The sequence below is a fragment of the Siniperca chuatsi genome, linkage group LG14 (genome assembly GCF_020085105.1).
Source record: "Siniperca chuatsi isolate FFG_IHB_CAS linkage group LG14, ASM2008510v1, whole genome shotgun sequence".
NCBI lineage: Eukaryota > Metazoa > Chordata > Actinopteri > Centrarchiformes > Sinipercidae > Siniperca > Siniperca chuatsi.
Window position 1 is genome coordinate 23,907,994 of NC_058055.1, and position 106,139 is coordinate 24,014,132.

The 106,139-nt window shown below is 38.6% G+C and overlaps 4 protein-coding genes across 6 annotated transcripts; 2 read left to right on the forward strand and 2 right to left on the reverse strand.

The window, feature by feature from the left end:
- Positions 1-2,870: 2,870 nt before the first annotated feature.
- Positions 2,871-23,156, reverse strand: rsf1b.1 (remodeling and spacing factor 1b, tandem duplicate 1). Its single transcript, XM_044221408.1, has 16 exons — positions 22,930-23,156; positions 18,894-18,985; positions 17,616-17,708; positions 15,970-16,175; positions 15,682-15,809; positions 12,873-15,535; positions 11,574-11,855; positions 10,986-11,090; positions 10,817-10,896; positions 10,314-10,368; positions 10,117-10,229; positions 9,183-9,250; positions 7,995-8,208; positions 7,617-7,840; positions 5,252-5,431; positions 2,871-4,212 (listed from the first exon to the last, which is right to left on the reverse strand). The coding sequence occupies exons 1-16, from the start codon at positions 23,081-23,083 to the stop codon at positions 3,644-3,646; spliced, it is 5,226 nt and encodes a 1,741-aa protein (XP_044077343.1). The 5' UTR covers positions 23,084-23,156; the 3' UTR covers positions 2,871-3,643.
- A 3,060-nt stretch (positions 23,157-26,216) lies between these two features.
- On the reverse strand, positions 26,217-75,486 carry LOC122887831 (F-BAR and double SH3 domains protein 2-like). Of its 2 annotated transcripts, none has more exons than XM_044221410.1 (20): positions 75,358-75,486; positions 66,366-66,463; positions 59,454-59,499; positions 51,361-51,437; positions 49,200-49,344; positions 47,050-47,183; positions 45,644-45,698; positions 45,429-45,557; positions 45,218-45,340; positions 42,683-42,778; positions 39,170-39,286; positions 36,673-36,771; positions 33,978-34,130; positions 33,688-33,822; positions 32,910-32,993; positions 32,595-32,778; positions 32,252-32,475; positions 30,533-30,743; positions 30,331-30,395; positions 26,217-28,721 (listed from the first exon to the last, which is right to left on the reverse strand). In XM_044221410.1, exons 2-20 carry the CDS (start codon positions 66,419-66,421, stop codon positions 28,638-28,640), a joined length of 2,217 nt encoding a protein of 738 aa, XP_044077345.1. In that variant the 5' UTR covers positions 66,422-66,463; positions 75,358-75,486; the 3' UTR covers positions 26,217-28,637. The 2 variants fall into 2 exon arrangements, with proteins under 2 accessions (XP_044077345.1, XP_044077344.1); XM_044221409.1 differs by lacking the exon at positions 75,358-75,486 and adding an exon at positions 69,908-70,127.
- foxred1 (FAD-dependent oxidoreductase domain containing 1) lies at positions 74,531-92,381 on the forward strand. Of its 2 annotated transcripts, XM_044221411.1 has the most exons (11): positions 74,531-74,905; positions 75,356-75,576; positions 76,942-77,052; positions 78,809-78,927; positions 79,045-79,139; positions 80,252-80,353; positions 82,283-82,359; positions 83,945-84,105; positions 85,816-85,945; positions 86,041-86,145; positions 88,326-92,381. In XM_044221411.1, the coding sequence occupies exons 1-11, from the start codon at positions 74,743-74,745 to the stop codon at positions 88,578-88,580; spliced, it is 1,539 nt and encodes a 512-aa protein (XP_044077346.1). In that variant the 5' UTR covers positions 74,531-74,742; the 3' UTR covers positions 88,581-92,381. The 2 variants fall into 2 exon arrangements, with proteins under 2 accessions (XP_044077346.1, XP_044077347.1); XM_044221412.1 differs by lacking the exon at positions 76,942-77,052.
- Positions 92,382-95,332: 2,951 nt separating this feature from the next.
- Positions 95,333-100,681, forward strand: kcnj1b (potassium inwardly rectifying channel subfamily J member 1b). The gene is made up of 2 exons (XM_044221414.1): positions 95,333-96,248; positions 98,832-100,681. The coding sequence occupies exons 1-2, from the start codon at positions 96,232-96,234 to the stop codon at positions 99,982-99,984; spliced, it is 1,170 nt and encodes a 389-aa protein (XP_044077349.1). The 5' UTR covers positions 95,333-96,231; the 3' UTR covers positions 99,985-100,681.
- The last annotated feature ends 5,458 nt before the right edge of the window (positions 100,682-106,139 follow it).

Sequence of the window (106,139 nt, forward strand, 5' to 3'; positions counted from 1 at the left end):
GCATGGCTGTAGTCTCTTGGTCTTGTTTATACATTTTGAGACTTATATAAAGTAATATCGGCTTCATTAGCCAAACAATCATTCATCTGTTTTCTGTGGAAAATTGTTAAAATGCTCTGATTGAAAGCTTTTATTAGTGTCTGACTAATGTCATCGAAGCTATACAGTTTTGTAGCTGTTAAAACCATTCTCTAAAAATGCAAAAACAAATCCACATTAAAAAAATCATAAATGTATTGACATGAAAGGATGGCTTCTACATAAAACATTATATTCGTAATATAACATTCATAAATTTATTTACTGAATGTATTCATGGCGGATGGGAATGGAACAAGCACCTTTCCAGGATCAGCAATTTCCACATCAAAAGTCACGCAAGACAGGACGACATGAGGCTTGAAAACCATTTTATTATGACAAATGTACAAGATCAGATTCATAAGAAATAACAGTAAAGTTAACGAAAATGTAAGGACCAGACAAAACACCAACAACCAGTCTACTAGCGTCTATACACAGTGGACAGGGTGTCTTTCCTCCCAGATTCATCATGAGGTAAATAGGAAACTCTGTTAACACTTCAGTCATTGGCACCGACCTCCTCCCTTAATCCCATCGCAGCCTTTATTTCTCACCATTCCTATGCAGGTCATGCTACGGGTTATTTCATAACCGTGAGATACATATTAACACATTCTCCTTATCTCTGTGGAGAATTTAAAACAGGGTTACACACAGCACATAGACATCCACATCCTTTACTCTGACTCAACCCACCAGAACACACACTTCTATAACATTTGTAGAATTGGGTTTGCTATATTCTGTCCAACTAATCTAAAAGCTAAATATTGTGTATAGCACTGCAAGCAGCACATATAGATTTTGTCTTGGAAGTCATGTTTTGGCCGTAGCCAGTATCAAAACGGTATGATAAATAGAGTAGTTTATCCTCTGTGAAGACCATGCTGAGACTAATTTACAAAATATTTTACAAAACAGGCCTCATTTCCTCTCTTAAATCAGATTCAGCTGTCCTAGATTATTTTCTACAATAATCCTTTCTCCCCCCCCCCCCCGAGCTTCTGTAACATGCCTTTAGTACGTCAGCGCATGCTTACCTATGCAGTTTCACTGCAAATGATGAGATATCCTGCGGCGTCCACTAATGCAACAGATCAGGAGTTCCTTATAACATGCCAAAGTTTTCTGGTTTTGTTACAAAAACTGTTGTGCCAATATTACTTCCCTACAAAAGAAAACTATTAGAAACAAATGCAATCCCAAAGAATTGCCCAATATATTTTTCCATGATTAAAAAAATGCCTCTAAATATATTACAGCAAAAACTACAGATATACACACAGACTGGTTCCAGCAGAGGTCAGTGAAGTCATTGGTTTGTTTGTTTTTTCCGTCCATTTCCCCCCATTCAAAAAACTGCATCCTGACTCTCGCTTCAAAACAAAATATTCCACTAATTTTTGGGATTTTTCCACACTCTTTGATATGGTTTGGGTCTTAAAAGTTGGCAGTTTACTGCAACTTGATCCGAACGTCAACTCAAGATTATGAAAATACAGAGTGTGAATAAAAACATGGGTTTTTGTATGCAGGAAGATCCAGGGGAGTAAAATAAGAAACAAAAATGAAAAAAAAGAACAGAAGGGTGTTTGTGTAGCTTAGTGTTATTTTAGTTAATAAAAGCCACGAGTCTGCAGGTTTTCGAACCTTCTATGAAGGACAATGTACAAAGAAAATAAGACACTTTACATTTTGAGACGACAAATAAAAGTTTAGATATACAAAAAAAAAAAAACACATTATTAAAAAAACAAAATCACAAATGGTAACAAATGTAATAAGAGGAAACTAGACTAGATCTCAAGATTAGGAGGGACAAGAGTTTTACTTCTTATTTTGTCCCCCCCCCAATAAAACGTAGTACTCAAAACACTGGGAGTTCACCACTGATACTGATGGCAGCGCACATAGTTAAAATAATTATATATGTATACAATATACAAAACCTACTCTATCATTTAACAAAAAAGTTCAAGGGGAGGGCTGACAAATGAAGGTTGGTCGACTAGTTATTAGTCTAGAAGGTTATTCGACAAGAATAAATAGTCTCATCTAAAGCTTTCTCAAATTATATATATATATATATATATATATATATATATATATATATATATATATATATATATAAAAAAAAGCCAGAATAGTTTAAAGCAAAAGTTCGACATTTTTTGGAAATACACTTCTGGAGGAGAGTTAGATGAAAAGTTTGATACCACTCTTATGTCTCAATGCATATTTGTCCGTTTAAAATAAGGCTCTAGCTAGCAGGCAATTAGCTTAGCTTAGCATAAAGACTGGAAACAGGAGAAGACAGCTAGCCTGGTTCTGCACAAAAGTGGCAAAATGATACCTCTAAAGCTCACTGATTAGCACGCTATATTTCATCTGTTAAATCCGTATGGGCTTAGCACCCATGAACTAGCCGTGCTTCAGTATGCCGAATAGCTACTATTAGCATAGCAAGTCATAGCCACAGTAGCTAGAGGCAAACAGACAAGCAGCCGGGTTCTCTGGTCCTGCTGTGGCTGCTCTGTTTGACTAGTAGAAAGGTGCTCCCTTGAGGCTTATCAAAAGTAAATCAGTATTTGTGCTAAGCTATTTGGCTGCTGGCTGTAGCTTCATATTTACCAAAAAGACATGAGAGTGGTATCAGTCTTCTCATCTAAATCTCTGCCCGAAGGCTTATAAATAAGCTCTTTGCCCAAAATGTCAAACTATTCCTTTAAGGGATAAAATGTAAAACCAAGATTCATATTTAACAGATGCCCAGAACTTCACATCAATTATGGAATGACTTAGTTTACTCTCGGGTGGCACAATTAATCGCAATATGGCAATTACAATATCCAAATCGCAGAAACTGCAATATTTAGATAAAAGGTCAAATGTGTGACAAAACAGCATTATAATGAAGTACCATAGTGCTGCAGAGATGCCCTGGCCTACAAATCTTGTTCTCCAGATGTAAGAAAACATGAGAAAACCTAAGTTTTTTCAGTGAAAATGAAAATTGTGATGTAAAAAAGATCATTCCCATTTATTGTGAATTATATCGCAGTTATAATATCAGCCCTACTCACGGTCATTTAGCATTCAAATAGGCAATCTTAAACTATTTCCCACACAATAAATAATTTCAGTGCCAATTTTCCATCAATGTAGACGAGTACAGGAGCTAAAATTTGTAGAAATGTTGGATGTAACAAAATAAAAAACGGGACGATGTGACAGGAGAAATGACTGACACGTTTTTAGAGGAAGGAGGTGGTTTGGCAGTGGAGCTGGATGATGTGGTTAGTTTGCAGGTAAACTGATTAATACCAAACAAATAAGAGTTGATAGTTTGGTGCCCTTATTGTTGTACAATCCCACAGGGACAGCATTAGACTGGTGGCGGGGATCCAGTTCTTACTGTAGCAGAGATTGCTGAGACTCAAGCTCCAGATGACACAAGTAAAAAGGACGACGAGGAAGAGTTGGTGGGGGAGGGAATAATAAAGTTAAGCAATATAAAAATACAATACCACAAAAAATGAAACAGTACACCATTTTGTTTTTACAAGTCTTCGTTATTGCAGACGTAGTCCACTAGGTCTGTGACTCCTAACAGGTCGTCTTCATCATCCTCCGGTGCTGCCATCTCCTGGCCAACCAGACCGTTTGGTGCTATGGCGGCAGCTGGCGTGCCACTGATGTTTTTGGGTGGCTCCAGCTGTGGGATGGGGCCTGGAGTGGCGGCGGCAGCGGGCCGGCTGATGAGGCCCCCGAGACTCTTTATTGGGCTCTGTCCGTTGGTGGGTGGCAGCTCCACCGGATTACAGTCCGCTGGGTTTGTTCCCTTTGACTCCTCGTCTGTTTTTTCTGCTGCTTTCTTCTCCTTCAGTTTCTCCTCCTGTTCCTCGTCGTCCGAGTCATCTGAGTCGATGCGGTTCACCCGTTTACGGATGGGACGATCCTCCTCCGATGATTCGTCCGAGTCATCGTCCGAGTCGTCCTCTTCAGAGGCTCTCCTGCGTTTTAGTGCAAGCCGCCTGCGCCGCTGCCGGGAATCTTCCTCCGAGGAGTCGGCTCTCCTCTTCACCCTCCGATCCCTCGACTCCTCCTCAGAGTCTCTGGAGAAACTCGCTGAGAAAAGAAAACAAGAGACACCTTTAGCTGCTTGTAGTTCAGCCATGATTACCCTGATATACTTAACAACCGTTTACGCTAATAAGATCATTATTTAAAAAATATATTTCCGTCAACACAACTACCATTGGTGAAAGAAATGTGACTTCTATCTGTATTGTAATATTGTATATGCTGACATTGACTCTTGTTTGTATATTTGGTTTTTAGGCAATTAAACAGCTGATTAAAGCTGAGCAGAGTATCATCTCCTCCGTACATGTGGTGGTTAGAGCAGAAACATTTTGCTCCCTGAATTATATCAATAATTAATTTATTATGATAAAACTGGAAGGATATACAGTATAGTTTGCATCAAATCACTGTAATTTTCAGCCTTGTGTGATATATACCAGTTTAATGTGTAACTATATCTGTATCTAGATTTGTGAGCAGTTTCATGTAGAAACAATTTTCACCATAAGCCGAGTGCCATCTAGTCCCATTATATTCAAAAAAGGCAGATGTCTCTACGGCTGATATTTCCAAAACTCGGCAACTCACACCAAAACAATCTAGATGGATAAACAGCACTACAGGTAAGAGGAAAAATATGTATTTTTTAATTTTAGGGTGAACTCCCCCTTTAAAGACACACAGTGACTCCATTCATTCAGTTCAGAGTATCAAGAGTGTCTGAATGTCACTGTCCATGGTGCTGAAAAGGCTGATAAATCTTTTTCATGATTTTTAAGCAGGCAGCTATAAAAGTTCATCTGGAAGGATTTCATGTTTCACTTTTTATGAGAGCAAAGGCAAGGCTAATAGTATCTCGGGGAGACTTTCCCGACAGGACTCTTATATTTGTGCCAATACAGGGTAATTTGTAAAATAATTGGATGAATAGTACTCAGATTAGAAAAAGGCATTATCATTATTATTATCATTATCATTATCATTATTATCATCATCATCATCATCATTATTAGCATTGTGGTATCAAAACAAAATGTCATGGGGCATAGCTAGTTCTTAAAATGTGCTGTGTGTTTCTGACCCTCGCTGTCGGAGCTGTCCTGGCGACGTCTGGCTTTCATTTTGGCCCGGTTGGTTTCTGCCTGAGAGCCTTCGGACTCGGACGTCTCACAGTAGTTCACCTGCTTCTTCTGACTCCGCCGAGACCGCCGTCGACTCACATCCAGATCACTGTCGCTGAACTCACTGGACCCTTCAGTCACTGGACACACACAAAAAAAAAGAGTGTATGTCACAGATTTTACATAAATCCATACAATGAAACAGGTCCTGACTGCTTCAAAGTGTGATTCAAAGACAATATGAATATTTTGTGCAGCTATTTGAAATCAGTACATTAGACCTTAATCGTGATTTTTAAATAAATCCTCCCAGGAATACAAAGCATTAGTAGAGACCTGAGAATCCTCTAAAAGAAAACAAATTTTTTGTTTGTTAATTTTTCGCTAAATTGTTTAGTCTATAAGTCAGATCATAAATTCCCTGAGCCCAAAGTGGTGTCTTCAAAAACTGTTAGTTTTGTCCGACTCACAGTTCAAAACCCAAATATATTCAATCTACAAGCTCTAAAACAGAGAAAAGCAGCAAATCCTCACATTTGAGAAGCTGGAACCAGTGAATGTTTACAGATGTTTTCATAAATTACTGAAATGATTAGTTAATTATTTAAAATTGACTGGGATTCATTTTCTGTCTGACAAATTGATTAATCAGCACCAAATGCATACTGACAAACTGGTTTGTTGAGCCATATCAGTGCAATATAAACCTATAATATTTTTTGGCATTTCTGCTTTATTTGATAGTCACAGTAGAGAGAGACAGGAAAGGCAGGAGAGAGAGGGGACGACATGCAGCAAAGGGTCCAGGCCGGATTCAAACCCGGGCCGCTGTGGTAAGGACTCAGCCTTGATACGTGGCATGCAGGTGAGCTACCGGGGCGCCTTGGTGCAATATAAACTTGGCAGGTACCTACTGCACTAACATGCCTGAAGAGGTCTCTGTGCTGGTCGATATGGCCTAAAAAGTAAATCTTTGTTTTTTTCAAGCGTGGGGACGATTCATTGATTTGTTTTTCCTGCAGAATGCAGAGAGACTTGATTGAAACATTTTATTTTATGCCCGCGTGAACAAAACAGTTGAGGAAGAATAATAAAAGACATCCACTACCTGCAAGGCTGTCACAGATTTGCATATTCAAAAAATACTGGTTATCCCACACAGCTATGGACTGTTGATTCATCTGCACCTACACAAACCGAGAGTGCAGATCAGCGTGCAGAGTCTTTAGTTTAGTCTGTATCTCAAACCGGGCCGGGTCAAAGTTTACGGGACTGCCGTGATCAACATGGCTAAATGTAACCAGCTATCATCTACCTTATTTTATTAACTTGATTTTCACAATGTAGACATTTTACACTTTGTGCAAATACAAACATTCTAATTAATTCGATATATCGCCCAGCCCTTATTCCAAGAAAACTGTGGTGGGATTTGTTGGGAGTCAATCAATATCACAATGCCAATGAATATTTTATACGTTATTGGTGTAACAATATGACAAAAAATCTCTGTGTTCCATTTTCACCTTCAAACGTTAATTAACTTAATTCTGTTAGTTTTTCATAATCATTTTTTTGTAAATTTTGGACAACACAATATGATCATATTATCATACCTTGACTACCACTGAAAGCCGATGAACAATAATAAAAATAGAGTTTTAGCAAATAAAAACATATTAAAATGTTTGAAGTAGGCCGTGACAATATATGGAATTAATTTAATTAGTTAGAATTTTTGTGTTTTTTTGTTTTTTTAATGTATAAAATACCTACAGGTATTGCAACGAGCAAATATAGTCAGTCAAATATAATGATGATAGCTGTATTAGCGGCCTTGAGTCACCACAGTCACTGTAAACTGCTACACTATATGCTGCAGTTTACGGGACTGTCGTGACTCCAGATATCTATCTGGCTCTGGCTATCTCGAATCGAAATAGTCTTAACGAATCTAGAAACCGCATCTACAAGAGGAATAGACTTAAAAGACTTTGCACACTGATCGGAGCTTTCTGTTCATGTTTGTTGACAAGATATCTTCTCTGGTTATGAGAGGTGAAGCCATGGGAGTCGACTTAACAGTGTGCGGATTCTACTTTGTTCAATCCGACCCCGGAAATTGCCAAAGGCTGTGAATTTTCCGCAAGCTTGAAAAAAACAAACAAAAAAAACAAACACACAACACAACCCAACAATAACAATAATTAAATAAAATCTTCAGTAACATCTTTATGTGGTTGTAACAGATATGTAAAAACAGATTGTAAAGGCATGTTTGGCTAAAACAGGGACGCGACACCAACTATAATAATCCATATATACCTATTTCATCTTCATCTTCCTCATCAGTCTCCTCTTCTTCATCATCCGAGTACCCTCTCGGTCTCCGCCGCTTTCTGGAGCTTCGTCGTCGCTTCGGTGGCTTCTTGGTCCGCGAAGAAGAGCGATGCTTACCACTGCTGTTGCTGCCAAAGTCGCTGTTGTTGGAGTCCGCCTCTGTTTCACCCTCCGTGTCATTATCTGATACAACAAACTCTTCTTCCGAGCTGCATCCAGCCACGGAAGAATGAACAAATGCATAAATGTAACATACATCTTCAGCTACGAGCTAAATAAACTCTTTTCATTAGCAGGTATGAGATTAGTCCAATAAGCCAAAAAGTATATCTCTGCTGTCAGTGTGGTTTTGTCTTTGTCTACCTTTCAGTGAGGCGAAACTCTTCTTCACTTTCCTCCTCGTCCACGGTGCTGTCACTGTCCAGGTCATTGAGTCGCCGGCGTTTTTTCCTGCGCTGACCGGTGGTGGGTCGTGGCGGGCGGCCGTTCTCCTTGCCCTCCTCTCCTTGGAGGATGGCGGACATATCCTTTCCTCTGTGGCCTGTGATGTTGGCCATGTCTTTACCCCGACCAGCTCCTGTGAAAAACACCCCTCATCATTTTCTCAGATCTTGAAAGGAACAGTTTGACATTTTGGGAAATACGCTTATCGCTTTTTTGCCAAGAGTTAGATGAGAAGGTCGATACCACTTTCATGTCTGTACTCGAAATATGAAGCTAGAGCCAGTAGCCGATTAGCTTTGGAAATAGGGGGAAACGACTTGCCTGGCTCGTCAAAAGGTAAAAATTTCCACCCGCCAGCACCTCTGACGTCGGGATTCCACCGGACACGGCTGTGAGCCGGTTCTGTTCTGTCCTCCAAGCGGCTTCATATCTCACCAGGAGCGTTTCAGAAGCAAAGTGGTTTGCCTGCTCAGTTGTTGTTGACTTGTTGATTTGGTCCTTTTTCCTTGACTTTTTGTGCTTGTACCGTGGGTAAGTAGGCTACGTAGTTAAATGGTTTCTATTTTTGTCTGTTTTAGTTGTGTTTTTTTGTTGATATGTGACCGGGAGTGTATTATTTTGAAAATTGACTGGATTCTCTGTGCCGTTTCTGTGTGTGACTTCCTGCCCGGTACATCTGTTCTGTGCAGCTTGATGCGGCTTCTGTCAAAAATAGACTTGCTGCATATTCACCGCAGAGCGGAGTGAAGCCCCACTTATGGGACGCGCTGCGGCGCATCTGGTGGGATCACAAGCATCGTCTAGAATGGCCGCGATCAGCTCCGCGACGCAGCCGTGCCCAGTGGAATCTCGGGGTAAAGCTCACTAATAAACATGTTTTATCTCGTTTATCTGTACAAAAGCCTGACTGTGTTGTGGTTTTATGTGGGGCTACATACCGGGCTATTTCTTGCCATTTTTACAATTTTGTTTTTGTATGAATTAGTGAGCTTCAGAGATTTTGGTATCGACCTTTTCATCTAACTCAGCAAGAAAGCACATTCTCCAAAATGTAGTGCTTATTGCTTTAAATCATTTTCAAGAGACTAAGAACTCATGTCCTCCTACCTCCGCCCTCGGCTTCTTTGATGTCTTCCTCAATTGCCTCCTCGATCGCCTCATCGAATTCATCAAATCTGTAAAATTAACATCGACATAGACAAGAACTCCATTTTATGAGCAGTAGATCATCAGTATGTCAGATTTTTCCTGCAGCTGCCTTGCTCAAAATCTTTGCCGCCTGTACAAAAAGCTGACCATATGCAGCTCTGCCATCAGTAACTGCAACAGCCGAATCACTCCGGGTGGTGCTAGGAGAAAAGAAAATGATACGCTAGCTAATTAGCATTGGCTACTAACAAAGATGCATAAAATATATCAGGTCTAACAGTACAAATCTATCTAACACTACATTACATTACATTATATTACTTGTATCACTATATAATAATACTGCATAACTACTATATTGTTATTTTTGTATGTTTATATTATATGCTACATGATGTATTCTTGTATTATATATACACACAGTATTCTTTTTCTTGTAATATTACTGTACACATATATATGTGACACTACATACTTAAATATATTATGACTATTACATTTATTATGCATACCTATATTTTAATATTTGTATTATATATAGTACACACACACATCATGGCTGCTTGAGTTTTCTACTCTTTCACACAAATATTTGAACAATTCACTTATATAATTAAAGGTATTGTATATAATGTACAGTATATAGCTTTTCATTGTAATCTCTCTAATTTCTAACTTATATTTTTATTTATTTGATTCAAATAGGTTTTTTTTTAATCTGTTCTCTTACCTCTTAGCCTGTCTCTGTGCTGCTCTAACATTTCCCCCGGGATCAATAAAATCTAACTTTCCGAATGCTTTCTGTAGTCTTACACTTCACGTCAAATCATCTTAACAACAAACCCACTGAATGTGAAAATAAAATAAAAATATTAAAAAGTACGTCTCAGACCTGTAGCTGATGGATTTCTTCGCCCTCGTAGACCTTCGACCCCAGCTCTTACTTCGCTTTGGTTCTTTCTTCTCTTTGATTATGATCTCTGGCTTTTCCTCCTCTACCTCCGCCTGTAAAGAGCATGAGTTCACGTTACAAACATCAGCAGGCGAATATTTATTTGGCCAAAATGTAGAATCACACACTCTACTTACTGAGGGCGCGATGATGTTTTCAACACTGATTCCAACATAAATTAGACGCTCTTTCCTGGAGGAGATAATACACATCACATAAACTGAATACCACCTCTCTGAATACGCCTCATTACAACGTCAAGTATAATATAAATCATACTAACCCAAACCAATATACTCTTCAGTATTTGCTGTTAAAATAATTAGCACGTGTGTTTTAACGATAACTATTCACTTGTGTTCAAATGTTGGCAGCACTGCAAAGCTTTTACTTTGAAGGAGCTGAGATTATACAGGAAAAGCTGAATTAGAGTTCATCTAAATCTACAGGGAGTGGACAGAATTATCAGAGCATTACAATATAAAGAAATATTGACTTAAAGCAGATATCATTTGCTGGGACTACTTGAGTGTCACTGTTGCAATCCCTAAAAAAAAAAAAAAAAAAAAAAAAAAAAAAAGCAGCCCATACAGTATTAGTTCTCATTTTTAATGAACAGTTGAGGCACAAAATGTCTCACCTTCTCTCAGCCCGTTCCTTCTTTTTCAAAGCAGCGTCGAGATTTTGGAGCTGCTCTTCTAATTTGTCACAGAGAAGCTTCTACAGAGGGGGGATTAACGAAACATTAAACCTATTATCACGTGTCATTTATTTTCTCTTTAATATTTGGCGCTCTGACTGGTACGTACATGTTGACACGGTGGACAGAACCATTCTCCGTCGGGGATGATCATGAGGGGAGGCCTCAGACAGGCGGTGTGGTACCCGCTGTCGCACGAATCACACAGTAAGATCTGTAAAGGGGACAGATGTTTGTTTACATCACTTTTTAAGCAAATATGCCAAACTGTCCTTGGCTCCATCTTCACCAATATGTGGATTTTGTTGCTTTTCTCTGTTTTATATCATTGTAAATTGAATATCTTTGGGATTTGCACAGTTGGTCGAACAAAACAAGACATTTGAAGATGTCACCTTGCACTCTGGGAAACTGGGAAACTATTTTCTGACATTTTATAATCAATTAATCGAGAAAAGAGCAAGTACTTGTGGCTGTTCCAAGGTCAAGGCTGAAAACTAAAAAGGTGACAGACGTTTGCAGCTGTTGCTCCTCGACTCAAATCTTAAAATCTATTTGTTTTCTTTGGCTTTGTCATCTTCTGTCTCTTCTATCTCCCTCTTTCCCTTTTCTTCTTCCTGTAAAATCACTTTTAAACTTGATTTGAAAACTACTTGCTAATAAATAAAAACACGTGTGAAATCCTGTGAGTACCCACCAGCTCAGGGTGATTTGGAAGACCACAATGTTTGCAGGGGTCGTCATTTGGAGGTAGGTCGTCGTCTGAGGATGTCGAGGAGTCCGAGCTTCGCCTTTCGCGGTTACGATTCCGCCTCTTTCTGCTTCGCTCGACCTTGTAGTCTTCGTCGCTGTCATCCTCTTCCTCAGTCTCCTCCTCTTCACTGGACTCCTCGTTGCTGTTGTCGTCTTCATCTTCGGAGTCTTTCTTTTTACGACGCGTTCGTGTGTTGGACCACCGATTCTTCCGTCTCTTTCGCCCCTTAAACAAGCACAACGCGTTGACTTTCAACAGAGGAGACTAGTTAAAAGGACAGCGCACTAAATCCTTTGTGCTTACAACTTAAATAATTTCCCAATTCATGCAAGTGGCCCTGTAATTTTTTAAAATGCTTTGTTTTAACCTTAATGGGGCCCTTCCTGGTTTCAGTTTTAAAAGCTAAAATATGGAAGTTACAGCTGTCACTTTTTATATGAAATTTCATTTGAACATGGGAAAAATTTAAATATTCGAACTGTAATGACCTGTTCAAAATTTACAGTCTATAAACGCAACAGACCGTTTGAAGTTTTTTTGCCTTGTGGTCCAGCAGAGGGCAGTGGTGGAAGTACATTTACTCAAGTACAAATTTGAGGTACTTGTACTTTACTTCAGTCTTTTTTCATGCTACTTTCTACTCCACTACGTTTCAGAGGGAAATATTGTACTTTTACTTCACGACAATTATTTGACAGCTTTAGTTATTAGTTACTTTACAAATTAAGATCTTATAAAATATGATGCTTTGTTATAAATTAAGCTACCCAACAGCAATTAGTCAATTGATTAATTAGCCGACTGACAGGAAATTAACTGGCAACTATTTTGATAATCGTTTGTCATTTTTTCAAGCAGAAACATTTAATGTTATAAAATATAATAGTATTAAACTCACAAGGGACATTTATCTGCATTGAGTACTTTCACTTGTAATATTTTAAGTACATTTCCATGATTATACTTACTTTTACTTAAGTAACATTTTCAATGCAGGACCTCCACCACTGCTTCTCCTATTGACCTAGAGGACACTAGTGCTACGCTTATGCTATACGGGTTGTGTTTGAATTAATTCCAACGAATTACGCGTTAGTTCGAACATAAAAGTCGGCCCTAACAAAGCTGTAAGCACATAGTTTTTTTGGCTTAAACGTGTAAAACCACTATTATTAAACATCAACTTTCATAAAAGATGCTTTGACAAAGACGTAAATAGGGCAACCTAGTGAGCAATCTTACCTTAGGTTTGGGCTGACCACCCTGATCAGCCTTTTTCTCTCTTGGTTTCTTTTGAACAGCCTTCACCTCTTCCTCCTCGTCCTCCTCTTCCTCGTCTTTTTCTTTTTCACTCTTGTCTTCCTCGCGCCTCTCGGCCGGTGGAGCAGCCTGCGATTTCTCCAGCTTCCTGTCATGGATCTCTACCGCCTTTGGTGTCGGCCTGGAGATCCTCGGCGATCTTCGGAGAGATCTCCCCGTGTTCGTATCAGACTCTGAATCCCCGTGTCTCTCCTCTCTCTGAAGTTCAGCTTTCCTTCGGTGGGCTGGGCGCTTGATTTTCCGACGGGCACCCACCTCCCGAGCATCTGACGGAGCTTCCCCACCATTCGCCACCTCTTTTTTTGTTGCAGACTCCTCTTCTTCACTTTTGGTTTTACTTTCCTCTTCAGTGGGCTTTTCAGTGTCCGTTTTTTTGCTTGGGTCGCTCGCTTTCTCCGTTTCAGTTGATTCCTCCATTTTGGCTGAGGTTTCACTCTCTTTACCTTTATGTTTCTCCTCCTTTGATTCATCAGTTTTCAAGAGTTTATCTGTCGCGGAATCCTCTTTACCTTCTTTGTCTTGACGCGGGTGTTTCTCACTGTCATTTTTAAGTTTTCCATTGTCTGTGTCCTTTACATTTTCCTTGTCTGCGTCTTTTTTACTGTCTGATGACGGATGCTCTGCCACGATATTTTTAGGCTGTTCTTCAGACACCTTTTTCTGTTCTGTGTCTGGCCTTTCAGGTTTTTTATCAGTTTCTTCAGAGACGTTTGTCTTCTTAACAGTATTGGATGGTTTATCTTTCCCTTCAGATGCTTCCTCTGTTGTCTTTTGTGCAACCGAGTTTATCTCAGTTTTGTCATCCTCTTGTGGCTTTGTCAGATCGTGTTTAACGGCCACTGCTTCTACCTCCATAGGCCCGGGCGTAGAGTCGCTTATTCTGCCAACATCATGTATCGTTTTGTCTTCACAGTTGACAGTTTTCTTTATATCTTCATGCTTTTCAGTCTTCTCCATCTTTTCAGTCTTCTCAGTCTTCTCCGTCTTTTCAGTCTTCTCCGTCTTTTCAGCATTAGTCTCGGAGGCGGCACTAGCTTTCTCTGCCTCATCTCTGCCTTTACATGATTCTGATTTGTCTAGCTTTTTAACAACAAAAGTCTCCAAACTCTCTTTAGCGTTGGATGTTTCTTCTGATTTCTCACTGATTAATGGTTTCTCTGCCTTTTTAATGACCTTAGAACTTTGTGTGGCCTCTTGGGTCTCTGTATTATCACTGTCTTTTAGTATTTCTGTCTTTTTAATAACAGATGGTGATACAGCGTTTTCAGAGTCAACAGATTTCTTTGCAGGATCTTTGTCAACACACTGTGTCTCTGTTATTTTGACAACTCCTGGCTTCTCTTTCAGCGCCGAGTTATCTGATTTCTCTACATTAGTCTCACATGTCCCTATTTCTTTAGCATCCCTCTTTTCTGTTTGCTTCATGTCTGTTACATTTCCTGTCATCTCTGACGTGTCCATGTCTACACATGCTGCATTTTTCTCAAAATCTTTTGATTCAACTTCTTTGGATTTGACTTCCTCTGACTCACCAGTTGTTAATGTTTTATTAGTTTCCTTTAATGTGGTCCTCTTGTCTACTGTACAAGACTCTTTCGTATCTGCTGGTTTGGATTCTTTTATTTTTTCATGCTCTTCATGATTAGACGACTTCTCAAGTGCATTATTTACATCTTTAGGTAAAGGTGGCGGTTCTGTTGGTGGCGGGCGAGACTTGTGTGTTTCTTTCTTTTCTTCTGATGCAGTGCTTTCCTTTTCTACCTGCATATCTAGATTTTTCTTGTCCAAGTCTGCTTGGTGTGATTTGACTCCCTCTGTGACCTTCTCTACACTGCGAGCTTCGTCCGTCTTATCTTTCACGTCATCCTTGTCTGTGGATGTCGAGTCATTTTCTCTGGCTGCTACAGATTTACCTGCAGCTGGTTCATTCGTCTGCTCTTTGTCGGCGGCAGCGTCTTTTAGTGACTCGCACAAATGAGTCTGGAGCCCTTTCTCTGATGTAGGCTGAACCTCGCCATTAACATGATCATTTACACTCTGAGCTTTCTTTGTCTGTTCAGGAGTTGAGTCAGCTTTAGGAGCTTCCTTGACCTGAGAAACAGATGGGTTTTGCACTATAATGCCACTATTCTTTACTTTTTCTTCACTAAACTTCATTCCTCTTTTTTTCAAAGGGATTTTGGCCTGTTGGTCATTCTTCAGAGCTTGTTGAATCTCCTCTGCGCTGTTCCTCTTGGCCTCCTCTCCCTTTTCTGGCTTTACTGATATACATGGAGTCTCAGAGGCAGGTTCACTTGTTGCTGTGCTTGTTTTAGTGTCTGACACCTCCATCGGCTCTTCTTTGATGTTCTGGGCTTTTGTACTGATACTGAGATCCACAGCAGGCTTTTCTGAACAGAGTTCTGTTTCAGTTTTGTCTTCAGTGACGCCATTCAGTGATGATTTGGCCTCAGAAGCTTCTGATTTCAAGTCGTCTTTCTGTGTTACTTTTTCATTATTCTCTGTCTTTGGTGAAACTGGACAGACAGCCTTGTCGGAGTCTTTGTTGTCTTCATCTGATGTGTCCTCGATCTTTTTAACTTCACCTGTGATGTAAACATGAAATAACAGATCAAATTACCGCTCCTAGATAATAGAGAAGACGAGGGGTGGGAATCTTCGGTTTCAATTGTTGGTGTCACGTAACTGTGAACTAGGGGTGGGTGAAAAAAACAAACAAAAAAAGATTTACCTTCTTCTGCTTTCTCTTTATCTTCTTCACCGTCAGGTTTGGTTTCCTGTTCTTGCTCTTTTTTTAACAGCGCCGGGTCGATTTGTGTCTTCAGCAGAGCCACAACCTCAGCCAAGTCATTTCTATCTCTGCAGGGAGAAGAGAGTAGATGAATACAACCGCTCCCCTTTTCAGAGTAAAAAACACAGAGTACCCGCTTTTATAGAGGGAATTAGCATTTAAATTTGTGTTTCATTTCACAGTGCCTGCAGCATATTTGTTCCATTAAAATCACTTTTGTCCGCTTACTTGACGATGCACTTCCACGATGACCCGTCCAGGTCGTCCTGTTCCTCCACATAAACGCGCACATTGTCGTCTTGATCCAGTTGAAACCAATACATCTGACCGTCTTTGTCCCGGCCGATCGGCTGCAGCCGCATTTTATCTGGGTCCTCCTCATTGATGGCAGTTTTAAACTTTATGTTTTCATCAAATTGACACTCGCACAAATACTGAGGAAAGAAGAAAGGCACAGATTGTTTCAGAATACTATAAAATCTATCACAAGATGTACCGTTTTTACTTGACATATTTTAATTCTGTGAGTGAAAAAAACAACGTAGAAATAATTACCGTTGCTGATAAAAATGGAGGATTCATAGTTGTTAGGAAAAAATTTTGTTTATATGTTGCTGTTTTTATGCTGTTCGTCACAATTTGGCAAAGTTACCCACATGCACAGAAGCAGTTTGTCAGAAAATAAATGCTACAAAGTTTTGTTTATGAGCAGCTGAGTGCAGCGATGGGGGTTAACCCCAAAGTTAGCTGCAACTTCAGCCCTGGAACAGTAAAACAGTCTCCCCTCTGCTTCCTGACCACAGTCTGGAGGCCGAGGCCGGTTGTTATACAAGCATTTATTAATGTCACTCCGTACTTTAAGGGACAGTTCACCCCAAAATCAAAAGTACATATTTTACCTCTTACCTGTTGTGCTGTTTATCCATCTAGATTGTTTTGGTGTGAGTTGCCGAGTTTTGGAGATATCAGCCGTAGAGAATTTTTTTATACAATAGGACTAAATGGCACTCGGCTTGTGGTGCTGACCTTGTTGTGAGCAGTTTCATGTAAGGAACTATTTTCTTTCTACCGACAGTTCCTACATGAAGCTGCTCACAACAAATCTGTGGATTATCTCGAGTAACCGGATCGTGATTTCTGGAAAGAGACATTGCTGTTGAGTTTTTCAAATGTTTTTTTTTGGCGCTTTGAGCACCACAAGCCAAGTGCCGTATAGCCCCATTATATTAAAAACAGGCAGACATCTCTACGGCCGACATCTCCAAAACTCGGCAACTCACACCAAAACAATATCCATTAGATGGAAGGAGATAACAGAAGCCATTAAAGTGTTGTTCAAATTAGAGCTAGACCGACAAATCGGCCAATATTAGCTTTTTGCAGATATATCGTATCGGTGTATATGTCATCTGAAGTAACAAGAAACTAGGTTTGAGAGAAGAAAAAGTGTCACCATGATGGTTTGTCCACCAGAGAGCACTGACAAGATGATAAGAAATGAGTGTACTTGCCATGCACACAACTTTTTTCATAGTGGATAAATTTCACACTCACAATTCAGACATTCAAGCAAAATGGCAGACGTATAGTGCACTATATAGTAAATAGCGAGTGATTTCAGACACAGTCCTAAATGGAATTCAGCCATCACTAATGTTATAAATTACACTGTACTACAATCAGTGTGCTTTTCATGCTGTGACATGTCAAAATATCTTAGGCTACACCACTGCTTCTTTCTCTAAACTCATTCTAAACCCTTTTCTTTAAAGCTGCAATAATAAAAAAAATAAAAAAAACAATTAAAATGGGCGAGGAAACCAGACTGTCATTCGAAAAAGCAAGAACAACAACAAAATAAACAGTGAGCTTACTTTAAGTATCCCCGTCTTGCACTCCACCGGCATCTGCTTGTATCCTTTTTGTTCGAGTTCCCATGCCCAGGTGGTGTTGCACTCTTGGCATACCTGCAAGGAAAATGAGAAATTTAATCAGCAAATTAACGCATATAATGTGAAATCCTTATCCTATTTTTGTTCAAATGTCATAATTTCTTGTTATCTGCTTGCTTGAGTGTTGTTAGACTCCATCATACAGACGGACACATTTATGCAACCTCTCTGGCTGACAATACCAATAAAGTCTGATCAAACCTGGTTGTAGATGGTTGTTTACACACAACAACAAGGTGAGATGATGTCAAAAGTGGACGCTCTTAATGCACTGACATCTTTGCTGTAGTTCAAACATGATTTCAATTACTTCTCACCAACAACGTGTGGAAAGTTAAGGAAAATACCATGAACTACTACCTCAACAATTACCCAGGTTAAATCAACACCTCTCTGAGAGCCTCGGCTAAAACTGACAGAAGGTTTCAGTTGTTTCTGATATCGTCTCCATGTGGTGATGAGGAATTTGGACCAATTTCATAAATGCACTCTTGAGTATTACAGTAATTATAAGCAGGCTTTTAATGGACAGTCTGAGTGCCCCATGATGGTCTAAATGTGATTTCAGATACTTCTCCACAGGTCGTAAAGCAGCACAAATCAATATTTCTCATATTAACGATGGATCAGATGATTAATGTGAAAGAAGTCGCTCGTAGTGAAGAACGCACAGAGAATCAGCCCCAAACTCTGCAGAGCGTTTTAGCCTCTTTTAGATTGTTGTTTTGGTTTTACGGCCTGCAACTCAACCCCGTTCTCCAGCAGCAACAGGTAACAGGTTTACCTGCCCACCACTTAACTGCAGACAGACAAAGTTAGCGACTAGCTGGTGAACATTGTGGAGCATTTAGTAGCAAAAACACATTTTTCTCAGGAAAAGCGTATGTATTGGACTTAAATTCACCAGGTGATCACAAAACATGATGTTCTGTGTCTGCTGGTTGTGTAAAACAGACAAATGTCTGCTAACACATTCGCCATACCAACTTTATAAAAAGGTGATAATATGTCAGATGTTTGTTTATGGCTTGTTCAGCAAAAAATAAATACATAAATAAATTCAAACAAATCAATTAATGCAGCTTCAGGTTTATGTTGTGTTTTATGAATTAAAAAAATCTGTATCCATTTTCCAAAAACCCATATTGTTTTATTACATGTGCATTGTGTGTAAATAAATATAAAAAGTTAATAATTTACCTTTACTAGATACTTCTCCCATCTGTCTGCTGACACCGACTTGCCGATCTTCCTCAGCAACTTGACGTGAAGATCAACCAGCAGCTTTGGAACTGAGGAAAGATCAGAAAGACGATGTGATCACTGCATCACTCGCAAAGCGTCTAAAAACCCATTTAAGATATAACTCAGCATCAAAAGTTACTAACGCCTCATTTGTGTCAGCTGAAGCACAATATACAGTAAACTAACCGTGTTTGAGGTTTGCTACAGACGAGCAGTTTTCATCCGTCACATCCTGATCTTCACACCATTCACTAACCACAGTTTTCATGAACTTGACCTAAAATATTCCTTTAAAATCGTTAAACTAACAACATTTACGTGCACATTAGTATCCCGATGAGGACTTTTAAACTGTCTTTGGTCATATTCGCAAAAAAAAAAAGCAATACTTGACCACTTCTACCCTAATAAATGATGTAGTTTTGTTTTTCACTCGAGTTGTAGAGGTGCCTGTGCAGTGATCAGAAATATAGATATAGTCCGTACGTTACTCCATGATTCAGCCACATAGCCTTTCATACTCAGAAAACTCAAAACGGTATTTTTTTAAGTGAGCCCTCAGACGTCTATAGCGTGTTCCCAGAATGATAAAATACTTGTCCCCAGGGCGAAACACGAGTTTAAATCTAATATTTCCAAAGACTGGACTTAACGTACGTTTCAGCAAAGAAAAAGAGGAGCAAAGCGGTGCAGTCGGTGGAAATATTGGATTTAAACGTAGGTTTCGGCCTGGGGCAAACACATTATCACTCCAGTGAGAAAGCAGACAAGCAGTCGCAGGACTGCAAATGTATTTTATTTCTACATTTTAGCTGGGCAGAAAAACATGTCACTGAGATAAAATGACCATATTAATATTGTACATCACAATAACATGCCTTTTGTATATTATATACTAGATTATATATCAATTATATTTCTTATATAATACAGTATATTATTACACACTATTAGTACAAGTACAAATTTGAGGTACTTCAACTCAAGTGACGCCATTTTCTGCTACTTTCTGCTCCATTCCAGTGAGAAATTGTACTTTTTAGTCCACTAAAGCAGACATCTGTATGATTGTGAAAATACCTTTGAATATGCAACCCGCTGCTGGATAACAGGTAAAAAAACATAACTTTTAGACTTTTCCCTAAGGTATGCGTACAGAGAGCTATGTGACCGAATCATGGAGTGATGTACGTAGTCCTGAGGTCGCAGACGGGGTTAGGAACAACCCCGCTCTCATATTCAGGTCGGGCAAAACCACGACAAAGACTTTCTTAAAACCAGGATATGACCGCAATATTTTCACACAGCCCAATCAAAACTGGGCAACAAGGTGTGCACGTATTCACTGGTCCTCGTTCTCGTATATAAATGAATCACAAGTGTAATTTCTGCTCATAAAGGTCCACTTACTAATGATTCGGAGCTTTCAGCCGCCTTTCACTGACTTCATTCAGTGGATGGGAGCTGGCTCAGGTGTTCTCGCTTGACCTAAATGTTTTTGGGTCCCGTGATAACAAGTGGTTGTATATGGATCAAGGTCGAGGAGGCCATCCACCCTTTGTCATGTGACCAAAAGTTCACATTTAGGGTCACGTGATGATGATACCTGAGCCAGCTCCATTTACTGAATGAGACTGTTGAGATGAGGTTGACAGGTATGTATGATTAGTAAGTAGACCCTTGAGCTTAGACTTCTCTCTTCACCATATAAGTTCAATTTAACCTACATTTGTCACAGTGTGAGAGCTTAAATGTTAGCTTAAAAATTAAGATTTTGTTCATGAAAGACACACTAAAAAAAACAAACAAACATTTAATCAAAATGAACAATTCACACCACCGAGTTCAGATCCAAGTTAAACCTGTAAACATCAAAAAAAGTGTTGCTTTCTTTGTGGATATGGATTTTTTAATTTTTTTTTCAAAAAGATATATACGTGGAGCTCCACTTTTATGGTTACAATTGTCCGCTCATTTTACAAGGACATTCTCAGAGATAAGATAAACTAGTGATCCCACGCAGGAAAAAATTCAGGTGTCACCGGAGCAGAAGTACCAGAACAGATGCAGAGATAATTAACTTAAAAAATAAAAATAACAAAAACATTACTATATACATTAACATCTACTATACACAAAATGAAGCAAGAATAAAGCCTAAAAATAAAAAAATATATATATGTAGTACGCTGAGACAAAAAATAGCCACAAATAAAGTGAGGAGACAGATGTTAAAAATAAAATTGCACTTGAGGGAATGGGATCAGGTGTGTCAACACAGTAACTGCAAAAACAAAGTGTGGAAAGTGTTTGTTGTGCAGAGGGTAAAGTTTGGTGTATGAAGAGGAAGATGATGATGTTGTACATATATTTTTATTTCACCAATGCTTTGGCAATGTTAACGTCTGTTCCCCATGCCAATAAAGCCAAATTGAATTGAAGAGGAGGAGGAGGATAGTGACCACATGTAATTGCAGTGATGATGCTAATGTTTTAGCTTTTGCAGCTCATTAAGATGATGATCGTTATTAAATATTTGACTGTGCTGTAAATCAGAATGGCCATTTAGGTTTATATTCGGAGTACCTGAGAGGTGTGTTTTGTCTTTATTTGGTGACGCCTGAGGGTATTTACCCTCTGGAGCACGAGTGGACACACTTCGCACAGAGTAAAAATTAAACTGATCATGTGTGTGGATTTACACAGCACGATCTGATGACGAGTTAACTTTAAGAACGCACTTTTAGAATAGCTTTGTCGGCCTTTAATCCCTTCCTGCAAATGTTTCACAATAAATACCATTTATTGTCAGGAAAGTGAAGGGAAACTGTCCAATGAGAGGGCTTTTAATTTGAAACGGATACAGGAAGTGTTGAGTTTGTATTAACAGCATAATGCAGCAACAACAATTTTAACAGGACAAACGGGAAAAGATGAGAAAACTGGGAAGCTTCATACTAAATATGATCAAATATACTTATCAAACAGAGGGAATTAGAAATTAAGGCTTAGCTCATACAAGCCTGCTTCAAAATAAAGGCCCTCTGCAGTTGAGGGTAGCATTTGAGAATTAATGGCATTAATATAGATGCTAACTATTCAAAATAGATCTTACATTGTGCCCCAGAGCAGATGTCAATGTGAAGCGAAAAATATAAGACACTCAATGAGGACGACTTCAGACTGCGCATGCGCAAAGCAGCCCAACTCAATTTAAAAAGTCAAGTCAACCATAATAAGGAGCACAAACGGAAGTAGAACGACTTTATCTTAATATACACGTACAGGAAGATCGATATACATACCAAAAGAATATGTGGACATGTATACAACTATGCATTCAATAGTTACTCAATGCACAGCGAGAACGTCACTGTATATTAAACAATAACAGGATGATGTTTTGGGCACCAAAAAAAGGGGTTTATTTTGAAAGCGTCCACCGGAAGTTGTCGCCGTTACGGGTGCTTTGACAGAAGCTGTGCGAACCACTACATGGCAAAATATTTTAACTGTGAATAAAGTGCACAATCGCGTGCCCGTTACAGACAACGACATCCTCACCGATAGGTTATCAAAATCCACGACGTGTTGCATGAATTATCGCCATCTTTACTGCCTCGCAAACACTATAATCACCACACATCCCTGACTGTGTTGTGTTACGAGTAACGTTGCAGCGACAGATAAAGGCTGCTTGGAAAAAATTAAGCCCTATTCAAAAACTAAAAAGTGTGATAAAACATCGAGTAATTCGGCGAGCTCACAGCTTAATAATCACTTAATTAAGCATAGACACATTTTCCACTTCGAACAGCAGCTCTGAGACGCACTTAACTTGTATTTAAGTAAACAAGAAGGTTAGAAAACCACACAATAACACACGACTAGCTAACGTAGCTGCTAGCCTGCTAGCACGGTACCATTATCATTAAAGCAATGGTGAAGTCTCTCCTCCTCCCGTTAGCAGCTGGGTGTTTTTCTGCCCTACCTGAGGATGTGTCCTGCAGATATCGCTCCAGCTGAGGAAAGGTGAGCTCCGGTAAGTCCAACAACGCTCCATACCGCTCCAGGAAGGAGCAAATCACGGCGTAATTTGGACACAAACCGGGGGACGAACTCGCCGTTGCCGCCGAAGCAGCCATCTTTTCCACACCAGTGTCAAGCTAGCCGGAATAAAACATAGTACTTCCGGTGTTAACAAAATAAAGCGTGGAACTAAATCCGTTTTTGAATCCACAGTTTGAAGTCACAGAACTACAAATTAATTAATTATTCATTAATTCATTTTTTACATTTTAGCTGTGTCAAGTCAGACAGAAAAACTTGCTTTGAATAAGTAAGCTCAGATACATGTCACTGAGATAAAATTACATATTAATTTTAATTTATTTTATTAGAATATTCCTTTTGTATATTATATACAGTATTTATATATGTACCTACAGTATGTGTAGGTACTTACGTAATTCTATTTTCTGCTACTTTATACTTCTACTCCACTACATTTCTGTAGGAAAACATTGTACTTTTTAAGACCACTACATTTATTCGACACCTAAATTTTAATATACAGAATAACATTTTACATCCAAAACATATGAACATATAAAAAATGATCCATTTTTATAGATTAATCAACCAAACAGCATATAAAGTAGTTAAAATGAGCTCAACCGTGACTATAAGATTAAAATGCTTCTTACATGTTTATGTATCAGTAATAATAATCCAATAATATCTAATAATATAACACATTTTTCTGCATATTGAGTACTTTTACTTTTGATACTTCCAAGTAAAGTTTTCTTATGATGCACACATACTTTTACTTAAATGCTTTAAATGTTTAAATGCAAGACTTTTATTAATGATGCAGTATTTTTTACGCTGTGGTATTTCTACTTTTACTTAAGGATCTGAATACTTCCTCCATCACTGTTATTATATTACTTTCAATTGCATATCAGTGCACCATTATACAAATAAATGATTAAATGAAAAAAATGTATATCTGCCTTCAGCCCTTTTTTGATTTCTAATAATTAAACAATACAACATATAATTCCACTCTCTGACTGCTGGACACTGAATACTGACAATTTGCCCCTTTCACTTAATTACTGTTTGGTTTGATTTCTCTATTTTCTTTCTTGTAGATTATTTAGGTTTGAGTGCCTTGATTATACTTTAAACAGACACATCGATGGATCACAAGCGACAGTATGAGCTATATTGTTGATCAGGGACTTTGTCACATTTTCCCAGAACACTTTTATTTTCTGCATCCCCAAACACGTGGAAAGAAGTGACTTTTGTCCTGCTTGCAATGCCAGCAGAGGTCAATGTTGAGAGTACCCATTTTATAAATTTTAACAGGCGTGCATTAAATTACAACTGATTATTTTATTCTTAACTGATTTTGAAACTCTATGTAGTGTCTTACAGATGTACTCCCAGCCTTCAGTTCACCGTCACTTTCTTTAAATTAATTTCCAGTTAATATTTCTAACCACTAATTATAGTTTGGCCTCAGTTTCTGTCAACCTGGGTCAGATTACAGTTTACGTATAACCGTAATCTCATTTAAAAAATCAAATGTTACCAATATCATCTCTCTTCAATCTCAGTAAATGTTAATTTACCATTTTCTGGATTAGTTAGATCTTGTTAAGTTTTTAATACTCTTAGATTTCTGCATTGTATTTCTTTAAAATTTCATTTTAATTACTCGATATTGGAAAGTTGGATGATTTTATTTAGGTTTGAAATTAATAAAATTCTGAAATATTTTAACTACAGAGCAAGAACACTTAATTAAAGGGCTATTAAAAAATAAGTGATGTGAGAACAAAAAATAACGTAAATAAAAGAATAAATATATTCTATAATTGTATACTGATTTAATACGCTTTTTAGTTTAAAGAAGAAGAAAATATTTCACTATAGTTTTTGACATAATTCATGAAAACACTAAATAAAAAGGTTTGCTTCTGTTAAATTTCGATTTAGAGATGTAGCATTTAAGCTAGCGAGACACAAAATGAGATTAATCACACACACAAAAAGGGTCAAAGTCGTCTTTCCTGATAAAAAATAACGATTTTAAACCGCAAGTACATTTGTGGGAATACACAAGAAACTTCGTGTGATGAAGAATATGGTATTCTTCAAGGTGATAAGAGTGATTTCTGCTGTTTTTTCTTGCTTATTCTGTTTAACTTGACGCAACGTCTCGCAGTAAAAACAAGAAGCAGGACGCCAGATGACGGCCCACAATGCACCGCGGCAAAGAAAACAATGGCCCAGAAGCCTTTGCGGTGAAGCTAGCCGGAGTTAGCTACACTGAAACCGGATGTACAGCGATTTTAGCCTATAATTAAAAAACAGCTAAATGTGTCATTTTAGGGACAAGAGGCTGGCTGTGGGTAGACTTAACAGATGAGACGTAACATGTTCGGTATATTATGCTGTTTTTGTTTGTTGTAAAACACATACAAATAAAATATTTACACGGAAACACGGATTTAGTTTTATTCAAGGACTTTATATAGTGATAAAAAAAAAATCAACGTGATTTACTTTGAAAGGTCTGACAGGAAGTAGTGCTTTTGATTATTTTGAATTGACAAAAGGTTCGCGGTTAAAAAGTCAATGTAAGCAAACGAGTCCGTGACCATCAGTTTAATTTCTGCTCACTGCGATGCGTTCACTGTCCTCGGGATGATCGTTTATTGGTTCATGTTAGTAATCACCTTCATTGATCTTCATACGACTGCACTCATTATCCACGCAGCCAGCCGACGCCATTTTATTCCACTTGTTATATTAAATATAAAACTGCTTTACTTGAAAAAGTTGCAAATGAATATATAGTTTTCCTTATTTTGTCTGCAAAGGTTTCATTTAAATGTCCCACAGATAAGACTAAGTCTACTCGAATCGACTGTTTTTAGTTTGTTGTGAGGTTTATAGTTTGTTTATGTGCCGAAGAGTGCATGAACGACCTGCTGCAAATAGATTTAAGACAAATACTGCAGTTCTTATGGACCTAAAGTCCACATTAGTCAATGGGAAGAGATGCGGGATGGACCACATCTGCATGCAATATTAATATGGACAATGAGAGGGCGCTCTGATATCTCTCTCACACACACACACACACACACACACACACACACACACACCAATTAAACACAAGAGCATCAAAACCAAAAGATAACAGGATGGAAAGGAAATTTCAAACCGAAACATCATAAAAATAGTCTTGTCTGTTTGTTTCATTTAAGCTATCTTTATTTCACATTTATTTGTACACAATAAATACAGTTAAACATCCACTGGTGTGTAAATATGACGCTCAGCAGCCTCTGCAGAGCTTACATTGTAAAATGTGGGCAGTTTTTCACTGAATTTCAGATTCAGACTTAACATGGACTCAGGACCAGTAGCAAGTTAACATACTTCTCTATTGGGAAAAGAGACTTCAGTCTGAAGACTATCTTCTTCTTTTTTTTCCTCTCAATACAACAGGGTAAATGCAAACTTCAAAAATAAGTTTGATGTCATTCAGATCTCAAGGAGATCAACGAGAACACAGCGACATGGGCTGACAGATATCTCTTTTCCTCTGATCGAATTAAACTATGGTTTAATAGGTTTCTTTTTAATCATAATTCTAAAAATAAAATAAAATAAAATAAAAACAAAAAAAGGAAAGAAAACAAAAAAAAGCTGTGCTATTATTTGTACAGATATCCATCTCCAAGCTCTCTGTAAACTATTGGTATTTCAACAACAGTACGATCAAAAGGTCATATCTCAATCTCAAATGAAGACACTACAATGGCTATTTAAGGCTAAATAACGCAAGAGCCGATAAAAAAAAAAAAAGTATTCATACCAATATAGCTGGTAAACAAAACGTCAAACAAGAAATATTCAACAAACAAAACGTAGCATCCACAATACTGAAAAGGAATAAGAAGACATCAAAAAGTGCTTCACTATGACAGTATAGATTTTTTTTTTTGTTGTTTTTAATAAAATCGGACAGCTAGCAGCTCAGGATGGTTTCCTCCTTAAAAAATAAAGGCATGTTTAAACTGCACATTACCTCAGTGTAAACTGTCACCAACTGCAACCTTCTCCTCAACAAACCGCCGCTCCTCACCAGCAACCTTCACCGGCTACATTAGTGTCATAATGACATTTCTAGATCTTTATTTTTACAACACAAGAGAGAAAAAACAAGAAGTTAGACTATAAGTACTACGTTTCTCCCTTTAGGAATTTCTTAGCGTTTGGTGCAAAGAAAACTAACATAAGGTTTTAAAATTTAAATCAATTAAAAAAAAGGTAAAGGATCCATAATTTTTATTTATTTTTTGATCAGACAACTTTTCTAGGAGATTCTCCCTACTGACACAACAATCACTCAACTAAAATTGCCACTTTTCCCTTGTTTATGTAACCGTGTTAGCGGTTACGTGTGTTCGAGGAGAGGACCAGCCTCGTCCAAGCTGGCGTTTTGATCGAGTGTGGAGACAACCAGACTTTTGGTTTGTGTTGAAGTTGCACGTTCACAACATGCAGTGATGTCCTGCCAAGTGTAACTTTGTTGCATAGAAGTAATCCAATTGGGAAAACTCTCGATAGATCAACATAAGAGAGAGAGAGCCGCAGAGTAAGTGATATAGTGAGACATAACTGGGCGGTTGAAATCAGTATTAATAATATATTAATAAAGATATTCTCCAGCAGCCATATACATATGCATGGAAGAGCGCTGCATTCACTGAAGAAAAAATAGATGTTTTCTCATAATTCAGACTTTGTATCTCATGACGGTTAGTTAAAAGGAATAGTTTGACATTTTTAGAAATATGCTTACTCAGTTTCTTTTGGTGACGATGAGTTTTGATGAGAAGATTATTATCACTCTCCGACAGAGGAGGTTAAATAGGAGTTGATGGTGCAACTCAGCTAATGAGCTGCGATAGCTTCCTCCATGTTGGAAATTAATTGTTCTCACTTTAACACGTTATGTTACACGGACTGGTGTGTTTTTGTAGTTTAACTCGAAGACTTGTGTGGATTTACTTCGCACCCACAACGAATAATGTGACGTTACCTTTTCTCTCAATTTCTTACATTAGCGTATTACACTGTGGTCACATTATCTACCAGTTATCACTATATCAGTTACTGTGAGCGATAGCAAAGAACAGAAACAAGATATGAGCAGTGTGCGTTTTTGAAATACCAGGACTGATATTTGAAGACATTAATAGCAGATATTCTGTCAGTTGTCAATATATTTTGTCAGGACTGAAAACGATTCATGTCCAATATGGATTAGAGGATGTATAACTTTGAATAAAAGTTACAATATCGGCCCTATTTATCGGTCAAATAGGAGGCAAACACTGTAAGGGAGTGTGAGAAATGAAACAACTGAACATGAGAGGAAATTAAAGGAGTATAGTTAAGAGAAAGGCACAATATTCCTCCACAGCACACTAATCCTATGAGGTGTTGTGTGAAAAGACAAGAGGACAGAGTGTAGGGCCTCTCCTGGCCTCCAGGGGTTTAAGTTTCCTCGGGTTTCCTTTGGGAGTGCGTTTAGAGGCACGGAGCCGCCAAGTCCCAGCTGGTTTGAACAGAGCCGTCGTCGCCGCCACCACCAGGGTGCCACCTTCACACCAGCGTGATCTCCACCTCCTCCCTCCGCTTCACCTGCCCACGAGGATGCTGCTTAGGGGGCGGAGGAGCAGCACGGACCTGGAAACATCCATCAATCAATGGCTCAATTAAAAACACAGCCAAAACTGTTTGCGCTCAGTTATTGTTTGTGAATGAAGCAGCATACACACAGATACAGTGAACTGATACTCTGATTAATATGACTAAAATTAAACATGAACGTTAACATGGAGGAATGTGACGGACATTTTTCACTGTTTTCTGACATTTTACAGACAAAACGATGAATTGAAAAAAAATAATCGGCAGATTAATCAATAATGAAAATAGTTAGCTGCAGCTCTAAATATTTTTCGTTAAAAGAGTACTGCACCGACTTAGCATCGCAGTCCTTAACATTATCGGACTCACGATGGACTCAAGATAGTCTTTTTTATTCCGCACTTCTTCCTTGTCAAAATCTGCCACCTACATTACCCACAATGCAACGCTTTTGCAAGATTTTAGGTGTGTTTTGCTAGTAGCGGCTAATGTAGCCTCGAGCTGCTAGCCTGCAGCAGATGAGGTACGGGCTACAGAGCAAGGTTTTAGGTTATACTTTTGCATTTTTCATTAGTTTTTATTTTTATTTTGACTTTTTGTTTTCAACTTCAGTTTAGTTTTAATTAGTTGTTAAAGCGGGTTTGCTAGTTTAGTTTTTTTTTAAATGCTTAGTTTTAGTGTTAGTTTTTATTTGTAATATGGGGTAGTTGTCAGAGGCGAGATTCAAAAAGGTCAGAAAAAGTATTGCATGATAAAAACAAAACATCATACTACAGTACATTCGTACTGCCCGGCCTGGATCTAACGATAGCTTGTCTTTCGGGGGAGGGGCGCTGGACGCTCTCCCTTACCTTGTTAAGTTAAGCTAGGTTAGCCTTCTTGTGCGATTTGCGTGTGGGATTTTTCCCCTTGAGAAATGTTTCACATGTTTTACATATCACCTTCCACTACTACAAGGCACATGCTTTTATCTGCGACAGTCGTATTCAAAAGTAATCCCAAATGGGACTCTTTTTCTCCCGACTTTCGCCGCCGCCATAATGCCAGCCGTGGATGGATTGGCAACGTGTCACTGACCGTGAGGCGCCAACAACTGGTGTAAAACTGGCACAGCTAAAAAAAGTGGAAGATAGATTTCATATCCACCTGAAATACTTGGCTTGTATAGTATGAAATAAACGGACAAAGACGAAAACTAAGGACATTTTCTCTATAACTTTAGTTTGTTTTAGATCGTTTTGCAAACACACAATACAGTTTCAGTCAGTTACCGTATTTTTTGTAAAGCCTCTTTTTTATTTTTATTTCACTAAACAAAAGTGTTTTTTCACATTTAGTTTTCGTTATTTTGTTAGTTTTTGTTAACGATAATAACCATGCTACAGAGGTCTGGTAACCGCACTTCTTTCTAACTCCACATCCCCAGATTTTTTCTTCAGTCCCAACTGACGCTGACTCAAGTGACAATCTTTAAACTGCTTATTCTTTCAAGGGTCGCTGGGGGCCGGAGCCTATTCCAGCTCGCTACAGGGCAAGACGCCGGGTACACATCAGTAGGTCGTCACTCGGCTAACACACACACACACACACACACACACACACACACACACAGAAAGACAAACACAGAAAATATGTGTTTACTCACAGGTCGAATGGTGCCGGAGCTGCTCTCTGGGTATTTGGGAGGTTGAGGGGAGCCTTGGACTGGACCTGAAGACAGCAGTGGACACAGATTACTATCACTAACAGTTGGATTAGTTAAAAACAAATTCATACCAGCTGTCACTACCATTCAGACATCATACTTACTCTGAGTACTTTAACACAGACAAACCAGTAAATCTTACTCTGAAAGGGGCTTTTGTGCGGCGCTGGTGGCGGCCTGTGATGTCCATTGTGATAGGAGGGTGGTCGGCCAATGGGAGAGGCTGTGGCGCTGCAGGGACTCAACTGAGGAGAGGACGTGGTGGGCGTCTGAAGGGGGCTGCTATGGAGAGGCCCCGGCTGGAAGGGACTACGAGGGGATCGGTCGCACTGGGCCAAAGGGGAGGGGGACGCCTTGAAAACAACATTCAAAAAATATGAATTTACACAGTGACAATGTGTGATAGTACAAAATGTTAGCGTACACGGGCCTTATTTCGCTAACCAGGGCCCGTATTGATCAACCCTCCCAGAGCAGAAAATCAGTCCTAACTGGCCAAAAATGCTCAGTGACGCAAACTTGTTTTTACTTTTAGGCACAGGTGTGAGGAAGAGCATTTTTTCAACTTTCTTAACATAGCAAATGACTCCTATCGCTGCTGATATTCACAAGAGCTCCAGAGGTGTTGCAAGGAGGTGGCGTTCAGGCACAAACAGGTGTGCGCCTTCTAGGAGAGGAGAGTTTCCAACAGTGAGCTTATTAAAAGATACAGTTTTGGACCCGCCCCCAAACCCAAACAAAAACTGCAGTCTTTCCAAACTTACAGCAACAAATGCAGCTTTGCTAGCAAACTTTGATAGCTTTTACAGCAACTCAGGTAATGCACAGATTTATTTATTTCCACAAGCAGCATTCATGCAAATTTTAGGTTAATTAACTAATTTAAAAACTGATGGCGGAGCCATTTTATTTGAGAGATATGTTCATATTGTTAAGGTGCATTTCCCAAGCTTGCCTTACAGTACAGAAATAACTAATATCCCCCCACCTGTAAGAGCACATAAGTTAAACAGTGCAGCTGGAGACAGAACTGGACAGTTGAAGAGGTGAACACAGCTCACAGATGGTTTGTAACATAATTTCTGTGTGTGCAACTATTATAGGTATTAAACAATGTGAGGCAACTAGGATGTGTCACACAGCAGAGTCAAGCTACCTACTATTTGTAAATTGTAGGTACATTTATTGTTTAGGCCAACCAAGTAGCTTGCCAGTTTGGCATCATATTTTTTGCATGTAACACCAACTTAGTTGGCTCTATTATTTGCCTATACACATAAAAACCTACACATAATAAAGTGTTGCTTTTTTATGCATTTCTAATGTTTCCATTAATATTTTGAACCGCAACTGTCAGAAAAACTACATCAACACATCGGCACGATTTCTATATTTTAGAGTGTGTCGTAAAACACTCTCTCCCAGGAATTGTCCTCTGTCCTCCTTGTTGAACGTAAGTGTGGGAAGCTTCATAAATACTGTAAGTGAAGTCCTACTTTGAGGTGGGAGTATTTTTAGTCCTATAGTGCAACTTTTAGCAAAATAGGAGAAGGGATTCTGAGATGCTGGACAGACACGGGCCCAGATTTTACAATACAACCCAACCCACCAAACCTCACAAAATATGTATTTGTGCTACAACAATAAACCAAACCATACGTTAAGAGGGAGCATTTTTGTGTTTCACACCATCAATTTCTCACGCTTGTTAATAATTAAAGTAATAGAAATCATGTATTAAACCAAATGCAAAAAGCTCCATCTCTGATCTTTAGATTTAGTGGTGATGTCAAGATATAGCCATATTCAACATAATAGTCACATACATCAAGTCTAGTCAAGTATACGGGCATCAACGTACCTGTGCACTGCCATCTTTTTGTCCATCTCCATTCTCGCTGGCAACGGTGAGATCCTCCACCAGAACTGCAGGGAAGACGCCGACGACGCCGTTAAACTCTCCCTCCCAGAAACCATCGTCCTCGTGGGTCTCTCTGCTCAGGATGCGGATGATGGCACCTTCCGGAAATGACAGCTCATCGTCCGTTTGTCCCGCGTAGTCGTACAGGGCTTTCGCAAATGACACTGCAACAGAGAAGGACAGGTTGAGGAATCCCTCACTACAATATAGCAGGACACAGACAAATTTGACAGACATAAAATATTGGATATATAAGAATTAATTTAGTAGAGGTATCCCTCACCGCTGCAGTCTCCGTTGACAGAGCCGGTTGGTAGTTCGGTTTCAGGTTCAGTGGAGTTACTGGAGGAATGGGATCGGGCGTCCAGCGCGGCCAGAGCCTGCAGCATACTCAGTAGGCTGTTGGAGGAAGGCAGCTGCAAGTATTTCTCTGGGACGTAGCCTACCTGTCCACTGCGGTTTCTGGCCTGGAAACACAGAAAATATATACTTGCGATGACCCACAAGAATCATCATCAAAAACCCCAATTAAGTTCAGCTAAAAACGCTGAAATCTGTGGCTACGAATTCAACAACATAGCTCAAAAGTGTAGAGTACCTTGACCCAGTCCTCCATGTCTCCATCATCAATGACCTCCAAGATTTCCTGCTCTTCGATGGTCAGTTCATCTGGCTGAGACGCCTGGAAACAAGGAAACAGATCAGTTTGCGTTTTGTTTGCATGAAAATAAAAGTGAAAGCTGAGAAGAAAACAAGCGAATTAACACACTCGTCTCCTGAATGTCAACGTCCTTCCAAACCACGTATCTTGCTTTGGACACTGAATCCTAATCTATCAATGTTCACTAAATCGCTTCTGTTGTCATTTACACTAACAAGTTGTAGACACCCACAAGAAACAGAGAAGCTTGCATCTAAATTTACACTCAGCTGCCAGTTTATTATTAGTTCCACCTAGCTCAAAATAATACAAAAGTCCTGGTTCTAATGTTCAGTTTTTGTTGTTTTAATTGATTTGTGTTATATTGTGAATGTTATTATATTACTGCATCATTGTTTCGCTGCTGCCTGTTGCTCTGCAGGATTTGATCTTGAAAACAGATTTTTTTTCTGTTGTCACTTCGGCATCTTACTGTGTTACGTTTGTATTTCTTAGTATTTCTTTCTAGTGTCCGGCTGGCGAACACTGGCACATTCGCAGAAATGTTGATTAATGTGTGTTGTCCTTATAAATAAATTGAATTTGAATTGAAAATGTCATGTGTAAAAAAAAAAGTCAGGATATATGCAAAAATATTGAGTTATATGCAACATAAGCAGGTCTACTGAAAGCCAAAGATATACACAGGACACAATAATTTGTATTCTGCTGGTACCTTGTAGGAGTAGAGTACTTTGCAGGTGAGAGGATAGTTTTTCAAGGTGCTGGAGGGGCTAGAGCTGCTGTCATCTAACACTTCACCACTGTCCTCCATCTCCTCCTCATCCTCTCGCTCCAAATCTGCTGTTCCCTGCAGAAATATGACAAACTTTGTGTTACTTTGTGTGACACAGTTGGAGGTGGAAAGCGAGCCCACTCAAAAAGAACTATACTTGATTATAATGATTCTGAGGGCACTAAAATACAACTTAGCATTTATGCATTAGTTTACTTTGTGGGTCTTACAGAGAGCGAAGGATCGTGGGTATTGAGGTTGTTCCAGCGTTCGTTCTCCAGCTCCTCCATCACCTGGTTCATCGCGCTCTTCAGCCACGTTTCTACAGCAACACCCGCCTGCCTCAGCAAGTCCAGACGGGCCTCTGCTTTCACTTTCACCGTCTGAAAAATAAAAATAAAAATGTAAACATGATAACCCACTGAACGTTAGACAAATGCAGACAACTGGACAGGAGTTTTGAAAGACCCGATGGTCGCACAGTCAAACTAAGAACAGGCTCAAACTGGTATGAGCTGGGTGTTTGAAGGATGATACCAATATTTTTGTTTCTCAGTAGCTTCAAGCTGACATTTTGCTGACATGATGAGTGAATTGGCTAAAATTTAACATTTAGGTCTCTTTCATGCCTGTAGTTCGGTTCATTTGGTCCAGACCAAGCGAAAAAAGATGCATTGTTGCATTTTAGTTTGGTCTGTTTCGTGTTCACACTGACTTATCAAACAAACTAAAAAAGTGCTTCCACTCTTAACCTGTTTGATTCGGTTCTAAAGAACGCGTTTGGTGTGTTTTCCCTTTTGCTTCGGTTGTTTAGGCTGGTGTGAAAGCTGTCAATCGAACTCTGGTGCGGACCAGAAAACTGGACCGAGACCGCTTGAAAAGGTCTGTTTCTACCTAGACTCTGGGTGCAGATTGTTAGTGGTCTGAAAGCAAAAGCACAGGATAGGATTATAGTAGATGTGTAATTTTAGCGTAAACTGAGCATCCACGCTACTATTAAATCCGTCTTCTGGCCATGAACTGTCAAGGAAACGACCTGCATAAACAAGGACAGTCAATAGGAGTTAAAACCGAGGTGTGTTGAGCTCGTGTCCTCAATAAACAGTGAGTGAAATGAAGTGACCACATAGTAAAATCTCCCTGTGTAATATTAAAGAAAAAGTCGCCTCTTTTTCATCCTGTTTCTACCTGGTTGTCATTATTTATAAAACGAGTTGCAGTTTTGACTAATAATGCTAATAATCTAAGTTATTTCTTTGTGAACTCGTTGTGACACCAGAGAAGACAAGTAAACATATAACAAGCAGTAAAGTGCAGCATTACTTGCTGATGATGCAGGATGACATCACAAAACTGTCCAATCAATGGGTTACCAGTCAGTTTGAATAACTTAATTTTTACTCCCTTGGTTCGTTTGTAAAAAGCTAGTGTGAACAGGAAATGGACCAGACCTAAAACAATAACCTGGCCTGGACCAAATGAACCAAACTACAGGTGTGAAAGCACCTTAAGAGCTGTAACCATGGAGTCATATGGACTGACAGGTAACTCATTGACTGGACAGTTTTGGTGACAGTCATCCTGCATCATCAGCGCTACATGGACTAACGTGGAGGAATCAAATTCTGGTAACTGTACTTAAATAATCAAGAATTGTTTCAGAGCATTATAAGTTGAGACTAAAACTCAACTCCTTTTAATAAATAATGACGATCAGAAACAGGACAGGAAGTTTTCTTTTACTGTAACCGGGATCGTTAACGAGATAGACCACAGGTAGTTACTGCGTGTCGCCAGTTTTCCTCACTTTTTATTGAGGATCTGCCAAAATACGCAGAGTAGCACACAAGCTCAACACACCTCTGGTTTCACTTCTTTTGACTGTCTCATGTATCAGGGGATCGGAATAAGTGTTACCATGGTTACCAAATGATTTACATAAACATCGCCACGGCCAAAAGATGGAATTTAATAGTAGTTTAGTTTTTTTAATTCATGTTAAAATTACATGTCTGCTCTCATAAAATCCTGTTGTTGGTCCGTTTTGAGTCCCTTTTCAGGCAGTCTTGGTCCAGTTGCTTATTTCGCACCCGAGTACGAATGAGAGCTTTGACACCAGCCTAAATGAACCACAGCAAACAGGAAAACGCACCAAACAAGTTCGGTGTGAAAGCACACTAAAACAAATGTAAAATTCTAAAAATTACCAGGGCTTCAAGATTATTCTCATTATTGATTCATCTTACTAAAATCTTTTTCAGTATTTTCTGACATTTTATGGTGTAAATGACTAATTGGAAAAGTAAAACGACCATCAAAATTTCCCAGAGCCCAAGGTCACGATGTGAAGTCGCTCATTTCCCCCAACCAACACTCCAAAATGCAAATTTACAGTTATTTAAAAAGAGAAAACTGCAACAAATTCTCACATTTAATAAGCCTGAATCAGCAAATATTTTGTATTTTTCATTGATAAAATGACTTTAAAACAATTATTACTCAATTACCACATTTTTTGTTAATCGACTAATAGATTGTTTCAGCAATAAAAATTACAATCAGAACTTTTATTCTCCACTGAATTTTTAAACTAAATGTAGGACACAAACACTGCACTGCCACCCAGGATGATAACAACACTACTTATCATACACTGTATTAGGGCTTTAACCAATGATTATCTTCATTATCGATTAATCTGATGATTATTTTCTCAATTAATCGACTAACCCTTGCAGCTCTACACGGTATGAATACAACATTGAACAGCAGTATTAGACACTAATTTGTGTCACGTCATCTTTTTAACCAGCAGGTGGAGTACTGGGGCCGCTTTAAATAATAGGACACTGATTGAGAAAACAGAAATACACGTCTTACTCAATAACACACACACACACACACACACACACACACACACGTTACCTCTGCCCTCCGAAGACTCTGCCTGGCCACCTCCATCTTGGTCTCCAGCTCACTGTTGTTTTGCTCTGATGATTCCTGCGTCCCATATTCCTCCAGGGCCTAAAAACAAATCACAAGAGGAAAAATTGACAACAGCTAAAAATTACAACTGCCATCCAAAATTTATAAAACAAAGAACACAGGACGGAAAGTGTCGAACAATAGAGCCATTAATTGAAGACATCTGATTGAGAGAGAGTGACTCATTTCCTGTTTAATGGAAACAGACTGTTTGATCCTGGTGTACTGGAAAAATGTCACAGATGAGGTTGGCAATCACTGATCTTGACTTTCACAATAAATCAGGAAAAGGGGTTAATGTGAGGTGGTGATCCTGTGTTGCTTCACACATGGTGGATGATTTTATGATCTCCAGGTTTATTATTATCAACCTATCGACCTACCTTGTTGCTTTACGGTAAAGGCCAAAGTTTATTGGAAAATGACATTTGTCATTAACAGGTAGTTCAACTCAATTTGCGTCAAAATTCGTACTCCATTTTGGAATCATAACTGAAATCTGAACACAGACACGATGCACGTTTAGATTCAGTGTGACTTACACTTCGAGAGTAAATCATTTCTGGTTATGTCCATCGCAAATAAATTTCCATAAACCCACTTAAAAATCATAGAAAAAGACTTTCTTTACAACTCCAGAACCTGCCTGAGAAACACACGTTTTTATGTTTTCTTCAGTGTCAAAGTAATCCAGTGACAGTTGTCTGTGCATCCATGGGTACACTGCAAACAGGAGCTGCTAATAGCTAATTCGGCATACTTTTAATGATATTGGCAAAAAAACAGGGCTCAAGTTGTAGCCCACAGCTAATTAAATGACTCCATGGCAACATTATACTGTACTTGCTGTTTACAATTCCCAAAGCCCACAAACTGAGGGAACTTCCGAAACGTACAGCATAATTATTCCCCAAATAGAAGTAAGACAAAGAATAATAATAGGAGTGACAAAATCCATTAATAGAAACGTTTTTCACATTGCACATTCAATATTTTTTTAACTGGATTAAGGCTCAGAATGTCCCATCAACATGGTTCTTATATTCCTGGAACAGTGACGCTCTTCTCTTCTGATATTTGCCCTGTGTTGAAAGCCTGTGGATATATCCACAATATTCCTAGCCCCTATAAATCACACAAGGAATTATGGGGGCTAGGAATAATGTGGATAGACAAAAAAGTAAATATACAATTGCACCTTGGGGTATGTACAGCTATGCTCTTTGTTCCAAGAACAAATTTTTACTATCTGTTCCTAAAGTCTGCACAGAACAGGATAAAAGGAGCTGTTATGCATGCTGCTCCTTCTGCCAGAAACTTTCTGCAAAATTAGGAGTCTCTTAAATTCAAATCACTGCAAAAGAAACTTTTTGAGGTATTTTGTAATGTTTATGTGTGAGGCTTTCCTGGTTGATTAAAAAAAGTAAATGTTCATTTTGGTAGTCACTACGTCAATACCTATACCAAGTGATGTAACAATAAAACACTATTGTTTCTACCATCCTAGTTCCTGGTTCCTGGAAATTACGACGTGATGATGTGTTACATGATTGATAAACTGATTTATGGTCTGACAACTTCCTTGTAGAAATCAAAGGACAACTTGGCAGGTTACTTTGTGTTCTTTACTGCTTTATAATACTGTGACAGGTTTTTAAATGCTTAACTGTTTGAACAATGACGGATAGGCAAACTATATCATTGATGTTGCCTGGAGATGTGAAACTGAGGTGACCACCGGGCATCACATTTTGGGGAGAGCAGCACAAAAACAAACCTTGTGATGACCACTTAAAGTAATCTGCAGAGAATCCTGCATCAGAAATCGGCATTCTCCAGGAGAAATCAAGCTGGGGAAAGGTTTCTCTAATCCCCTACCCTGATTACGGACCCAGACTCATGTTTCTCATTTACATGACGTTTAAGAAATCAGTTTATTGGAGAAAAGTGACTGTAACCTGGTTACTTAAGTGCATGTAAACACACTAAAATCACAAAGAATACTGCAGTGGACACAACAACATGAAGTACCCAACCACCACTATTTAAGGTTCACAGGCCTTTTTGAAAAGTTTAAGTTTTCCTGTTTGCACTACAACACAAGAGCAGAGAGAATTGTTTTCAGATTTATTCCTTCGGAAAGCTTTTTCCAAAAACACTCGCTTAGAGTGCAAAGAAAAAGAGCCGTTTTCAAATCCATCTGTATTAGAAGTCTCAAACATCAATGTCTCTCTTGTCATTTCTATGTGTTTTTCTTTGTAGTACAATTATGCTACTCTACTGTATATGATGAACAGTGTAGAAGGGGGAGATTTTGTGAATAAAAAGTGGCCATTTGATGATGTGACCCCTGTGTGTACAGGATATGGTGACAGTATCTCCCCTCTTGAAGCCTGCCTGCAACATTATCCCTTTATTAGTCTGATCTGGTTCTCACCCTCTCAGTGTGGATGATGCTCTTGTATTCTCGGGCCACACGGCTCGCCCATTTCCTCGCCTCTTTATCCAGGCCGTGCTCCTCCGCTGTTCCACTCTCTTTCTGCAGCTGCATCACCTACAAACAAACAGAGAGAAAGACCATAACAATATTTAACCAAGATAACAGAGATACTGTACAGTATATCAAACTGCTGATATATGAGGGTTGATTATTGACCTATATTGGAAATCAGATTTGTTCCAGTCAGTTACTGAAGTTGTTGTTAAACCCTCACAACAACTGTAATATTTTTCATGGAAGACATTACCTAATATCTGTTTTTGAGGGCAATATTTGAGCAATCCAAATTAAAATCCTACGACAAAGAAAATAAAACACTAAATAATACACCCCCTTACTGTAAATTACCTCACACAGAAACAATTAATTCTTTGTGAAATGAATGTTGTTAAAAGAAAATATTACTTAATGCACCTTTAATGACACACCACAACACCTTTAAGAGGACCTTGTGGTTTCCCAAATGCCAGTAAGAGAACCACCAGTGTGAGTTATGTTTACCATTTCTGTTATGTCGATGTGTCAACTTCCTCTTTACATATTACATGGGCCTAAGTTTAAAAAGTGCTTTTTAGGGAAAGCCATACAGTGGAGCTGGAAAGGAGCATTTGTCTCAGCCTCACCACTGTTCATTCAGGTCACTTCTGCCGGCTGCATTTAAGTAGTACATCAAACATATTAATCTTACATTTATAAACCCCAAAGCCCAAACCCAGCTAGCTCTTAATTATGTAAGAGGGAGGGAGAAAAATCAGTTTACACTGAGAAACATTGAATTTTTTTTCCACTTTATTAATATTCAATCAAATCACTAACATTTGAGTTAAGAGGTTTCCACATGACAACAGTAGTGTGTGTGTGTGTGTGTGTGTGTGTGTGTGTGTGTGTGTGTGGAGGGAAAAGGCTGGGGTGGGGAGGGTCAGTGCACTCTGATGAGGCCCACTCACAATGCCTCCTTTTCACAGCTGGGCCGTTCACAGGACCCGGCCTACCTCCTGCCCCTCCCTCCCAGTTCAGCTCTATTCCTTACCGGATCCCTCTGTCTGGTGCAAGTGGTATGGGGAGGGGAGGGGGGGGGGGGAGGGAAGGCTCTCCACCACTAATGTTTTCTTTAGGGAACAGGCTGCTGCTTGTTTGACTTCCAATGAAAACAACGTCAGCGTTTGCAGTTTGAACAAATTGTCCAGTGTTGTCCAGTGAAGCAGAGGGCCAGTGCATAGGAGGACCGGCAGAGTTGGGTGATGAACTAGTTTGGCTAGGAAAGAAGTATGTGTGACATGGACTGCAATACATTACATTCATGTACAGCAACCACCAATAAACCACTGGCCGATTTGCTCACCAGGGTTGTCTTAAAGGCTGATGATAAAATATTTTTGGACTGAAGTTGACATTTATGCTGATATTTAATGTTTTATAGAGGGCAAAAAATGCTATAAATGACCATTATGTGTGGACAACTGTCTGAAATAGATTCCAGTGCATGAAACACTACGGGATTCATGAACAGGGGTGCAAAGGTGCAATGCAGAACAGATTGCACTCGAATTAGCGCCCATGACTCAGGTGGGATTTGTTAAAGTGCGGAGGCTGTTATAGGATGCAAATTTTACACAGAAAACTTTTATAGCCATAAGTGTTTGGGCAAGGCAGCTGAAAGAGCAGATTGTGATTAAACCACAGCAGGAGATTCACACCGAAAACAGCACTGTTTTAGAAAAACGTCCAATGGGCTGCACTGGTGGGGCTGTGTTGCTTCAGGTACTGGTGGGAAACAATCAAATACAATCCAGGAAGTCCAGTTTAAATAATAAACCATGAATTTGAAAGCTTATCAGATGCTAAAACACTCAATAGCTGTTTACAGAGGAATGATTTTACAATGCTGGATAGTGATCACAGTGGCATCTTGTTAACCTTTGTTCCCACAATCACAAGACAAACAGAAAGAATTACGTCGTTCACGGTAAAGTGTACTTGTATGTGTTTAATTGGCCACTGCAGCACCTTGTCAGATGATGTTGCACTGTGTTGCGGCAAAAGTTGAGCCGAGTTCAACCCTATTGCCAAACGTCTTGATGTATTTTTCCCTTAGCTCTCGGTGTTGGCACCCCCAGTAACGTTGGTCTGAACATGGATTGACTGTATATGAGCCATCCACAATGATATGACTGTAATAAATTCCAGATAATGATTCAAACAAGAGGAAATACTGTATGTTTGCAAACTGGTCAGAGTGCATAAACCAAAGTATTGGACAAATTAAAATTTCAACCTCATGTTGGCGCTAGATGAAAAGTGACGGGATCACCAAAGTCTGTAGGATTAATCCCCTGGGAAACATGAATGTCTGTACAGAATTTCACAGCAATCCATCCGATAACTGTTGAGATATTTCAGCCTGGACCAAAGTGGTGGACCAACTGACATGGCACAATGGTCCTGAGCTGAATCCAGACCAGGGTATTGTAGCCACGTGCTACACGACTTGACCCACTCAGCCATCAGGGCGCCCATGAACTACTCGTTCCACTTGAACTGATTTAGTTTTAGTCTAAACAAATAAAACTGTCATCTGTTGAGCTTTGTGGAGCTTCTGACAGATTGCACCACTGACCTAACTCCTCCAGTTTGTTTTAACTTTAGTGTTCTGCAGTAGTGGTTCCTGGGGGTTGGGATCCTCCAAAAAGGGTAGCAAGATAAACCTAAACCTGTAATAGGAGAACATATTTCTTCTACACAAAATTATGTTCCTTTTTGTCGGACATTTCTCTATTAATTCATATTTTCTTGTAAAATACTAGATAGTTTCAGCACTCCAAATTGTCTAAAATGTATTTAAACCAAACAATTTGAGGGAAATTGACTTATAGAAATATTAAACTGATGATGAGGGGGTCACATAATTATCTTCATCACTCAATCCAAAAAAGGTTGGAATCTCCTCTTTTACATTACAATGGACCAGAGGCTCAGCAGTATGTATCATTTAGGGCTGTGAAACAGTATCACAGTGAAAAACCGCTGCTGTCCTCCACGATAGAGTAAGAAACACAGTGAATTATGTTATATTTTTTACAACAAATGATGACCCATATTTGGTTTTGAGTCCAACAAATTACATTTTAGTGCATTTGTGCAGCCAAAGGTGGCAGAGGTTATATTTCTATGGATACAGATATCTAAATTGGCAGTCTATTTTTTAACAAGTGTGTTGTCTTTGTTGCCATTAGTGTCTCATACAACACAGACAACACCGACAATGTATGTAAAACACTTTGGCACACAGTGACCAACGGTATCAACTTCAAGTAAATCTACATCCATGTTAAAATTAAGTCTGGGGACCAAAGGAAAGACAAAAAAACTGCTCTCGAGCAGATACACCACCACTGTGTTGTGTACTGTAATACATTTTTATGAATTTAGCAATAAAACTTCAGGATTTACCGTATCCATGTCGTTGGGCTGGTACAAGAAGTCTGGGGCTTGCTGAAACACGAGGTTCTTCTGTACAAACAGCTGCTGGTGAAACTCCTGCAGTACCTACATACATGTGTGTGTTTTAAGGGAAAAGATGAAATACATATTTAAGTTTTGCCAGAAACGAATGATGATACTGATACAGATAAAATACTGATGCCAGAAATATTGTAACTCGTGATTTTATCCACATTTACCTTAGCTTTGATCATACAGTAACATGCTTTCTGTTCTCGCTCCTCAAATCTGAGTTTCTTATTTTTCTGTTATAATCAGCCAGAGTATCAGTACAATATTGTAGGAACTGTGCGTCCAGACACTCTCCAGATAAATGGGGAAAGTAGGCGAACTATTCATAAACACACCCAACCATTCTGAGGCATTAAAATATAAATAAAATATGGGAGTAGTTAATTTCAAGTCCTGAAAAATATTTCATGTCAGAACTTCTAACATATCTGGTATGTTTAGAGATTTTACAGCGAGCTTAACATACTTTATATTCTTGAATGTAATTTGTAACATCAATATAATATTTTTTAAGTTTTCCTAAAGTAACTTATCAGTTCTGTATTTGGTGACTTTATCAACATTTATCTTGTTATATAGTAACAGTTCTGTTGTAGCCACTCAGTGAGTACATGATATTTTTCTCATTTGATATCAGTATGATATTATAGGGACTGTCAGTATATAGGTCATGTCCTTAGGCTCTCCTGATAACGGGGAAGAGATTTGTCTGCAACAGGTGTTACTGCAGTACTCAAAGCTGAAATATTCATAACACACCCAACCTGGCAGTGTTGACTAGAGCGTTATTGGCCGTTACTGCTGTGAAACTAGAGGCCAATGAGTTAAAGAATCAGATTTTAAAAAACAATACAAACATCTTATCAAATAAAAGTGTACCGGGAGTGATAAGTGCCTGATAACCTTAATCCTAACCCAATTAATGCAAAACAGTATCATCAAAAAACTTTGCTGCTTTGAAAACTCTCTCAGATGCTCTGAGAGCATCTGAGAGCGATTATGTTGCTCCCATTAGACCAGTAGAACCAGAAGTGGAGCATGGATTTAGTTTCCCCAGATTTTTTTTTATATGCCACAGAGGGAAATAGATCTTGAAACTACCACAAAACACAATAAAGAATCAAACATATTCATAAGTATGTCATCTAGTCAAATCAAAATGTCCCATTACACAAAGCACACATAAAATCTGTTTCAGGGGAGTTGCGCTGACACAGGAAGCACATGGGCTGAAATGTGAGCTCTGTTGAAAACTACTGTACCCGCTGCTACCCTCTCTTCATATTCTGGCCTGAGCAGAAACAAAATGCCGCTCCAGCTCCAGAGAGGCAAGATGACCTGAACAAACCAGACTGAAAGAGGCCAACAACGACTCAAGAGCATGTAACCGAGGAGCGCCGAGGTAACTCAAACCTTCTAATTAATTAGCAGCAGGCGAAGAAGTAGAGTTTAGCTCTTCCCACATTCACATAGACACAGTGATACTGATGGACTAGAGATGTCCCGAACCCATCCAAAGGATCGGTATCAGGGACGATCCGGGCACAATTTAATAGCTCGGCATCAAAATAAACCTGATCAAATACCGATCCTTTCTTTACTCCACTGTGTTTTGTCCACCTCAGCTTGCGAATGTTGCAGCGCTGTTCTCCTTTATGACAGCCGGCCCTACAGTGCAGCACTGTACATGAGCTAAAATTATTGTTGGCAAAAAATAATTTGGGCACACTGATGCAAATGACTTTTGACACCCATACTGAAAAAATACACAGATTTGCTCAACTCTGACGCTAACAAATCTGTTATTGAATCTTTTCTCTCTCCTCTCTCTGTCTAACTAGCAAACAGCAGTGTATAAAAAACTTTCAGGTAGCATCTTCTCAATTTTAGCCGGCGCCAATTGTCACCTTCGCTCGTTAAAATTAGTTGTTGCTAATTAACCTTAACTCCGTGAGTAACTTGATTAAAGGAGAAAATTTGACTTGGCTGTTGTCTGGTTTGTGTGCTCTCTGCAGCCGGGGTCTGAAGAGTGATACGTCTTCTCTCTAGCTTATAGCGCCACAACAATTTCAGGAGTCGCATTCTCCCAGTTAAACTTTCATTCATATCAATAGTTTAAGCTGATCAACTTAATGTTTTTGAATCAGGACCTCCAGGGTGAGCCAAATTTAGTAGACTGGATACATATTTAATCAATGCTGCAGATCTTCTGCTGCTATCTATATATTTATTTTACTATGCTTACTGAGCGTCTTTGGTACAGACATTTCTTTCAGGATGAATTAAGTTCTATCTTATCTCATTTTCAGGTTGTGGCTTGAGCATGCACTGAGCAGGATCGGACTCAGTAACGGCAGATACCCAATATTAAAGGACACGGATTTGGAGCCAAAAAAAATCTCATCAACTTAAACATACCTATGATGGATACAAAAATTAAGTACTGGTTGTCCAGTAGGTTTGAAGACTTACCCCATTTGAGCAGTTCAAGAGGTGGTTGAAGGTGTTGTGGACAGCCTGGTAACTCTCCAGCTCAGTCTGACACAGTGAGACCAGGTAATCTTTTACCTGCTCATAGATTCTGCCATCTAAGACCTGCAGACCCAGACAAACAGTACAAGTTCACAGTACATGTCTGTCTCCACCATCCACCCACCCACCCATTCAGAGCGCATGTCCTCACCTTGATGCAGTCCATGAGGTCTGTGTCATAGTAGCGCTGCTGGTGAGCGTTAGCGGCTGCTAGCGTGAGAAGGTAGTCGTTTCTGGCATGGGTGGCTTTGGAGTTACACTCGCTCCTCTTGGCTTTGAGCTGTAATGCAAAAGTTTATGCTGCTGACTGCTGAACCAGAATGTCTCAAAATGTAGAACAGTTTTTTGGATGTAAAGACCTAATACCTTTACACTTGCCCTCTGAAGACTGGATCTGGACTGGAAGAGACTTAGCTTGGACCTGAACAGATGAAAAGACATGGTCTGACATTGTTTGACTTCATAACTTTAAGAACATATCAACAGCGTTCATTTGTAATATTTCTTAAAGTTGTGGTTTTTCATATGAGCATTTCATATGGCATGAAAGGCATGAAAGTAGTATGTGTAGTATTAGAATGAGTGCCAATCCAGCTGCTAAGCATCAAAATTTCACCGAGCTGTGCCTTGGCTCTATAATAAACTATCCTAATAGGCAGAAAAATGCCTGCAATGTGGTGAGTCAAAGTGCCAGCTGTTGATGTTGTGCTAGGACAAAGTGTTCGGCTCCTTCAAGCCTGAATATTTGATGTTCCCCCCCCCACACACATACTCAAAATCGTGTTTTGCTTTTTTTTTTTTTTTTTTTTTACTTCACTTGATGAATGTGCAGAGTTTGACACTAGGAGACTGCTGAAGAAGGAAGGTTTCTCTGTGCTCACTTTAAATCTGAGTTGAAGACATGTATGATTTGTGACAGCATTACTTGTGACATCACAACTGCTTTGGAAACCAATCATGATCCAGTATGCAACTTACACAAGTGTGATGTGGAAACTTGAGTCCTCCAGTACACATACACTAAGAAAGGACTTTTCAGTGAAGTAGGAGACATGTCAAGAGTGTTCAACTGTTAAACTTTTGAAATAAAAAACATCTGCATATTTATATATTCAGGGCTTTTCAATGAGGGAGAAGGAGTAGATGTAATTTTTTTAAAAAAACCCTGAGTAATTGAACAAAAATTTCAGTTCTAAGCAAAGTATTTTTATCTGTCTCAAAACATGTCTGGAGGGGATCTTTAACCGATCAATTGTTTGCTCTATGAAATGTCAGAAGTATGTAAAAAATTGTTCTTTAAAATGTCCCAAAGGTGACGTTTTCAGATTGCTGGTTTTGTCCGACCAACAGTCCAACACCTAAAGATGCAACAAATCCTCACGTATGAGAAGCTAGAACCATCAAACGTTTGGCCTTTTGGCTTGAAAATTGACTGAAATGATTAATCAATCATCAAAATAGTTACTGATTAATTTTCTGTCAATCGACTAATTGAAAAATCGACAAATTGTTTCACCCGTAGTTGTTAGTGTAATGTATTTGCTCTCAGGCACTTCCAGCGACTGTTTTTCAGGCCAATACCAGGCAGCAAGAATCAACGTCAATTGATTGGTACTATTTCTGGTATTATTTCTACATACAGTAAATTTCTAAAAAGACGTGCGGTGTTTAACAGGAAGCAGTAGACAAAACATGTTCCACTTGAACCATTTGATTGATATATTATAGTGATGTTATTCATAGGTTTACAGAGAGAGTAATTTGGTTCATACTTGGCGTCCAGCTCTGCCTTCTCTCGGACAGCCTGAGCCATCGTCTCAGCCTCCTGGTACTTCTTCCTGCTCTTGGTCAGCTCCTTCACCGACTCCTGCAGCTCAGCTTGAACCACTGTCAGCTGATCAATACACTGAGGATGGTAAGTTGGAGATGCACAAAGAAAAACAAATAAGAACTTTACATTTATGCAAATTATTATTACCACAATACACCACCGAAAAAATATGCAAATTCCTCTCAGCCATATCTACAGAACACGAGGGGTGAGTAATGTCATAATGTCGTGTAGGATACAGGAGCTATAATGGCATCTCCTAAAAAGGTGAGTGCGAACAAGAGCAGCATTGTAGGCTGCAGGAACGTGGCCAGCAGAAACCGGAGAGCTGGTTACATTTTAGCACAGAGTCAAGGCGGACTCAGACCTGATGATCAGGAAACAGGCTTAACCTCCAGATCAGTGTGGGACAGATACTCGGCTGCAGTCATTAATGATAAGAGCAACTGCTGCGAGTTCTGCCCTCGATTGGCAGATTGTTTATTGCACTGTTCACGTATCACTGTATCAGTATTACACTGGTTATTTATATGGAGTTCCCACTGGAAATTACTCTTTAGTGACACTGACCACAGGACAAAGAACATGTGACTACATCTGCTGCTGCTACTACTACTTTAATCATTATGGCTTTTAGTGGAGAGTATTACGCTAAATGTCCACAGGATCTGGCTTTGTCGTGTCCCAGTTACGTTTCAGCTCTATATATAAACAGGAAACGTTTCAGATATAGTTATATATTTGTTTTTCTGACAATTGTTCGTGTATAAAGCATAAACACACGTTTGCAGCTCATTCAGACGTGATAACAGATGATTTGTGGCTGTACTCTTTTACCCCATACCTTCTCTCATCTGAACATTGTATATAGTGTATATATAACATTTATAAATATAAGCTTTTTTCCCCCCAAAACAATGACAGATCCACTCAGCGAGGGACAGGGACAGTCTAAAATCCAGATGTTATTTAAAACACTTTTATTTAGCCACATATAATGCATCTCCATTGGCCAGATCACAAATCTGATTGCAATCCATCTTGGTTTTCCCGGGCTACATGCAAATCAGGGTAGATCCTGATTCAGAAACAGGTTTATGAAAAGAGTTTCATTTTCAAAACAGATATATTTTACATATTTTTTACTGTAAATTTCATATATATTACATAGATATATATTTTATATTTATGACTCTTGACTTCTTTGACTATTTGTGACCATTATGCACCAAACTACAAAGGCAAATTCCTTATATGTATAAAAAAAAAATATATTAAAAAAAACCCTACTTGGCAATACACCTGTTTCTGATCCTACTTCAGTTCAGAAGGTGGTGGTAATGCACCTGAAGCTGTTTAATAACGGCTAAAAATGCCAAAAGAATAATTTGCAGTTCTGGTGCACTTACAATAACAGTTTAGCTAGCTTTAGCCAACAACTGTCCATAAACTAACACAAACATATGAATTAATCTTATTTATGAACTACGACAAAGACAAACGTATCGTCTTCACAGGCTCTTACATACACCTCTCCCTCACCCATACAGATCAATACTCTCTCATCCACACAGATCATTCAGTGGTTCAACTTATCAGGGATCAGATAAATGCTACAACCGCCTATGTTACACCAACAACGTTACACCTTCTGTATGATTGTATGTGTTGAAAATGCATTTACACCTTTTCAACATCTGGCTAGAATGTGTCAGAGTCAGATTTCAATGCACCTCTAATGTTTCTTGGATGCATTTATACGTAGCTTTTAAGATACTGGATAGCTATCGGGATCCGCCCAAGACACATGAAGTGATTAAATGTAAACGGGGTGTTAGTAACCAAAGCTTTTAATCAACCTGACATTAATACAATTCTTAAAAATATCTGAACTCATCTAAAATGTTAGCTATATGCAGCTCTAGTCCAAAACAATGACAGTATCGTGTTTCAAAACCCATTTAGTTTGACTTTCCATCAGATTCAGTCCACGTTCTCTGTTGCCCTTTGGGGAAGCAGAGCTGTGCAAACTGTTGAGTGAATAAAAAGTGACTGAAACCTGAGCCGAGTTGTAAGATTGACCCGCATTACCTTCCTCAGCTGCTGTTCCTTCTGCAGTCTGACAGTCTTGGCTGGATCGGCAACCTGGACTTTGTAGTTATCACAGGCGCTGATTCTGGACTGGGTGACCTGGACCGTGCCCTCCAAATAGGCCCTCCATACACAATACATGTTCCTAAACCAAACAAACAAAAATACAAGAATCACTATTTTGCTGTAATTTAGTTTCTCGTAACCAAATGATCACTTTGGAGCTGCACGATTAATTGAAATAAGATCACGATCTCCGTTCAGGCCTTTTTATGTGACAATGATTCTGCCGTGTTTATATTAGAAACTGTGCACAGGAAGGATTCATCATTGATTAATCTGCAAGTGATTTTCTCGATTAATCAATTATTCATTTTGTCAGGAAAATGTCAGAAAATAGTAAAAAATGCTATAATTGTTATAATTTCTCACAGCCCAAGGTGACGTCTTCAGATGTCTTGTTTTGCCTGACCAACTGTCTAAAACCCAAGGATATTCAGTTTACTATCATATAAGACAAAGAAAAACATAAAATCCTCACATTTAAGAAGCTGGAAACAGCAAAAGTTTGAGATTTTAAACTCAAAACATGACTAAAATGATTATGCAATTATAAAAAAAGTTGCCAATTAATTTTCTAATTAATAGTCGCAGTTCTACTAACGTGTGTGACAGACAGCGGAGTCGTAGAAATGGTGAGAAAGATTTATGGTCGAGCTGAACTATGGAATAATACATGAGCCTTACAGTTTGTTTTGAACCCTGAGTCCCAGCAGACCACCCGGCGTCATGCTCACTGAGAGGCTTGCAAACGAACCGATTGGTCTGTCTCACTGTCGATCAATATATCAATAGCACTGGTCCTGGTCCGCAAAATGAACTATCATGCTTGCTTGTAACCCCTCCTTGTGGGTTATTATGGAGATCCAATCGACATGTGACCATCACAGTTAGGTTGTGTCTCATTCAACTTAATGGCGGAAGCAGCTGTAAAGACTTCACTGAATAGCTGCCTCCTGTTATTTACTGGTTATGACCCCTTTGAAGTCAGAAAGGTTAGGGACCTGGTTTGATTTGTGTAAAACCTGAGTAAAAATTACTTTGACTCAATCTTTGTTGTTTTACTTGCTTTCACGCCAGCTTTATTTACTGGTTATGAGGCTGTCATAGTTGCTGTCAGCTTCACCAAAAATGTCACAGATGTCACTGATTAGTTGCGTTACTGCTCTGTGATGAGCAGTCATATTTCACAACTTCAGAAATCTGATAAAATGCACTTTGTAACATTTTGTTCTAGGCTAACCTAATCCATCATGAATCTTGAATGAAACTATTTACAGCAACAAGAAAAATAAAATCTTTTTTTTTTTTAATTAGTCCTGGTTATTCTGAAAAAGAAATTGTGCAATATATCCATATTTCAAGCTAATAAGAGACTTTAAGAGGCCGATAAATCTAAGCAGCACAGAAATGCAGCTTTTGGCCTGAGACTCACTTCATCATGAACAGTCTGAGCCTACAGACTTTGAGGATCCTTTAGGTTCAAACAGGACTCCTGCTGGAGTTTGAAGGTGAAAAAAAATGGTTTGCATATAAATGGATCAAACATTTTGAACGCAGTCTCTGTTAATAACTGGACAAGGCCTCAGTGTTTTAGGTCACAGGTTACATCTGGCTGCAGGTGAGCTGTGTGTTGGTTACAATTTAAAAAAAAAAAAATGTAAACACACAGGACAACATTTTTCAAAAGTGTTCTAAAGAGTCGACTACAAACTTAGTTGATTATGATTACATTTAGCGTCTCACGCAGTTGCATAAGAGTTGTCTGTTAAAAAAAACAAAAGGAGTGTGTCCTTAACCAGTAGCTTATATTATTTGTACTGTCTGCATGACGACAATATGGACTGCAATAAATATTCTTTCATTTAAAAAAGAAAATTGTGATCTTTATTCTGGGCGATTCTCATTTTGACCAGTTTTGAAATGTGCAGCCATATTTAGAGCTATGAAGCACATAATACAATAAGCATTTGGATTTATAGAGATTCTATGTGTTTCCAAGAAAATATAAAGACACGCCTGAGCGACACCATGTACCCACAGTGGAAAAAGACCGCTAGAAATAGTCCAAACTATGTTCCCCTTCGGAGAAAGCTGTTACCTGTGGTCTGCTTGTTCTTCTGTCAGACTCTCGGGCCATTCCCTTTTTAGGTACTGATTTGCCAACTTCTGGAGTGCCTGAGAGAGAAGAAGTGAGAGACATAAGCAGGGATGACCTTTCACCTTTGACACCAACATACGTTTCCTGTGTCTCATCTTCACACAAGTCATGCAAGACTGTGCCCCCCCTCCGACCTTGTCCTATAAACCACCAGACAGTCAGAGCATGTAGACAGAAGGATAGAAAGAGTAAAGTCAGTAAAAATACCAACTTTTCTTCAACAACTTTGACAAAGAATCACCATTCACTGCACCGATATGTGACACACCACACTAAATAAAATCCACACACATGAAAAAGTATTTTCTGGTTACAGTCAGTTCCTTTGTCGAAACATTCAGCACTGCATGGACTCGTTCACCTGTTAACCAGAGTTTAGAGGTTGGCTCACTTTGTAGTTTTTATGCTGACGTAGGCTCATTTTTGGAAGAAAAATGTAATTTATTTAGACCACATTCACCTCGGAGATATATTAGGTTCCTCCACCTCGGCCAACACTGAGGTTAACCTTTGAACAACCAAAATAGCAGAGGACAGAGTAAACAGAAAAAAAAAAAAAGAGTAAGGAGGATGTTTCTGAGTGTATGTTTGGTATGTGAGAGAAATGTATTTCTGCTGTAATCAGAATAAAATGATGGAAAGAGAGCTGGAATATTTTCAGCATTGTGCAGATGATCTAAGTAGGATTGACTCTTAGATGAGTATGCTGCTAGCAAGAATCATAAAAACTATAGCTAATTGGCTTAAATGACCTTTTGTGTTTTGGACTGGGTATAAAAATGATTTTATTTGGGTTCCTATGTTTAGACCAAAACTGTCACATTCAAAACTGGCTGGAACAAAGAAATCGACACCATAATTATTTGGTTTAAACCGCAATGAAGAAAAAAACAAACCTACTAACATGAGTAAAGACAGAAAGCCTGGGTGACAAACTGGGGGCGTGGAAAAATGTGGACATTCACCAGACAGGGAGGGAGGGAGGGAGGATGAAAAGATGCTATTGTGTTGCATTATGGGAGTTGTAGGAGCCAGCAATTTTTGGAGCTTGACTTGAGCTAGGGACTAAAAGTCAGGATACTAAATCGCTGTAGTACCCCTTTAAAATATAGAAGTACTGCAAAAAAAATCAGCACATCTGAGTCACTGGAATACTGAAGGAGGGGTTCGAGCAGAAATGTGATTACTGACTGCATGTAAACAGGTAATACAATAACAAGGTAAGCTCATTCTCTGGTTTACTGCCTTCACCTGATTGCTCTCAGTAACCCGTTTCATGCATGTAAACATAGTCGGTGTATGAATGTAGTAATTTCCTATTACAATTTCCTACTATCCCTCTGCTGCGGCTCAGCAAGAAAACTGATGAAGCACAAAGAGGGAATTTCACACTAAAAAAAGAGCTAAACTTTTGGAAGACTTTTTGTTTAAGTCAGTCATTATATTCAGCGAAATGTATTTTTGCACAGAACGAGGACTGTTGATTTTGTCCCCCATCACTTACATTGAAATTGCTTTAAGAAGGGGACAGGAGAAATTAATACAGCGGCCATTAATGGGCATGTGAGTATTGTTTTGATAAAGACTAATAATGTGAACCTGTCCAAACAATCTACAAAACATCAGGAAGACTTTTACCAGGAGAAGGCGAGAGGTAAAGTGTTAGTCAAGTTATTGCCAAAAGGAACATCTACCACAAGATATATTAAGTATATATTACAAGCATATTTTCCCTCACCACTATATAACCAGTGAGAAGACATTTACCAGAGCTGTTAAAAAAAAAAAAAAAAATCCGCACACTGGATTATAGCTCCTGAAAAAGTTTTATTAGACAGAAAAAAGCAACATTTGGTTGCAGGTAGATGGCCAATATGACAAAGAGAATAGAGGTAATATAGACACCAACACAACTGTTGGACTGATTTATATATTTTATATTTGATATTCTATGTTATATTACTATATCACTACATTCACCTCATACTATCTTATATCCCATACCATATACCATAATATGTTACTGTTTTACTACATTATATACTACAGTTTATTGTATTTCTATTATAATTCTATATTAATACAGACAAACAAGTAACATTATCTAATCATATTATTTATTACTCTGGTGTACGCTGTTTACATATACTAGACATGCTGACTGCTGCTATTAAATAAAACCACTGTCACTTTACCTCGTAATTTGGAGTTTAATGCTCTGTTTTGCTCTTGTATGGTTACATTTTTTTAACTTCTATTCTTATTTTAATTTTATATACACCTCTTATTATTTTTTACTTTCTCTATCTGTAATTATTTCTGTCCTTGTGCTGCTGCAACAACCGAATTTCCGTTACATAATGCTGATGATGTCCTGACGTATACACTTCATGATAGGACTCTTGGCTGTTACTACAGTTTTAAAATCCCTCCGAAATGACACTAGTAGAAGCCACAACATGGGCTCAGCTCACTGCTGAATTAAATTACCCTAAAATTTTGTTTGTATAACAACTCTGTTCTAAAAACAGATTTTATAGGGGGCATGCAGGTATTCTGCGCTTTGTAAATGCAGTGTGTTTGTTTGCAAAAGAGCACGTGATGATGCACGTGAGAGAAGCAACGAGCGACAAATTTAGCAAAAGTATGCGTGATGACGTCACCAACATGCAAATGAGCGTATGAAAGAGTTGGCAACACTACGTGAGAGGTCAAGAAAAGCAGAAGAAAACTTACATCCATAGAATATTAATAAGAAAAATAATCAAATCACGCACAAGTTATTTTACAAGTTATGCACTCGTGAGAATATAAAATTCAATTATTTTACTTTAAAGTTGAGAATCACAGAACTTAAACTGGCTCTTTGGGTAACAAACAGAACTGGACACTTGTGTTAAGTGACTGATAAGTCAAGATTAATGAAATATGTAGGGGGAAAAGCATTTATATTACTTGTTTTTCCAGATACAAGCTGGCTTTCCACTTCATGTTAAAAAGAGACACCACTTGTAATGTTTTTTGTGGCTTTGTTTTTGCTCACTCAAGTGATTTGTGCTTTAGGCCCCAACAAGTGCCCATCAAGGAAATGAGACCATCTATCCTTCCTCTGTCCACTGTGAAAAGACAAGCACTGTTATGCGGTCCTGAGGCAGGCTAGGCCATGGCTCTGAACTCGATGGTCTTGGTGATCTTGGTGCCAAAGCTTCAAAGCCGCTACAAACCCGGCCATTGTGGGATTCAGATAGAGAGAGAATCGCCAACTGAGCTAGCCTAGCGGACACGCCTGAATAGTGTGATGGGAACAAGGGGAGGGGAGGAGGAGGAGGGATGCGAGGACGGCAGAGGAAGAGCCACACAGAGGAGGACATTTTATTACACTGTGTGATTTGAATAGCAATCGGCTAATGGCTAAAGCAGCTTGCAGGTGTAAGAGACCCAGAAAAAGGCGCGTAAAGAGAAGAGATTTGGGGAAAAAAAAGAAAGAGAGGCGGGTGTAACCAAAGGGAACGAAGTGTTCCAGAGACACTCTGACCCACTTTGATTCAACCATTGGCAGCGGGTGTCTAATTGATCACATAACTAGCAGGCATTACAACCCTGACACACAGAACACCTTTCAAACTAAAGCACCCAATGAAGACCTTTTCTTTCATTTTAGGGCTAGAATTAATTAATCTGACAATTATTATCTTCATTAAAAAAGGTGGGGTATGTGATTCTGGAAACATCCAATACCATGACAAATACCATGATATAGAGTGAACAACGATACAGCATGTAACTAATGTTATTGCTAGGTTGTGGGTTAGCTTAGCTAGGTTGTGGGTTAGCAAACTGTTGCTGCTGCGAAGCTAACAGCCAGAGCGGACGAGACGTTTCCCAGAGTCAGCACAGCAGCTCCAGACAGCGATGCTCACAACTCTCCTACTGCTATAGCTAACATCACAACAGCAGCATATCTTGGCAAACTAGAAAGTAAGCTGAATGTCCATGGGCAAGTCATTTAACGTTACCTGACACACAAATCATGGCTGGAATAGTGTTGTGTGGCTTGATCCGAGCCACTTTGTTTGTTTCCCATTTACAAACACCCGAGTTTTTTTTCAGCGCCCACACTGAACAGACAGCTAGCGTACCTTGAGACGATATTCGCTGAATTTGATCAAAAGACGTGTACTGGATTAGGATCGCATACCCCACCTTTAAGCCATTCATCGTTTTATCTATAAAATGTAAGAAAATTATCCCAGAACAAAAAGGTGACATCTTCAAATTGCTTGTTTTGTCCAATCAGCAAAAACCCAAACATATTCAATTTACAATGATATAAAACAGAAAAGCAGAAGCTGGTACCAGCGAATGATTTTGCATTTTGGCTTGAAAATTGACTCAAACAATTAATCGATAATTAAAATATCTGGTGCTTAATTCCCTGTCGATCGACTAATACTTTAACTGACTACTTGTTTCAGCTCAGGGCTGGAAAAAAAATTAAAATAAATAAAAATCGATTCACTTAAGTACCGTGATTCTTTTGTTACGATTTTTTTTTATTGTTGGAAATATGACTCATGATATACGTTTCTAGAAGTGCATGATTCACCTTTTTCCCATGGTCTAGTGTTAAATAAGCAAACAATCGCAATAAATCGTAATATTTGTAGAATCACAATACCTAAGAATCGCAATACATATCAATAGTCATTTTTTTCCCTCAGCTAATCAATGAATAGTTTGGTCCATAAAAAGTTAAATTAAAAAATTTAAATTAAAATTTTTTTTTTTTAAAAAGCCTGTCACAATTTCCCAAAGCTCAAGTTGAGATATGAAATGTCGCGTTTTGTCCGCCCAACAGTCCAAAACCCAAGGTATTCAGTTTAATATCACAGAAGACTAAGAAAAACATTTTAGATTTAAAAATGACTCCAATGATTAAAACGATTGTCAGAATAGTTGCTGATTAATTTTCTGTTAATCGACCTTAGACCTGCATTTACCATGGTCTAAGGGGTTTAAGATTTGATGAAACAAGCCTGATGAAACTATAGTGAAATACACCAAATCAAAAGATCACCAGTTATCCTCTCTTCCAGCTTTCTGACGAAATCTGACTTTCAAAAACAATGGTATAACTTGGGCATGCATATCCAATAAAACACACATGAACGGGGTTACAAAATCCAGCCTGCAGGCTGATCTCGACCCTCCACTGGATACCCACATGCCTTCGTTTGACTATTATTTTTTAAATTCTCACTGCAATCATATAACCTTTAAATACGCATAAATAAAATAATCTCATCATGGTAAAATTCACTTTTTGTAATACACATTTTCCTGCCCTTAAAAATGTGCCAACACAACATAGACTTGCATGAGTTTTCAAAAGCCTTTCCATTGTTTATTCTCTTCCTAGTCGCCTTACAGACCAGCTGATAACTACATTGATGATTCAGTTGCCAGACACATGCTCACAATTTTAAATGGACTATGTAGCCAATCAGGAATCAGTCCAGGAGGGTGTGTACCACAGTAAAACTGAGCCCGAAGACTCACTTTTTTGCTCTTGTTGCTGCTCTGGTTCAACTGGTGGTTACAGAGTTACAGACAGATCATTTTGCTGGATCACTGAAATAATAGTTTTTACAGTCCTCTCTGAGGTTTAATGTGGGCACGTCTACTTCTCTTTCCTTGTTCTGAGACAACGTAAATCTTTTATGCGAGGTGACATGATAACATGGACCCAGCCAAGCAATATAAATAATGTACAAACAGGTGTCAGAGATTTTCAACCACAGGAGTCAGAAACACATTGTTCCCCTTTTAGCTTCTCTTGACTGGAGAAAAAGCACTTTGCAATCCACGTACATACATTTCAGTAATCAATTTAAAGTGTATTTTTAATCCCATGTGTGTATATAACCGACATGAGTCCATTTTAGATAAAAACTGTATATAATGTAATGTGTTTAAGCTGGCCCAGCTCACAGGGGTGTTTCATAGAGCAAGACTACTTTCTTACTACTTCACCTCCAGACTAACCTGGTCAAGTTAGTTCTCAGGCTTAGCTAGTTTTCAGGCTTAAGCAGTGTTACAATAATCTGCCAGACTGTTTTTTCCTCAACATTTCTTCTTTACGGCTGCAATGTGAACATGAATTAATTTGCAGTTTGTGTAAAACTGCTCACATTTTGACATGGGGTGCAATTATCGTGTACTTAAAATCTGAGCTCACAGTCTACAGCTGTGGAGACACAGTGCTTTTATATTTAATAATGTGTTAACTCACACTACGTGTTTTAATCTGCCTTTCTGCTCCTCCATAACCTGCTACGTTTATGCTCAAACTGTACGGATCAATTCAGCGGCCACGATGTGGAGATCACACAGAACTTTAGTACAGAATACCCAGTCGGTTTTGTCCATTGATGATTTCAGTAAAGTTTATTCAAACAAGACGACAGCCTCCACAACAATGTTGACAAAAAGAGAGACAGGCAACATTGTTTTGTGCAATTTCTATTATAAACAGAAAGTAAGATGAAAAAAAGAAAAACTACTCAGCCGCAGATGGCTGGAAGATGCAGACAATATGGCGAAGTTCAGTTTTATATCTCAGCACAGTCTCTCTTAGCCAAAACATGTAAAATACTACTTAAGTAAGTTTCAGTACACTTTAAAACGGATCTTTGGACAGCAGCCATGAGGGAAATCGGACTGGAACAGCTGACCAAAATCTCTGACATGTCATCGCCCAACTGTTGATCGGTCAGGTGATTAATCAAGCGCTGCTACCTCCCTCAAAATGAACGCCAAACGACAACCGACCTATCCGACATTTTGGCCAGATTCCAAAATGTGTTGGGGGCGACCAATTTGATGCTAAAATCTGGCTTAATCTATACGATGTCTGCACAGTACTCCAGTCAACGTGTGTTTTTAAATTCAGTTCAATTAAAGCTAATAAACAACTTTGACCCCTGGCTGTAGCCTCAGAGTAAATAACATGTTAACCATTTATTCTGTCTTTAATTGGTCACTTAAATAAAATGTAAGAAACACAGAAATCCATCTATTAAAATTACAAGAGGGGCAGACAGCCAATCTGAAGGTATTATCAGAGTATTTTCAGCATATGGGAGCTGGTGTGACGCTTGTACAAACCAAGGAACATCCTCCAACTTTAGTCTCTTGCTGATTCTTATTTTCTTGCTAGCAAATAAATTGCCTGTCTGTGGTCCTATTTGATATTCCAAAGTTGTTTAATTGTATGTTGCATCTCATCATGTATAAACACGATGTTATGATTACAAGTGTTGGAACAAACTGAGGAGTTCAGCGGATCTAAGTTCATCTCTATTTCCATCAGTCTGAATTGGCCTGGTCTACAGCACGCTGCCAAAATGTATCTTTTGCTTTGTATACTGTATTTTTATTATTATGATGGTGTCTCAGGTCTGTTTCAAAGTCATGAAATAAACCAGACTTGAGTCAGATTAATCCTGGTTCAGCTTGTTTGGCTCATTTAAGACAGGCCAACAAGCCACCTTTATGAAAACACCCCTCAGGACCAGATGGACATGGGCAAACAGACATGTAAGGTTGCTAGATGGATAGCTACAGACATGACCCCTCTCTTCACAGTGGTGGTGGACATTCCTCACAGGGCTGCAAAAAACCAGGAGCCAAGGAGGCAAGACAGTCGATTGACGTCTCCAGGAAGCTGCGGGCAAAATCAACACAGCGAGGAGGAAACGAGCCAGTGGATCACTAGTGGATGCTGTTTCTCTCTCAGTTGTGGGTTTCTTTTTCTGTGTCTTGTTACCATTCATGAGCTAGCTGGCCACATAAGAACAAAGAGCTTTCTTAGAGCCACATCCTCAACCCCACTGTCATATGGTGTCTTTGGAGGATAGTTTCGTAAAGACTAACAGTATTTTTAGCAACACAAATGACAAGGCAGGGCAGGGATGATGTTATCAAGCATCAGCAGCACTGCGAGAAAAACGACAGAGTTAAGATTTACTTACCTGGGCGTAGTCCCTTTCTACAGCGGCCCTCTTTTGGCTAAAAGTCCTAAAGAGGAGGAAAAGAGTGAATGTGAATGATACCATCTTAACACTGCATATAAGGATGAGACAATAACTAATATATCTAACAAATAAAGATACAAACGGTTATAATATAGCCATTACAGCAAAAACATCAATGAACATAAAATGGAATAATCTTAGTCATTTCACATATGGTTCATAATCATAGTCTTAAGTTTTATGGAGAAATTAACATTTGACTTATTTCATTGATAATTTCAGTCCGGTCATCCTGGGTTGAGGTGGTTTTGCCTGCAGCCGTTTCTGTGTGGTGGCTTTTCTTGCTAGTAGCCAAAAGTATTTTAAAGAGATATTCATCTCGTGCCATAAATTAATCTGGGATAATGTGACAAAAGAGCAACTTCTACTCCATATATTTTCATTATCTCTTTAGCAATCTCTTGCCAATGTGATAAAATGAAATAAGCCCAATTTCCGAGTCACAAAATATTGGATTGTGTTCTTTCTGGTTTTCCCGTATATTGTTCCAATCTTCTTCAGGCCCGATTCTTTTCTTCCATTTCCTTTTGATATGGACCATCAAATAATATTTGAAGTTTTGTATTCTGTTGTATAAGTGTGATATTAAATGTTTGTTGTCTTTTATTTTGTATGAATGTTGACCAATTGAGGTTTACTATCCTCCACTTGTTTCTTTATTAACGTCATCTCTGACCTCGAGATATCTGAAGAACTCTTTTTTCCCCAAGGTTATATGTATTAAAGAGGTATTTAAAAAGACTCACAACCACTATCAGAAATGATAGTGCACTAAGCCGTTACTCTTCTCTGTACCCAATCCCCAAATGCTTATCAAGACCAGAGGGTTTAAACTCACCACCATTTTGGTCAACTGAAAAGTGCAAAGAGCTACTTTACTCCATTGGTTTGTCATATCTATATAATAATCCTTGTATAGGAAATGACCGAATATAGACTGTGCTAGTAAATCAAAGTGAATTAATTCCAAATCTTTCCACTTAGCCAAACAATGTGAGCAATGTTTTGGCGGCAAAGAGAGACCAAAACTTTCCCTCTCGTCAAAGAGGTTTTGGCCCTGAGTACAGACAGAAGTACAGAGACACATAGGCAGAAGGCAAAAATAATCAGTTGAAAATGTTTTAAAAGGACTGTCAGTCAAAGGCTGCAACATCTGTCATCACCACCATGAAGATTTCTGTAAATATTTAGATATTAAATACCCCATTGGCTTATAGTCATAAGTCAATTTTATACACTTAAAAGGGGTAAAAAAAAAAAAAAAAAAAAAGTAGCTACTTCATTGCGGATCTGTAGGTGAACAGAACGACTCCAACCAATAAAAACATCACAGATTTGTTGCTCATAAACAACATGGTTGCGGTCCTGGTGTTTGGTATACTCTTACACTGTCAGGTGGTCTGCGCCACCCAACATCCAGCTCCAACAGAAACTATGTCCAGTTGTGCAACTGAGACACTTCTGAAATGCCATATCTTTGCATCTTTAAACATCATAAGCACTCAAATTGTTCAATAGAAGCCTATTAAAAAGGTGCTTGTAACCGACTGACAGGTGCTTCGCATTTTAGTTATGGTCCGATTCCTGTTCACATTGACCTTTTTTTTTTTTTAAACAAACAAACCGAGACGGAAACCCAGTGATTGGACGTGCTTGGCAGCTGTCATCCTGCATCATCAGGGCCCACATGGGGAAATCAAATTCCCACTGACTGTCAGCAGGTTATGCAGGACTTAAATGCTCCTAATGTGAATACTTACTTATGTTTTCTGGTGTCACAAAGAGCTTATAAAAGAAATAACTGATTATGAGCATTATTAGTATTATTAAACTGCAAAATCGACCACATGTTATGAATAATGACAAATGAGACGGGACGAAAAAGAGGCATCTTGTAAAGTAATATTACGGGAGGGAGGATTATTGTGGGATCGTTATGTTACTTAGTGTTTAACCCTCTAGACCCCAGTACAATTTTAAAATATTACTGCAGTTCACTGAGAACCCTCACTTAAATGAGCATTTTCCTACTCAATCCAAACAAACAGCTTTATCTCAAAAACAGAAAGAAATTGACAATCACAAGTTGTTTTTATTTTAAAAAGCACAACTTCCTCTTTAATTTGATACCAAATGGGTGGCATGTGTAGCTTTTTAGACCAAGTTTGATTCATTACACAAACAGACAAAACAACAAATAGCACTAAAACTGTTGTAAATAGCTATGATGAGATGCATCTTAATCTACCTAAAAGAAGAGAAAGTAACTTCAGGTCAATTTTGTAACGAATATGTAATTCACAGCATTTTTCTCTGTTTGCTTCTTGAGTCAACTTTCAGAGTCTGACAACAAAACAGATGCTTGTACTGGATAACACTAGGCTTTCATAATAAGAGAAGTGTCCCACACTTCAGCCCACACAGCAATGTTATAAGACAACAGTAATGTCTTAGTAGGTAGTGTCTTTGGCAAGTTATGAGACAAAAAACACAAAAAAAAAAACCACAAACAAAAAAAAAACAATCGCCTAATTTATATGTGGAAAAGTCGCCGCGACCTGGTCAGTCCTCCCTACAGACTCTTCAGTGCACTTCCCACCGGAAAACAGGGTGCGTCTCAGGCAGTGAGAGCCGAGTAGGTCCAGCTGTTTACTGACGTGATTATGTGATGTGATTTCGAGCAAAAAACTTTCACAATGTCTTAAAATGTTGTGGGGGGAAAAAGGGTCACTCCCTGCGGAAAAAAATCGCAGATCTCAATATTAACGATATTATATGTTATTATATATAATATTTACTGGTGACAACTTAAAGTATCTACAATACACAGCTCAGGACTTTATTTTCCGTGTTCTGATACACTGGTTTTAAAAATCACAGGCGCTCTCGGGCGCTCTGGGGTCTAGGGGGTTAATGGACGACTAAAGTGCATGTAGGATACAAGTGCAATACACAGCAGTAACTGCTTCTGACTTTTCATCATTAATGGAAAATCCTGCACCCGCATGCTGACGTGCACGCCTGTTGCCACGGTTAGCAAATGGTTTGATTTTAAAGTAGTTATAAAAATAAAAATAAAAAAAATATCACATTTCTACTATAAAAACAATCCTGTTGTTGGTCCATTTGTTTTCATAAACAAAAAGCACCAGAGTCCACTTGGAAGCGGACCGACGAGACCCTCAATTTCAAGCAGTCTCGGACCAGTTGTTTGGTCCGTTACAAAGTTCGATTGTCAGCTTTCATACCAGCACAAACAAACCGCACTAAACATACAAAGGCAACAGAATTTGTTTTAACTGAACAGATCATGTGTGAGTACGGAGTCTCCATCATTCCTTCATTCAGTTTATCAGGCTCTGCATGATAACAATGTCACTATCATATTATTATGGGTATTTACAGTTTGTTCAGTCCTAAAACCAAACCTCCACATTTTCATCTATCACTACACTTTTCTATCTGTCAGCAAAGAAAGTCCAGTTGTCTGTTTTTATTTTCCCTGGCATTTCCTCATCTTCTCCTCTGCTGCCTTCCTCTTCCTGTGGTGCTTAACATGGATATTTCTAATGATACAGTCTGACAGAAGTCCTCACTGAACTCAACGTCTTAAGTCTGTGCTCGCACGCCGTTAAATGCATTCAAGGAGTTATTTTGTGGAGCAATTTAATATACTGTAGTCAGATTTACTGAGGTTACTGTAGCTGAGGCACTTGCTTTCATTGTCTTTTCGATGATGGGTTTCCCTCTGCATGTTTGTAAGATGTTGATGCAAAACAGTGAGTTTGTAAAGAAGCACTTTTTGATTCTTGCAGACCAGCAAACAGTGTGCTGCTAATGTTTTAAATAGCTGCAAATGTTTGGCTGGTTTCCTAAATACATATTCAAATCATAACATGTGCTGAGAAAATTCAAGGTATGTCAGTAAATATTGTTTTTATAGGAGGTGTTTGACTGTTTCAGGGTTGATTTATAATAAACAGGAACAAAACTAACAATAACTCAAGTTAAATTTATACAGAAGTCTATAAAAAGAGGTCAGCGCTCTGGGAAAAACTTGACTGCAGCATAATTAAGTCATTTAACATGTCGAAACTTGACTGCCATATGCTCCACCCCGACTCTAAACAATCTGGTTTTCTTCCTGGGAGCTTCCCTCTCTTCCTTTAGCCTGCTCCCTTCCTCTTCTCTGCATTTCCAAGTCTCCCTCTCTTCCACTACCCCCCACACTCACTTCCTGTCATTTTCCCCAAACAGAGCTTTTGCTGACAAGCAGATGCAATTTCCAGTTTGCTGAATCATTTCTCGTCCGTGATCAGGGATTGACCCTTGCGAATTCTGTACCAGTCGAGTTTTACATTGTTTCTGACAGACTAAATGCAGAGCCTCCCATGGCGAAATTCAGGGCAGTCAGAACATCTGGCAGCTCTCTATGACCTTAACTTCCAGCTGTTTGGAGGTTCAGAGCTCTGCCACTAACCACAGACAGGAAGTGGGGAGCCAGTAGGCTGTCAACTCAACCCAACACTAAGGCTGAAACACAACCTCAACCTTTGGTTTTTCAACCTTTAAAATGCCTACGCATCTGAACACAGAGCTAAAACTGTCTGTGTGTCCATAAGTCCAGTGTTTACTCGGCCTGATCCTAAAATTGTAAGGACTAACACTTCAATTTTTGGATTTAAGTAGCAGACAGCTGTTCTTCACATGGTGGAAAACCCTGTTAAACAACCGTCAAACAATCACACGACACTGGAACCAGACCAAGAAGAAATATTTACTAATACTTGCATATAAATCGAAGGGCCAAAGACAGTGTAGAATTAAATCGATTCTGGACCTGTGTAAGAGAACAAATGGCATCATATTGTAGGTGGATGACACTAACTGTCTGGCTTTTAATTAGGCGTATGGATAAACAGGTCTAACCCTTTAATTAATTGTCATAGGATGTTTCAACATACAGGCCAAAATTACCATATTACCTCGAATATAAGATGCTTTTTTCTGGAAATTACATTTGAAATAAGTGGGGGTCATATTATATTTGAAGACTAGACATTTACATAGTCACAAAAGCAGATGTTCTTTTTTAATGGAGAGAGTACTAGTGTAACACTGGCTCCTACACAAAGTTGTTGCATTATGGATTTTTTGCAGCCTGGATGTTGCTAAGCTAGCAAGTTTCTTCAAGTCTGTTTACAGTGTGTCTTTTAGCGTTAGTGTTTAGTTAGCCCACTTTAATCTACGGGAGCTTCTGATGGCTCGTGTAACATGTTTTGCTGCCACGGAAGGAAATGAATAAAGACTAAAACGTGATTGAAACATCATATTTTCTTTTGGACTTCATGTGCAGTTGAGCAAGAATAATAAAAGTCCTGAACGACCAGCAAGTCTGTCATCGTTATGCATATAAAAAATACTGGTGATCCCATACAGCTATGGACTGTCAGTATCAGATGCTTCAACTAGAGCACGAACATCCACTGGTTATAATCGATATTCTTATTGAATTATCCCTGATTCTGCAGCTCCCCTCAGCTTTACGGAGCTTTATAGTGAGCTTCAGCCCACTGTTCAGCTGTCCGACCCGCAACTTTACTACTGGTTCATTCTAACCGGTGATAATAGCGTCATTTTCAGCCGCAGCAGGCAGCTGTTTTGGTTTATACACAGTTAGTGACTAGCTGGTGAACATAGTGGAGCATTTAGCAGCTAAAGAGCCAGATATTTCCCTCAGGAGTTGGTGGTGGAGACCAAAAGCAGAGCTAAAAGAGAGTGAATATTGGACTTACATTGGTCAGGAGGCCGGAAACACGACTCCAGATGAATGATAATGTTAAATCAGCAACTGTTTGCTAACAAGTTCGCCATATCAACTTTTGTTGTGTTCACAACGTGAGGTTTAATAATCAGTTTCAGCACAGATAGAGCAGAAAAGTCTGTACGCCAACTCATCTGTGATTCTTGACAAGACATCAGCCTGTGACCTGCAGACAGCTGGTTAGCTAGTGTTAGTTACCCAGCAGGGAGGGACAGCCTGAACAAATTTGCACACTGTTCAGTCAACTCTCCTGGCTGCACCTCTCGTAATCTGCCTCAACATCAATCAGAAAGCTCAGATCCGTGTCAGGAGCCTTTTTTCAGTCTGGTCTGCTCAGATGCGACCGTTAAATTCACTACGAGATCGCCAGAGTCAGGGAGCTGGAGTCACGACAGTCCTGTAAACTGTGGTAGATGCCAATATAGTGTAACTATTCACGTCAGAGTTCACAGGACTCCTGTGACTCGAGACAGCCAACATTGCCATTATCTACGCTACTTTTTGACTAAAAAACAAACTCTTTGTGCATGTTGTTATAACTCGATTTTCACGATGCAGACAGACATTTTCCACATTGTGAAAAAAAAATTTAAAAAATTGAAAAAATTTGAATTAACCAAATTCCTTGGATAATTCAAAGCCCTGATTCCCCAACATCTTCACTGCAGAGACGGTGCAAGAATTAGGGGTGTCACTGAACGTCATGATGAGGGGCTCAAAAGGACAGTCTGAAAAATGTTAACTAGCAGAGAAAATTACTCTGAACACTTCAAGAGCCTGACAGGAGAGTGCGAGTATGTGACTGACTAACAAGCTACACAAATGTACGTTCTGCTTTAATGGAAGTAGAGAAAAGACTACAAGGATGGGGACTCTTTGTTAGTATCTCTGCGAAACTGAAAGTGTTTTGTTTCTTCGGAAAGTCTTTTTCCAAAAACAGGTATTGGAAAAACGGGGTTCATCTTATAATTCAGGTAAAATCCGGTACATTAAACTCATCTACAGTTTGACCACTGACTGCTCACCTCAGGTCTTCCAGGAGGTCACACTCTGTCTGGTGTTTGATGTGTAACCTGCTCATCTGCTCTGCATGAGTGTGCTTCAACTCCTGGGTGACCCGGACCTGCAGGGGGAAGAAAAGATGGCGTATTATAAGAAAGAATCACGAGAGTTACTACTCTTTTTCCTTCAGCTCATACGGAAAGACAAAGAGGACTTCTGAGGTGTTTGACAAAATATTTCCCATGTGAAATCCAATGATTTAAGAGGCCAGTGTTGATTCAGCTGAGCTCACAATTTGTATTAGTGAAAATGAGCTGCACTCATTATCACCCAGTAGCTCTGGCCAGTCAGTCTCTCTGGATTTCTAATTGGCTGTTAGATAAATCATGAAGTGCAGTGACCAGGTCTCATTACTGATAACTGGGAGTGTTGTCAACAGGGAAGTTGTTTATTTTCTTCCCTATTTCAAGTATGAGCCACGTTAGAGCTCAATAATCGCAACTGAAATGAAGATGTAAACATTAATCTGCAACTATTTTGATAAAAAGATTAATCGTTTCAGTCATTTTCAAGCGAAAATGTCAAACATTCTCTCGTTCCAACGTCTCAAATGTGTGGATTTAATTCATTTCTTTGTCATATGATAGAAAACTTTTGGACTATTGGTCGGATAAAACAAGAAATTTCAATACGTTATCTCAGGAAATAATCAGCAAATTAAGTGATAATTGCATCGTTACAATTGCTCATCTAGCTTAAAGGCTATGGCTGGTGTTATTCTGTATTTTTCTGATTCAACAAATCCTATGAAGAGACCAAAACCAACAATGTGCTACTCATGTGTCATAATACTTTCAGACTTCCCTACTCTGTCTGTGGCACTCGGCCACAAGCCCATTGGTTCCTTGTGAAATCTTTAAAAACGGGTAACAAACAGTTTAATTTCCTAAAAACACCTGGGCACTGTAGTTTTGTTGGGAACTATAGTCAGTAGCGGATTAATACACATTTGGTGCTCCAGTGTATGTGGTATTGAGTCAAAATAAACTACAGAGTGTGTGTTCATGGTAATGAAGGAACATATCACCCAGTGCAACAGCGTGATTCATTTATGTGTTTTAGGTTTAAATCGATCAGATCTATATTTTAGTAATTTTTCAAGTAGAAATGACAAATATTTACTAGTTATGCTTCTTAAATGTGAGGATCTGCTGCTTTTTTGTCTTTTGTGACATTTTTAGGTTTTAAACTAATTGATTAATGGAGAAAACAACTATCAGATGAATGAATAACGACAATAATCGTTAGTTGCAGCCCGAATTAACTAGCTGAGTACACGTTTCAGTGAATACAAAGAACACAGGGCTCGATAGCAACGCCTCACTGGTGTCTGTTTTAAGTCTACTTCACGACAAATCAAATGGATCTCTCTGGTGCTGCAGAGCCAATAACAAGGAAGAACCAGAAAGCTGAATTACTGTATTACTCTCCCCAGAGACCAATGACACCTGAAATGTAACTATTCCCTGTGTAACATATGGTAGAGTTGAAACCATTAGTCAGTTAATCAATCAGTCTGCTGAAAGAAAAATAACTGGCAACTATTTCGATAAATGATCATTTTTCAAGCAAAATGCCAAGTATTCCTCAGTTTACGAGTCTCGATTTGTGCATTTTTCTGTGGATATCTTTGTGTTTTGAACAAAACAAGCAATTTAAAAGTGGCATATTTGGCTCTGGAGTATTTCGATGGACATTTTTCACTATTTTCTGACATTTAATAGACCAAACAATGAAAAAAAAAAAAAAAATATATATATATATATAAAATTGTTAGCAGCCCTACAATACAGTGCAAGTTCTAAACTACAGCTTTAACATGAGGCTCAAGCAGGATAAAGAACAAGGTCTTATCTGAATGCTTTTCTCCTAAACACAAAATTAAACAGCTTAATGAAATACACAAATTTCATTTTGGAAGTCACTGGGACAACTTCACACATCCTCTCATGTTAAAAGTTCAGCTCATTCAGTAGATTTTTTCTGGAATATTTAACGTATTAAGTGGCTATACAGTATGACATTTGACCAAAGCTAAAAACTCTCTCTTAATTTCAAATCTAGGCAGTCAAAATGAGCTCCACTCATTATCAGGGTGAGCGTCTGCCTCTCTGGGGTGCTAATCAGCCATGAGATAAATTATGAAGTGCAGTGACTAAGTCGCATTCCTGATAACTGGGAGTACTGTCAACAGGAAAACAGTTTTATTTCCTTCCTTATTTCAATTATGAGCCAGATTAGAGTTCAATAATTTCAATTTAAATGAAGACTTATGTTATACTGGGCTCCAGCAATTAGATATGTTTTAATTTTAATGCCATGGCACAAGCAAACTTTAAAATACCTTCTTGTCAATCAGGCCCAAATCAGAACAAACAGACTATTAGAGTATTACTTCACCCTTCATGGTGGGAAATGTCCAAAAACACACAATTATGATCAATAAAAATCTTTTAAAAAAACAGTCCACATATATTTGCCATTAAACAAAACAAAACCCTGCATGTATTTGATTGCAGTTAGCAGTTAAAACGTACTGGGGTAGAAATGGTCAAATTTCTGTGCTGCTGAGCCATGTTTTTGAAATATGATCCCACAGGAACATTTTCTCGCACAGAGCCAGACTTTGCTGAGATTTGTGTTTTTACGTTTATTTCTCTAACTAAAACGGTTAAAACCCTAGTTTATTCGTAGGCTTGGTAGCGCTATTTAAAGTTAAACTATAAATACGTGACGGCAACGATTGTTTTCCCCTTGTACGTGAAAAAAAATGCACCAAACTACTTACAAAAATCTGTCAATTTACAGTTCCATAGCTCCAAACACACTTAAAATGACAGAGCATTACTTAACTTGGGTTTTTTTGAATAAATGTAGATCCACTCTCAAAATCGGTTTAGAAAAAAAACTAACTAAAACTGCATTTAATTTGGATAAAATCTTAACTTCTGTTTTGTCTGCTATTGCCATAATCTTGCTCCACTCAACTAGTAAGACCGCGGATGGCAGTAGGACCAGTGTGAACCAAACTGATATTCACTTGAACTTAAGAGTTGCTTGGTAAATCTCTTGACGCCGATGTAACACAACACCTCGGTAACGTTATGTCTTAAAATATGTGGAGCTGTAAGCGCTTTGTCGATATGGTAAACGATTTAATTCTCTATATATCGTCATATTTTGTATGTCTTTGGCAGGACCGTCTCTACATTCGAGAGGGAACGGGGCACGTTAACGGGGCTATTCTCCCTAAAAATTGTGGCACATGGGACTTTTTTTTCTTCCTTCGCCTCTGTTTAAAGCAACAGCGGAAACATTTTAAAACTTGTAAGACTACAAACTAGTACACATGTGCAGAGTTAAAGAAAAAAAAGGTAAGTTTGTCGTTTAAGCCAGGCGAGCAGCAACAAAGCGTACATTTTCAACCATTAAATATGCACCACTTCGTCGAGAACGTTTTCAGACAAGTAACGTTAGCTTCAACGGCTACAACGGGAAAACTCACCTTTCTCGGTGGGGGTTGCATCCTTATTTCTTGACATAAAAACTACACAGAAGACGAAAGTTTATCTGGAAAAGTTTGTGCAAATGTTTCTAACAAATGATAAACTGAAAGAGGATATTTGGGTCAAGCGGCCATAGCGATTCCAGTAAGTAGTAAGTTGAGTCCCGTTGAAAACACTGTGGCCCCAGGGAACAGAAAACATACGCGTCAAGCTAGCCACAATAAATCAAGACACTTCCTGTCATATTTTCAAAATAAAACCCCCAAGCCCTTCTGAATCGTAGATCCGAATTTAAAGTACTTCCGTACACAATCTTCAAAATAAAAGTCGAAAATCTTGACAGTGAAAAACTTCTACACAAATCTGCGTTAAAAATAATAATAAAAAAGGTTTTTAATAGAATAAACCCCAGCCTACATTTTTATGCATATTAAACAAAAGTCGCAAAAGTAACATTGGAATAATAAATGTAATTACAAATGAAATACTAATTCACTACTTATTACCAGACAAAATCATACTACTGCTGCTACTACTACTAATAATAATTTAACCTTTATTTATACAGTGATAATATAATAATAAGTAGCAACTTGTTAACAGTTTAGTAGAGAAATAGAAACATGAACAGACAAAAGGGTCAATAATTAAAACAGAAAACCTGACAGTGAACCGGGTACACAATATTGAGAATGGTCTTGAAGTTATACAGCGAGGTATTAGTGTTTTGATTTTTAGGCCGACATTGCAGATTATTCTATGAGGCCACAATCCACTCTTAGAAACACAAGACACTAATCCATCTTGTCTTACATCGTACTTTTTACTCTTTTAAAACTACACGAAACGTATCCTTTAGTGTCTTCCAAATGTCCAAGATGCAATAAAGAAGATATAGAGACTTGAGAGATTGGAGTGACATCAACGTGTTACATAGAGACATTAAGCTGTAACCTAAATGTGTCTGTTTTGGGGGATTGTGATGTATTGTCTCAAGAGTAAATTGGTCTTGCTTGCTATGATAGCTGCTAGTAAAATTTATTCTACTACAATAAAAGTCTGACTCACTCCCTGCACAACAGCAATGATGGAATGAGCTCCTATCGCACTGTGCCTCGTAGAAAATCATGCATAGTGTAAAAGGGAAGTGAATTAGAATAAATGTTAAAAAGAGGTGAAAGTAAAAATAGGAGATGGAAAGTATAAACGGTGCCAGGTGGAGCTGAGTATATGGGGACAGGTTATTGGTGGATCAGGATTATGTAGAGATAATCTAGTGTTTCATTGTATTGTTTGTTACATTTAATTAAATTATTTGATAAAAAATGTAATAGAATAAATATAAAGATGTACTCACTTGTGTTCGTGGTACACTCATTTTACAGACTATAATGTGGGACTTTTTTCCTATTGATTGTCTTCTCACCATAAACCACCTTTGGCAGTGAGCCCTCTAGTGGCCATGTCCTCTCTACAAACCTGGATCAATACGCATTCCTATGTCTTACTACATTTCTGTGAATGTGGTGCTGTTTATATTTATTTATATTTATGTGATTCTCTTATTGCCCGTCTCTTTTTGGTCTTCACATGCTTCTCTTTACTGAAGATCCAGAACAAAAAAAAAAAAAAACGACAATTTGATGAAGGTTTTCATCTGTATGTGGAGAAATTAAAACATCTGATCAGGCGTTTGATGCGCAATCCCATTTTGTATAATATTCTGGTTTATCAAACATAAACGTTTGGGTTGAAACCTGCGCTTGCAAGAACAGTTACAAAATTGCATTCCCATGACATGTTTTCTCTTTTCACAAATAGTTGAATGTGAAAAGTCATAATTGTGATTTTCTGCCTTAAAGTTGCACTATTTATTAGTGCTGGCAAGTTAAATGTCGTCTTGTTTTGTAACAGAAAGCTTTTCCTTCCACCCTAATCGTATGGAAATGGCTGGTTAATGCAGAGTGGTAAACATAAACAGATTCAATACAATCTTAGCTGTAAATTCAGTGTTGAATGTTGGTAAGTTCAATGTTAATGCTAATGTTTGACAAAAAAAAAGTTTAACTCAAGCTCCACTTACTAACTTTTTTTCTGAGCTTTCATCCGCATCTCACGGTCTCGAGAAGATGGGAGTCCTCACAGAAGACCATAAGATGCGGTTGAAAGCTAAAATAAAGAGTCGACTGGCCAGGACCAGTTGCCAGGCAACCGGCGGAGATTCCAGCAAGTTACTGGTCAAAAAAGTTTTGTGCTAAGCTAAGCTAACCGACTGCAGCTTCATATTTAGTGCGTAAACATGAGTGTGGTATCAATATTTCCCCAACTGTTCCTTTAAGGTAGGTCATGCTTTATGCTTTATCTTGAGGCCTTGTCTTGAAGGTCTAGTTTTTAAAAAAAAAAGACCCTTGTGATTTTGTTTCTTGTGCTTATATGTTGCATATTCCTAAATTTATCTGTTTAAATCAAAACACCACACTGCAAGTCTGGGGCCAGCCTGAAAGAACCGTATACATTTTGGGAGGAAGGAAGGAACAGGGGTCATCCAGCCATGCTAACAGGTGAAACTGACAACAACAGGCCCATCACTAAACACAATATATGCTCAACTGTTACCATTAAGCACCGGAGGCCAGTCACAACAGTGACAATGTCCAACACATACAGTGTGTTCATTTATAGAGATGTATATTCCTTTTTGCTTGACACAAACAGCTGTCTGCTTGTTAATTGTCTGACATTCATAAACTAATGTGTTGCAAACACAAACAGGAGCTATAGCACAGACTTGATCCCCACCTCCTCTTCTTCTCCTCCTCCTCCTCCTCCTCAAACTGCGTCAAACCAAAATCATAAAAAAAAGGAGCTTTTAAACAATATGTAAAACCCGCTTCGAGTTCTGGCTCATAAATCTACCCACATTTCATTGTGTGTGTTCCTCCAATCATGCCCAACTTCCTCCCATCCTGCCGGTTATTGTGTTGGCATCCTGGACTGGTTCACTCTCAAAGACAGATAAAAAGACAAAAAACAACAAGGGTCCAGTAGCTACAGGTAGTTAAACTACTAATATACTGTAGTTATACAGGGGTTTTAAACTGTGTACAGATCCACTCTTACTGATGCATTACTTACTGACATTACTACTTCATTACTTTTAATGTTAGCTAACTATTTCAACTGTTTATCCATTACTTTTAGCTATTTATCATTACTTTTAATGTTAACTATTTCAGTTATTACCCAGCCAACACCTTTAAATACCTGACAAACAGCCAAAGCACAATGTAAGAATGTGTTCATACATGCTTTACTTTTCTAATAGCATTTTTTCATTTTATTTTTGCACCCCAGACTGGGTTGTCCCTCCTCTGGTTGGTCCAATGGAGCCACTGCCTCTTTTATGATCCAGTCAAGTTTGCAGGAATATAATTAAGCCTCCCTGAGCAGTTTTCAAAATAAAATAATTTTTCATAAAGACGTGGCACCACATTCAGCAGTTAATTTCATTCATCTCCTGTTCAACCTACTCCTGTCACCCGTATTTCCTAGCCAAAATATTGGCATATACAAGTTGCAACATACAGTATGTAAAATACAGCTGGACAAATGTAGGTATACTAACTTCAACATGCAAAAGATTTTATAAGAAAAATAACTTGGCAGTTATTTCCATTGTTGTCCCTGGCATTTATACAGTCCACCAACCGTAATCAAGATGTAGACAGGCATGCAATGTCTGACGTCAAGATACATTAGAAAATAAGAACCAGGCTAAGGAGCTATAAAACTGAATCATATAAACAATTTATATATATTTCTTTTCCCCAGAAAAGGTTGTTTGTAGACAATTTTGATCATCCTTGGGAGGAGTTTTAGCCTGATGTCACCTGTAAGGCTCACAAAGTGAAATATGCTATGAAACATTTCCTTTTCTTATACAAAAGAAAAGGCTCTGTAAAAATAATTTCACCAAAATCTCTCTGGTCCTTTTATTAACATCCAATTACTTGCTCTCTCTCTCTCTCTCTCTCTCTCTACATTTTTTTTTAAAATTACACAGGGATACTCTTAGGTTGTATTGTACTGTTTAAATGAGCTGAAAAATACACATAATCATAATTGACCACAAAAACATTAGAGCTGAAACAGTCAGTCAATTAATCAGTTAGTTGATCAACAGAAAATAATGGGCAACTATTTTGTTAAGTTATTCAGTCATTTTTGAAGCAAAAATGCCAAAAATCACTGGTTCAAGCTTCTTCGATGTGAGAATTTCCTGTTTTATATCATTGTAAACTAATGTATTTTGGTTTTGAACTGTTGGTTGGACAAAACAAGACGTGTGAAGATGGCACGACCTTGGGCTTTGAGAAATTTGAAATTCTGTTCACTATATTTTGACATTTAATGGATTAACTGATCAAATCAAGAAAAATCTGCACATAACTTGATGAAAATAATAGTCAGTTGCAGCCCTAAAAATACATATAGCGGACAAGTGTCTTCTATCATTCAAAATCCAATTCATACCTGTTCCTAGCTCCAGTTTATGCCTTATGTTAATACATGAGGGACAAACTGGAGGTTAACCTGTTCCTAGAAGTGATGGCATGCTTTTATTTTGAAGGAAAACACCGTACTACCGGTTTTACTCTGCTTTGTTTGATTTATTATAACTCAGATTTTAGATTACCTAGCTGTCAGATTACTGATTTGACTGCGCACATTTCAAGATAAGATGTGTAGTTTTGTTCACTTTGCTGTTGTTTTGGTTTGCACTGCGTAGCCTGCTGTTTACTTAGCCGACTAGCTAGCTGGTTAGCTTACAGCCATGTCAACGTGGAGCAGGCTGCATGTGAAGCTGCGGACGACTCATGGATTACTTAAGGTTACCTCCAGACGGGTGACCCAGCGGAACACATGGCTGTGTGGACATTTAACCTCATGTCAAAGCCTGAGTACAGGCAGACCTCTCCGAAATGACTTCTTCAAAGGTGGGAGACATCAGAGGAAGTGCCGTTTACTCCGCTATGCAACAATATGTCAACAAGCTAGCTAACTTCACATTCAGAAATCCCAAAATTATTTAATGATTTGTTAATCCAGAAATGTTTGCAATGCAAATGTCACAGCAGAAACACTTTGATTAACTGTTAGAAGCCTCTCTACAATTCGGCATGCATGTAATCTTGCAAACAACACTTATTTTTTTTCTAAATGTAAACTTTTCCAGTTCTCACTGCTCCTTACACTAACATTACAATGTGACTTGGCGGAAGATCTTAGGCTAACCCACTTACAAGGGAAGTTATACCAATACAGTGTATATGCCGAATTGTAGAGTGGTAGCTAAAGTTTCAGAAAAGATCTTGAGTTATAAGGTGCGAGTCAACATCTGAAAAGTGATGATGAAGTAGAATAAAATTTCTGCTTTTGCGCTTCAGACCTGGAGGCCCAGCTGGCAGCAATGAGGAAGAAGGCGGCGGACGCTCTGCCAGGGAGCAGCTGGAGTCCCTTGGAGCTCAACCCCAACCTCCCTCCGGAGAGGGCCGACATTGTGATCGTAGGAGGCGGTGTGGTGGGCTGGTCCATCGCCTACTGGCTGAAGCAGAAGGAGAGGGTGCGAGGAGGGGTGAAAGTTATTGTAGTGGAGAAGGACCCAACGGTAAGGGCCCAGTATTGATTTAATTTATAATTTTCATGCATAATTAACCATCCATTTCCTGCAATCAGAACACAGACAGCATTTTTGCTGAATCAACGCTTAGGCTGCATCAGGTGCCACTCAGGAATAATGTGTTAAAAACCGCTTTATATACATTTTCAAACATCATACAAGGCATCCTATTGGATGATTGCATCTTTCAGTAATCAGGCCATCATCTGTGTCAGCTGTATTGTTTCCCTTCTTTGCTTTACACATCATGGCACCTTCTTGTGGTTATATCAGCAAGCCAAAAGAGCAATAAAACACACTCCAGTATAATTTCCAACATATTGTATCAAATCTAAATGATAAAAGTTAAACTTAATTTGTAAGAAAACACCTCAAGTCTAACTCTTCATTCAGTCCATGTGGCGATAGTGTGTTTGAAGTTATATATCCAAAATGCTTCCACTTTCAAAAGCAATAGATCCATATTTGCCACCTCAGGTATGGCAATTCACTTTCTCAAAGTCTTGAAAACTTAGACTAGAAATGTTTTGCTACAGGGGAAGTTAGATCCTTTCTCCTAAACAATTAGTCAATGAATCAATTAGTTGAGCGACTGTTGTCTTAAATTATATCAAACTGAATAACTTTGAGGTTTGCACTGTTGGTCGGACAAAACAAGACATTTGAAGGTGTCACTCTGACTCTGGATAATTGTGACTATAATATAGAATAAATGATTTGATCAAGAATCCATGATGAAAATAATCACCATAAATATAAAACAGTTTTGCCACAAGAGTAAAATGCTGCATTAATGCATGAGTAATAATAATCTAATACTATATAATTGTATTCAGTATATATCATACTATACACTCACAGGGGCCATTTCTGTGCAGTGAGTCCTTTTACTTTTGATACTTTAAGTACATTTTCCTGATAATACTTTACTTAAGTAACCTTTTTAATGCAGGACTTTTAATTTTACTCTGTAAAGGAGTATTTTTACAACGTGGTAATGGTACTTTTACTTAAGTAAAGAATCTCAGTACTGGTTTTAATAGCGTGCAACGAGGTAGGGTTTAATGAAAAACAGAAATCACCCCCTTCTTAATCAACACTTGCAGCTGCAAGTAGATGAGAGAAACTAAGGTAAACGTTCTGGACAAAACGGCAAATACCTGGGGGAGGAATAAATTAATCTTAAAGTTTAGTATAGCCAAAATATCGGCTGAACTGTTTCCGAATCCTTAGTGTTGACAGTAGCTCAGTGATAAGCAGCATAATATACACTACACCGACGCCTCTGCTCCTACACAATTCCTTATTAACTGCTTCCTCCTGCATGTGGTCCCCCCCCCCCACACTCCCCAGTACTCCCAGGCCTCCACCGTGCTGTCTGCTGGGGGGATCCGACAGCAGTTCTCCCTGCCTGAGAACATCCACCTCTCCCTGGCCTCCGCAGACTTCATGAGGAACATCAATGTAGGTCACTCTGAAGTCGCTGGTGTTTGTTTGTGTGGAGCCTGTCTCAGCTCACCGCACACTGGCACTGAATGACGAGCCTTTAATTCATTAAACGTGACCGTGACCCATCGTGCTCGGAGCGTGTTCTTTATTTTAATATATGAGCAACAGCCTCTTGTATGGTAGCTGAGGTTTGATCAATATTGGTTATTAATATTGTTGGATTTAAACTGCAGCTGGTTGATATTTTGTGCCCCATATTTGGTATCGTTAAAGCCAGTCTCAGGAGAATTTAATTAGAAATTCTTTTTGAGTCTAGCTTTAAAGATGGAGACTAATGTACACTTGATTTTGTCTTTACTTATACAACCATTATAGTATGGTATCAGTGTATATTACAGATACTGTAGAACGGGGGTACTTAAAGGTCCACTAGCCAGATTTCCACAGTGTCACAGACCCAGAAAAGAGGGAACATAAAACACATTTCTGTATTAATGGTGGTTCATTGTGTAACTAAATATTTAAACTGGGGCACAAAAGGTGTGACGGCCGGGCAGAGACACTGAGACAAGTGTTCTGATTTAATTGATTTTACAGTTATTCTAATGTGAAAAGTTTTGTGGTTCTTACCTCTGAGCAATGGGGACAACATTCTTCTTCAAAATGGCCACTGTTTGATTACAAATTAAGCAAACTGGTGTCACGCTTTCCCCCTGGCGAAACTAACACGTTATTTCTTACCTAACCTTTATTAGCATCGGCTAGTTTTGAACATGCCTTTTCACTCTTTTAATTCAAGCTTTTAACTCTGATAACGTTTTCGCTAACTCTCGCTACTAGCAGCTAAAAGGTGTGTGTGTGTGTGTGTGTGAGGCAAGTGATCTGAGTCAGGTTACATTGAAATTTTGCTTTGGATCCGAATTATCCACCAGTTGAATATTTGGGCTGTGTACTGTAAATGTAGAAATCAATATAAGTTACTTATTATATGTAAATAGTTATTGTGTCCTGCAGAAGAAGAAGAAGACATATTTGTATTAAAAACTGCATTATCATATTGAAATAATTTAGTTTATTTATACAAAATATTTTGTTTGGCAAAATAACAGGCCGACCTTACATTATAACGCTGTCCAATCATCACAGATGTTGCTATTCACTTTCTAGCAGAGAGTTAATTGAGAAGATCAATACCGCTCTCTCATCTGTCTGTGAAATATAAGGCTACAGCATGTAGCCGGTTAGCTTAGCTCAGCTTAGCTTAGCACAAAGGCTGGAAACAAGGAGAAACAGCTCTAAAGCTCACTAATTAACACTTTGTGTCTCATTTGTTTAATCTGTAGAAAAACCAAAGTGGGTTATGTGGGTAATTTTTTTTTGGCTGGGAGCAATAACTTCCTGTAGTCTCTGCTGGTTGCCTAGTAACTAGTCCCGGCCAAGAAATAGTTAGGCTAGTTAGTTAAGTTAAGCTAACTGCTGCTGGCTGTAGCTTCATATTTAACAGACAGATATGAGAATGATATTGATCTCCTCATCAAATGTTGAACTATTCCTTTAACGACCCTATTGTCTTTACTCTAGCGCCACCCAGAGGACAAACGTGTTATTTAAAGGCCCACCACCGCTGCGCCTCTCAGGAGTGCATACTGTATTTATGATGCATGATCTAGCCCTGTTGTTTGTATGTTTTGTAACTTTTTCCATGTTGTTATTACGTTAATTATTATGTTAATGAGTGCAAAGTGGCTGTCGCACCTCCGTGTCCTCTCAGGAACATCTCGGCGTGCTGAACGAAGACCCGGTGGACCTGCAGTTCAACCAATCAGGATACCTCTTCCTGGCCAGTGAGGAGGTGGCCCACATCATGGAGGAGAACTACAGCACCCAGAGGTGTCGGCCCTCTTTCATTCAGTACAACTGCGTGATATCAGAAAGCTAGAAATCAGTCCCTCCTGGGGAAAGTGTCCAATTACTTGTCAATCATTTACCTTGCTTTGTGATTTCTAGGTATGCTGGAGCCAAAGTTTCACTTCTCTCTCCGACACAACTAAAGGAGAAATTTCCCTGGATCAACACAGATGGTGTGGTGCTCGCTTCATATGGTGTGTGCAGATAAAACACAGATATGTAATCACTACAAATGGTTGTAAGAGTACACGGTGTGTGGAATTTGATGTAATATGGTCAAATAGGGTCATAACATTTTCAGCAACAATCAGATAGCTGATTAGAAAATATGTTAATTGATTATATTTGCTCTATTTTTCTTTCTAAGAATCAGATTTAGTTTTAGCTCTCTGGATATTTTCGTGGTGCACCACACCTCTATATCTGCTGCCATTTAGTTTTCTGTAGAATAAAGGTAAAGTCACATTTCTTTTCCCACCACAGTCTTCCTTGTGGCTCCTGTAAATCCCATCTGCGCTGTGTTTACTTTTCAGAGACGGGGAATTTTGCCCGTAAAACTGATCGTTGCAAATAGCATGATCTTAGTAAATCCAGTGGAATACATAATCATGCGCTTTTAAAACGTCACCTCTTATTAGAGAGATGCACCTTGCTAAAACACTTGCTAAAATGACATGAAAACTGCGACTCCAACCTGGTGCATCTGTTTGAATAAACACACTGCATCAAATCTGAAAAACGGGCTCAAAAGCCTTCATAAATCTGGCCCTCAGTGTTGTCCACCTCTGATAAGATGGAGGTTTCCCCTAATCACAGCTGGTTAGTATATTTTTTTCTCATTACTTCAAGATAAGATAAGCCTTTATTGATCCCCAGAGGGAAAATTCAGTTGTTGCAGCAGCACAAGGACAGAAATAAGTACAGATAAATAGAGACAGTAAAAAATTAATGATAGGAGGTATATAAAACTAAAATAAGAATAGAAGTAAAAATAGAAACTATACAAGAACAATTGAATACAAAATTAAAAGGCAAAAGTGACAGTGTGTGATTAGTAGCAATATCAATACTAGCTATATCAGATGTTTGACGTATTCCTGTGTAAAATTCATGTCATTCAAATCTTATGTTCAGCATTAATCTTAAATACATGACACATTGTAGTTTCTCATTTACGATTTTTGAGAAGTTTTAGATCACTGCAAGATCTTCCTCCTGTTATGACACCAGTAAGCCTGATTATGTGGGTGTATCAACCATTTTTGTAACAGCATTAACTTTCATTTCCACTCGTCCTGCCTTCCAGGGTTGGAGAACGAGGGCTGGTTTGACCCCTGGACTCTGCTGAACGCCTTCAGAAGGAAAGCCATCTCCATGGGAGCCATTCAGTGCTGCGGAGAAGTTACAGGTTTGTTATGGCCTCCTGACACAAAAACATCCTGATGTAGCTTTGTCAGGGATAAAGTGTGACTCTTTGCTACTCTGGCCTGGTTTAAAAAAAGTCACTTATCTAACACAAACACAGGGCCAACATGTTAACCAGCGAGTTATTTCAACACCGTCTGCGTCTACTGTGGTACAACATGTTGTATTTTAACTCCTGTGAAGCTCATTGTTTCAGTGCATTGTGCTGGAGTGCATTGTGTTGAATGAAGAATATCACGTGACTGATGACGTCCGAAGCTTCAAACGTCACTGGTGCTTCAGAAAGGCTTCATTCAGTTTGACAGTTTTGAAAGTTTTGCAGCTAAACTATCATTAGTGGGATAAGAAGAGAGGAGAATAATAGAGAAATGTAGTGATGAACATTTGAAAGACATAATGATAACTATGAGAACATTTCCTCCTGACACCAAGTAATAATGTAATAAAAGTAACAGGCTAATTGAATGAATATCACTCATGAAATGTTACATAAATAGCAACCATGAAGTTTAAAAACATGAGCCCACAGTGGCACTCGGACTAAAATACACCAAAAAGGTACGTTAATGTTTTGTGTCAGCAAAAATATTTTATATCTAGGCTTTTTGGACAATGCAGAATTATTTTACTGTAACATATCGTAATATACAGATTTAATAATAACACGCAGGCTTCTTTTATTGCACACATATGAAACTAAAAGTGTTAATATCAGCGAGGTGTGGTGGTGCGTCGGTCTTGAAGGGCTGCTATGAGTTTTACAAGCCACCAGATGTCACTGTGTTTGCTGAGTTTGAAGCCCTGAAGCTTCAAATCTTTTTCGGTACAAATGGAAAGAAAGCTTCATAAGGTTTCATCTGATTTCGCCCAAACCAAAGAGCAAAATGTAACGTTAGTCACATGTGTACTCAGAGCAAAAACAGCCAATCAGACACAAACTCTGCTGCATTCTTTCTAAAAACAAATCATGACGTTTTCTCAGTGATATGATATTCTGTAAAAACGTATATAATTTTCTTTTCTTTTTTTAAAGTATATTTGTGTGAAATCCTTAATATTTTCAGTAGCAATTAACATGTCAAACGAACAACAAACTAATATATTTATGATATAAAATAGGGATGAAATAAGAGGAAGTTGGCCAAAATGGAAACAAAAATCTGGCTGATGAGGAGCATCTGAGAAATTATGTCATAAGGACAATTTAGTACCAAGAGCAGACATTGAAGATGCATGAAACAAAATCAGTGCCAGCTTTATTCTTGTTGTTATCACTCCTGATACATGCAAAAATAAATAAATACACAAATAAAGAAAAGGAAAAAGGTCAAAATGTTCAAATTAAAATGCAACTAGTAGGCTAAAACTACCCTATTCTGAATTACACACATTGTTTCAGCTAATTATTAATGACCAATGCTAGTTTGTACAATCACTCCAGGTGTGCGCTCACCTGTGTCTGTGTACTGCAGCCATCTGGGATCTACTATTAACCAACTTAAGAGACCTCTGGAGCTCTCTTAAATTTAAGAGTGTTTGTAAGTCATAAGAAATGAGATAAATAGGAGTAAAAGTGAAGGCTTTTTACTCACCTTTCTTTCACTTAAAAGTCTACTGAAGGACTACAGGACTTGCTATGCTAGCACTGATACAAAGGCATTGGCATCATTTTAAAAGTGAAAAGTTTTTGGCAGCTCTGAAGTCATCTGAATTTTATTTAATTAATATGCAGTTATATGTCTGACAAAAATTGACGTACGTATGAAGTGTACACCCCTAGACACACACTTCTCTTGTCTTGTTACCATGCAGTGTTTTCCTTAATGTTTGTGTGAATACAGAATGCGCTTATTGATCTATTTTGAACAGCTGACTGGCTGCTGGCTGGTGTTAATGTCTATTTCGTCCACAGATTTTAAATATACAACAAAGGTGATAACAACCACTGATGGTGAACATCTGGATCTCAGGAGAATAAAATCTGTCAAAGTAAGTGGGACGGTTAGCGTTATGTAGCTGTGAGACATGTCAGTGTGCCTTCTTAGATTAAAATATAAAAGTAGAGCAACAAACTGAATTTGCTTTACTAAACTCGCCCCACCATACCAAAACTACCAAAACTTGATTGACAGGTGTACTCAGTACTTTTTTATGCTTTTAAAGTTTTGTTTACATCAGTAATTTTAGTAAATACATCTCTTCCATTAAACCAATAGGTGGTTTCCATCCACTTATCCATCCCTCAAAATACAGCGAAATATTTCTTACACTTGAGGTGGAAAAGTTGGTGTATCGATAAAAGCAAAATGTGACAAAGTGCAATGGAAACAGACAGCGAATAAATGATGACGTACATGAAGCATCATGACGAAACCATCGGATCTCTGTGGAGCGATGAAGACTGTAACCTTCCTCACATTAATACATGAAACAAACCACCATTTGATCTTTGTCTGGAGCTCTTTTCACGACGTCATCTCGTTGTGCCCTCTTCTTCTACAATGGATTAATGGCACCTGACTGGAGAATTAGCGCCACCAGCTGTTTATCTCATGAACCAACTCCCAATATTTGCAGAACAGTGGATGTGGATGGAAACGCGTATAAATTTGCATTTTCTTTTGCAGATTTTCTGAAAATTTTGTTAAAATTTGCGCTACGTTTGGATGGAAACCTGGCTAATGTTTCTTAAATTAAACATATAGTCTCTCTCTTTCTGGTGGCTGCCTACATTGTGTGTTACTGGGACAGTTTTTTCAAAATGATTTTCCTGTCAATCTCTTTTGAGGCTGATTGACGTTTCCTCCTCATCCCCACGACGGGGCTGTGTGAAGTGAGCAATGGCTTGCTGTCAGTGTGAGTCAGATTCAGGCCCTCCACAAACCAAACGCCATCTTTAAGCCAAAACCGCATATCAAAAAGTCAATAAAAAGACGAATATCTTTAATATGTTTTTGTCAGAGCACTGTTTTTAATGGTAGAAACATTTCAATGCAGAACAGTTTGTATTTTTTTCTCTTGTAGTTGGTTAATTTTCAAACTCAGCGGTCACCAACAGGTTAAGTTTGATCAAAAATGTAAAAGTTTTTTGATTATTTAAATGAATGTTTCTGCGTTTATTGATTGTAGATATTATGATTGGTAATTATGCATTTATGAGATGGGCTTCCTGGAACACAGTTCATTTTAATTTTGGGTGCCAAGGTAAAAAAAGTTTAACATCCAATACATCAAATGAACTTTAGATTTGATATGATATCAATAAAATTCAGATTGAGCCTTTAAGAACTCATTTCCTTTTGTCCTCTTTTATATTCTGAAAAAAAGGCACATTTGGTCAGCCTTATTAAAGCATTAAAAAGGTCTTTAGAAAGCCAAAATGAGGCTTTCTGAATTTTGCATATTCATATCTTGAACTGCTACTGATGTCTTTTGGACTTTGAAAATGTAACATTTCTTTGAACTGGTTAATGTGGTTGATGTGCTATCAAATACTGGGAACTCCTTTTGTTTTAGTGACACAGCACCATAGCAACAGCATAGTGCTGATGGGATAATGTCTTGTGTCGAGCAGGTGCAGATGCCGAACAGCCTGGAGTACCAGCCGGTGGAATGTGCCATTGTGGTGAATGCAGCAGGAGCCTTTTCTGGTAAACTGGCAGAGATGCTGGGAATTGGCTTCGGTCCCAAAGACACCATCGCTGGAATTCCACTGCCTGTTGAGCCTCGGAAAAGGTAAGTCATTGACTTCGCGGGCATATTTTCCCTTTTTTTTGTTTAAAAAACAACCCAGTTGCTGTCACAATGTCTAGTTTTTTATGAAAGCGCATGTCAGTGCCTCATAAAGTGCAGTTCTTTTGTTTTCTGACAGCTTTATTTGGACTCTAAATTGGAAAACTGACTAACTTTACAGTTCTGACTCTCAGCTTTAATTTGAGGGTGTTTACTTCCAAATCCAACAAAGTGTGTAAAAATTGTAGCCCTTTTTAAACATACCGATGAAGCTGGGCTACGAGTCTTTTACTGCTTACCCAGTATGGATGTAAACACCCTCAAGCACACACTTAAGGCCGGGTTATACAAGAAAAGAACAGGTTTATACGACGTGTTTATAGCTTTTCTGAACAGCCACACTCAAAGGCGGAGTGAAAAGCCGGCCGTCACAGAGACACGGGGGAGACGCGATGATCGTTTAAATATAGGAATGACGACACACATTTTCAGACAGTCTCTCCTGGAAGGCGTTGCACTCGCTCGTTCACATGAAAAGTGACAAATACCGAGAGTGAAAAAAGAGCGCTAGAGAGAGAAGTTCAAACACTGGTGTGTGTAAATGTCAGACTGTCTGTTTCAGAAAGTTAAGGTGCCAGTATGCTTCCTCAGAACTTGTGGTCAAATAGCCCAACACCCCCCCCACACACACACACACCCTCCTCCTAAAACAGCAACTCCTGGCTCCTCAACTGTTAATCTTATATAATAAGATTTAGATATAATAAAGTTGTAATATACACTCAGGTATTGTATCAATCCCCATCAAGTGTTACTTAATAAGTGTTACTTATTAGATGTCGAGGTACTTAGCAAAGTTATATTACTCACCTGTAGGGTATTTTATTTTGTTGTGTGTATGTATTTGTTTTTATTATCGTTATTTCTGTCTTTCAGTTTGTCTGGTTTTGAATGTTGTGAGTTGGTGTTAAGGTGTGCTACAATGTGACTTCATGTTGCGTTTATATCAGAAACTGGTTTATTGCCAAGTAGGTTTTCACATACGATTTGCCTTGGTGTTGTGGTGTATAATGAAAAACAAGTACTGCAAAAGAATCGCAAATATAAAATAGATATAGATATAGATATAAATAGCTGTACAGTGTTTAAAAGAAGCTGGAGTGTGTTCACAATATAAAGAGTATGCAAAATAATTGCGTGTCCATGGGGAGGGATAAGAGTCGGTGGGGGTCCTGGGCCTCAAGAAACTGTTCTTGTGGCAGTGTGTAATTCTAATAAATGGGTATTGTTTTAATTGTCAGACAATTTAGTACATACCCTCGTGCCCTTTTTAAATAATTAAATGCATGCTTTCTTAGAATTAATTGGTATGCATAGATATTTTTGTTTGCTTGCTTGAACCAACAGCAGTCCAGCTGTAGATCGGTAAATCATTTTGAATACATGTCAGGTAGATATAAAAATATATACACATTTGTCCTGCCTGTATCTCCGTTCCTCCTTATTTGCAGTAAACCAGCTTCAGCTTCTCTGTCAAACCTTCACTAAATCCGTCCTCACGCTGCCTCAAGGAGCTCTCGGGATGATCCAAATTCTGTTGTAGCATTTTCCAGCTTTTCCAGTACGTTGTAAGAATAAACTCTATGTAAGAACTTAAAGATATTATTTGCCATTGAGGCCTGTACATCTGATTCCTCCCTAACTCTTTTTCAGGTATGTGTATGTGGTCCACTGTCCTGATGGTCCAGGTCTAGACACTCCCTTCCTGATTGATTACTCTGGAGTTTACTTCAGAAGAGAGGGGTTAGGAGGGAACTACATCGCTGGGACGTCGCCAGAGGAGGTTTGTTATAGTTTAAAGCTGTTTTCCTGACTATTTTTATGAATAAGAATAAACTGTTTTAATTGAAGGTCTGTGTGTTTTTTGTCTGTCCTCAGGCAGAGGAGCCAGATACCAGTAACCTGGAGGTGGACCACCAGTTTTTTGAGGACAAGGTTTGGCCCAGCTTGGCCTGTCGTGTTCCTGCCTTCGAGAAACTGAAGGTAGGATTGGGATACGTTGCTATATAATTGGCCTTTTTCTTTGTTTCTTTGTCTGGTAGTCATTCTACAAGTTTGCTAGTCCACTTCATTTAAACGCACAGTATGTAATTTCTTCCGCTAGGGGTCTCTCACATCAAAACAATAACAAAAGACGTAGTTTGATGACTGTTGTGAAGTAGCGTGGGATCATGGGAGTTGTTGTCTTCACCACCATTGCAGTCAGCTTCTCCCGGTTAGGATTCCTTCAGTGTTCATCGTTCAGGAGGTTTTTACCGGGAGCCAAATTATCCGCAGAGGTCTCCTCCTCTCCAAAACAAACAGTCCAGGTGATTAAAACCGGGAGAAACACTGAATCAAGCAGTTTCGTTACGTTAAAAATCAGTGTTTCTCCAACGCTGTTCGGCCGAGCTAATGCTAACGCTTGCTCAGCTTGTTTCTCTGATAACTTAAGATCCAGACGTCCGATGACTAAAATCCTTCATCCAGTTAAAATATATAGTTAAAAACGACCAAGATCTAAAAAGTGTGGTTTAAAACTGGATAAAAAGTCAATTTATGACAGCTTCTGGCAGACAACCACAACGCTGACGCATGCGCAAAGGAGATCTGATGCCATTGACAGGCGACCAAATGAAACGCACCGTTATCTTGATTAAAATTACGGATTTCTCTAGGTTTGAAAACTGATGGAAACATTTGCGATAATGTAAGTACACAACTCAACAAAATGTATAACATAGGTCTAGTCGTTTTTAGACATTTTAATGCGGAAAAGTTACATATTATACCTTTAATCACTCACAGCATTACAGCCAAGCCAAGACAGATTTTTTTTTTTTGTTGAAGCTTGTCAGAAGTCTCAGTCTCATCCACATTAAGGCAGTTAAATTTAAAAAAATCATCCTTTTCTCCCAGTTTCATCCCTCCGTCCTCACTAAGCTGGCTTTTTAATTTTTTTAATTTTTTGGCCAACAAAAACAGGCTTTGCCAAAACGATCTTCAGAGTGTTTAAATCTTAAAACGCCGGCTTCGTGTCTCAGTTTGTACGGGAAAACCGTGTGCACAAAGACGTAAGCTGCTCAGTGAGGGTCGGGGCCTGTGTGGCAGCTAAGAACTTTCTGTCGCACCTGACCTTAATTTTAAATCCCAATGTAGGCGATCACGCAGCAGTTTTTATGTTGATTTTGTCAGACAACGTCGCAATAATAAAATAATGTAGATTCAGTTCTTTATTGCCATTTCAACATAGTTGATAGGAATTTGGTTTGGTGAGCTCCCACCTCACATACAGTGACCAAGCATTCCCATGGGGATGCTATCAGTACCACAACCAGCTACAGTGTATACCATTTGATTTGATTGATTCAGGAGTTCAGGGCACGAACGGTGTCTGGATAAGTGCTGTTACTTTTCAGTCTTTTAAAAGAAGGGAGGACGTTAAAAAGATGGTTAGTAGGGTGAGAGGTGTCTTGGAATAATATTGTGCCCTTCTTTATGTTAGTCTGATGGTAAGATTTCAGCAGGGGACGGGGAGCTCCTGGCCTATGATTTTTGATGCAGTGCGTATAATTTTCACAGTTATTCCAAAGGTGAGGACGCTCTTGATCCCAGCACAATAAAACCACAACGTAACATACCTTCCCGTGATATGAAAAGAAAAGTCGTAGTGCTGACTTCGCTCTTTAAAGAAGAGGAGATTGTAACACAATATTAAATCACTGTTTCATACTCGTTCAGTTGTCTGACAACAGAGACAGAGAAATATGTAAATGAGAACAACTATATGGTGAATTCGGCTGCATTAAAACACAGTATAGGTGATCACAGAGAGCCGGAGGGAACTGAATGGAGGTTTACTGGGCTCTCAATTGGCAGAGTAACGTTAACCGGCACTAAGAAGTTAAGAAGACAACTTTCTGTCTGTAACTTTCTCTCTAATCACTCATTTTAAATGTTGATATAGCCGATCACACAGCTGTTAACACGTATTTATGTTGATTTTCTCAGACGACGCTGCAATCACAAGATAAGGACTTGGTTTGGCAGAGTCTGTCCCACTCCTTAGTTTAGTTATTTGCCAAATGAAAAGAGGATGAAGAAGCGTTTAAAAGCGTTTTAAAAATCAGACGGATTAGCGTAGATGTAGTCTTAGCCCCTTGTTCTCTTGTTCCTTCCCTCAGGTGACCAGCGCGTGGGCCGGTTTCTACGACTACAACACCTTCGACCAGAATGGCATCATCGGTATGCACCCTCTGATCAACAACATGTACTTTGCCACCGGTTTCAGCGGCCACGGCCTGCAGCACTCCCCCGCGGTGGGTCGCGCTGTGGCCGAGCTGATCCTGGACGGCAACTTTAAAACGCTGGACTTGAGCGGCCTCGGCTTCAGACGCATTCTGGCCCAGGAACCCATGCTGGAGAGGAACATCGTATAGAGGAGCTGGAACCTGGACTCGTACCATTCACACTGCTGCCAATGTCAAATTATTACAACTTTGGTCTTATTTTATAGTTGTGAACATTATTCCTCTCAGTAATAATAACGTTGCACTCGCCAAATTAATTGAACGTGAGGCAGACAGACGATCGAGACTTTCCTCCCAAGAAAAACGACAGGATCAATCCTTTTGGTAGTAAGAAGTACAATATTTCCCCCTGAAATGAAGTGGAGCAGAAGTATAAAGTAGCAGGAAAATGGAAATAGTACAAGTACCTCAAAATTGTACTTAAGTAGAGTACTTGAGTAAATGTACTAGTCACATTCCACCACCGCCGACGGTCAACGTTGTTTCTTTTAACCGACCACGACCGTTCCCTCACCTTAACCACCTGTTTGTTACTGTAACCATGACGACGAAGGTCCCCTAACCTAAACGAAGTAGCCATTTTAACCCAAACCATGTTTCATCTTTCCCTGAACCTAACCGAACCTTAACCACAGCGGTGTCAGAAATTGGATTTATTTTTCCTGTTGATGGAGAAAATGCTTCTTTGTGTCGTTTTGGAGGGCAGTTACAATCAAGACTTGTGGGTCGATCAGACGTGTTTTAAAAAAAACAAAACAAAGGCAAACACTAAATTTGTTACCCAAACTGTCTGTTGTAAATATCCATCATCATTTTACAGACTTCAACTGTGACTTACTGTCCTTTCCGTAGTGAAGCTGCACAGTTTTCCTGTGTAAATCCTGAGTATTACTCGCATTTTGGGCGAGCGCACTTCCAGTTTTACCTCTAAATAAGAAATGGTGGCTGATTTCTTGCCCTGTCTGACTTATTTTTAGTGATGCCACCATGTTCCCAGATCTCAGACATCACTTTAGTGAGTACAATGTTAATCACAACAGATAGAAATGATGGTCAAAGTTACAAAAATAAGACCCAAGTGTAATTCTCCTTTGATTTTACTTTTGTAATAAAGGTACATAGCTTGTAGAACATCTCTCAGGACGCAGGATTTTAGCGACGTTGGTTTTTCAAGGGTGATATGATGCAGGTAACATTTATGTCATCAGTCAGCAGGTCTCATCAATATGTAACCGTGTTGACTTGAAGATCTCGAGACTTTTATGTCGTACTCGGTGGGCAGCATTAGCTTTAACAGCTCGCGTGAACGATGTGTTCTTGGAAGGAGGAAGCTTTGAGAAAATCCTTGAAGGGAGGAACTGCGTCTTCATTCGGAGAACTGTTTTCTGAAGGGAAATAAGTTAACACATGTATGTGTGTACGGATGGAGGGAGGGGAGCCAATATGTTACTGAGACAGTATAAACTGTAATAATGCTAAAATCCTGACTTCTGCTTTTCAGATTTCCATTGAACGTTGCCGTTGTGCAACACAGCTGAAGTTTATAAATTCAAATTGAAACATCAGCAACAACTTTGTCTCCAGATGAGTTTATGTATGTAATGTACATAATGTATACTGTGTGTGTGTGTGGGTGTGTGTGTGTGTGTGTGTACAGGGCGTGTTAAACAAAAAAAACGCAATACACTGTTGTAGAATCACATTGGATCCCTTCTACATTTCTATTTGTTCTTTTTATATTCTGGTGCTTTTTAATTATGTTTTCATTATTGTATCATGACGCACTCTTTTTCTGATTCACTCTTGAATCAATATAGATCAATAATTGCTGTTTCAATGCAATAAATTTTTTTTTATCGATAATCAACATTTTTGTAGAAAAGTGGGCTGGAGTTGTTTTATTGCATCGGGTATTACTGCTCTTACAGATCAGATTCAGTTTATTGTAATTGCACAGTACTACAGTAATACAACAAAAATGTCGCAGATGCCCCGAATAATAAGTAACTGAATACTTAATTTTGGAAGTAAAACTGAATACTACTACAAATTGAATTTACGGCACAATAATACTTTACATTTACATTTTTCTGAATTTAAGTGGTTTGAATCCTCCTCTCTGATATCTGATCGATTCCATTCAAGCTCGATCGATTGTCCTCGGTTTAAGTTTTCATCTTGAATTTCAAGAATCCAATTTGAACAACCTGATTTTTTTTTTTAAACTTGTATTTTTAGATCCTAATTGAGTTTGAGCAACGTGAATATAGTTTTCTGAATGCTTGAATCCTTGTGTGTACATTGTGAAAACAGAAAAACTTTCAATTAGATTTGAAATTATGGCCAGTGTACGTTTTAATCGTGTTTGTTTACCAACAGAACACAGGAACAATAATACAACTTTAATTCTCTTTTTATCACTTTATATTTACACAATAAAACTGGTTTATTAGATTTTTACATGCAGCTGGGATGAAACACGGTTTTCCACTGACAGCAACAGAAGAATAGGACCTGATTTCCCTCAATATGATTTAAAGTCAGGAAACCAAAATATAAGTTGACCTTTTGAGTTTCCCCGTGTGGGTCGGCCTTCCTGTACTGTTGCACACCATGTCAAAATAAGAGTTTGTCATATTTTACTTGTTTGATGGTATCTAGACAAATGCAGGCTAAGATAGATGTTTTTTTTTTAAATATTTAAATTCTGTAAATTCAGTGGTGTTTAAATTTCAACATTAAGTATTCATTAGTGATTACTTTTCACAATTATGTATTAATTTGCTTATATGATTCAAATCCTCACAGCCTTTCTTTGCTTGGCTGCTGCAAATGGAGCAATGTACAACTTTACAGGTATTTTGGGCGTAAGAAGTACCAGATAAAGCCATATCTGTGGGTGATTTTTTTTTGTATGAAGTAACCTGCATGGAGCATCTTGTCACATTTAACTGAATAAGCAAATTGTAATTTGGAGGTCAAAGCTAGAAGAAGAAGACTAGAAGAGAGAACAGATCGGGGCCTGAATTAAATAATCTACCACGAATGAATTTGTTTATTCTAAATCTATTTTAAAAACGATCCTTTTAAATTGGAATATGAAAATCTCACACAGCAATGAAAAGAGCTATGATAGCTCTTGAGCATGTTATAAGTGAAAGATCATTAGTAATAATCCAAGCCAAGAGGGAGGAAAATAAGATGTTGCAGAACATAAGAAATACAAGTGGCTAATTCAAGACCCTGATATTCCCTTACAATATTAATGCTTTTAAATGAGGTGCATGCATATTAAATGGTGGTGTCTGTTGGTTTTAGCTATGAGGTTATTAGTTGTTAAGTTTAGCTAATAAAGCTGACTTAATACTTCTACTTCTCACATATTTGTTTGTCTCATGTGTAGCACATCTAGCTTTTTACTTTTGAAAACTTTGAAGGGTGAGTTTCCCGGCTACTTTTTTACTACTATTTTTCTCTAATAACATCAGTGGTAGATCCAAACCTTATACCACTACAACAAAGTGAAAAAACTATTACAAGTAAAAGTCTTGCATTTGAAACCCAACTTACCCAAAAGTAAAGAAGTACTGTCAGCAAAATATACTTAAAAGTATCAAAAGTAAAACCTGTTCTGCCAAAAAACGGACCTGTGAGTGTTACACTTGAATATATGATCGTCAAGGGCAGAGAGTTAAAGATTGATACCACGCTCATGTTTGTATGGTAAATATGAAGCTGTCAGTCAGCAGAAGGTTAGCTTAGCTTAGCACAAAGACTGAAAACAGGGACAAACTGCTAGCCTGGCTTTGTCTAACGGTAGCTAAATCTGCATACCAGCAGCAGCTAAATGTCACTAATTAACTTGTTATATCTTGTTTGTTTAATCTGCACAAAAACTGAAGAATAAAAAAAAATTGCAGTTTTACAGGAGATTATGTGGCAGACTATTTCTCTTATTGTAACGGACCCAAAATGTCCAACTTTTCCTTTAATACTGATGCATCAACGTGTAAGCAGCATCTTGCAGGTGTAGCTGGCAGTTTAGTCCAGTGGTTCCCAACGCAGGGATCGGGCCCCTCCAAAGGACCATCAGATAAATCTGAGGGGTGGATTTGCGTTCATTTTTTGGACTTTTCTATAATATTTGTTTTCTTTTGGTGAAATACTGGATAATTTTACCTCTTTGGGCCTCGGACAATCATTCAAGTGAAACAATCTGTGAAATTTAGAGGTGAAATGTCCCTTTGGTTGAACTGATAACAACTCAGACATCTGAAACGTGACAAGAGGCCCGTCGAGACACTGTTTTTTTTGTACAAAAAGGTTGGAAACCACTGGTTTAATCTTTAACAATGGGTTGTTTTTAATGAGTTTATCATGTTTTTTCAATGTAAAATCTTAATCTGAAAAGTCACCAGTAACTACAGCTGTCAGATAAAATAGCATAAAATGGAAATACTCAAGTTAAGTACGCAAAACTGTACTTAAGTGAATAACATAATGCTTATTTGGGATTCTGCTCACTCTGCAAACTATTTTGCATGTTTTGACAAGCTCAATGGTGCAAACTGAAGAGGGGTTTCTGTACCCCCCCCCCAGATCATAGTGAAACCAGCCACCACCAAATTAACTTCCTACAACAAACTGCAACATACACGCGCAAAAAACCCCAAAAACGTAAGAGTGAAACATGCAGACACAGTCACTGGAAAAACCACAACAAAAGTTTTACTTGAAGAATAAAGTCCTTCTTCTTTATGTTTGAGGTAAATGTGAAAGTAGAAATGCAAAGTACCAAAGTTAAATGAAGATATTTACTGACAACAATAAACAAAATATTCAAATCATACATTGAAAGCAAGACTTGAGCTGACACAATAATCTACACAATGTTGGTACTAAAGTGGATAATGTTTCCATTATAGAGGCAATAAAAAACTTTCAACAAATCATCTCCTAAACGTTAAATTAAAAACATCTGAGTTTAGATTATGAGTCCTTTAGATTTCTGTTTTGAGTGTTGTAGAGACTATAATTACATCAGTGCATTAATCATACAATGATAAAGTACTATGATCATTATTGCGTACTGTTATTCCTTTCTTGATGATTGAACTGTCACTTTGAATAAAAACTTTACCAGCAGTGGGTAAAGTATTGCAGTGTGAAATGAGTATATGCAACAATAGAAGCGCTGAGCACAGGCACTTTTGCACGTGGGTGTAGAAAACAAACCGTAATAACTGAGAGCTTATGGGGAAATCAACATGAAAAGTTCTTTTTGTGCCATAAACTGCACAAATTGCAAAAGTAATGAGTGGAAAAAATGTTCAATATTTAAAAAAAAAGAACCCCTTTCAGTGCAGAGTAAGGAATTAGCATCTAGCGATCTGGTCAGAGCAACTTGATTTTAATAAGGTGGTGGATAGTTTTGCACAGAAACTGTTGTTTGTGCGGTGGATTTTGTTACCTTTGGACAGAGCCAGGCTAGCTGTTTCCCCCTGTTTCCAGTCTTTGTGCTAAGCTAAGCTAAGTGTGTGCAGACATGAGAGTGGCATTAATATTTCCCAAAATGTCAGACTGTGTAAGGTAGGTCATTCTTTATGCTTTATCTTGAAGCCTTGCCTTGATGAAGGTCCAGTCTTTGTGCCAGGAAGTTACCACAACTTGCTGTTTTTATGCTTCAGTTTTTGTACGGATTAAACAAATGAGATATAACATGTTAATCAGGCGCTGATTTTGTTACCTTTGAGCAGAACCAGGCTAACTGTTTCCCCCTGTTTCCAGTCTTTGTGCTAAGCTAAGCTAACTGGCTGTTGGCTCCAGCTTCATAGTTAGAGTACAAACATGAGAGTGGTATCGATTTTATCATTTAACTCTCAGCAAGAAAGAAATAAGTGTATTTCTACCACGCTGCTAAGCTAAGTTAGCCAGGTGCTGGCGGTAGCTTCACATTGAGCGTACAGACATGTGAATCTAACTCTTGGCAAGAAAGCAAATAAACTTATCTCCCAAAATGTTGAACTTTTCCTTTAATGAGTCTGCAGTATGTTTATGTGTAGCTCTGTACTGGTTATTTTGCTAGTGCTTTGAACACTTGTGTATTTACAGATGCACCTGACTAAAGACCACTGACTGTGTTATGGCAGAAAGTTACTACAGTAGCCTATCATAGAAAAGGTTTCAGTCGTAGTCATCTGGACACTGTTTGCAGAATTTTAGCGTGTCGTCTGTGCTGATAAAGTCTTCTGTGAAGTGGCTGTTTGGTTTCGCCTATGTACTGTTCTTTGCAGTTTTCCTCACTGCACTGAATGGAGTAGACTCCATGCAGTGACATGACTCAGTGCAGTGAGGAAAACTGCAAAGAACAGTACATAGGCGAGACCAAACAGCCACTTCACAAAAGACTTTATCAGCACAGACGACACGCTAACTCGGGATTGCAGAGCGCCGTGCATTTGCATCTAAAAGCTACAAACCACACATTTGAAGACAGCGAGGTGAAGATTCTAAGTAGAGAGAAGAGTTGGTTTGAACGGGGCGTCAAGGAAGCCATTTTTGTGAAAAAAGAGAACCCCTCTTTGAACAGAAATGGTGGTCTGAGATTTAATCTGCCCAAAGTCTATCAGAGTGTATTATCACCTTGGTCACGCCAATCACATGCTAATCAGGTACTTAACAGTGATGAAGTAGATGCAGCCAGAAAACAATAGGCCTGATTACTGATTACTGGGCCATCTTGGAAACTATTAGGTCAGTTTGAGGTGAAACAAGCTATTAACAGATACTCAGGCAGATTCCTTCCTGAGGGCAGGGCTTGTGTAACTCAGAGTAGCTTAAATTTCCAGTTCCCGTCCCATTTATTCACAATTGAGAATGACTTCCGGATGGGAGCCGAAACGTCTTGATTCTGAAAACAGTGTCCAGATGACTACGACTGAAACCTTTTCTATGATAGAACACTCCTGGACGAATGAGGGACTACACCGTCCTACTACAGTAGCCTGTTAAAGTCTGGCGGGGTCTCAGCAGTTGAATCAATACAGCAGGAACACTGTCTGCATCTTTAACCATATCCTGTTCCCGTCATTTATATGCAGCTAATGGCATCTGTATCCATTGCTAAGTGGCATTTTATCAATTCAAGACCTCTCTTATATCATAACAGATCATGGAAATATGCTCCACAAATATGAAAATGGTCCCTCTACAGCCAGAAAAATATGGCAAAGACACTTTTTCCCCGCAGCTCTTCATTTTGATGCAAATGTGAGGCAGCCTTGCAGGTTCAAAAGGGGGGACCAGGGGAAATGCAATTGAGGGATTTCTTTGTGAGGCCCGATGCAAATCCCAAATGTTCTCAGGGCTGAAAACAAAAACAGCATGGGTGCAGCACCGGCCACGTTGGCCCCTTCAATAGATCCACCTTCTGCCACAAAAGCACCGAGGGCTTTTCCAGGATATTTCCCTCCTCATGTTGGTCAGAATTTGCACCGACAAGAACGTCAGCCATCATGACTCCAATGCTGATGAAGCCACTGGTTGTGTTATTAGACTTTTTGGTGGAGTGATGAAGGGAGTCGCCCTGCTAGTCAAAGAGAACTGTGACGCCCACTGGGAGCTCTCTGGCTGGCTCCTCTCTCTGTATGAAGCCAGTGTACATGGTGGCATGTGGCTGGGATTAGGGCATTTCACTGTGGATTAAAATCTTTCCAATGGCCACTCGCTAAAAGAAAGGAGTCTGAAGTTCCAGCGGAGATCCAGTGAGCACTCCGGGCCCATGGTCTCACTTAGCAGGTATGTCGAAACAGAACTTTTGTTTTTACAGAACTGAGGGCAGATAAATGATTCACTTATTAGACTTTGAGTGTGTTTTGGTGCTTAAATGCTATGAGTTTTGAGACATCTTTCAAGTGCCATTAATTTCTTTAACAGCACAGATGAGTCTTATATCTAACACATACAGTACTGTTTGTACAGCAGCTTAGAGGAAAGTTACTTCAACATTTTTTTATTGTAAAGATGTTACTTTCTCTACTTCCCTCTGTGGTCTCTAGCAGAATATGTAATAGTGGCTTTGCCAATTATGTAACAGTACAAAGAAATACAATGAACTGAATGAATCCAATAACAGTACTTCTTTAAACTCTTATTAAGGCTTAATAACTGGGGGAAAAACAACAGTAGCAGTTTTCCTAGTTTGTCCAACACCAAAATTATGTAAAAATAATAAAATATGTACATAATGAGTTGCACTTAATATGTTATTAGCAAGTTAATAATAATAATACTTTTAGTGATCACAAACTGTTAGACAGTTGACACACTGTTGTTAACAAAGATATAAAATAGGTTGTTAATAAGATTATTCTTAATGTGTGATGACCTTTTTTTCAAAAATGTCTTTCAAGTTTTAGTACCAACTTTTTCAAAACAAACACGAATCTTGAATTCTTGAATCTCAATCTTGAGTCTAATCTGTTATGTAAGGCTCAGAGTGGACCACGTGGTGCATACTGCCCAGTACAAACTGGTAAAATAACTACCACTCAAATACATGAATAATGCATTGTTTGTGCCTATACAGAACTTGCACCTGCTGTAGGTCTGTACTAAACTGACATACTTCTAATTCACTGCCTGTTTATTTGCATCCTCTGACTGACATGTACAACCATTTTCTTATTTGTCAAACGGCTGCTATTGAAGTCATGCCACCCATCAATCACTTGAACATCAATACCACCATACTTTACTGTACTGGTTTTGTACTGTAACGTGCTCAGTGCTGATCTCCGTGGCTGTTTGGGGTTAAAACTGAGGTTAGGGGTTGGGGGGGTTTAAGGCCGTAATGGTAAGCTTGTAATATCTTCCCAAAAACTAGTAATCAAGGATTTCCATAGACGAATGTCAGTGTCATCAACTGCGGAGCCTCCGCAGCCCTTGACATTGCGTACCACTTCCCACTGACTTCAATTCATTTCTGAAGTTACGTGACGCCTTCCCAAAGGGCTTGCGAAGATGGCCTGAGTTAGCGGCTTTTTAAGGGCAAAGTTCACCAAAGAGAACACCTGGTGGCGCTATAGAGCAACAATCGTTAGTCTTGTACAGCTGGCTTTGGATGGGGTACATTGGGGCATGAATCTCCAGCTGGAGGGGTGTCCTTCGGGTCCTCGATCATGGAGGTCTCCCCAGGACCAAGTGCTTGTCCTTGGGCATGGCACACCCTGAGTCACAGTCCACAAGTACTAGTATCAAAGACGCAACTATAAGGAAAGTATGGTAAAGAAGCTGTAATTGCCTGGGATCGCTTTCGAAGAACCTTATAATTCTGCACGTAGACCATGGCTGCCTCCTAGCGGCCAAATTGTGAATTGTAATTTTTTTTAGCGAAGCCGTACGTAAAACTAGTAAATGTGAACCAGCCCCTAATTTGCCCTAATTTCCTCTAATTTATGTTAGGTAGTGGTTGAGCATGTAGCACAGATAACTGGTTAAAGCTATGGTTGGGTTCAGGTTGGCGATATTTTACATTTTTCTTATTGTCAACAAATCCAATGAAAAGACCAAAACCAACAATGTGTAAGTTCTGCAGGTCACAAATATAAAGTTTAATTTTTACAAAAGGCTCTGTAATTTCCTAAAACAGGTGGCCACTGTAGTTTTTAGTAAATGTTATTCAAGAAGTAATGTTATTCACAGAAGTAAATTCTGCATTTGTTGGGAACTATTTTCAGCTGTGGATTAATACACATTTTGTGCTCTGCTGAGAATTTCCAGCAGAGCACAATGTAATGTAATGTAATGAAGGAACATGCCACCCAGTGCAACAGTGTGACTCACTGATGTGTTAGTATAGTTTTTGAACAACACTGGAGCGCTATGGCACAGAGGAATTAAATATAGGAACTATGGGTAGAAAGAAAATAGTTCCTACATGAAACTGCTCACAACAAGGTCTGTGGATTATCTTGAGTAACCGGGTCATGATTTCTGGAAAAAGACGTTGCTGTTCAGCTTTTCAAATGTTTTTTTGCGCTTTGAGCACCACAAGCTGAGTGCCATATAATCCCATTATATTCAAAAATGCAGACATCTCTACGGCTGATATCTCCAAAACTCGGCAACTCACACCAAAACAATCTAGATTGATAAATAGCACTACAGGTAAGAGGAAAAATATGTACTTTTGATTTTGGGGTGAACTGTCCCTTTAAATTTAAGGATAGTGGGTGTCGTATGTTGTACATATTGTGAAGCCCGTTGAGGCAAATTTATGATTTTGGGAAATCTGACTTGACTCGACTGGTATGAGGTGAGTTTCTGCTCTGAAACACATGGATGCAGCTTTTGTACTAATCTTGCGTTTGCTCTCTCCAGCTGCAGGATGTTCCAGCTGCTCCAGGGTCACATCCAGCCAGCTGGATACCGAAGCTGCAAAACTCGCCTGGTCACCAAAGACGGGCGCTGCAACATTGAGTTCGGAAACATCGAATACGGAAACCACTTTGCGTACCTGGTGGACTTCTGGACCACCTTTGTGGAGATCCGCTGGCGCTTTGTTCTCCTCCTGTTTGTGGCCTCGTTCACAGGCAGCTGGTTCATTTTCAGCCTGCTTTGGTACTGGATCGCAAAGAGCAACGGGGATCTGACGGGACAGAACCGCACAGATGGACATGTCCAGTGTATAGACAATGTTAACGGCCTCACAACGGCGTTCCTCTACTCCCTGGAGACCCAGACCACCATTGGGTACGGTGGCAGGGCGCTGACTGGGCACTGTGCTGGCACTGTGGCCCTAATTATCATCCAGTCTCTAATCGGCGTCTTCATCAATTGTTTCATGTGTGGCGTCGTCTTGGCCAAGTTCTCCTTACCCAAAAAAAGGGCAAAGACTGTCACCTTCAGCGACACAGCTGTTGTCTGCTTGAAGAAAGGAAGTCTGTGTCTCCTGATCAGAGTGGCAAACCTCCGAAAGACCTTATTAATCGGCAGCCAGATCTACGGCAAGCTGTTTAGGACAACGACGACACCAGATGGAGAGACCATCATTCTGGACCAGGTGGACATTGACTTTATGGTTGACGCTGGCAAGGATAACTTGTTTTTTGTTTGCCCTCTGACCCTCTACCACGTCATTAACAGGTCGAGTCCATTCTACAAGCTGTCAGCTGACTCTCTCCCCCAGCAGGACTTTGAGTTGGTGGTCTTTTTGGACGGGACGGCCGAGTCCACCAGCTCCTCCTGTCAGGTCCGAACCTCCTACATCCCACAGGAGATTCAGTGGGGATACAGTTTCCTGCCCATTATCTCCTGCACCAAGACGGGAAAGTACCGCGTGGATTTCTCAAACTTTTCCAAAAGCGTTCAGGTCACCACGCCACACTGCGTCCACTGCTTCGAGACAGACGCAGACCAGAGAAACCACAACAGCCACAACCACGAAAAGCACAATAACCAGCAGAAGTTGGGGATCGACAACCCGGGGTTCCAGGTGATTGACATTCACGACTCTGTGGACACTAAAATGTGAGCGGCTCGGAAAGGAATTTGTTAGCGACTCAGGATGTGGAAAATACAGCGTTTGTCACTTCCTTTTAAGCAAAGTTTCACTGTTAGTCAGACTGAACGGGAGTGAATCTGTGAAGAAATATTTGGCCATGCGGCTTCCTCCAGTGAACATTTGAATTAATCGTCGACTCCTTTTCCTTGAACAGCAGAAACATTCAAAGTGTGGATAAAAAATTCAGACATGAGTGGGAATTAAGCTCTTGCTCAGCAGCTCATTACAATCAAAGCACCTTTGGGACTTGTGACTTTGTCTAGGTAATGTGTGGAAGAGAGAGAGAAAGAGGGATTGAAGTTTTGATGCATGGAAAATGAAAGGGGTAAAATACTGGATGGCACAGTGGGTACTTCTTGAGGAGATTAGGGCCTGAGCCTGTTATAATGAAAAACTGTGTGCTATAAAGGCCAGGGAAGGAAATATAAAGTAGGACAGGCCTTTTGAGTTTTCTCATTATTCCTACTAAACCACTAACTGTATGCTGTTTTTTTTTTGTCATGTTGACACTGATAATTGTGAAAAATGTGAACATAGCTTCTAAACGCAGTGATTTTAATTGTGACCAGTCTACAGTTTGTAGATCATACTGTGTAACACTGAAACTTGTTCTCAGGGAAAGTAACATCTTTAGCTGCAATAAACCTTTTTTTTCACAATTCATCGACTTATTGTTCATTCTTTGTCTTTTTTGCTTTCTCTACGTTGAATATGTTATCAGAAATATGATTATAATAACTATTAACAGTGGTGGAATATGTAAGTACATTTACTCAAGTGCTGTACTTACACATTTGAGGTACTCCCATTTTATTGAGTATTTAATATTTCCACTTTATGCTACTTTATATTGCTACTCCACTACATTTCAGAGGGGAATATTGTACTTTTTATTTTAGTACACATATTTGTTACTAAATTTGATAAAAAACAAGATTAAATAAGATTAGATAAGATAAACTTTATTGATCCCATGCAGGGAAATTAAAGTTTCACAGCAGCAGTGGAGGAAGAAGTACTCTTAAAGTAAAGTAAAAGTAGCGATACCACAATGCAGAAATACTCTGTTACAAGTAAAAGTCCAAAAGTAAAAGTACTTATCATGCAGAATGGCCCATTTCAGAATAGCATATATTTTATTATTGGATTCTAATTATTGATACATTAATGTGTTCACTGCTTTTAATGTTGCAGCTGGTAAAAGTGTGGCTAATTTTAATTACTTTATATATTTTATCTGCTGGGCAGCTTGTGAATTTTCCCGCGGGGATCAATTTTCTTATCTTATCTTAACTTATAATAATACATTATAATTTATTTGTTGATTATATTTTGTACTATTAATCTGAATCAAAGTAACTAAAGGTATCAAATAAATGTAGTAAAAAGTACAATATTTGTCGCTCTGTAATGTAGTGAAGTATAAAGTAGCAGAAAATGGAAATACTCAAGTAAAATATCAGTACCTCAGAATTGTACTTAAGTACTATAGTAATAGTAAAACGCTGACAGGGATCATTTTACTGCAGAGTGAGTACTTTTACGTTTGATACTTTAAGTAGACTTTGCTGATAATACTTACATACTTTTACTAAAGTAAGGTTTTGAATGCAGGACTTTTATTTGCAGTGGAGTATTTTTACAGTGTGGTATTAGTACTTTTACTTAAGTAAAGGATTTGAATACTTCTTCCACCCCTGCTCATTACTCATGCAGAAAAGTGCTGATGCAGCAATGCAACATTAAAGCATGTTTACATTTCTGTTTTCTGGCTCCAACAGAGACTTTGTTGTTCTCACTAATAAGCCAAAGACGAACTAAAAGGGACAAAGGTCAGGTTAAACAAGATTCAAGAGATTTCAAATGCAAACACACTGCAGACATTGTTAGTAGCTATACATTGAAACTATCAGCCACTGCTGACACTAATGTTACAATAAAAGATTCATCGGCTTGTTTACAAGTCAGACGTGTAATTTTACAAACATTAGCAGCTGTTTACAAGCAGGTCACGTACTTCACCCGGGTCAGCACCGCCTGTCAGTCAGGTGTGCTGGTGTCCAGTCGCAGGACCATAAACGCTAATTTGTTAATGTTTAAGGTCTTTAAAATCACTGGTGCTCAAATCCATTAATCCATTTTGGAATAAGGCTGTAACATAACAAAATGTGGAAAAAGTGAAGCGCTGTGAATACTTTCCGGATGCACTGTATGCTATGATATTTTCCCATTTATACTTCCACAACATATTTCTGAGTGTGCAATCATCTCTTCTAGTATATTATGTACATCATATATCATGGATCTACGTCAGATGTTTAGTTCTTGTGGCCACTGTGTGTTGTTGTTGGTAATGTTGTCTGTGTTTGTGTTGAAAAGCGCTATAAAAATATCGTTAAAACAATTCACACTTAGATAAGTAGCGATGAATGAAACAATAGAAATAATTGTTATAAACACAGTCAAGTTAAATGCAAAGCACTAAAAGTTTTATAGAGATTATAATAATAATATACTGAATATATTATATAATAATAATACAAAATATAATCAACTAATAAATTATTATATATTATGATAAATTAAGCTACCCGGCAGTATGTATAATTATTAAAATTGGATCCACCTTTACCAGCTGCAACATTAAAGTGATGAACACATAAATGCATTAATAATTATAATCCAATAATATAATAAACATTTGCATAATGAGTTATTTTACTTTTGGTAATTTAAGTATATATTGATGCTGATACTTAATACGTAAAATAAATGTAGGACTTTTACTTGTAACAGAGTATTTTTACACTGTGGTATTTCTACTTTTACTTGAACAAAAGATCTGAATACTTCTTCCACCTCTGCTGTTTACTATTTTAAGTATTAAAGAGAACAAAAGTATAAAATGCAGTCAGAACTCATCTGCTTTTGTCTCTTTATCGATAATCTCTGCCTCTCTCTCTCTCCACTAAATGCAGTGTACAAAAAAACTGTGACAGCTGACCCGACCACTACAGAGCATCAGAGAACTGCTATGATTAGCATGAAACATACAGTATTATTATTAACAATTAATGCTGCAATAAAAATGTGTTTTTTCCCCTCCTAACTGTCCCAGTTCTGCCAGCAGACCGTCTTTCATATGCTCAGCGATGTTTGAAAAGGTTCAGCAACAAACTACAAACTTTTGATGTTCACACTTTCCCCCCAGATGCCCTGCAGTTAACAAAACAACACCTGACACCTACTGCAGCATCATGTTGGAGTGATGGACCTTGTTATGGCAGCAGCATGTCTCTTGCAGGGGAAGTTTCGTTTAAAGACTGGCTCCGACATGAGGCAGATTCTTCTGAAATGGCTTTCATCCCATTTGGATTTACAGAGGCGAGTTAACTGGGCTTCATCTGCATAACAATGAAGAGAAAACTGTTGAGAGGGAATAGGCGCAGTGAGTCTGAAGCAGCTGAGACGGAGATGAGAGGGCTGAGTGGAAGATACAGAAGTGTATGCTAATCTGAACGAGCCGAGGCTGCTTCACTGATAACAGTCACACTCCATCCCCCATGTGATGGAGGGCAAATTTACTGAGGTGGAGGAAGTACTCACATCTTATACTTAAGTAAAAGTAGTAATACCACACTGTAGAAATACTCTCTTATTAGTAAAAGTCAAGCATTCAATTTTTTACTCAAGTTAAAGTACAAGTATTAGCATCAAAATATACTATAAAAGTAAAAGTACTCATTATACAGAATGGCCCATTTAATGTTGCAGCTGGTAAAGGTGGAGTAACTTTATCTGCTGGGCAGCTTGTGAATTTCCCCCCCGGGGGATCAATAAAGTCTTACCTTAACCTATAATAACAAAAATATCACAATTTATTAGTTGATTATATTTTGCATTATTAATCTGAATCTGCTAAGTAAAGTTATCAAATAAATGTAGTAAAAAGTCCAAAATTCTGTGTTAATACTCCTGTGCAATATACTCTTTTCAGTTTAAAATTCCCTATTTATTGATATTTATTGATACTATTATACGATCTATTACTGCTGTGCAATATCCTCCGTCTCATTATAATCTTAATAGCTACACTTAACTTGACAGTTCATGCACTACCTTATACCATATTATTATTATCATCAACCGGTAAACCCACTTTGTACCTCACTACTACTTTTTATATTTATACCCACTTGATACTTCATTTTCTGACCTGTATTATAGTGTATTATATTTTTTGCTTAGTACTTCTGTTCCTGTGTGCACTGATGTGATAGTGAGCTGCTGTAGCAAAAGAGTTTCCCCTCGTGGATCAATAAAGTATTTCTGATTCTGATTCTGAATATTTGCCACTGGTTTGCAGTGGTAGAAATATAAAGTAGCAAAAAGGTGGAAATACTAAAGTGCCTCAAAATTGTACTTAAGTATAGTACTAGAGTAAATGTACTGTAACGTGTAGTTGTTCAAATGTAATCTGTAACTCACAGTGGTGGAAAATAACTAAATACATTTACTAAAGTAAAATAATTGAGTCCTTAAAGGGACAGTTCACCCCAAAATTAAAAATACATATATACCCGGTTACTCCGGTTAGGAACTATTTCCTACATGAAACTGCTCACTGTGGATTATCTTGAGTAACCGGGTCGTGATTTCGGGAAAAAGACGTTGCTGTTCAGTTTTTCAAATGTATTTTTTTGGCATCTAGTCCCATTATATTCGAAATATGCATCTCTACGGCCGATATCTCCAAAACTCGGCAACTCACACCAAAACAATCTAGATGGGTAAATAGCAGTACAGGTAAGAGGAAACATTTTACATGTATTTTTGTATGTATTCATACAAAGTTTCATTTTTCATAACTCTTGTGCAGCAACTTCTCAACCTCATTCTTTGTTGTTTTGAGCTCCTTTTCAGAGCTTATTTTAAAAAACAAATTAAATTTAATACAGCATCATTTCTGCATTGACAGATTTTCACTTGTTTGAGGAGAAGAACAAAGTTTTTAGGACATAATTATACACAGAAATGTTTTCATGAGATTGGGGTTTTTTGATTAAACTGCCCAACAGTATTTAGAGTAGTTAAAAGTTGCTATATATATATTTTTTTTTTTTTTCTGAAAATAATTTTGTACTTTGACTTAAGTAAGCTTTTGATTTATATTTACTCATTTACGTACAGTTATGACTGTACAGTAACATATGGACAGTGACGAAAGGCTTAAATGTAATCTCCATCCATTTTTCGTAATACGCAAAACTGACTTATTCTTGACATATTATTAAATAGTATATTATTATTACTTTTTTTCTCAGAATTTTTCTTTTAACATTACAACATACTCTCAAAATATAATAACTTTATTCTTAGAATTTCAGATTTTGTTTACGAAATATTGTTCTGAGAAATTCTCTACGGCAAATTGTTTGCATGCCGTTCTTAACTTGGCCTTTATCATAACATATTGATTAAATATTTAAAGTTTTTTGTGGCGGTATATTTTATGAAACTGCAGCAGTAACACAAGAAATTCCACAGAGAAGAAGAATTACAATGATCGCACCTAAAAACGGATCAAACTCCTTGACGTAAGCTCATGACAAACAGGAGGACAACTTCAAATCGGAGTGGCAAATGTATTTTATTGACAACTCCTGGATCCATATGGGAAGCAAATGGAAATCATTTCACATGTAAACATGTTGTTAAGGTCACTTGAATGTTTGAGTGTTGGCAGGAAACACACTGCAGCAAGAAGAGATGTTATCCTACGGAAAGTCTTCTTCAATAATATGTCAACATGATCGTATTAGTAGATTGCGTATGTAAAGCTGAGCATGCATAAGAACTTTCCCAGCAGCCTTCATTTAACCGCCTAAAATGATTGATTCAGAGAAAATGCATTGACTGCAGAACCCTTTTTCTGTACAGTTTAGAAGATTTCCATCATATCCTTCAAATCAATCATGTTTAACACATCAGAGGCCTCATAGATAAACAGTGTTTATGCCCTGAAGTATGAATATCCCACATTGCAGATGATTTTGGGATTTAAACCAGACACTCTAGATAAAAGAAACTGCTTACAGCTCATTCATGACCGAGATTATTAAAGG

Coding starts and splice junctions, on each gene's coding strand:
- rsf1b.1 (XM_044221408.1), bottom strand. CDS start 23,083: ATGGCTGCTTCGGCGGCAACGGCGAGTTCGTCCCCCGGTTTGTGTCCA. Junction 9,251..10,116: donor AAGAAATCCATCAGCTACAG/GTCTGAGACGTA, acceptor TTAATTTTACAG/ATTTGATGAATTCGATGAGG. Junction 8,209..9,182: donor CAAAGAAGCCGAGGGCGGAG/GTAGGAGGACAT, acceptor TGTTTTTCACAG/GAGCTGGTCGGGGTAAAGAC.
- LOC122887831 (XM_044221409.1), bottom strand. CDS start 69,928: ATGCAACCCCCACCGAGAAAG. Junction 45,699..47,049: donor AAGGCAGAGCTGGACGCCAA/GTATGAACCAAA, acceptor TCATCTGTTCAG/GTCCAAGCTAAGTCTCTTCC. Junction 36,772..39,169: donor GCATCATCCACACTGAGAGG/GTGAGAACCAGA, acceptor ATTTGTTTTTAG/GCCCTGGAGGAATATGGGAC.
- foxred1 (XM_044221411.1), top strand. CDS start 74,743: ATGTCAACGTGGAGCAGGCTGCATGTGAAGCTGCGGACGACTCATGGA. Junction 75,577..76,941: donor TAGTGGAGAAGGACCCAACG/GTAAGGGCCCAG, acceptor CACACTCCCCAG/TACTCCCAGGCCTCCACCGT. Junction 79,140..80,251: donor TGTGGTGCTCGCTTCATATG/GTGTGTGCAGAT, acceptor CCTGCCTTCCAG/GGTTGGAGAACGAGGGCTGG.